The 144179-nt window shown below is 38.3% G+C and overlaps 6 protein-coding genes across 8 annotated transcripts; 5 read left to right on the top strand and 1 right to left on the bottom strand.

The window, feature by feature from the left end:
- Window positions 1-2889: 2889 nt before the first annotated feature.
- LOC125235544 (probable aldehyde oxidase 4) lies at window positions 2890-23598 on the top strand. Its single transcript, XM_048142141.1, has 16 exons — window positions 2890-2932; window positions 4049-4203; window positions 4836-4996; window positions 7375-7572; window positions 8439-8623; window positions 9179-9402; window positions 10832-10934; window positions 13511-13638; window positions 14194-14339; window positions 16580-16724; window positions 17273-17434; window positions 17523-17651; window positions 17868-18352; window positions 18633-18816; window positions 22716-22911; window positions 23368-23598. Exons 1-16 carry the CDS (start codon window positions 2890-2892, stop codon window positions 23457-23459), a joined length of 2736 nt encoding a protein of 911 aa, XP_047998098.1. The 3' UTR covers window positions 23460-23598.
- A 4699-nt stretch (window positions 23599-28297) lies between these two features.
- On the top strand, window positions 28298-34142 carry LOC125235083. 2 transcript variants are annotated; one of them, XM_048141510.1, is made up of 7 exons: window positions 28298-28340; window positions 29139-29198; window positions 29691-29704; window positions 30468-30587; window positions 31360-31437; window positions 32631-32701; window positions 34049-34142. In XM_048141510.1, exons 2-6 carry the CDS (start codon window positions 29145-29147, stop codon window positions 32692-32694), a joined length of 330 nt encoding a protein of 109 aa, XP_047997467.1. In that variant the 5' UTR covers window positions 28298-28340; window positions 29139-29144; the 3' UTR covers window positions 32695-32701; window positions 34049-34142. The 2 variants fall into 2 exon arrangements, with proteins under 2 accessions (XP_047997467.1, XP_047997466.1); XM_048141509.1 differs by having other exon boundaries at window positions 32622-32701.
- A 10824-nt stretch (window positions 34143-44966) lies between these two features.
- LOC125235205 lies at window positions 44967-72513 on the top strand. Of its 2 annotated transcripts, none has more exons than XM_048141681.1 (2): window positions 44967-45044; window positions 71605-72513. In XM_048141681.1, the coding sequence occupies exon 2, from the start codon at window positions 71605-71607 to the stop codon at window positions 72169-72171; it is 567 nt and encodes a 188-aa protein (XP_047997638.1). In that variant the 5' UTR covers window positions 44967-45044; the 3' UTR covers window positions 72172-72513. The 2 variants fall into 2 exon arrangements, with proteins under 2 accessions (XP_047997638.1, XP_047997639.1); XM_048141682.1 differs by lacking the exon at window positions 44967-45044 and adding an exon at window positions 66298-66400.
- Window positions 72514-87533: 15020 nt separating this feature from the next.
- LOC125235206 (40S ribosomal protein S12, mitochondrial) lies at window positions 87534-105512 on the top strand. Its single transcript, XM_048141683.1, has 5 exons — window positions 87534-87622; window positions 87706-87775; window positions 103181-103350; window positions 103603-103766; window positions 105380-105512. Exons 2-5 carry the CDS (start codon window positions 87706-87708, stop codon window positions 105459-105461), a joined length of 486 nt encoding a protein of 161 aa, XP_047997640.1. The 5' UTR covers window positions 87534-87622; the 3' UTR covers window positions 105462-105512.
- A 4338-nt stretch (window positions 105513-109850) lies between these two features.
- Window positions 109851-110423, bottom strand: LOC125235145 (D site-binding protein-like). The gene has a single exon (XM_048141594.1). It carries the CDS (start codon window positions 110421-110423, stop codon window positions 109851-109853), a length of 573 nt encoding a protein of 190 aa, XP_047997551.1.
- A 21632-nt stretch (window positions 110424-132055) lies between these two features.
- On the top strand, window positions 132056-132721 carry LOC125235144 (D site-binding protein-like). Its single transcript, XM_048141593.1, has one exon. The coding sequence runs from the start codon at window positions 132056-132058 to the stop codon at window positions 132719-132721; it is 666 nt and encodes a 221-aa protein (XP_047997550.1).
- Window positions 132722-144179: the final 11458 nt, after the last annotated feature.

The raw sequence follows: 144179 nt of genomic DNA, 5'->3' as shown, positions 1-144179 counted from the left end.
GTTTCAACGCATTGACGAAGCAAGCTCTAAAAAATATTTGTAAAATCATTATTCAATCTGGGCGACCGAGCTTCGCTCGGTTCTATTTTAATATATCACGTCTTTAGATAAAAAAAAACTCTTATAAATACAAAAACAAAAAAAAAGACAAAAAACAAAAACTTAATTTCTGGCCGGGATTCGAAACCCTGACACCTACGATCTATCTGCGTACATTAGACCGACCTCGTGCGACTGAGCTACGCGGAATCGATGCGCGCGCGGCGAAATTAAGGACCATATTTTACGTTTACAAATGCGAAAGAAAAACTCAAGAAAACTCGAAAATTCGCGTTTTCCGGGATCTAAGGCTACGCTAGATCGATTTTTCACCCCCGAAAACCCCCACAAAACAAATTTCAGCGAAATCGTTAGAGCGGTTTCCGAGATCGTCGGTATATATAAATAAATAAATAAATAAATAAATAAATAAATAAATAAATATACAAGAATTGCTCGTTTAATAGTATAAGATTATACGCGATGTAATCCATTTCCATTGTTTTATTTCATGAGTAACTATCGCGGTAACCGAAGACATTATAAGTTCAACGACTTTAAAAAACCGGCCAAGAGCGTGTCGGGCCACGCTTAGTGTAGGGTTCCGTAGTTTTCCGTATTTTTCTCAAAAACTACTGAACCTATCAAGTCTAAAACAATTTTCCTAGAAAGTCTTTATAAAGTTCTACTTTTGTGATTTTTTCATATTTCTAATAACGGTTTCTGAGACTATCCGCGGATGGACGGACGGACGGACGGACAGACAGACATGGCGAAACTATAAGGGTTCCTAGTTGACTACGGAACCCTAAAAACCATTGAAAAGATTAGTTTAGCCGGACAATTTTAAAGCACTGGCCAAGTTGAGTTCAGTAGTTCGAAGCAAATAGCGGGGGACAAGTGCGACAATAGTCTGAAGCCTGTGGGAAATCAGAACAGGCTGGATGCCACTACTACGAGACTTTTTAATGTAATTTATCTTGAGTTAAAATGACCTAAAACAGCTAAAACCAAAGGACTTCTTTGAATTGAGTCAAGTTTATAAATTCTCATCTCAAATCATATAGCTATTTGATGAAAAAAAGCTTTGGAAATTTAAACAAAGTTAAGGTTGACCTCTCGTTAATATATCGCGATTGGTAACATTTTTCGAGCCCCGCTGTGGCCGCCGCGAGCACTCAGGCTTGATGAGGAGTCCCCATATGATTCAGTTTACCAATACAATAACCCTTAAGGCGTCATCCATATATTACGTCACAGTGTAAGGGGGGGGGGTCATACTAAATGTGACAATCCCTGTTAAAGGGATACAAAAAAGCGTGACATAGGGGAGGGGGAGGGGTCCAAAAACCTGAAATTTGGTGTGACGTAATATGTGGATGATCCCTAATCTATAACATATTTATTTGTAACATTAGTTTGTGAAAGAGGTTTATCTCGACTATTTTAATTGGTGCCATGACCAGGATTTTGCGACCTACTAAAGCCATTAGTAGTGGTTTCTGAAATACACCCAGTTCACTTTGTACCCCGAATGGTGGTCTTTAGAGCGCACACCACATTATGGCCGTCGATATTTACTTTCCACCGCCTTTTATATCTTGACCTCCGTCTAATACTACACTTAGTTTTCTTTCGGTTCAATAGCATTGGTCAGCTAAATAGAAAGCGTTATTGTAAATGCATGTTTATTTTAAATTCAAAAGTTAATGGGTTTTACCTAAAATAATAGGTGCATGAGCGTGCAGTGTCGATGAGATGAAGCTGTTTTAGTTTTTAACGCCGACGCAAAAGCGATGGGACGCAAACACCATTAACACCCGTTAAAATTTTGAAAAATCTCCGATTTAGTGGACCGATTTTCATGAAACATGGCTAAGAACACTCCACTGAGAGAAAATACAACCAGTTTTCATGTTCGTTCAACAAGTTTTTTGGTTAAAATGGCGCCTACGTGCTCTTTGGTTCAAACAACAAGCTACTTGTCATTTGAATCGGCAATATATTTGAATCAACAAGTCGATTTTATAAAAACAACCTGACACATATTGTTTTAAACATACGTTTCGCTGATTCAAACGGATAAACCGCAACAAGTCGAACTTGTTAAATTCACAATGCAAATTTCTCTCAGTGTTAGCTTTCAAACAAAAAAACTAAATCTAAATTGGTTCATCAGGTCGTTTACGCATAGCGTCGGAGGTTAAAAATGAGCTGTTTGAAATGTGATTACTGGATGTGCATAATCCTAGATATAATATATGCTACCGTTTAATGAATATCCATATGCAATTAAAGTTTGAAATGCCTATTAAGTAAATTACCAATTATTAAGTCATAACACGATATTTATAATTGAAATTTATTGATGAAATCTGTTTACATGAAATAAAATAATAAATAAACATTATACTTATGATATTCTTATACCGATTGACTGAGCCCCACGGTGAGCTCAAGATGGCTTGTATTCAGGTACCTAAGTACGGTCAGCCAAGAAAGTGGTTTACCACTTTTCAACTCTATTTTAGACACATAAACTTGGAAAAACCCCAACATAATGAACCGATTATGCAACATGGCTAAAAACACTCCCGACTAATTCAGCTTTGAAACAAAAAAAAACGAAATCTAAATCGGTTCATCCGTTCGGGAGCTACCTACTATGCCACAGACAGACTCACACGCAGACAAACAGACATGTCGTTTTTGCTTCGGGAGTAAAAACAAGAGGTATTGTTACACCAGCGGGTCCGTTAGTAATAGTCATCCGTGTGTGCTCCCGTTCGCAATCATGAATTAAAAACGGCGACTGAGATACCGCGAGTCGAGCAGTCAGTGCGCAGCGCGATGGATCGCGTCAGTTTCCTCCTTAACGGGGTACCTTGCTCTGGTCGGTGTTAACTTGAGTTTTAAAATGATTGATTTTAAGACGCTACAGGTCAAAAATGCTAAAATGGAAAGGAATTTGAGAATTCTAGTTTAATATACTGGTGTTATTAACTAGATTTATCGAAAAAAAATTGTCCATTAAGAACAACTCAGTTAAAAGATATTGCGAAAAAAATTTCCTCCTTCAAAACTTAATCAATCGGAACGTAATTTTAGAATCTAAATAACAATGAAATAATATATGTCGGACGTCGGACCGTTTAGTTTTTTTGCTAATTGTTACCAATCTTGAGTAGGTATCACTCCTTTTTTTGCGCCATAAAGAAAAAGGCCGTTTTTTGGAAATTTTTGATTGGCTCTAGAGTCTTTAAAAATAAAAATATCAAAAAAATCAAAACGGTCCGACACATATAAAAATAATAATAATCTGTGTTGAAAAAATCATTGCTCTACCTTCAAAAACCAGGGAGTAAATAGTCGAGAGCGTTTGTATGGGGAATTGACCCCTCCTGTATCGTCTTAAAATGACTACTTCATATTGTTTATTCCTTTAAACGTGTTGGTGTGACAATATTCTCAGGAGAGGGAGATCTCTCCCTACGAGATTATATTAACACAAATGTATCCCAAGTCCCATGAATGACCGGCCCATGGCTTACAAAAATAGTACTAAATTCGTTAATTTTAAATAAATAAATTATATAAATTACAGAACATTCTTACACGGATTGACTGAGTCCCAACGTACGCTCAAGAACGCTTGTGCTGTGGGTACTCAGACAACGATATACATAATATACAGACTCTTATATACATAGAAAACATCCATGACTCAGGAATAAACATCATCACACAAATAAATACCCTTACCGGGATTCGAACCCGCAACCGCGGCTTGGCAGGCAGGGTCACTCCCTGCCTAGGCCAGACCGGTCACGCGGTCGTCAGATGTCATTTTAAATCAATTACGACTGTTAGGGACAGAAACATACATTTATTTGCAGGCTTTGATGGGCTATACTGCTTATTATCAGGAGATTTCTACGCTTCCTTACTTTATTCAGTGTACTTCGAAAAAAAATATTATTTTTGTAAAACAAACATTTTGACACCACAGTGGGCCACGAAGTCAGCTCAAACCTGTCTCTCCTGGAGTACATTCGCGTGCACAAGGAGCTGCGAAGCACCAAGTACATGTGCCGTGAGGGTGGCTGCGGCTCATGCATGGTCGCTGTGGCGAGACCTGGCGAGCGAACACACGCTGTCAATTCTGTGAGTACCTTCTGTGACTACACGACTTTTGGTCATAGATCTGCTCAAATTTGACAATTCAATTCTGTGAGTACCTTCAACATTGGATCTACCTTGTCATTCGACCTACCAACTACTTCGTTAATTCAACATTCGTTAAATCATCAACCAGCACCAGCAACTCTCTAAGCAAAGTTACGCAATTATAAGTTCCTAGTGACTTTTCACTGACCTTTGAGTGCGAGTGCTATGTTGAATAAGGGTTGTAAAATACCCAGTTTACACATCCGTCAATTGAATAAGCTTGAAAAGTTGGTGTTCATTAAATAAGAAAACTTCTACTTGAAACAGGGTGAAACAAGATTTATATCTTTTAATATCGATGCAGGAGTTCTACAGGGCAGTCTTTTGGTGCACCCTCATTACATATTTATGATTTAAAAAAAAATATTTAGAGTTCACAGATACATGTTTAATTTGTTTGTTTTGAGGAAATCAAAATATTGAACGAACAATCGGCATTTCATTCCGTTTTTTTATTTTAATGAAAGCTGTTAATATTTTCTTGTAAGTAAATTAAAAAATGAACGAATACATTATAGACTACGGAAGGTCCTCCGTAAATTTCAGAACACATTAATATTATTTTACAGTGTCTTGTATCCGTGACATCATGTCAAGACTGGGAGATAACCACGATCGAGGACATCGGGAACCGCTTGAAGGGCTACCACCCGCTGCAGACGACCCTCGCCAAGCTCAACGGGACTCAGTGCGGGTACTGCTCACCGGGTTGGGTCATGGCCATGTATGGGTAAGGTTTTACTTCTATTTGCGTCACCCATTAGTGTCAGTGAGTGCACGTTCATATTGGGCGAGCGGCGAGCAGCGGGGCGGGGCGTGCGGCGTACATGTTAAAGGATTGAAGCTCATACAAGTGTTTTGAGTCGACGCTGCATAGAGTGGACGCACCTTGCCCTAAGAAGGAAACTCTGGTTGAGAAGAATCAGCTGAGTGTTCTGTGTTCAGCAATTATTGGAAGTGCACTGATTTAAAAATTGACAATTTTTTTTCAGATGTACTTATGTATTATACCTACATAATAAATCATAATAAATCATCAGATAATTTCGTAGTTAAACAACCGAACGGACCTTGTTGTTGAACGTGGTGGAAGAGAAACTGAGGTAGCGGATACTTACAATAATTACTTATTATCGTAAACAGGACTTTATCGCGTATAACTAAGTTGTAACAAACATTCGACGTCTCAAGGACGGCGTTGTACCCGTGGTATCGGAGCAGACAGGCTGAAGTTGACATCAATATCTTCTTTTCATCATATCAAAAAGTTTTAAAACGACCGAACATACACGATTAGGTCCCGTTTACAATATTAAGTAGTAAAAACTGTGGAAATTTTAAATCAGTGCACTTCCAATAATTGTTGAACACGGAAGTCACAGAACACTCAGTTGATTTTTCTCAACCAGAGTTGCCTGCTTAGGGCTAGCGTGCATCGGTACGGAATCGCAGTAACGCATCGTGTCCGTACTTAAAATACGCAGACGGTACGGCATCGCAGTAACGTGCTCTATACGAAAGATTTTTGACGTGTATCTGGAAGGGGAGCATGCGATTTAAACGTCCATCCGTACACGATGCGTTACCGAGATTTCGTACCGTCGCCGTTTTTGAAGCACCGGTGTGGTCGCACCTTTAATCAGCAGCGAGCAACTAATTGTCTAATTGATCAATTTTATTCATGCATTATGTATCAGTTCGGAAATTATTTCCTGTAATGTTAAAGTAGACAGCTAACGTTGCATGTAGTAGAAAGATGATTAAGGGAATATTTATTTTCGGTACGTGGAGGATAAGGAGGAATACCGAGATAGAGGAGTTGATGGGCGAAGCGAACATCATCGGCGTAACCAAATCCCACAGACTTCGCTGGTTCGGCCACCTACTCAGAATGGGAGAGGATCGGGCTGCCAAGAGGGCGTATCTGGGAAGACCAACTGGTGGCCGCCCGGCGGGTCGGCCCACATACCGCTGGGGAGACAGCGTGATGGCGGATCTGTGTCAGCTACAAGCCGATAATTGGCAGGAAGCTGCGCAGGATCGGGATAAGTGGCGTGCTCTCGTTTTGGAGGCCAAGATCCTCTTTGGATCACAGTGCCATACTAGTTAGTTAGTTATTTTCGGTACACATGCTATCTTATTTATCGCACTAATGCGGGAATTGTTTAATTATGTGCCTATGTTGAAATTTAAGACGATACGGTAGTAGTCAATTCCCCATACAAACGCTCTCGACTATTTCCTCCCTGGTTTTTGAAGATAGAGCAATGATTTTTTCAACACAGATTGATATTATTTTTTTCTGTGTCGGACCGTTTTGATTTTTTTGAGATTTTGCTTTTTAAAGACTCTAGAGCCAATCAAAAATTTCCAAAAACGGCCTTTTTCATTGTGGCGCAAAAAAAGGTGTGATACTCAAGATTGGTAACAATTAACCAAAAAAGCTAAACGGTCTGACATAGATTATTTCATTGTTATTCAGATTCTCAAATTTCGTTCCGATTGATTAAGTTTTGAAGGAGGAAAGAGTCGAGAGCGGAACCTCGATTTTAAAGATTTTTTTGAAATATCTTTTGACTGAGTTGTTCTTAATGGACAATTTTTTTTTCGATAAATCTAGTTAATAACACTTTTATATTTAACTAAAATTCTCTTAAACGTCATACAATAGGTACACGTGCGAAGAGGTAATTCGTAACGCCACCTGCGAGTCGTGTCATCGTGCACGCACACAACAACTGTATGCTCAATGAGCTAACAATTGCGACACTTCCGCCGGCGGCTTATAAGCTCTCTACGACACACACACACACACACACACACACACACACACACACACACACACACACACACACACACACACACACACACACACACACACACACACACACACACACATGCGCGCGCGCATGTTTTTAGGAAAATAATGTTGATTTAAAAAACTACATTTTTACTGTACTAGATAATTTTATTAACTATCACATTATAGATAGGAAGAGCGGTGCCTCCAAGCACAGGTTATTTCGCAAATAACTTACCAGGAGACACCATCAACTGTAAGATATTACGCTGATTCTGCTATTTCAAATTTATTTTAATATTTCCCAGCCTCCTACTGCAGAATAAAGAGAAACTAACAATGCTGGAGATAGAAAAGTCTTTGGGCAGCAACATCTGCCGATGTACCGGCTACCGACCTATCCTGGAGGCTTTCAAGAAATTCGCCAGCGACGCGCCGAGGGAGGACATACTTGATATAGAAGAACTTACTATTTGTAAGAAGAATGGTGAAGCTTGCCGTAAGAGGTAGGTTTTCCCGCGGCTTTGCTCGCGTTAGAAAAAGATAAAAAGTAGCCTATGTCACTCTCCATCCCTTCAACTATCTCCACTTAAAAAATCACGTCAATTCGTCGCTCCTTTTGCCGTGAAGGACGGACAATCAAACAGACACACACTTTCCTATTTATAATATTAGTATGGATGTATATTGCGATTGAAATCGTGACCTGAGTTTTCATATTGAATTTTTTAAGTCCTGCACCAAACCACATCTCGGACACTGGCGATCCACATAATTATGGAAGAGGCGCGTTCCTAGCACACAGTCTAAGCTCGTGTAGGTGAACGCGTACCCTACCGTGCTTGTATGAGTGAAATATGACAGGTGACAGGTCGACTGTTCGCGTTTTTGACATGCGGTGATTGTGAGGTAACCGAGAGGTGGTGGGTGGCGCTTTCAGCGGGGAGCGGGAGTGGCCATACTGTACGATAGTACTCTTTATTATACTGTGACCAAACTAACAGCATCTGTTTAGCCCAATGGTTGGTAGAGAATGTCTCAAGGAGTTAAGTCCGCCATTTGTCCTCTTTTTTCATAATTTGTGCAATAAAGTTGAAATAAATCCATAAGTACCAATATTATAAATAGGAAAGTGTGTGTGTCTGTTTGTTTATCCTTCTTTCACGGCAAAACGGAGCAACGAATTGACGTCATTCTTTTGGTGATGATAGTTGAAGGGACAGAGACTGACTCAAAAGTTGAAAAACTACCCTCAAATATGCAAATTGGTTATGCTTTTTTAAGCGGCTAAAAGTACAGAGTATAAATTATTTTAAAAAATCTGAAGACTTGGTCCGTGACTAGTGACTACACATTTTTTTTCCATTTCAAGCAAATGCAGCGAAAGCGACTGGTGCCTAGTCGTGGCAGAAGACCTCAAGCTACCCGAGAGGATAGAGTTTCAGCTGAGAGACGGCAAGTTCTGGTTCAGGGTGCAGTCCGTCGCTGATATCTTTGAAGTGCTGCGGAAGAAAGGAGAGGATAGCTACATGCTTGTTAATGGAAATACTGCTAAAGGTACCTAGAATTTATTTCCATACATCCGACGACCGGTCTGGTCTAGCGGGTAGTGACCTTGCCTGCTAAGCCGCGGTCCCGGGTTTGAATCCCGGTTCTTATGTATATATATATGTATTTATTTGTATATTATATATCGTTGTCTGAGTGCCCACAATACATACAAGCCTTCTTGAGCTTACCATGGGGCTCAGTTAATCTGTGTAAAAAATGTCCTGTAATTTTATTTATACATCATTCGCTTGTCCTTATCCCAATTACTTGTGGTCGGCGCAGCATGTCTTTTTCTTCCATACCTCTATCGGACGTCATCTCATCATTCACTTGCATTTGTTTCATACCTCTCACGCAGTCCATCCTTTTCTTCGGCTTTCCTCTTCCGCTTCCTCCTTCCATTATTGCCTCCTTCCAATTGTATTTTAAGCGTGCGATTTAATTTCACAGCTTAAATTCGTTAGAATCTGCAAGTTCCAATATGAAAGTCTCAATCTCAAGCCTAATCTATCCAAATTTTTCGCTGTAAAAAAAATATTAAATAAATCTTTATGTTTTTAGGAGCTTACCCCATAATCGAATATCCCCAACTTCTCATCGATATCAGCAACGTCCAGGAACTGAAAGGCTTCCAAATTGACCAGAACCTGGTGCTTGGAGCTGGCAATACTTTAACTGAGACTATGGATATATTCGAGCAAGTGACCAATTCATTGGGCTCCTTCTGGTATCTGGAGAAGTTGAGAGAGCATTTAATGCTGGTTGCGCATATTCCTGTGAGAAACGTGAGTGAATCCGTCCATCATCATCATTCTCTTGCCCTTAAGTCACTTGGGGTCGGCGCAGCATGTTTTCCTCTTCCATATATCTCTACTAGCTGTTTGCCGCGGCTTCACCTGCGTAATAATCTAATCTTGTTTTGCCATACAAACTTTGGACCCCCATTTCACCCCCTTAAGAGTTGATGAAGTTTGAAAAATCCTTTCTTAGTGCTCCTCTATACCTTATGAGGAACCTAATAAGTGCCTAATTTGAAATCTCTAGGCTCTGAGAATATCATGGACGGATAGAGTGACTAACGAACGAGTTTTGCAGTTAGTAAATAAAGAGGTCGAGATTTTAAAATCAGTTAAAAAACGCAAGCTACCTACAGTATTATGGTCATATCATGCGAAACGAGAAGTACGAACTCCTTCATCTCATAATCCAGGGAAAGATCCAAGGGAAACGATCATCCGAACGACGACGTAACTCCTGGCTCAAAAATCTACGAACATGGTTTAATCAAAGCACTCGCTCATTATTCCGCGCGGCTGTATTTAAAGTCCGCATAGCCTCATGATAGCCAAGCTCCGGTAGGAGATGGTACTGGAAGAAGAAGAGGACCAGTGATTACGACTGTGGGTTGATATGACAGTCAGTTTCTTCTTTTATATACCTAAGATAACCCTTTATCTTATCATTCAATGATTAGTGAATCCATCCATAATAAGTAATCACGCCTAGCTTCCAAAGACTACTGTTGGGATCAAATTCTATCTCAGGCTTAAGCTTTTGAACAAGTAATACGTAGGGACACTGGAGTCACTGGATACATTTCAAGATCGATCTACTTACTTTATAGGAATCAATTTGGCCTCTGAACAAATATTAAATACTCTTGTCATCTTTATAACGCCTGTCGGTCTGGCACAACTGGCGCTCTCGCATGCGTGTCCATACTTAAAGTTGCGTCCCAGGCTAACACCATGCTGAGTCGGGACCATTTCGTGGCAATTATTATGTATGTACCTATATTTTTGTGTTGTGTAAATAATTTCTGTTTTCACTTGTCACGAATAAATGATTTCTATTTCTATTTCTATGTATGGACTCGCGCGCGAGAACGCAAGTTGTACTAAGCCGCCTGGCCCCGTAGCCGAATGGCATTTCTACGACGCGAAACGAAACCGAAACGCCCCGAAAGGTAGTCTAGCTCTGTCACGTTAATACGCAAGAGCGATAGAGATAGATATCTACGAGCGTTTCGTAAGCGTTTGTGAACGAAACGAAACGCTCGTAGATATCTATCTCTATCGCTCTTGCGTATTGGCGCGACAAAGCCAGACTAGCTTTCGCGGCGTTTCGTTTTCGTTTCGCGTCGGAGAAATGCCATTCGGCTACGAGGCCAGTCTTTAAGTACCTGCGCAAGTAATATTTGCAACTGAATTTCAGTTAGGAACCATCGCCGGCAATTTGATGATCAAGCATCAACACAATGAGTTCCAATCGGATATATTCCTTCTGTTTGAAACTGTTGGAGCGTACCTTACTATTGGTAAGTTTTTTAGTTCAATAAAGATATAGGTCGATTTGTATGTCCGCATCAATTCACTGCACGAAGAACCAGGATATTATGCTGCTGCCTACCATTTTATGAAAAATACGAAAATTATAAGAAAATCCCACAACACCTTAACGGCTCAGCCACGACATTGGTCTAAGCGCGACAGCGGTGAGCGGCGGCCATACATTGGAGCGAGACACAGCGATGGGATTTTTCATTCGAACGTATGGCTGCCGCTCACCGCTGACGTGCTGAGCCATTTTTTTCAAAGTTGTCCACCCCACTTTTTTTTTTAATTTGGAAATTTTTATGTGTTTTCCACTCAGAATCGCGAGCTCTTTCAATCCTAATAGGGGAAAAAAGTGTCCCAAGGTTTTTTTCCCATTCCGTTACCATTTTTTCATACAATTTGTATGGCGGTAACGGAATGGAAGGTTCGAAAAAATGTACCTATGGAAATCTTGGGACATTTTTTTTCTCCTATTAGGATCGAAAGAGCTCTCGATTCTGAGTATGAATCGCGTAAAAAATACCCATGTTACAAAAAAAGTGGGGTGGACAACTTTGAAATAAAACCGGCCAAGAGCGTGTCGGGCCACGCTCAGTGTAGGATTCCGTAGTTTTTCGTAATTTACTCAAAAACTACTGAACCTATCAAGTTCAAAATAATTTTCCTAGAAAGTCTTTATAAAGTTCTACTTTTGCGATTTTTTTCATATTTTTTAAATATATGGTTCAAAAGTTAGAGGGGGGGACGCACTTTTTTTTCCTTTAGGAGCGATTATTTGCGAAAATATTAATATTATCAAAAAACGATCTTAGTAAACCCTTATTCATTTTTAAATACCTATCCAACAATATATCACACGTTGGGGTTGGAATGAAAAAAAAAATCAGCCCTCACTTTATATGTAGGGGGGGGTACCCTAATAAAACATTTTTTTATTTTTGCACTTTGTTGGCGTGATTGATATACATATTGGTACCAAATTTCAGCTTTCTAGTGCTTACGGTTACTGAGATTATCCGCGGACGGACGGACGGACGGACGGACGGACGGACGGACGGACGGACAGACAGACATGGCGAAACTATAAGGGTTCCTAGTTGACTACGGAACCCTAAAAAATGGCCTGGATGGGCCTAAGAGTGAGGCCTGAGTGCACGCTCATATATGACGACCGGTCTGGCCTAGTGTAACCTGCCTGCTAAACCGCGGTCTCGGGTTCGAATCCCGGTAAGGGCATTTATTTGTGTGATGAGCACAGATATTTGTTTCTGAGTTATATCATAAATTAAATATAACAAGATCATACCATCCCATACATTAAAATGCGACCGCCTACGAACGCGCTTATACTACTCCACCACACATAGATGGCGCCACAAAAAATGCCTTGTTGCCACCGATTATTTGTAGATTGGCATTAAGTGTCAATTCCGAGCCGTAAATCTATGTCAAAAGTGACACTTAACGCCATCTACAAGTATAATCTAAAGCTACAAGACATTTTTTGTGGCGCCATCTATGTGTGGTGGAGTATAAGCGCGGTCTTAGGCGGTCGCATTTTAATGTATGGGATGGTATGATCTTGTTATATTTAATCTATGGTTATATATATATCGTTGTCTGAGTACCCACAACACAAGCCTTCTTGAGCTTACCGTGGGACTCGGTCAATCTGTGTAAGAACGTCCTATAATATTTATTTATTTATATTGGGCGTGCAGCGCAGCGGGGCGGGGCGTGCGGCGTGCATAACAAACATTTGAAGCTCATACACGTGTCTTCAGTTGACGCTGCATAGGGTGGACGCCACAGACGCACGCTCGCCCGCCCCGCTGTACGCTCCCCTCCGAGGGGACTTGGAGTTGGAGCTTAAAAACCCTTTTTATCTAGCCTATAATGGTGTCCCACTGCTGGGCAAAGGCCTCTCCCCTTAACCTCCATGACTCCCGGTTTAGTGCCTCTTCCGGCCAGTTGGTGAGGAAGGTGTCTAGGTCGTCCCTCCATCTTCTTCTGGGCCTGCCGCGTCCGCGCTCTATTTGTGGCATCCACTTGGTGGCTATACTAGCCCATCTGTCAGGGTGCATGCGGCAGACGTGACCAGCCCAGTCCCATTTGAGCCTGGCAGTCCTCTCGCCGAAAAACCCTAGATAGGAAAAAGATTGATGCTTTTGAGATGTGGTGCTGGAGACGGATGCTCAGGATCCCATGGACTGCTTTTAGAACTAACGAGTCAATACTGCGAGAACTGAATATCACCAAGCGGCTCTCAACTATTTTTCAGGAGAGAATACTCAGGTTCTTCGGGCATATCATGCGTTCTAAACAGCACACTCTCCAAAGGAACATTATGCTCGGCAAAGTCGAAGGCCGACGCTCCAGGGGTGGAATACCGCTAAGGTGGGCTGAGACCGTGAAGAAAGCTTGTGGTTCCATGCAGATGGCAGTCCATATGGCCCTAGACCGCGTCAAGTGGAGAGAAATCACTGTTGGTCACGATCCTCAGCCATGAGGGAACGACTGAGAAGACACTAATAAAAATATAATGTTTTTATTTCAGTGGACCAAAACGGAATGCATATAGTGGTGACGCCTGAAGAGTTTCTCCAAGTGGACATGAAGGGGAAGGTCATTTTGAACATCCTACTTCCACCCCTAAGTCGATCTTACAAATTCGTCTCGTTTAAGGTAAAACACAGTCACTGGTGACAACGGGAGAAACTACTTTTAATAGTTACATAGAAGAAGAACAGACTACTGAACACATCTTCCAACGCTCATACCAGCATACACTCCACTCATACCCCGGGTCTGCTGAAGATCTGAACATCGTGACACCGGACCTGGTTGCCTGGCTGACAAAACTCTGATTGCTTTTAGATATAATTTGCCATACGATTAAATAAATAGTTACATATTATGAAATTCCAATATTGAATCGCGAACGTAGTGAGTGGTTAAAATAGTAGAATCTTGAACATTGCGAGGGTTTTAAGACACGTGTTTTTTATACTATGTCGGTGACATACAAGCATACGGTCCGCCTGATGGAAAGCGGTCACCGCAACCTATGGAACTGGACAACACGGAGAAAAGATTAACTGTAAAACATCGAACAAAATCAAAGCCAGTTTTGGGCATCAACTTTGTATAAAATAACTTTGCATGTGGATATAATGCAACTTTGTCATCCATTTTTGAAGTATCAAGAACACCTTTAACCTTTGATAAATAATTTTACAGATCATGCCTCGCTCTCTAAACGCTCACGCCATAGTCAACGCCGCGTTCCTGTACAAGATCTGTGATCCACAAGACCACGTGTGTCTAGCTCGCATGGTCTACGGTGGTCTCTCTCCACACTTCGTCCACGCCAACAATACTGAGAAGTGTGTTTCTTTTTAATTATACACGATGATTTAAAAAGGACCGCTTATTTCTATACTACTTACTTAGCTGGCGCGATAACCAAAAATGAGTTGTGGCCTCCTACACAAGCAGGCCACTTTGCCCGGTCTTGAGCGGTATCGCACCAGCTTTTGCTTTTCATTTCTATGGAACTGCCAATTTTTTCTTCGCGATTTTAGCATTGGTTCTAAAATAAAAGTTGTTCATTTTTACCTCAAAAGTCCCTGCAAAGTCGGCAATTGACCCTAGTCACACCTGATGGAAAGTGAAGGCAGTCTAAGATGAAGCTCACCGATTGAGTAGGTAATAGCCTGTTCACTCTTGCTTTAAAGAGACCGAGGTGGTATTTTTCAGGGAACACCGATAGTGGGAGTATATTCCATTCCTTTGCATCATTATCATCAGTCGTGTCTAATGCGCGCAGCGGTGCAGTCGCATTGATGATTTAATTCATATAATTACGAAATCGCGCGGCTCGTCCGCTGCCGGTATTTGACGCGATGGCAGACTCTAAACGGAGGCAACCTGTCGTGAACGAGTTCCTCGCCTTTCTTCAAGAAAGAGATAAGCTCATTCTGGAAGGGGCGATGGATGCGGAGAATGCTGTCCAGATGAATTCGCGTGCATCAAGGTTCACTGTCGAAGACATCTGCGAAGCGAAGAGAGTGTTGTGCGAGTCCCTAGGAATCGCCGGCACCTACGTTCCTCACCGGAGAGGAGATGAAACCGGGAAGAAGAGCCTTGAAGATATTATGAAGATCTTCAAGGAGTACAAGGACCGAATTCCGGAGTTTGTGGCGACAGATATCTCCATCATTCCGTCGTGCGATCCGGATGACGTCAACGTTCGCAGCTTGTTAAGGGAAATCGTGGCCCTAAAAACAAGTTTAGCTGTAGTTATTACAAGGTTTGAAACCAGCGTGCAAACAATCGCCGAGTTACGTGACGAAATTAGTTGTTTACGTAATGCTCCTGCTCGGTCAGCGGTTTCAGACCTGACGTCCGATCATCGACCTGACAACACTAGTGTCGAGTCAGGTAGTTTGCGCGTTGACACAATTAAAAATGTCGCACGCGCCGCTCCGCCGCCCGCGCGCCCCCCGCGCGTGCGGCCGCCTCCCCCCCTCACGTCGAGCTCACGTCAGCGGGTATATGCTGATGTAGCCGCCCTAGCCGGTCAACGCAACGCCGCAGCGAACCGGGTCAACGCACCTGCAAAGGTGTGTGAAGAACGGGCTCCAATCAAGGAGAAGTCCTCCCGCGCCGATGTGGATAAGGAGGGGTTCACACTGGTGCAAAGGAAGAGCAAGGCGCGTAGGGCGCCTCGTAAGACTCTGTGTGGTACCGCGGAGCCGATTACTTCTGGTCTGCGAGTTGCTACACCGAGTAAAGCGCTCTACGTGTCGCGCTTGCATTACTCCGCAGGGGCTGATGAGGTGGTGGAGTACGTTCGCCGGAAGACTGGCTATACGCTGAGGGTGCAACAGCTGCAGTCGCGCCACTACGTGCACTTCACTTCATTTGTTGTGCGCGTGCCGCGCACGCTGCAGGACACCATCGCGTGCGCAGACTTCTGGCCGAAGGGTGTGGTATTTCGGCGGTTCCGGGGCAACCTGCCGAATCCTACACCGAGTCAGACGACGCAACGGAGCCACGCTGTTACGTCGTCGCCCAAACCTAATGTTTAATTTGTATTCTTTTTTGTAATATTTATCGTTTATGTCTTGTTTTGTATTTTGTAGTTTCACAGTGCCTTAGTGTAAACTGTAATGCTGTGTTACTTTTTTGATTAAATAAATAAATAAATAAAAATAAATTATTCTCTTATCCCATTTATTTGGGGTCGGCACAGCATGTCTTTATCTTCCATATCTCTCAACTCATCATCGATATCATCATCGTCTCATCATCATTTGCCCTAGTTTCATATAATCTTTCACAATTTTTGGTTCTTTGGTTTTCCTCTCCCGTTTATTTCTTTCACATTCATTCGCTATTACCTTTTTTGTCACATGACTTTCATCCCTCCGCATCACATCATGATTTGCACTTACTGTTTCTACTATGGGTGCTAGTTTCAGGCTTCCATTCCTTTGCATGTACTTTTAAATTTCTGATCATGTTGTAAAAAAATAGCAAACTTAAACATAATTCTAAATGAATTTCATATGAGGTCCTCGGCTCGCTTGAAAGGGTTAGTCATGCTTCCAACATTCCTCAGGTTTCTTATCGGAAGGCAGCTGTTCTCCAACGACACCCTGCAGAGCGCCATCAAGGTCCTCCTGCAAGATCTGGTGGTGGAAGACTGCCCGCCGGAACCTTCCGCCAAGTATAGGAGGGACTTGGCTGTCAACTTGTTTTATAAGGTATGATGAGAAAATTAGATGTTGTATATAAGAGGAAGCCTGAAAATTGCACCAATAGTAAAAAAGGCCAAGTGCGAGTCGGACTCGCATTCCAAGGGCTCCATTGTACAGTCGACTAAAAAGAGATTTTTTTTTATGGTATAGGAGGCAAACAACCAGACAGGTCGCCTGATGGTAAGCGATCACCGCCGCCCATGGACACCCGAAACACCAGAGGTGTTGGAGGTGCGTTGCCGGCCTTCAAGATGGGTGTACACTCTTTTCTTGAAGATTTGAAGATCCACTTCATTTATTTTTTTTAATTATGAATGGGCTTACTCTTGACCACAGTCTAGCCAAAGGCAAAGACGTGACCTACAATGGAGTGAGCTCGCCCACTCACCTTATTTCATTGTAATAAGGTGAAAAAGTACTATTGTATTACTCAAGCTGTAATTTGACGGTGTGCCGATAGGTAATTTATTCTCTATCTTGGAAATCTCAGGATCGTTACTCGATGAAAGATTTTGATGAAGATGAAAAAATTAAAACCTGACCTTTCTGACCAGGGTCTCCTGTCACTGTGCCCCAGTAGCACCGTGTCTCCTAAATACGAGTCCGGTGGGATCGTGCTGAGCAAAACTCGCCCTGTCTCCAACGGACGGCAGTTTGTCGACACGAACCCTTTGCTGTGGCCGCTTACCCAGCCCATCCAGAAGGTTGAGGCCCTTGTAAGTAGAGAAAGCTTTAATTTTTTAAATATCAAACGGGCTTACTCTTGGCCACTAAATAAAAATTATATTAAAATATTTCACATAGATCCAGTGCGCCGGTGAAGCGCCGTATACGGAAGACCTACCGGAACTCCCACGTGAAGTATTTGGTGAATTCGTACTGGCCACAATACCAGTCGGTGAGATTAAACACATCGATGCCAGTGAAGCTCTGGTAAGTTGCTGTAACTTGTGTTGATGTGTTAAACATTTGTTCTAAGCTAATAACGTTACTACAATTTTTTTAAGCATTTGACTGTCAGTTCCATTCTGTGTAGATTTTAAACTATTTGTTCATAATTCTTGGTCTCTTTCGTACAAATTGATTAGCATTATATGCCTAGTAATAGGACCAATAGTGTTAGTTAATCAACTGCTTTTAATATTCCAGAAATATTCAGGCGTTGTAGCTTTCTACTCGGCAAAAGACATTCCAGGAGTCAACTCCTTCACTCCAGGAGACATGTCTTTCTTCTTCGCTCTAGAAGAGCTATTCTGTTCCGGCCCTGTCAAATACAATGGACAAGTTGTTGGAATCGTAGTTGCTGAGACCAGACCTATTGCAGAATATGCTGCAAAACTTGTTAAAATTACATATAAGAATGTGAAAAAGCCAGTAATTGATGTAAAAGTGGCGAAAACAGATCCTAACCGGATTATATTGGGACAAGCAATGCCTGCTACTAGTAGAGGAACGGATATTAATACAGTGATAAAGGGTGACGAAACGATATACCAACAGACGCACTTTTGTATGGAAGTGCTAGTGAGTGTGGCAAAGCCAACGGAGGAAGGTTTGGAACTTCATTGTACAACGCAGCATATGGACGGGATTCAGTTTATGGTATCGCGGGTTCTCAAGATGCAGGAAAATAAGTAAGTTTCCTGAGAAATACAACTTATAGTTAGGGCCGTGCCGCGCGGCTGCGACCGTGGTCTCGCAAATTTATTATATGTATGAAAATGTTGGTTGGGTTGAGACTCTTAATTTTTTCTACTTAATCTTAAACTTCTTTTAGACTGAAATAGATTTAATAAAGTATGAACTCGTAAAAACACCTGGCACAAAGAGTAAAAAGGTCAAATGTGAAGGCCAGAGGCCAGACACACTTCTCCTTATGACATACTTACCCGTATTGACCTTCCATCGTTCCAGAATAGACGTCCACGTGCGTCGCCTGGGTGGAGCGTACGGGATAAAGATCTCCCGAGGAAACCAGGTGGCGGTGGCGAGCGCTTTGGTCGCCTACAAGCTGAACCGTCCTTGCCGGATCATATTATCCCTTGAAACACAGAGCCATGCTATAGGGAAGCGGCTGCCATGTTCTACTGATTTTGAGGTTTGCCCACCTTTTATTTTAATAGCCCATTGGGCTAAGGCCTCTCCCCGTGATTTCGACAGCTCCCGTGTTGTAGTGCTATTTCTGGCCAATTAATGATAAAGGTGTCAAAGTCGTCCCGCCACCTCCGTCTGGGCCCTGCCACTCTAGCTAACTCGCGGCATCCATTTGTCTATCTAAGGATCCAGGGTGTCTATATAAGATATCTAAATGGCCTTGGTGCAAGTTATGTCGGATCCGAAGGATATTTTTTATAATTTAGAAAAGAAAGAAAGAAAAGGCATTTATTGCAACCAAAAAGAAAAAATAATAATAAATGACACTTACATACTAAACAGTACAGTTATATGGGGTTTGGTTTGTGGTTGCAAGAGGACACCACTCAGCATGTGCTCTGGCACCGATAGTGCCACAGCGCTGGTCTTCCGTGGAGCCCTGGGTCGGGCGATAGTGCAATAGATACAATAAGCTTGAAACAATGGTAGATAATAGATAATCTTAATCAGAAGAATCAGTGGCACACTATACAAGAACAAGAATAGAACACATAAAGGCATAGTTTTATTTCTATTTATACAATATTAAGTTTGATAGGTGGGGGCTCGTGATAGGAAATAGATAGGAAAATATAAATATACGGTATCAAGATAGAGATAGGAGGACGAGAAGGGGCGAGGAAGTGATAGATATATAGACACAAATAAGACAAAATAAACAAGACAAAACAAAACAAGACAAAACAAAAAGACAATGGCAATATGTATTCGGTAAGGGTCACGCGGCTCACACTAACTAAGATTACGACACGACAGCTGCAGAGTTAGGAGGTGTGTCTTTAATTTGGACTTGAATGAGCTAAGAGTATCAGAGTTACGGATAGGGGGTGGGATATTATTCCAGCATCTCGTGGCAGAGTATCGAAAACTGCCACGAAATGCTGCTGAGCCGCCGTGCCTCGGACAAACTAGCCGGATAGCTTCTCTCGTTGGCCGTGTAGAGAATGTTAGTCTGTTATAGAGGTACTGGGGTTGTTGATGGCGCACCACACCGAATAGCAAAGTGGCAAAATGCAAAAAGCGTCGCGCCTCCATCTTTAACATGTTACCGCTGTTAAGGTAGGGGGTGACGTGTGTACGTGGGGGGATAGGGAAACAAAAGCGCGCGCAGGCATTCTGGATACGTTGAAGTAGAGCCTTGGATCGAGCCAGCAGACACCCGTTCGTAACAGTATCTACGTAATTTAGCTTTGATAAGACTAAAGTGTCACATAATCTGATTCTAAGGTCTACGCTTAGGTAGTTGCGGACCTGATAGAGCACTTTAAGTCTATAGAAGCAGTTTTTTACAGCATCTACGACGTGTTGTTCAAAGCGGAGCTGCTCGTCGAATAGCAGGCCAAGGTTCCGTGCAGCGGCAACACGCTCGAGGCGCTCTGTTCCCAGCTGTATGTGGGGGTTGCAACTGACAACCTTCTCCACTTGCCCCCTGGTGCCTAACACTATAAATTTGGACTTATTGGGGTTCAGGACCAGTTCGTTCGGGCCAGACCAGTCATGTACACGGGCAAGGTCTTGGTTCAACTGCTCTACTGCGGATGGTGTTTCCTTAGGGTCAAAACTTATGTGGATTTGAAGGTCATCTGCATACATGTGGTAATGGCAGTTTTTAATGCCTTCCGTTATATCCGCCGCATACAAAATAAACAACACCGGACCCAGAATCGAACCTTGAGGGACTCCTTGTTTCACGGCAGTTTTTAAAGAGAAATCAGTTAATCCCTGTGAGTTATGCAGCCCCACTCGCTGAGACCGGCCCGAGAGGTAGCTGGCGAACCATTTTATAGTTTTATTGCTGAAACCATAGTAAGTCAGTTTGGATAGCAGGAGGGAGATGTTAATTGTGTCGAAGGCACGAGAGAAATCCAATAAAACCAAAAGAGAAGCTTCTCCCTTGTCTTGTGCTGACAGAACTTCGTCGATCACGTCAAGCAGAGCTGTGGCTGTACTGCGCATCCTACGGAAACCAGACTGTTTAGTTGGCAGGATATTATTTGTTTCCAGGTATTCGGTTAGTTGTAAGCAAACGACTTTCTCTAAGATTTTGGAAGCACAGCAAAGTATACTGATGGGTCTAAGATCTTTTAAATCAGTTGGTTCAGGAACTTTAGGTATAGGCTTAACAATTGTCGATTTCCAATCTTCAGTAAAAGTGCAAGTAGCGATAGATTGGTTGATTATAGAGGTGATAAGAGTTAGTGTTCTAGGTAGGGTCAATTTGACCATATCTAGTGAGATTCCATCAGTACCCATTGCATTACTTGTGAAGGACTTAATAGCGTTTAGGACAACAATTTCATCAACTGGCCTTAACTCGAATGAAGTCGGTCCATATCTGTGATGTTCAAAATAAGTCAGTCTAGATATAGTTACGCCTGTTCCGACAGGGTACGTTAAGAAAGTAATTGTTGATTGAGTCAGGGTTATTAAAATGGGCAGGCAGATCGTTACGTTTATTAAAATCGACGATGTCATGTTTAATATTGCGCCAAAGCGTGCGGGGGTTATTCTGGTTATTTATTATCCGAGAGCGAAAGTAAGCAGATTTTTCCGTGAAAAGGGCCCTATTTACAATGTTCTTTAGATCTTTGTAGTACTGTTTGTGCGACTCAAGACCGGTTTTGCGAGCTCTGACGTAGGCATCATCACGGAGTCTCATCATCTCTTTTACTGTGTGGGTGATCCACGGGTAAGACTGTTTTTTTATTAGTGTTTTTTTGAAGGGCGCGTGGATGTCAAACAGATGAAGCAGAGTTGTATTAAAATAATGAAGCGTGTCATTTACATTGTCACATATCAAACGTTCCCAGTTCACAGATTCAAGGTCTTCGCTAAACCTCTGTATGTCAATATCCTTAAGTGGCCGATATGATATCCACTTAGGGAGTGGTTTAGTTTTACGAATGTCGAGTTCACACGTTAAAAATGCATGGCCACCAAGGTCATGAATGTAGTTAACTGTTACGTGGCGTAGCTGAAAATTAGAACACATGAGGTCTATACGTGTTTCCGAGTGATCGGTGAAGTGTGTGGGTTGTTCAACAAATTGCTTTAACTGGAGAGTACTTAGAAAGTCGTTTAGCTTGATTGTGTTAGGATCAGATACGCGTAAAGAGTCAATGTTAAAGTCGCCCAGCAAAACGACGCGATCATATTGTGATAATGTACATATTGACTCGTTAAGCGCATCAAGAAAAAGGTCAACACTTTGCCACGGGGGCCTATAGGCAGTCCCTATGGCAATTTTAATAGCATTGAGTGTTAAACCGAGCCACATTTGCTCAATAGCGTTAGCAGAGGGCGTAACTAATTGTCGCGTGCGTAAGTCCTTGCTTATGTAAAATCCAACGCCGCCGCCGCGCGCGCGCACGCTTGCCACAGTTTTACTAGAGGGAAGTCGGAAATCAAATACTGTTTTAGTGGTTGAAGTTAGTTATAGTGTCTAAAAGATAGCATTAAGGATTCACGCAGTCTTGATTTCTTTTGAAGGATCTATTTACTTTTTAATACGCAGTAGGGAAGCGACTATTGTTCTGGGTATAATAATTCAAGTGGAGGAGTGCCTCCGCGCGGAAAACCGGAAACTTCGTAATGTGTTCTTATTTCGTATTTAAATTGGAACGTACGTAATATAATATACGTTCCAATATCATTCACCGATATGCCTTTACAAGTCTTTCTTCAAGCAAGTGACACTGTGTGAGTGGTGAGTGAAGTACTTACTGTGAGATTGCTTTAGCAGTTTCACTTCAAGAAACTTAAATTTGTCAACCAAGTTCCCCATTTGTTATCCTGTCTTTATAATACAAGAATGTCATTTTTGATGTTGGGTTTTCATTTCAGGTAGCAGTAGACGCTACGGGCAGAATCCAATACTGCAATGAGAACCTGTACACGGACAACGGCTACGTCCTCGATGAACCGTTGTTTATGGGCACCTTCGACGTCTACAACAACTGCTATGAGAAGGCGCGGTTCGACTATAAGGTGTTTAATGTGATTACGGACACTGCGAGTAATTCGTGGTGCCGGTCGCCAGGTAAAAATAGCGAAAGTATCAACTTACCATCGCACTCCATCCTTATTTAGTAGATATTCCGCGAATTCGCACGAAGCGCTTTGATTCTTCTTTTCTTATGCGCACTGCTAAGGAGTGGAATTCCTTGCCGGCAGCTATATTTCCGAGCTCATAATTATAGCCCGAATCTAGGGTGAACAGGTATCTTCTGGGCGAGCTCACTCCATCGTAGGCAAGACAGTGGCCAAGAGTAAGCCCATTTATTAAAAAAAACTTGCATTGTTTTATTCTTACCCCCCTTATTCATAATTATTACGAAAGTTAATAAGCCGATTATAATCGTTTGTTTGTGAGGATGCACTAAGATCTAGGTCATTTCGCCACGGTTAAAGTTCTTTGCTTGTTTACCCGTAGATAAAAAATGCTTTATATCATTAGGTGTGCTATTTTTATAATACGAGACTTTCAAATGTGCAGCATTTTTCAGGAACACTGGAAGCTATAGCGTCAGCAGAATTCATCTTGGAGCGCATTGCATACGAGTTATCACAAGACCCTATAGAAGTTAGATTGCGGAACTTAGACCCTGCTTATACAGAGCTGAGAGAACAAGTAAACAGAATTAAATTGCAAGGACAGTATGATGAAAGAAGAGCGTTCGTTGATAAGTTTAACAGTCAGAACAGGTGGAAGAAGAGGGGCTTGAGAGTTTCCTTTCTAAGATGGACACCTTTTGGTTCACAATATTTCGATTTAACACTCTCAGTTTACCAAGACGATGGCACTGTAACGATAACTCATGGAGGAATAGAAATGGGTCAAGGGCTGAATACGAAAGCTGTTCAAATCGCTGCGTATTTTCTAGGAATATCAATAGATAAAATCCAGATTAAGGCGAATAATACGATAATAAATCCAAATGGGTTTATATCTGGGGGGAGTCTGACGTCGATCAATATTGGGATAGGAGTTCAGAGGTGTTGCGAAGAGCTCTTGATCCGGTTAGCGCCTGTAAGGAAAGATAATCCAAATATAGTTTGGGAAGCGTTAGTGAAAGCAGCGTTTAACGCTGGCGTGGACTTGCAGACTCACGGGTTCGTGACGAATGTGGACATGCAGAAAGATGACGTGTTTGGGGTGACGCTGGCTGAGGTGGAGGTGGACGTGCTGACGGGAGAGTGGGAGGTGATACGCGTCGACGTGTTGGAAGACGCTGGACAGAGCGTCAGCCCTGAGATTGATGTCGGACAAGTAAGATTTATTATTATTTTTTCCCATTTGTTCAATGTTGAACATATAACCGGGCGAGATAAAGCTATGCAAAATGGCGAATCGCTAACGCTGCGTCGTGCCGAGCAGCAGCCATAGTGAATTAGACATCAGTGCTCTTGAGATGCAGGTGTGAGGTCATTTTCAATATCGTAACTTATATATATTCTTCTTTTTCCTTCCCTTAGTCCCAGATATATCATCTGGGGTCGGGACAAGTAAGATTTATTGTTAGTTTTTCCCATTTCTTCAATGTTGAACTTATAACCGGGCGAGATAAAGCTATGCAAAATGGCGAATCACCAACGCTGCGTCGTGTCGAGCAGCAGCCATAGTGAATTAGATATCAGAGCTCTTGAGATGCAGGTGTGAGGTCATTTTCAATATCGTAACTTATATATATTTTTCTTTTTCCTTCCCTTAGTCCCAGATCTATCATCTGGGGTCGGGCCTCCTTGTACGGCCGCGCCAGGATGCTCGATCCTGGTTTATCATAGGGGTTACGTTCACCATGTGTTGGAGGGAAGGGGTCTGTGACATCTTGATCTAAAAAATATGCATCTCCCAGGTGGAAGGTGCCTTCATCATGGGCCTGGGCTACTGGACAAGTGAGGAACTGGTCTTCGACCCTCCCACGGGCGAGCTGCTCACGGACCGCACCTGGAACTACTACGTGCCAATGTGCAGGGACATCCCGCAGGACTTCCGGGTATACTTCCGGACCAAGTCCTACTCTGAACCTAGACTCCTTGGTGCTAAATGTAAGTAACTAAAAACCAAGTTATTCGAATTCGCTAGAACCGGCCGCGTGAGATGTCCGGCATTTTCTATGCCTTTTTACAAACTCTTAAACAATAATAAAATTATGATCTCGAAACCGGAGGTCGGACTTCAGCAGCACACCTCTACTTCTCCGACGCGCTATATTGGTGTCTCTTTCAGTTCCGAGTTCTGGCAAACGATACCACTCGATGTATCCTCTTGTAACTTAATACTATACAATCGGAGCTTTCATTATCTTTGCGTAGAAGCTTGAGCTCATCCCCAAAAACAAACTGGAGTCTCAGGAAAATAATTTATCATTAAACTCTAAAGGGCCCAAAATGCTGCCCTGACTTACGCCAAACTTTGTGAAATATGGTTCTGACACGACAGGGAGATAGGGTTTTGAGAACCACACCATATTTTCTAGATCAATAATAATTGATTGTAAATAAACTGTTAATGCGTACTTACTCTCCAAGTAAAGTACTAGGATAACGCAAGAAAGAAGAAGAATAGAGAAATAAAATTTGAGAACCGAGAGCGATGGCATACGATACTAAACTGAGGGATTACCATAAAGTACTAAAGTCTTTCAGTTGAGGTTGAGAGAGAGGGACGGAGCTATATAACTGTTAGAGCTGTGTCCCTTCCTCTCGACCTCTGAACGGCTTTAGTGCTTCATGGTGACCCCCCCGCACTTGTTACAGCTATCGGTGAACCGCCAATCTGCATGTCAGTAGTGATTGCTTTCGCTCTGCGGGAAGCTATTGCTGCCGCCAGGAGCGACGTTGGGATACCGTTCAACCAATGGTTCCAGATAGGTGACTAACTAACTTACCTGCTTACTGTACACCAAAGAGAATCAAGTATTATAGAGAGTTACTGTCAAAGTAAAATGTGTAATCACAGTGCATAGACTGCCATCTCTCGACACAGGCTTCAAACTTTTGAACCCCAGTTTTGACAATTTGGCCTAGATTCTTAGCTTGAAATGTGTTAAAATGTCAAATATTAATTATAGCATCACCTAGCCGAGCGTCCCCCAAAAGTGAAACACCAAATAGGCCTCCGTACCTTTTCCTGTATGGTCCTGAGGTACTTACGTTTTTTTCTTAGACTGTGGCTGTCTATACGGAGTTACATATATCTTTGCTGTACATGCACGCCTGTATGCCATGAAGGGGTAGGCAGACCACATGAAACTTTTCAAGCCTCAGTGCCACTCTTGACTCTTGATAATTAAGGGGTTGAAACAAAACGAAATTGTGACTTTGCGGTGACAGGTTGCCAGCCTCTCGACGACGTTGGCACAATAATCTAATATACTTAAATTTTGGGCACTCACTGGTCCCTCCAAAAGCAAGTAAGAGATATGCTATCGGCGATGAGCGGGCGAGCAGGGGGGTTACCATGACGTGCTAAAGCCGTTCAGTTTAGGTTGAGAGAGAGGGACGGAGCTATGTAACTGCTATAGCTGTGTCCCTTTCTCTCAACTTAAACTGAACGGCTTTAGCACGTCATGATAACCCCCCTGGCCACCCTATGCGGCGTCGACTCAGGACACTTGTATGAGCTTCAATTGTTTGACATGCACGCCGCACGCCCCGCCCCGCTGCTCGCTCAATATGAGCGTCCACTCAGTACTATCAAAGACCTATATAACTCCATCTAGACGGATAAAGTCTAAGAAAAAAACGTACCTCAGTACCATATAGATAAAGCAGTGGTGACCTAGATGGCGTTACACCTTTGGGGTAGGCTCAGCTAGATGGCGCTAATATTAAAATTTGACATTTTAAAACATATCAAGCTCAGAATATGGGCACAGTATAATAAAGAGTACTATCGTACAGTATGGCCACTTCCGCTCCCCGCTGAAAGCGCCGCCCACCCCCTCTCGGTTACCTCACAGTTACCGCCTGTCAAAACCGCGAACAGTCTACCTGTCATATATCACTCATACAAGCATGGTACGCGTTCACCTACACGAGCTTAGACTGTGTGCTAGGAACGCGCCTCTTTCATATATTTGATCGCCAGTGTCCGAGATGTGATATGGGCCAAATTGTCAAAACTGAGGTTCAAAAGTTTTAAGCCTGTGTGGAGAGATGGCAGTCTATGCACTGTGATTACACATTTTGCTTTGACAGTAACGCTCTTTAATACTCGATCCTCTTTGGTACTATGCATCGGTTAGTGATTAATTTTTTTTTTTCAGATGGTCCATACACTCGGGAGAAAATACAACAGAACACGGCTACCAAGTTCAGTGACTTTAAATTGTATTGACACGATTAATTTTGTAATTAATTTTCTTAGACATGACATCGTTTCTCCAGTAGATCTTTTACTATTAGTTAAGTTTAGTTTATTATACTGTGGTTTAGTTTTACCAGGCGTTCTCGTATAGGGTTTTATTTATCTTACTTAAAACTGAACTAACTTTGATCTTTTAACTTTTAACTGGTGATCGAAGAGCTAGCGACCTCCTCGCACAACGTATCAATGAGCATTGCGAATATTGCGATACAGCAAGGAAATGGCGCCAGTAACCTTGGTACAATGCTTCAAGGGCCTATTTTAGATAATAGCTAGCTTTTAAGTTTAGTCTTAGTTTCTTATATAATTATGTAAATATGTTCATATAAATAAAGTATCTAAACAAAAACGTAAGGAGAATATTCATTAAGTCAATTAGGTACAATTAATTTCTTTAAGAAACTAGTATCTTAATTCTTACTATAACATTATCAAGCAGGCAATTATGGTCGCGCGATAAGTGATAAAATAGCAGGCCGTCCCTATCGCACTATTTTAAGTGCGATAGGGACGGCCTGATATTTTATCGTCTATCGCGCGACCATGCTTCCCGTGCAAGATATTACAAAAACAATCTCAGCGGGTATTAAATACGCGTATAAAATGTAATGAACGGTGGTGGTTAATATATTATAATATATTTAACATGTTTGTTACTTTATTTTGGAGTGAAAACCGAGATTGTGAAGTAGGTATCATAATTTCGTTCTTTTTTTATGAATATAGAACGTACTCCAAAATATCGTTTAGTTTATTTTCCATTGCTATTCAGTAAATTTATCGGCCTAAAGGCTAAATCACTTACGTACTAATGATTTGATTAATCATTTTACTCGTGCTAAAAGCAAGTTACGTTTATAATCTTATAATTACCTGTAAATATCAGGAACCGAGACGAATTCAAACACAACGGTTAATTAAAATGACTTGTTTGTATGTGATACAATTCGACACGTAGCTATCTAATTGTTGGTACCTATATAAGCCAATTTTCAAACCCATATTACATTGCAAAATCTACGAGTAGGTACAGGTCCGTGTATTTTTTTTAATTCAATTAGTTTGGGTCAAAGGGTGGAAGCGCTGGTAGCCTAGCGGTAAGTACGTGTGACTTTCGTTCCGGAGGTCGCGGGTTCGAACCCCGGCTCGCACCAATGAGTTTTTCGGAATTTATGTGCGAAATATCATTTGATATTTTCCTTTCGCTTTTCGCTTTTCGGTGAAGGAAAACATTGTGAGGAAACCGGACTAATTCCAATAAGGTCTAGTTTACCCTTAGGGTTAAATGGTCAGATGGCAGTCGCTTTCGTAAAAACTAGTGCCTACGCCAAAACTTGAGATTAGTTGTCAAAGTGGATCCCAGGCTCTCATGAGCCGTGACAAATGCCGGGATAACGCAAGGAGGATGAGTTTGGGTCAAAACGTAGAATCAAAATTTGACCTACTTCCCGGTTTCTGATAGAGCTGAAATTTTGCAAAAATATGTAAATCACGTGGCAATGCAATATGTATTATGACATCACGGAGCTGATCTGATGATGGAGCAGAAAAGTGGTCATATGAACTCTGTTATGAATCGTCGTATCCCTATCGAGTAAGGTTTTAGAAACGTCTAGGAGAGCAGTAGATGACTGTTGAATGAAAGGTACAGTCGGCGATAAAAGCTTGTGCCAAAATGAATTTCTTGCAAAAAAAACTCATTTTAAGCTTTTTGTTAGGAATTCCATGGTACTAATTATAATGAAATAAGGTTGGTATCATCATACAAATTAATGGAATTCAGAATTCCATGATAGAAAATAAATTAAATTGTGAATCCCATTAGGATTCTAAGTAAATCTTCTATACCATTATGATTCCTAAGATATAATTTGTAGTGTAATTATTTTTTCCAGATAACAATGACTCGAGTTGTAATCCTTGGGGTGCTGATGGCTGCTGTCACAATAGTTCAAGTACGTGACGTGAACCTCGGTATAGAATGGCCTATTTGCTAATGTTGACGTGTAGGTAAAAGTGCCCCTGTGGCTTATTTGCCTGAATAAATGATGGTCTATCATCAAATATTATAAATCGAAACAATATTGCTCCTCAGTCTAGAAAGGCCTTGCAATTGCTTTTTACTTAAAAAAAAAATAAAACTATTCTAAACTCTTCAAGATAAAATGCGGGTAGTTTGAAAAACTTGCGCGGCTAGAAGATGTTGATACGATTCCTCGCCAGTCGTCCCGTGACCATGAACGTAGTGAGATGTTGGAACGTCGGGCCAAATACACGGTGAAATAAAAAGAACCGTTCAAATTTTCCACAGTCAGTGATTTTTGAGATCATAACGAACAAGATTTATTCTAAACTCTGATCAACTTCAGAGTCAGCTAAGGCACTGCTGATTGTACTTATATGTAAAGTGTATATTACTTGATGCTATCTTTACATTTTCTTTACAGTGCGTTCTTGTCCCGTAAGTTATTTACATAACCTGTTACTGGAGGTCCTAGATTATCATCAGGAACTCGCGTTAGGGGATCAGTGCAAGTCTGTGCGAGCTTCTGATGAGCTTCCTAAGTATGGTGTGAAGCTTATTTCTCTGGCGCAACGTCTCACTGTCTTGGCTTCCAATCAGAGAGCTTCACTAAATCTGGTTATGAATAGTTTTCAAGTTGGAGCTCTAGCAGATCAGCGTACAGACTACTTTTTTTTGTCGCACGATTGCCTACTATTCGCATTAGGTACCAGAGCCACCGAAATAAATACTTATACTACGTGCGTAGCCGAATGGCATTTCTCCGACGCCAAACGAAAACGAAACGCTGCGCCAGTTTGTCCGGCTCTGTCACGCCAATACGCACGAGCGATAGAGATAGATATCTACTAGCGTTTCGTTTCGTGAGCATTTCGTGAGCGTTAGTGCCATTCGGCTACGCACCCTGATATAAACTAAATAACACGATTTGTCTAATACCATGAGTGCTTGTGTAGGCAAAGTGACAATGACAACCCTAGCGCAAAAGTGAATAATCAAGGTCAAGTGCGGGTAGTTCGTAAAACTTGCGCGGCTAGAAGATGTTGATACAATTCCTCGCCAGTCGTCCCGTGACCATGAATGTAGTGAGAGGTTGAAGCGTCGGGCCAAATATAAACGTAAGTGTTACGCGATTCAGTCCCGTTTAGTTTTTAAAAATACGTGCCACCGAATTTTTGTTACTAAACTGTTTTTTTATTAGTTCTGTTGACAGACCAGATGATCACCATCACCATGTGCTGCGCCTGCTCGATGATGATGATTACCCCCGTTCATACCGCTCTCGACTGAAACTACAAAATTCTCGGCCCTTTCTCGGAGGGTTAGTTATGTTATTTTTTATTGGAATAACCACGATACATTGAAATTTTTAAAAAGAACCCGACGTGGACCCACTTTTTTGTAACGGTATTTTTAAGCGATTCATACTCAGAATCACGAGGTCTTTCGATCCTGATAGGAGAAAAAAAATGTCCCAAGACTTCCATACATTTTTTCAAATATTCCATTCCGTTACTGCCCTACAAAATACATGTATGAAGAAGTGTGGTAACGGAATGGGAAAAAAACCTTGGGACTTTTTTTTTCTCCTATTAGGATTTAAATAGCTTGTGATTCTGAGTGAAAAGCACATAAAAATATCCAAATCCAAAAAATGGGGTGGACAATACAATTTTTTTTATTCAAAAAATGTATAAAAATATATATACTCGTACGATATTATAATACCGATTAGTCAGTGTAGCCAAAGTTTTTGTTTGAAAAATTGTCATTTTTGACACTGACATATCCAGTACATATCGTATCTAAATATAATATTTTACGTACCTATATTAAATGTTGAATCGGGCCCTGAAGCTCATGAGTAAGTTTCCGAAAAACCTTATCATATTCATTCATATTTAGTAATAACCTAACCAGAAAATTAAAATTTTGAGAAAAACCCAAATCGGTACATCCGTTCGGGAGCCACGATGCCGCAGACAGACACACACACAGACAGACAGACAAACAGACACGTCGAACTTATAACACCCCGTCGTTTTTGCGTCCGGGATTAAAAATGAATATCTGAAGAATCACTTTTTTCACAGGTTAGGCGGGGCTGGATTAAGAATCTTGTTCCGACGTGTTGACGACGAGTATTCAGCGGAACCTGATTCCATCTCTAGGTACAGTACCAGCCGATAATATATAACATACCATGACGCATATCACATCCATTGCGCGTTGAAAAGTGGCAGGGGCATTTTTTAAACCGAAAGACATGCGCAAGAATTCATAGTGCCCATATGGTGTGTTAAAATGAAAGCGGTTTTGGGTACCTTTTGGGTCCAGCCAGGCAAGTATGGTCGCACGATAAATGATAAAACATCTGGCCTTCTCCATCGCACTATTTGTAAGTGCGATAGGGATGGCCAGGTGTATTATCATTTATCGCGCGACCATACTTGCCTGCCAATTCTATTTGGTCAGCAAGCCACGTACAGTAAACCAATTAGAATCCTAGGCCATTCTAGAACCCTGTCGTATTGACACCGTGACTTTATTTCCTATAGAATTTAATTTGACTTTTACTGTTAAAGGGTTCTACAATGGCCTAGAATTCAGATTGGTTGACCGTACTATTAAGATAATTTGAGCACTAACCGTATTTTTTTACACAAGGCCTTCATAGTAACGCTACCGACGCCATTACGTGCGCAAGCGAACTCCCCTTTTTCCACGCTGTCAACCGCTAGGGCACACCTTGGACACTGGCGATCAAATATATGAAAGAGGCGCGTTCCTAGCACACAGTCTAAGCTCGTGTAGGTGAACGCGTACTATGCTTGTATGAGCTAAATTATGTAAGGTCGACTGTTCGCATTTTTGACAGGCGGTAACTGTGAGGTAACCGAGAGGGGATGAGCGGCACTTTCAGCGGGGAGCGGGAGTGGCCATACTGTACGATAGTACTCTTTATTATGGTGGCTAGGGCTGGGCACATGGGCTAGTGTTGTAGCAAGTCTTCATTTAATCGATTAACAGTAAGGTACAGCGGGGCAAATCTCGACTGGGGGGCAATTGTAACTAATCCATTTTTTCCATTATTACACTATGATGTTGAGTTCTACATATATCCACTGAACACGCCTACCATATATAACCGATGGACACTCTATTTAATAATGCAAACATTGTAAAACATGGAAAAAATGGACCAGTTACATTTGTCCCCCAGCCGAGATTTGCCCCGCTGTACCTTACCTATGTTCAATTGTAGGTTGCGTGTTTTACTATTACTTTTATTCCAAATCGATGATTAATTGAATACTGCGATAATTATCATAACATTCCGTTAATTGTTGCACAGTTTCTACAGGATTGGTCACAAAAGGTACAGCGTGGCAGATGCCCACATTAATCATCTTCCAGGAGATATTTAAATAAGTAGTAAGTTCGAATTTCAATCCTTACCAGTACTGTTTTTAACCCCCGACGCAAAAACGACGGGATTAAGACGATACGGTAGGGTTCAATTCTCCATACAAACGCTCTCGACTATTTCCTCCCTGGTTTTTGAAGATAGAGCAATGATTTTTCCAACACAGATTGTTATTATTTTTATCTGTGTCGGACCGTTTAGATTTTTTTGATATTCTGCTTTTTAAAGATTCTAGAGCCAATCAAAAATTTCCAAAAACGGCCTTTTTCATTGTGGCACAAAAAAAGGTGTGATACTCAAGATTGGTAACAATTACCCAAAAAAACTAAACGGTCCGACATAGATTATTTCATTTTTATTCAAATTCTCAAATTTCGTTCCGATTGATTAAGTTTCGAAGGAGGAAAGAGTCGAGAGCGGAACCTTGATTTTAAAGATTTTTTTGAAATATATTTTGACTGAGTTGTTCTTAATGGACAATTTTTTTTTCGATAAATCTAGTTAATAACACTTGCATATTTAACTAAAATTCCCAAGTTGAAAGGGGGGCTCCTTTCCATTTTAGCATTTTCGCTACCGTATCCTCTTAAGCTGGGTCGTATCAAACAAGCAGGCATTGTTCCTACTGAAAGCGAGTAAACGATGAGCTATCGACGATGTAAAGAAACAAAAGATAGTAGTTTTTAAATGGTTAAATAAATCTACAATAAAAAACAATTTAAAAGCTCAACAGCGGCTCTGGAGCAGCAACAGCTGGTGTCTCAACTCTATTGCTGTTTTGTCATTTTCCATTAAAGCTCGGCCACACATGCGCGTTTTGAGAGCGGAGCGCTAATGATGGCGGTGCGCCGGACAGAGCAGACCGCGCGCGGATTGTGCGGACGCGCATTCTGCACATGGCAACTTCTAAGCCCATATTTTGCAAATGTAAACTTGTAATTAAATATTGAATGACACATAAGAAATCAAAACAACAATTTGGATTAAAACAATTAGCTAAATGGTTAACATTTAATCCATATTCAGGCAAATCAGCTCTCAACGCGCGCTGTGTTGTGTGTTACCGCGCGTGCGTATCTAGAGCAGGGGGTTACCATGACGTGCTAAAGCCGTTCAGTTTAGGTTGAGAGAGAGGGACGGAGCTATGTAACTGCTATAGCTGTGTCCCTTTCTCTCAACCTAAACTGAACGTCTTTATAGTACCTACGTCATGGTAACCCCCCTGATCGGCGCAGCGCGAAATCCGCTCACCTAACGCTACGCTATCAAAACGCCCTATGTTTGGCGGAGGCTTTAGCGCATAAATTAAATATCTAGTATTTCTAATAAACAATACCTCTTTTGCTTTATTGCAGGGATGCCTGAACGTGATAAGACGGATTGAAGATCATTTCCTACCTATGCACATATGTTTAAAATTCTAAATATTTTAAATATAGTCACTACTTTTAAAAAAACATGTATCTTCGTCTGTCAATGAAAAGAAAATTGTAGTTTTAACTTTGAGGAACAACGTGAGATACGAGATTTTTTAAAAGTAGTGACGTTATACATAATTCTCAAAATTAAATAATGATGCCTGTCCACATAGTAATTTCTTCTTAGAACCGTGTAATTGTGAGATCTTGAGCTCTGAGTGACAATCGGCCAGCTATTCGATTCGGACTTCGATTAACTTAATCGATCAGTTAAGTTAACCAGATACTTCATGATGTCTGTGAAAACATGAGTTTTTAACCCCCGACGCAAAAACGACGGGGTGTTATAAGTTTGTCTGTCTGTCTGTCTATTTGTGTGTGTGTCTGTCTGTGGCATCGTAGCTCCCGAACGGATGAACCGATTTAGATAGTTTGTTTTTGTTTGAAATCTGAATTAGTCGGGAGTGTTCTTAGCCATGTTTCATGAAAATCGGTCCACTATGTCGCGGTCGGGTTTTTTTTTTTCAAAATTTTGATTTTGTGGTTTGGTTATATAGCCAAATGGTACTCTTTACTGAGGCTCTTGTATTTATTACCTACGCAATAGGCGTAAACATAGTTATTTTCTTGTTAAATCTGTATGTCAAACTAGTATTGGGCGTTGGGTTCCAATCGGCAGGAGTCCACGTTAAATGCAGACGCAAAAAGTCGACGATTCAGCTCGCATTAATCATTGATCCACCGCAGAAAAATAATAGCAGTAGTCAAACAGTCTTTTTTTAAATTAAAGGAAAAATGGAAAAATTCACACGTCCGGCAGGACTCGAACCTGCGACCTCTGGCCTTGCCGGGGCCATCGCGCTTCCAACTGCGCCACGAAGGCCTGCTGGATGTGTGCGAATTCAAAAAAAAAAATCGTCTGCCATTTATTAAAATCCTCAAATAGTACATTACAAGTGCGAAAAAGAGGAAATTCGAAACGAGGGGCGATAAATTAAGGAAAGACCCCATAAAAAACTGTACCTTTGAAATGTATGGGCCATTTATGGATAAAACTAGATGGCGCTGTTTCGCAGCCTGGATGCGGCATGAAACATATTTTCCCCCAAATTATTGCGTGGTTTTAATCTATTATACGAACAAATCACATATTTCTTTATTTTAATCTCATCTAAATATATAAAAGAAGAAGCTGACTGACTGACTGACTGACATATCAACGCACAGCCGAAACCGCTGGTCCTAGAGATTTCAAATTTGGCACGTAGGTTCCCTATATAGTGTAGAGGAGCACTAAGAAAGGATTTTCCAAAATTCACCTCCTAAGGGGGTTAAATGGGGGTTCAAAGTTTGTATGGGGAAACAAGATTAGTTTGACTAATTTATTCGAAACTTCACAGGAAGATTCCTTAAGACATATGACTGAATACGTGTTTCAGGTTTTTTGAAAATTTAACCCCTAAAAGGGTGAAAAGGGGGTGATAAAGTCAAAAAATCAATATGGGTATCGTTTTTATGGTTTATCGGGTCGCTGATCACGATAAATACAACGTTTTTAAAATCTAACGAGGCGGAAGTGAAATACCTTCTCCCCTGTTGTGGTGCAATAGGGTTTAAATATCAAAAAAATATATAAAAGAAGATATTGACTGACTGACTGACATATCAACGCACAGCCGAAACCGCTGGTCCTAGAGATGTCAAATTTGTCAAGTAGGTTCCTTATATAGTGTAGAGGAGCACTAAGAAAGAATTTTCCAAAATTCACTTCCTAAGGGGGTCAAATGGGGGTTCAAAGTTTGTATGGGGAAACAAGATTAGTTTGACTATTTTATTCGAAACTTCACAGGAAGATTCCTTAAGACATATGACTGACTACGTGTTTCAGGTTTTTTGAAAATTTAACCCCTAAAAGGGTGAAAAGGGGGTGATAAAGTCAAAAAATCAATATGGGTATCGTTTTCATGGTTTATCGGGTCGCTGATCACGATAAACACAACGTTTTTAAAATCTAACGAGGCGGAAGTGAAATACCTTCTCCCCTGTTGTGGTGCAATGGGGTTTAAATATATAAAAGAAGATATTGACTGACTGATTGACATATCAACACACAGCCGAAACTGTTGGTCCTAGAGATTTCAAATTTGGCACATAGGTTCCTTATATGGCGTAGAGGAGCACTAAGAAAGGATTTTTCAAAATTCTCCTCTTAAAAGGGTGAAATGGGGGTTCAAAGTTTGTATGGGGAAACAAGATTAGTTTGACTATTTTATTCGAAACTTCACAGGAGGATTCCTAAAGAAATTTGACCCCTAAAGGGGTGCAAAGGGGGTAAAGTCAAAAGCACAATATGGGTATCGTTTTTATGGTTTATCGGGTCGCTGATCACGATAAATACAACGATTTTAAAATTTAATGAGGTAGAAAAGAAATTTTCTCCCCTGTTGTTGTGCAATGAGGTTAAAATATCCAAAATAGCCATAAGTATAGCTTTAGTTTTTATCTTTACTTCTGGTTCAAGAGATTTATATAAATTAACACGGAAGTTCCTTAGAGGAGCACTAAGAAAGGATTTTTTAAAGTTCACCTCCTAGCATGATAATTTGACAGGGGCAAGGATAGGGACAGGGCCAGGGACAGGGACGGGGACGGGGACGGGGACGGGGACGGGGACGGGGACGGGGACGGGGACGGGGACGGGGACGGGACGGGGACGGGGACGGGGACGGGGACGGGGACGGGGACGGGGACGGGGACGGGGACGGGGACGGGGACGGGGACGGGGACGGGGACGGGGACGGGGACGGGGACGGGGACGGGGACGGGGACGGACGGGGACGGGGACGGGGACAAAGATAGAGATAAGAATAGGGATTGGGGTCGGAATAATCGGTCGGCAATCGATATCAAGGCAGTGTAAAATGCAGGTGGCTCAGTGGGAAGGTATTAGTAAGTAGGCATCGGCGAGTATAGTTTATTTTTTACATAATTGTAACAGTGTTTGACGGTGTATGATTAGTACCAGTAAATGTATCTATCTATCTATCTATCCTGCATCCGTAATAACTATTACATTCAATGTGCTGTAAGAAGATCGTTGCTTGCTTGCCTTTTATATGTTTACGTTTGCAATAAGTATAAGCAAAATGGAAAAAATTGTAAGCGATAATGCAAGGAAGTACTTTCTACCCTACCGACCATAGCGTCGAGATACTGGCTATGTGGGTTGTATGAAGTTTCCCCAGTATAAATATTTAAATAGGTAAAATACATACATATTCGTACCTACTACCTACGCTGTGGTCGCTTTGTAACAATTCTACAATCATTGCAAGAATTTATTTTAAAGCAATAGTAATATGTGTAAGGTACAGTCAGCCAAAACCGGACCGTACAGCAAATAGATCAGTTACAATGGCCCTCCAGTCGAGAATGGCCCCGCTTTACCTTAATCGAAATAATCGCGGACATCTGTACCTACAAAGAAACCTAAGGATCCAAATGAAAATCTTATTTTTTGTAAACGTTTCAATAAGAATACTTTTATTACGCGGGCGAAGCCGCGGGTAAAAGCTAGTGATAATATATCACGTTATATTTTTTTTAAGACACATTTTGAAAAAAAGAAAATTGTAGGCCAGGTCGGTGTAGTTGTGATAGTATTTAATAGATGGCGCTATCAAATACGATGCTTAGTATGAACATTGTCAATGGTAAAACACCGAGGGGAATGTCTTAAATCGCCAAGAGTTACGATTTCTGACCAGGATTAGCGTGCTGAGTATCTATGCTGCTGAGTTTTTAACGTTTCAGACTAAGCTTTTTGATAGCGTAAATATCACAGAAGAAGATTAAAGAAGGAGAAAAGAATTTTTCTCGCCATGAATGATTTATTTATAATAAATGACATGACTACGAAATAATTAATGAATCTACGGTTGTATTAGGTACTCACGTTATTATATCGCTATTTCTGTGACATGTTTCGGGGCAATTTTGGAGGCCCCTCTTCAGGTGCCGTAGCCGAATGGCATTTCTGCGACGCGAAACGAAAACGAAACGCCGCGAAAGGTAGTCTGGCTCTGTCGCGCCAATACGCAAGAGCGATAGAGATAGATATCTACGAGCGTTTGTGCCATTCGGCTAAGTACCTATGACTACGGAACCATACATCTCGGACACTGGCGATCAAATATATGAAAGAGGCGCGTTCTTAGCTCACAGTCTAAGCTCGTGTAGGTGAACGCGTACTATGCTTGTGTGAATGAAATTTGACAGGTCGACTGTTCGCGTTTTTGACAGGCGGTAACTGTGAGGTAACCGAGAGCGTGTGGGCGGCACTTTCAGCGGGGAGCGGGAGTGGCCATACTATACGGTAGTACTCTTTATTATATTGTGACGGAACTCTAAGCACCAAAAGCTATGTCCATAATGTAATCGAACATAAGTTTTGTTGTGGGTTTTCCGACGTTCTTTCCAGATGATTCGCCTAAACCTCCGTACTGGTATTACAGTGCTGTGCATCCGGTTCCCTGCATAGTAAATATCCGGACAGTCGGAATTCAATCGGCCCGGAACGTCCGGACAGAATATCGGCTCGGAAGTAGGGTTTATGAAGGATTTGAAGAAATATACGTAGGATTTTGGTTGTTAGTTGTTGAGAACTTACAGTTCGTGTGCTGAAATGTCACTATTATACTCCTAGTAGAATGCAGGAACAAGTCAATAGGGATGACGACTACATAAAAAAATTGCATTCTGTTTAGTCCGTCAGTTAGATCGTCCAAAAATACTGAACACAGTCATATTTTTCGCTTTTTCTAATTAATGAAAAAATACAAAGATATAATAGAGCATCAAAGTTTCGGAGTGGGGGCTTGTGACGTCACTTCTAAGAGTTATATGTAAAAATTGTACCTAGGCGTGACGTCACGCAAAACTTCAACGCACTGTACCGTCGTCATTTTTCGTTTACGAGAAAAAAGAAAAAATACGTGTCTAAAATTCTTTGATAATCTAACTGACGGACTAATTAGTTTTTTTTTAGTCGTCTCGTCTATTAAAGGTAGGTACACGATTAAAAGTATAGGAGTAATTAGAGTGACAGAGATTCGTTGTTCGACGTAAGCCTCTCTCTGTTCTTCTTAACTTCTACATATCTGCCTGTTTTTTAAAAAATCATTTACTGGGTTTTTTTAGAACCCGGCGACCTTCAAATCTAGGGTGAACAGGCATCTTCTGGACGAGCTCACTCCATCTTATGCCACGTCTTTGCCTTAGGCTAGTCTGTGGTCAAGAGTAAGCCCATTCATAATAATAATAAAAATCCGGAAAACTATTCTGAATTCATACTTACACATACTTAAGCCAAATTGTCAAAACAGATGTTCAAAAGTTTTAAGCCTGTGTCTACAGAGGGCAATCCATGGTCTATAAGCTGTGATTACATATTTTACTTTGACAGATAGTAAATAGTAAATACTCTTTGCTACAACTTAAGTTGAATACTTGTCCTAAATCCAGAAGTCCCCTAATAACTTTACCGACACAATCGACCTTGCGACTCCAGATGATTATCGAGCTGGATGACTGGACCTCTGGCCGGCATGGGTCGCTAAGACGTTAAGGACCGGCAATAGGAATGACCTTAATCCCTTCAGGGTACTTACCCAAATACACAAACGCTTACGATATTGGAGCTAGCTATCTCTATCGCTCTTCTAGAGAGTCAGACTGCGTTGCGATCGGCGTCTAGAGTCAACGGTTGTCATTTTGGCTACGCCGGCTGACCTTGGGAAGTCAAATAGTAATCTGACGTTCTAAAAGTTCCAAACATGTGTCAAACGATGGCAGTGTGCAGTAAAAGACAAAACGCCTCGAAAAATGTATGTACTTTTTGGTTCTAGAAAGCAAGAATTATTTATATAAGGACTAGCTTTTGCCCGCTTCGCTCGCGTTAGAAAGAGACAAAAAGTAGCCTATGTCACTCTCCGTCCCTTCAAGTATCTCCACAAAATCACGACATTTCGTCGCTCCGTTTTGCCACAGTATAATAAAGAGTACTATCGTACAGTATGGCCACTCCCGCTCCCCGCTGAAAGCGCCGCCCACCCCCTCTCGGTTACCTCACAGTTACCGCCTGTCAAGAACGCGAACAGTCAACCTGTCATATTTCACTCATACAAGCATAGTACGCGTTCACCTACACGAGCTTTGAATGTTTGCTAGGAACGCGCCTCTTTCATATATTTGATCGCCAGTGTCCGAGATGTGGTTTTGCCGTGAAAGACGGACAAACAAACAGACACACTCACTTTCCCATTTATAATATTAGTATGGATTTACAATTCATACTAAGAACCTTATTAAATAATATCATAACTACACTGATGATGCCTACAATTTTTTTTTTTTTCAAAATGCGTATTGACGTGATATCATGATTTTAAAATAAAGAAATATGTTATCTAATACAATACAATACTCTTTATTACACACCTCACATAGTATGTTATTGGTTTTTATAAAAAATAAAAACACAAAAATATTTGGGGAAAATATGATTTTGGCCACTTCCAAGCTGCGAACAGCGCCATCTAGTTTTAAGCTTAAAAGACCCATACATTTCAGGGGAACTTTTTTGTATGGGCTTTGTCAGTCCAGTATTAAATCGTTCTTGTAGAAAGTAACCGTTGACGCTGTTCAAATTCTCCGTATATTTTTTTCATCGTTCTCTGGGGGGTTACCATGACGTACTAAAGACGTTCAGTTTAGGTTGAGAGAAAGGGACACAGCTATAGCAGTTACATAGCTCCGTCCCTCTCTCTCAACCTAAACTGAACGGCTTTAGCACGTCATGGTAACCCCCCAGGTCCATACATATCATGTCTAATAGAGGAAAACTAAAAATGACCTTAAGCCGTCGCATCCGCCTTCCTCCTTCCGAGATGACACAAGTTGAATTGTACATATTGAATATAAACTGATTAGAACGTCTTAGTGGGTTTTCACACTATCCGATCCGATATCGGATGTACGACTGATGTAGGCGCCGTCATTTGACACCGACATCCTGTCAATGTGAATGTGTGTCCCAGAAAATCTTAACATTGGTCAAACATCAGACAGTGCGACAAACGTATTACTAATATTATTATATGTATGTCTTACCATATCTCGGGACCATGGGGAGGCATGTGTGGGGCCGAAGCCAACAGCACAGAGGCCCTTTTAGACACTTTAATCTAAAGGCAAGGGACATACGTGGCGAATACCATCCCCGAACGCAGAATACGATACATCCGGAGATGGTCCCCGCCAGATGTAAAGACTATTTCAGTGCAGCACTTTTGTGTTGCGATGGGAACTAAGGTCATAGGCTATTGTTGTGCAAGTTGGATGGACTGGAAAATGGTCTATGGGAGGAGACTATCGGACACCTGCCATGACAACTAGTCGGATTGTAAAAGACAGGCGGTGACTCGCCAACTCATTGAGTGGGCCCTGCAAAACGGCCGCACGCACGGTGCGACAACAGAGCAACACTTGAAGAGAGGCTGCAAGGTTGTCGAGAGGTGAGACTGCGGTAGCCAGATCCCGGTGATCCGTTCAGCAGGCCGCCGGCGTTATGACATTTTACACTTCCAACCTGGAGCATAGGTCCCGCTCTTGCGAATCCACTCTGGCCGGCCGGTTAAGGCAAGAGCAGAGGCGAGGGCCATAAAAAAGGGCCCTCTGGAATAGAGGTCTGCCGTGTCGCCAGTCACCGTCAGCTCGCCACAAGCTGCATTATATTATTTTATATTTTATATTAGATTTGCAGTTTTTCACGGACCCTCAAAACTGTTCGAATTTCTTTCTGATCGAGTTATTTCTATATCAAAGATTAAAAAAGTCATCTCATTAGTACCTCTAGGTACCTACAAATATAATAATATGTAGGTAGTAGGTAAACATATCTAACTGGACTCATCGACTTCCTACAACTTCAAGGATTCTTAAAATGTATAGCTAAAATAACTCTCAAATATAAATTATCAATCTATCACATAATAGAAAGTAGGTATCCAATCAATAAAACGTAAAAACGTGAATAATCGCGTAAAGTAGGCGAATCGAGGCGAACAGGCCTAGCCAACATCACAATATCACTTACGCTTCGTAAGCGTACCGTATTATACAGTGTACATTTTTTGACGTTATTGCAATGAGTTAAGGTGAAGAAAACTTCTTACTCTCTTATTCATACTGTCTAAAGCATGTGTGGTGACGGGTTAAGAATTTCACCACCCCCTTTCTTCCCGTGGGTGTCGTAGAAGGCGACTATGGGATATGGGTTAAATTGTGGCGTAGGGGAGAGGCTGGCAACCTGTCACTGCAATGTCACAGTTTCGTTTTCTTTCAACCCCTTATTTGCCAAGAGTGGCACTGAAGCTTTAGTAGTTTCATGTGTTCTGCCTACCCCTTTATGGGATACAGGCGTGATTGTATGTATGTATGTATGTATGTACTCTAAAGTTATCAAGCCGATAAAGTTAGTTTGTCCTTTTCTATCACACCAATACGTCGGAAAGGGACAAAGGAACTTTATCAGCTTGATAACTTTAGAGAACGTTTATGAATAAGGGGGTTAATCTTTCTATTTACTTGAAGAAAATTTCTTAACTCATATGAACTCAACTGTAAGTAGCCAAATGCTCAAACGCTTACGATAATGTCGTTATCATAGCCAGCATTTTCTATCGCTCTTCAGTGTTGGCGTGATAGAGCCAGACTGCGTTTCGATCGGCGTCTGGCGTCAACGATTGCCACTTTGGCTAGGCGAACAGGTGTTTCGAATGAATAACAAGATAGCTAATAAAAGAGGCATTTGAGCTTCGGAAGTCTGAACTTGATTTGATATTCACTTGACAATATTAATAAATGTGGTTCCCATTTACCTCTTTGAATGTTAAACATTTCTGAGATTATTTGACACGATTTGCCTACAGTTATCCATTTGAGTTTAGTTTTTTTTAGATTTTATACTACTATTAATACACTGAATGTCGAATTCGACTCGCAGTTAGGTTAAGCAGTAACCACCCGGTACAAAGAATACAAAAAATCATGTAAAATATTTTTCATAAATTATTTCAATGCTCAAAAAGGAAAATGAGGTTAGTGTATAATATGTAGATTAATATTTTAAAGCAGTGGTCTACTGCCATCTTAACCAAATTAAATTAATTTTAAGTATTATCTGCCTCGTTCTGAAGTAGGAACCTATCCGTTGAAATGTACTTCGAACAATCTAGATTCGCTCAATTCGCTGCCACTAATGTTAAACCAATATCAAATCAACATCTAACTTTTATAACTGTAACGCGTCTAGTATATGTGGTAGACAATAAATCGCAGATTAGCTGCAATTTGTTGGCAGGAGTGGAGGCCGCGGTCCTTTCCCCGTGAGGCCACGAAAACAGCGTTTGCTTGCTATGAGCGGAGTGCATGAGCGTTGCACTGTGTACAGCCCAGAGATGGCGTTTTGATAGCAACAAAAATCGCCCTTGGCACTATGGGCAGGGCAAATAGGGAAACGATCAGTAGTGCAGTAAATACCTACTAACCACAGTAATTCAAAGTTCAGAAGTACAACATTAGCGTGAATAACCTAACCACAAAATTAAAATTTTGAAAAACCCCCGACTGCGACATAGTGGACCGATTTTCATGAAACATGGCTAAGAACACTCCAGACTAACTCAGCTTTCAAACAAAAAAAACTCAATCTAAATCGGTTCATCCGTCCGGGAACTATGATACCACAGACAGATAAACAGACAGATAGACAGACACGTCAAACTTATAACACCCCGTCGTTTTTGCGTCGGGGGTTAAATATACCATAATAAATTATAATCACATAGAAGGGTCTGGGAAAACGCTAGGTTGAATAGATAAATAGAGTAGGACAAAATACGATGTTTAAGTAACACTTACACTGTATTAATTTAAACATGAGTTATGGCATACATACATAGGTATATAAAATTACTTCGGCACTAGTTTGACATTTACCCGTTTGCAAATACAGTGCAGTGTTAGCTTGTATCATAATACTATTTAGAAGATTTCAGTAATATAGCTTTATTCGCTCAAAGCGATTTAACTTTGACCTCAAAAACCGCTTACTTAGTGGCCCCGGGTCGGTTCCCACGTACGATCAAACGTAGCGATAGATTGTCATTCCAAGTGCAGACATGCGAGTCTAACTTAAGCGATATCCAAATTAGGTATGTAAAATAAAAACAATATTTTTCAGTTCCTAAAAAAATTTGAGCCACTCGCGAGTCGATTGCGATAAAATATCATTATTTAACCTTTTTTTTGCGATGCGTCAACCAGGTTGCACAGGCTGTGGTCACAGAAAACCACCAGTATAAGCTGGTGGTTTTCTGTGACCATGCTCCTTCCACTTTCCATCACCGGACAACCAGGCGCGGAGAGCGGTTTCACCCTTACGTTGTCGACCTATCTTTCATTCGCACGAAGAGGTTTGCCTCTTTTTTCCTAACGCGAACTGCTAAGGAATGGAACAAGAGACACGGCGATGTTTATAGTTACTCGCCCAGCTATTAAAATCGCCGAGTCTCGTTTATTTGCACGGGGGTGCTTATCTTTTGTTCGTTTTATAGCCGATAGCTCATAGCTTACTAGCTCGCGGTGGGACCAGTGCCTTAGTGCGACAGTGGTCGTTCCATTTCGCAATCTGCCTCTAGTTTAAGTACTCTGGTTCGCTTGAAGCGTTCGCCTCTGGACAAGAAGTCGGGAACGCTGCGTGACCGGCGCCCGCGCAGGCAGTCGGTGTCATGACAGTCGGTGACAGTGGCTTGTGCGGTGTACTGTGAGCAGGGAACGAAACTTAAAGTTCCTACCATCTCAAAAATTGGAGGTAAGCAAGATTGTTTGCAGTTCAGATGGTGTTTTTTTTACGCACTAGTGCGAGAAGTGGTTCATTATATGCCAGGTCAAAACTTCGGAGGCTCATCTGTACTGAAAAACGTTGTACGATACACGTGCAAAAAGGAAATTCCTTCCTTTTTTACGCACTTGTATCGTAATGTACTATTGCAGTTCATTAGTTCATTACAATATTTACAATCATTACATGAATAATAGTTATTTGTTGGCAAATTGACAAAGTTGGTTTTTAACCGCATGTGGATTTGGATTTATTTCAACCCCTTGTTGCCAAGAGTGGCACTTAACCTAGTAGTTCATGTGCTCTGCCTACCCCTTTATAGGACACAGGAGTGATTATACGTATAATATGTGCCAATATTGAGACCCGAGCTAGCGAATTCCGATATTTAATCGCGAGCGTAGCGAGAGGTTCAGAATTTGCAATTTTGAGCGTTGCGAGGGTTTCAAGGCACGAAGGTTAAACAAACTTTGCCACCAAGTAAAGTCTCTTCTGTGGACAGTTGTATTCCATGTGCACCCTTTGCTGCTAAAATCCTGTGCAGAGTTAATTTTAACAGAGGTTAGCAAAATTTTAATTTTCTATCAACTTTGTTGGTCGCGGGCACTTGACACTAGCGTGATGTAGCTTATCGCGTTGTAGCGTCCTTTTCGCACTGACGTGATATGCCATATCACGCGATCGTGCTTGCCCGCCTGCACTCTGCAGTCAAAAATCTGATTAAGTTCCAAATATATTGCATAATGCACAATCCACATTCCAATAAGACATTACAATATGAACTAGACGCAATACTGTTCGGTAGCAAAGACTCTTAAATAATAATGACTATCAATCCCCATAATATCAAAATATTAAAGCAATGTTACAGTCTAAGGGGCGATTGCATCAAACCCTCTGTCACCGTTAAAGCGTTCGTTAAATTTTATTGTATGGGAAGTTCCATAGACGCCTGCTGCTTGATGATGATGTGTCTGTCAAATGTGGTTTGATGCAACTGGCCCTAAGTGTAACGCCGTGTCTTGCGTGGGCGACGGTCGCGCGACCGTCGCCGTCGCGTCTCATCGCATCGTCTACATATCGATAAGGTTTGATTTCGTATGCGTCGCATCGCCGTCGCGCGACCATCGCGCGACCGTCGCCCACGCAAGCCACGGCGGAAGGGCTGAGTGAGCGCTCATATTGGGTGTGCAGCGGGGTGGGGCGTGCGGCGTGCATATCAAACAGTTGAAGCTCATACAAGTGTCCTGAGTCGACGCTGCGTAGGGTTGACGCACGCTCGCTGAACGCTTCGCTTCCAACGTGACTCAGGCCTTACACATTAAAAGAGTAAAAATTAAAAATCAAAATGTCGCCCTGATTTCTCACACAAATTGATTTGACAAAAAGAGCTTTCAAACAAGATATATTATGTCTCAACCAACCACGAAACAACAACAACGAAATTTCAACCAAAATGAGGGACAGGGAATTTCTTCTTCGTGGAATCCAGTGATTAGCAAAATGTAAGCGTGAAAAAACACCGAGGGACACACCGGCTGATGTCGTGAGTGTTGTGTGTAGGCAAAGTGACAACCCTAGCGCAAAAGTGAATAATCAAGAACAAGTGCGGGTAGTTCGAGAAACTCGCGCGGCTAGAAGATGTTGATGCAATTCCTCGCCAGTCTACCCGTGACCACGAAGATAGATACAACGAAACAAATATAAGTGAGCACGTGTGCATTCGACTACGCACACTGATGAGCGGACCCAGCGCGTACGTACATTGCGCACCACCTGCACGCACACATACAAACCGCGCGGCATACAATCCACTGGTAGGCTATGTCTACAACGCCATCTAGTAATGTCTGACTTTAAACGTGCACATGACGTTGTATGTTTAGTGCGTGAAAGCTAAAACAGATGTCGCAAGATGTTGCAGTTTAATGACTATTTCGACGTAGGATACTGATAAGAGTTTTGTTGGCCACGCGTGGCTACTGGCGCCATCTAGCTCTTTGAGTGTGGATTAAATTTAGTACACAGGTCTAGAATACTTAGGACGGCGCCCATTTTTAGTATGGGGTTAGGTATCTGTACTAGTATTATTTGATCTGTGCTTAAAATTAAGTCGCTTAAAATTAAGTTAAAATTTAGTTACTTACTTGACAACTTAATACGTGTGAACCGGCCTTTACGGAGTTAGACGATGTGAATTCGCATTTTACGTTTGAAAAAATGATAAAACTCTTGAATTAGTAAGGGTAATTTGAAATACGTAAGTTCTGAATATTGTGTTTTTTTTTTAATAAGTAGCATTAATACCAAAATACATTTAAAAATTAAAATTGACCAACTTACAATAAAATTCCACTGCTTAATCAAATCGTGTTCAAATCCGCTTGTTTAGCATTCCGCTACTAATTGCCGCCAGATATTTCTCACCTCTAATTAATGGCTTAAATCTCGCAACTCGGAGAAACCTCATAACTTAGGTTAAGTTAATTCTGATTTCACGATTTGAGTATTGATCAAAGACATACATAACTCCGAATTGACAGATAAAGTTTGAGAAATAAAAAATTTAAAAAAACCCCCAACCGCGACATAGTGGACCGATTTTCATGAAACATGGCCAAGAACACTCCCGACTAACTCAGCTTTCACACAAAACAATAAATCTAAATCGGTTCATCCGTTCGGGAGCTACGATGCCACAGACAGACACACACACACACACACACAGACAGACAGACAAACAGACAGACAGACAGACACGTCAAACTTATAACACTCCGTCGTTTTTGCGTCGGGGGCTAAAAAGGACCTCGGAATCATCAAGAGAAATCTACGGTCACCTAGAAGGTTGATTCTCGGGTAGATGGCGCTAATATATTTGACAATTTTAAAATATCAAGTTAAGAAATTGTCAAAACTGAGGTTTAATATCTTCAATCCCTATAAGCTTTGACGACCGGTCTGGCCTAGCGCGTAGTGACCCTGCCTGCTTAGCCGCGGTCCTGGGTTCGAATCCCGGTAAGGGCATTTATTTGTGTGATGAGCACAGATATTTTCTATGTGTATAAGTAGTAGTATTTGTATATTTCGTTGTCTGAGTACCCACAACACAAGCCTTATTGAGCTTATCGTGGGCCTCAGTCAATCTGTGGACGAATGTCCTATAATATTTATTTGTATATAATTATAAAAAAATTATCCATAAATTAATCCATGCTAAAAGCACAGATCAAATAATACTAGTACAGATACCTAACCCCATACTAAAAATGGGCGCCGTCCTAAGTATTCTAGACCTGTGTACTAAATTTAATCCACACTCAAAGAGCTAGATGGCGCCAGTAGCCACGCGTGGCCAACAAAACTCTTATCAGTATCCTACGTCGAAATAGTCATTAAACTGCAACATCTTGCGACATCTGTTTTAGCTTTCACGCACTAAACATACAACGTCATGTGCACGTTTAAAGTCAGACATTACTAGATGGCGTTGTAGACATAGCCTACCAGTGGATTGTATGCCGCGCGGTTTGTATGTGTGCGTGCAGGTGGTGCGCAATGTACGTACGCGCTGGGTCCGCTCATCAGTGTGCGTAGTCGAATGCACACGTGCTCACTTATATTTGTTTCGTTGTATCTATCTACCTCTAATTATAGCTGTTGCTTACTTGCGCGACAAAGCTAGACTACATTTCTGTCGGCATATGGTGTCGACAATTGCCATTCGGCTACGCCGGCTGCTGAGTAAAATATAGCACGCACCTATTATTATTGGTATTATTTTTAACCGTCGCCTCATCTCTCAAGAAGGACGGTTATCAAGTCGTCTGTATGTTTTTTTTTTATGTTTGTTCCTCGATATCTCCGTCGCTTCTGGACCGATTTTGAAAAATTTTTTTTTGATTGAATGTATATGCATACAGATTGGTCCCATTTTTCTCAGATCCCAGTTCTGAAGATGGGATCCTGGAGAAATCGAGGGAACTCCTCGAATCTGAAAGGCATACATATGCTGATTTTTGTGTTTTTAAAGGAACAGCATGCATTTGGGTACGGAAAAGTGACATTTGGTGCAGTGGAACGGCTGATGATGGCTAGAACGGAACTCTTCAAATCTGAACGGCACGGTTATAGTGACTTTGGTATTTTTATAAGAACAGCATGCACTTTCGTCCAGAACAGTGACATTTGGTGCAGTGGAACTGCTGATGATGGCCAGAACCTAAACTCCTCAAATCTGAACGGCACGCTTATAGTGACTTTGCCATTTTTAGGGTTCCGTAGTCAACTAGGAACCCTTATAGTTTCGCCATGTCTGTCTGTCTGTCCGTCCGTCCGTCCGTCCGCGGATAATCTCAGTAACCGTTAGCACTAGAAAGCTGAAATTTGGTACCAATATGTATATCAATCACGCCAACAAAGTGCAAAAATGAAAAATGGAAAAAAAATGTTTTATTATGGTACCCCCCCCCCCTACATGTAAAGTGGGGGCTGATATTTTTTTTATTCCAACCCCAACGTGTGATATATTGTTGGATAGGTATTTAAAAATGAATAAGGGTACACTGAGATCGTTTTTTGATAATATTAATATTTTCGGAAATAATCGCTCCTAAAGGAAAAAAAAAGTGCGCCCCCCCTCTAACTTTTGAACCATATGTTTAAAAAATATGAAAAAATCACAAAACTAGAACTTTATAAAGACTTTCTAGGAAAATTATTCTGATTTTGATAGGTTCAGTAGTTTTTGAGAAAAATACGGAAAACTACGGAACCCTACACTGAGCGTGGCCCGACACGCTCTTGGCCGATTTTTTATAAGAACAGCATGCGCTTAGACTTATATTGACCGGGATATAGACCGTGATTACCTTTTTGATTTTTGTCGAGCTCCCGATATTTTCCGTGATCATGATGCATGCAACTGCGTCGAAATATCGGGAGCTCGACAAAAATCAAAAAGGTAATCACGGTCTATATCCCGGTCAATATAAGTCTAATGAAAATAACCGTGAATCATTCAAAACTCTTAGCATGCGCTTACGTCTAGAACAGTGACATTTGGTACATTGGAACTGCTGATGATGGTCAGAACCGAACTCCTCAAATCTGAACGGCACGCTTATAGTGACTTTGGTATTTTTATAAGAACAGCATGCACTTACGTCCAGAGCAGTAACATTTGGTGCAGTGGAACTGCTGATGATAGTCAGAACCGAACTCCTCAAATTTGGACGGCACACTCATAGTGACTTTGGTATTTTTGGAAGAAAAGCTTGCATTTAAGTCCAAAACAGTGACATTTATTTAGTTATGTTTGTTAAGCATATTGAGTTTTCAAGTCAAAGTTTGTCAAGCTTCGATTTCTTATAATGTAATCGGATTCATGAGGAATTGAGGAAACTCCTCAAACCTTAACGTTATACGTATATTCATTTGTGTTGCCATCTAATAATTAAAGCATTAAAAGCCGTTTTAAAAATACTTACACATTTCTACATAATCCAACATTCGCAAGTAGCTTTCACCAGAACCCGAAAGGCGACGGTTTTTTTTTTCTTAAAAATTATGTTGAGCCGTTTTATTATGAGTCCTGTGGCACATTGTTGTTTATATAAGGTCCTAATTTATTAGATGCAGATATTTTTACAGCTATAGTACTCGGTCTCTGGAGTATATTAAACCGTGAAACATTATAGCTTTTACGATGTTTTTTTGGAGAAAACGGAAAAACAAATTTTCTACGTAAAAACATCCTGTTTATGTGATTATTAAATGAAAACTCATTGAACAGATTCTAGTACCTCTTTTACGTACCACTTAACTGTAACCGGCCACTTCAATGACATGTGCAGTTTTCCCGCCGAACCTTTACGACATTTACAACAAACAATTGTTGACATGACAGACAGTGTTATTGTGACATGTGATAATGCACATGATGATTTTTTTTAGACGAAATTATAATTAATTTTTTTGTTAGGAAAATGAAATCAAAAAAGTTACATGAAAAGATTTCTTAATTTATATTTAAAGTTAATTATTTTAATGAAAAGTATCATGTGTTAAAATATCTGCAACTAATAAATTAGGACCTTATATAACCTCGTAAGGACGTCTTGTTAAACCAAATGTTAAAACTCCAGTTTTAAGTAGGTAACATGAATAACAAATTATTTAGTTTCACTAATCAAATTGATTGCTCTATAAATTGATATAATCTGTCAAACAAGTCTGTCAGTAAATAAGAACATAGAAAACTGTAGGTATCCTTTTCTATAGCACCCTAAAGAAAAGGACGCGTGGTGACCTGGTGACGTCTTAGAAAAGTTACTTCGTTGGGTTAGTATCGACACAGATTCGAGAACAGCATATTAATGAAAGTTAAAATAAATCATGTAAATAAAATTGTTATTTGTTATACACACTGTTTTTATTGAATTCCGTTAACTTTAAGGGAAGATCAAATGAATTTAATGTCTCTAAGAAACTTAACTCTTACGGTTATCGAGTTATTAAAAAAATAAAGATAATTACTGAACATGTGTGTGACCAATTCCTAATGTTTTTTGTTTTGACATGTGCAGTCAATCACTTGACACTAACTTGAATGTTATTCGTAAGGGTCTCTCACACTAATAAATTCATTTAGGTACATAGAGGTATACATTACATCAGGGTGGCAAACGGCCTCCGCGCGGTTAGTATGACTGTGTGCTCGCCGCTTACGTACTCGCTCTATCCGCGACACATGCAAGCGGATGTGAATGAACAAGATTTAGTCGCGGCCCTGCGCCCCGCGCCCCTACCTACCTATACTAGTACCTATTCTACGCATCACATTTGCACTGACCTTGAGAGGCCCGTACCCCCAATCAAAGAATGCGTTGGTTTATTAAAATTTAAAGCACTCGAAAGCAGGCGCGTAGTTAATTAGAAATGTGGGAAAAAAACCGTCGTCGGTGTCGTTTTTCATTTCGTGTGATATCTATTTCAATGTATAAATATGGAAATGTATATTATTAAGTAAACAAATACATGTACTTAATATAAAAAATAAAAGGTAATGTAACGGTTACCGCGATAGTTACTCATGAAATAAAATTATGGAAACGGATTAATTAACGTTTCCATAGTTTTATTTCATTGTCTAGAGTAATTTTTACTCATGAAATTGAGAAAAACACCGAAATTAGTTATTTACTGAAACTTGACGTTCACATGTTCATTGTAATATGCCTACTTGAAAAATAAATATTTCATTTTCATTTCATTTCAACACATAATTACTATTATCTGTTATGGCCTTATGGCTGCCGGCCAGATGAGCCATTTTTTTAAAAAGTTGTTCACCCCTGTTTTTTTGTAACATGGGTGTTTTTTACGCGATTCATACTCAGAATCTCAAGGTCTTTCGATCCTGCCTGATAGGAAGTAAAAAAATGTCTTAACCCATTCATGGCCAAGGACTGTCGAGCGTACACATCACGCCGGGCCACCATACAAACCGTTTTTAGCTAAAACGCGTGACTCAGCTCATGGGTCTCTGGCCTGGCGCGAACGCAAAATAAATTGCCGCTTATGAATCCGGCCAGTTGAACAAATCTTATGCAACATTTTTACTGACCAACTGTTTTCTGTTCATATTAAAAATAAATGTATTTACTAATTTGTTGCTATTTGTAAGAATGAACATTTTATAGTCAGACCAGAAATATATGATTGTCAAGAGGATGCTGGTATTCTCATATAATTAATTAATTATACGGTTCAGAAAAGTATTTATAATGAAATTCCGCAACTTAGCGCGTGATTATGTATATTTCTAGTCATCCATAGCCAAGGTCACAAAAATCACAAAATACGAAATCACTGGAAGAGCACTGCGAGGGGTATAAAGTTGCCAACGAATAAATGGTGACTAAATAGAATTTCCCATATTACTCTAAAATACATCCTAATAGAGGGGATGGGAAAAATAATTTCTTGAGTTTTTGTCAAAAATACCACGTGAAAGATGAGACGATCGCTTAATCCGCCGCCGCTCAGGTGCATTCATTGTTTATTGGCCAAGTGTCACCGATAATCTTACATGTGGCCTGTCATGATCTTTGTTTTGGTAAACGTCATTATAATAGAAACAATAGAGCGCTTAAAAACTGTTATAAACACCACGCAAATGTTTAGAAAAAAACTTGTCTTGTAAATATTTGTCACACACTTTTATGATAATACAATATAATTACTATTTAGTTTGTGACTGTTTAAGCCGCTCCGGTTTTGTAATGAAACAAAAAAATATAGCATGGTAATAAGTTTGGTTCTTAGAAATGTTGCTTGCTGCCATCCAAACAGTAATCCGTTGTAAAATGGTACAATTTGCAACGAATTTCGTCATGAAATAAGCTTTAAAACAATGCAATAAAGTTTATTTTTGCGTGCTATGAAAATATGTGTAGTTTTTACAAGTAGCGCCAGGCCACGGTGACCCATACCTTGAGTCGTGTCTATAACTTCAGGCATGTATATATTATTTATATTTTTGAAATGTGGATTCATCCATTTGCTTGGAACACGTATGGATCTCGAATTTCAGAATATTTACTGTATTACACTTGTAAACCAAACTTTAATATTCTCGACCCCATTTCACTAAAAAAAAATCATGTTTAAATTTTTTTTTCATTATACCTTATGAAAATGGTTGTTAGCTCAAATTATACTTACATTATTACGTTATATTACGTTTTGTTTATGTTTAAATCAGAATTTATTCAGGACTCACATGCGAGTCATCGGCCCTGCGGAACTGTTTCACCATGACTCATAAGCTGAGTTGCTGGCCCTGAATGGGTTAAGATATCCATACATTTTTCAAAACTTCCATTCCGTTACTGCCATACAAAATGTATGAAAAAAAAACCGGCCAAGAGCGTGTCGGGCCACGCTCAGTGTAGGGTTCCGTAGTTTTCCGTATTTTTCTCAAAAACTACTGAACCTATCAAGTTCAAAACGATTTCCCTAGAAAGTCTTTATAAAGTTCTACTTTTGTAATTTTTTTCATAATTTTTAAACATATGGTTCAAAAGTTAGAGGGGGGGGGCCTTTTTTTTTCCTTTAGGAGCGATTATTTCCGAAAATATTAACATTATCAGAAAACGATCTTAGTAAACCCTTATTCATTTTTAAATATCTATCCAACAATATATCACACGTTGAGGTTGGAATGAAAAAAAATATCAGCCCATACTTTACATGTAGGGGGGTACCCTAATAAAACATTTTTTTCCATTTTTTATTTTTGCACTTTGTTGGCGTGATTGATATACATATTAGTACCAAATTTCAGTTTTCTAGTGTTTACGGTTACTGAGATTATCCGCGGACGGACGGACGGACGGACGGACGGACGTACGGACGGGCAGACAGACATGGCGAAACTATAAGGGTTCCTAGTCGACTACGGAACCCTAAAAATGGTAACGGAATGGGAAAAAACTAGGGAGACTTTTTTTCCTATTAGGTTAGGAGTGAAAGAGCTCACGATTCTGAGTGGAAACAACATAAAAATTTCCAAATTCAAAAAAAGTCGGGTGGACGTACAACTTTGACAAAAATAAAAATGTCCCAGATAACAGTTCTAATCAACATTCTACAATTAAAATGATTTATTAATAATGAAGAACTAACACGATAAGGTAGGCAAGCACGAATTCAAATTTGTGATTTTTGTGTTTATTGCCATCGCGCAGTCGGGGGCGGTGCCGCTCGGTCGCATCAGAAGTCCGAAGTTAGAGAAAATATAGAGAGCGCTCGATCGCGAGTAGCTACTTGCGCCGGCGGCGGCGGACGCGGTTGTGTGCGTGCGCCACGCGGGCCTCTCTGTGGGTTCCACCCCCGTCAGCGCGACGGCGATAAAGACCTAAAAATCTCAAATTTGAATTCGTGCTTCGGTATCGTATCCTCTTAAGGGTTAATTCGCCTTCTGAATTTGTTATGAAAGTGCGTGCATTAGTGACGAATCGCTTAGTGGACGCCAGGCTTCACATATTGCTTTTCGTTTTACCAACAACGCCATTCATTCATAAGTTTCATTAACGATACCATGTGGTTACGGAGTGCACACGAGTTGAATACGGCTACGTAACCAGTCTAAAATGTGCCGTCCAGACGCGTAAGAAGATCATGGTTCCGGAGAGCGCCCTTACACTGGTTTTTTGAGCGTATGACTAGCCCGCACTCAAGTGGCTATTCTAATTATATCACGTACGTTATGCACAGTCACTCCATCTAGTGACGAGAGGTAATAATACTTAGACGACTCAATAACGTTCAATGCGAGTTTGCTGATGTTGTATTCAGTCGTGTAATAAATTTTAGATTCGAATTTTGAAAAATATTGCATTGAATTCGTGTTTTTGTGGATTTGTGTATTAAATTAATGATATTCTTAATGCATGAGACTAAAATAATACCTTTGAGACCTTTAAATTTATTGAATAAATAGGTCATAATGGCTAATCGTGGCACGTAGCGCCATCTATGATTTTGGTTTGACATTAATTATACGATGTTCCGGATGAGACCCCATGTTTTAAGTAAGCGTTTACACGTCGTAAACAGCTAAGCTCTTTAGTCATCCCGAAATTCAGTAATTAAATTCGTATTCAGCGAGGATTTAGACGAACTGAAGGATCAAGGATGAAATAGACAGGGAAACGAGAGCACCCACGAGACTGTGGGTGAGAAACTGGATAAGCAGAAGGAAGGAATATGGCGCTAGTGCAATTTTGTTTAATATATTCTTCAATAATTAAATTTCACTCTCTAGTGTCTTCCGACCACAACATTTTTCAAAAAATATAGTTAACTCACGAACATACGATCGCAACCGCTCCGCCAAACTTATACAATTAACTAATATTTAACTAAATCTTGCCCGTCCAAACGTGTCAAGTGGTAGTTCACGCCCACCGAAAAATAGACAAAATTCTAATCTACTTACTTGCTTAAGTGCACGCTAAATATTAACTTGTAACTTATTACTAAATTGATTGTTTACACGCGTTAAGTCGCTTAAAATTAAGTTAATATTTAGTTAATTACTTGACAACTTAATACGTGTGAACCAGCCTTAAGAGGGGGTCGTACGAAATCCTCGAAAAGTGCATTCGGCGTTTAACAAATGCTGCTCACATTTCTCAATAAAATGAAGTAAAATAAATGTAGTTATTATCTTAAAGAGTGTGTCTACAACTTTTGACTATTCAGAATCTCTAATTATTAAAGGTATAATAAATAAACACACGCAAAGTTGACCTAAAATGAGAAAAACGTATGTCGCCGTTTAGTAAACTTTGTTAAAAAAATTCAATACTTTAGTTATAACATTAAGTGATTCTAAAAGCCAGATAAATGGACTAGAAGTTTTGAGGTTTTTTATATTTTTCCTCTCAAAGGCAACAAAGAAATTTTACCTTAAATTTAAACTATCGTAAAATTTCCATACATTCGCCATTGCTGTCAGAATTCTCCTTTCGATTAGATGCCGTGAGCGGCTCATCGGAGGCAGACGTGTCGCCGGTCGCTCCGCGTTGACAATTAAATTTGACAAATATTTTGACAGAAAATGGTGTACGTACACGAAAAACCATACCAGTGTAAAACTGTGCTCAAAATAAATAGGGTAAATCAAATATGTCAGGTGGAGATCCAATCTCATTTAAAATTTAAAGGTGCATGGCTTGTGCATAAAAAATAAATAAAAATATATCACATTATTAAAGAAAATAACGAACACAACCGAATGAGTATAAATGATTTCATTCTAGTTCGGTTAAATTGAAAAAAGTTTCATGTTTTGTTTTACTCATTGGAATACATTTTCATTACGCTGGTATTAACAGTACGTCATTTTAAAAATATATATGACAGTACCTACGTCAAATTTTGTCAACCAAACTTCACAGGTTGTATGTAAACAATTACAATTTATTCATACATATTCAGATACGTAATTAATCGATTCTTATTTAGAATAGAAAAAAGGGGAATGCGAGCGGGTATAGGTATAGTGCTTCTGGTTCAAATTTAATTGTGTATATAAAAAAATGACTCAATTTCATTAAAGATTTACTTTGTGCATACCGCGAACACGTAACCGTAAGTTGAAAACAATAATAATTATAAATCACCTAAATACATCGTTGTTTACAAAGCGCTTGTTTTGAATGGCACTTCTCCACTCAACTACTTAGACCAAATGTTCATGGAACACCAGCTGGTGACCAGCATAAATGACTATGAACAGCCGTGCAAAAATATCTGATTTTCTATAGGGGGCCATAAGTATATGACGACATGTTCCCGGCAAAAATTTGTGATGCTCCGTGACCGGCAAAAACATCGTCTCTCTTTCTAGCGTCTCGCGAGCGTATATCGTCGGGCCAACTGTATGGAAAAAGACGCCGCGTCAGCGCGGCCATACAGTTGGCCCGACGCTACGATCGCAAGACGGTAGATGTGGGAGGGTCCTTATCCGCATACATATCTGATCGGGTCGCTTAAAAATATTTGATTCTTTATAAAAACCTAAATGTGAGAGTGTATCTCACCCGCATAAATATCTATCCATTGTTAAAGCAAATATATATCTTACGGGCTAGAAATCATTAATATGTAATTAAAGTGCAATAATAAACCCTACCTGGTTGCCTTACAGCCGTAAATTGTATGAGGTGATTTGACAGTTCACAAAAACGGTATAGACTTGTGTCATTGGATATGTCTGTCTCATCTGTTCTTAAATTATGACAAGTAAACTTATTGCAAATCTAGTATCATAAGCCTTTATAGGTACAAGCTCTTATTCAACTTGCCTTGTTAGTTATGTTAGTTTGAGTCAAAACGTAGAAGCTAAATTTGACCCACTTTCCGGTTTCCAATTGAGCTGAAATTTTGCACACATATGTAAATCAAGTGACAATGCAATATTATGGTATCATGGAGCTAATCTGATGATGGAGCAGAAAGGTGATCATAGGAACTCTGTTATGAAACGTCGTATCCCCATTGAGTCAGGGGTTTTTAGAAATGTCTCGGAGAGCAATAAATATTTTTTTTGCAAAAAAAATACATTATAAATTGGGAGGTGTAATTTTTTATTATCTCTTACATAGCATTTAGAAGAAAAACCGACCAAGAGCGCGTCAGTGTAGGGTTCCGTAGTTTCCGACATTTTACATAATGACAATTTAATAAATACCGTAATTTGGGGTGAAAAGGGTTCCGGGGGTATATAATGTTATTATATTTCTTGACATATTCCTTCTATTTTCCGCAATCAAAGTAGGAAAATAATATATTATGTTTTTTTATTATTATTATTATTTGTATTTAGGACAACAGCCGTAAATATTCAACTTACATAGGTATTTTTACATAGTCTTAGGCCAATAAGGGATCATCCACATATTACGTCACACCAAATTTCAGGTTTTTGGACCCCTCCCCCCCCCCTATGTCACGCTTTTTTGTATCCCTTTAACAGGGATTGTCACATTTAGTATGACCCCCACCCCCCCCTTACACTGTGACGTAATATGTGGATGATCCCTAACAGTTATCTGTTGAGTGAAAAGTATTATACACAATATGTTACTAAAAAAAAATGTGTGAATATTTAAAATTACAGTGAAAAATAAATGTGCAAGCCACACATTTTTATTTACAGTTTCATGTCTGTCAAAGTTGACGTTCAAATTTATTGGATTTTTACTCATTTTAATCGTTCATTATCCTTTTGAATGTGTATACACTTCTAAAGTTTATGTATAAGTAACAGAAAATCATAAGACATATTTTCATTTTTATAATGGTTTTCATGAAGAAAGCGATGCAACTGTGTTGGGGAATTTTTACGGGATGAATAAATATCTGCGGCCTGAGGGGTGAATGGGATCAGGAATGGGGGGAATCGGGTCGCAAAGGGGGTGAATAGGTTTACGAAGGGGCTGATTAGGGTCGGAAGAGGGGTGAATTGGGATGTGTGGTCAATGCTTGTCACATTGTATAAAATATATATAACTTACTTAAAGTGGTATTTTTATGAATGACCTCTCTGTATATGGACGCAATTTATACGTCAATGTATTGCTTCGTAGTTAGACTAGATACAAGAAATTAACACTTAGAAATGTTAATCACACTTCTGTCTACCTCCACGTTTCTACTTAAGTCCGCAAAAATCACCCATGGTTGCTATAATATAGACGGATTACTTTAAAATAAAAATCATAACTATGAAACTATACAACTAGGGAAGAAATAAAATTATTTTATTGAATCATTTTTGATTTGTTCTTTTTCAAGTTTATATAAATAATAAATTTTCAATTCGCTCAAAGGTTGGAAGAGATCCCTTATAGGGATAAGTTCGCCTTTGTACATCATAACTTTACTGTATTTTTATGTCCTAACTTGTCTTATGTACAATAAAGTGTTCACATACATACATACATATATTGAAATAGATATCATACACGAAAGAAAAAACGACAAGGCCCACGGTGGCTGAGCCGGGAATCGAACCCGGGTCTTCAGCTTACGCAGCTAACGTTATTACCACTAGGCCACCAGGCCAGGTTAAAAAAACCGGCCAAATGAGAATCTATTTTCGCACAATTGTTAAACTAAATTATTTTTACTAGCTACCTCCAAAATACCAAATAAAATTGGGCTACATAGTACATCGTTTTCTGAAGATTTTGGGTTCATGGGGTCGGAACGGGTATACCTAACGTAATTTATGGTGAATAGGGCCAAAACCGACTTTTGAACGTCGATAGCAATTTTTTTATATGTGCCATGCTAATTTTTTACACAAAAAATCTTCCGGCAGTGTGAACTTCGGTTTGTCTTTGAAAATATGTCGTTTTATTTAGTAATTTTCGCTCACCCTAACGTTGGAGTGAATAGGGTCGGGAAGGGGGTGAATAGGGAAAAGGGTTGACTCTTTCGGATTGCGAACAAAATATGACCTACAACTAGCAAATTATATTTATTTTAACAAAAAATAAGGATTTAATATGTTATGAGTGGTCGGTAATGAAATCTACATATATTATGATAACCCTTAACCAACCTTTATAGTTAGATGGTGCTCTGACGCGGTGAATAAGTAAGTATGGTCGTGGGCAGTGCGGATGTCAAAATATAAGCATAGTTTGTTGCTATTTTTCATGTTTAAATAAACTTCTAAACTAACGTAGTGGGTATTAAAGTAAAAGGTTCACAGTGAATATTAGGTTGCCAGAAATGTGTTCAGCTATACCATTGTATTGAATTTTGTATCATAAAGTCAAACTAGGTATTTACTACTAATGATTTACTCTGTGGGGTGTCTTTGATCACTTGCATGGGGTAACATTGACCATAATGACACATAGTTAATTATTGTCTGATTTTGTCACGGTACTTGTTGAGGCTGATAATTTGATCGCTTCTTGTGATAAATATTGAAATAATTGCAAATAAAGTTGGATGTCAGTTTATGTTTGATCACATCGTTTTTTTTCTGCGTACATTATTTTATTTATTTATTCCTTATTGCACATAAAAAAATAAGTACAAATGGTGGACATAATACCTTAAGGCATTCTCTACCAGTCAACCACTGGGTTAAAAGAAACATTTCATACGTGCAGGCATCGTGACAAAACAATAATCCTGATATCACTTATTTTGTTACCTTTTTAGATTTTTAGCAGGAAAAGACTAAAAAAGTTGATGGTCCCATTTTTTTCTTCCTTAGTTACGTTACGTTGACCAATTTTGGAATTTATACTTCTCTAACTCCTACATTTAATGGGTAAAAAGACCCATTAAATGTAGAAGCTAGAGAAGTTTAAATTCCCAAATTGGTCAATGTAACCCTAGTTTACGGTAGACACCGTCAACCTATTCTAATAATTCTCTTTTTATTTGAAAGAAAATTCGTTACGATAATATGCATATAAAATATGCAATCTAAGATAAAAAAATACTTTTCATATAGTTACAAACTTAGTTCAGATTTTTTTTGTACAACTTTTAAAAATTGTTCTACCTATCAAGTTCAAAATAATTTTCCTAGAAAGTCTTTTTTCTACTCCCGAACTACATATTATTCGTCATTTACAGGGTCGTGCATAGATCTTTAAAACCCTACATAAAAGTCTATTCCCCAAAGCCAGTGTCCGCCGGCTTTCCGCGCATGCGCGCAGTATCGAAAAAATTGAAAACGCATTGTTTGGCTCTGTAACCATGGCAACGCCTTATAACGATACGGCGCGCGTGCGCGGAAGGCTTTGGGCAGCTGAGCTGACAGTGCAAACCTTTGCGTCAAAATACAGGAAACAGTGTGAATTTCACGAAAGTTATTCAAGAAACCTATTAAAAACTAAGTGCATGGTCGTAAAAAAAGTATTGTATGCAACGGTGTTTAACTGAGTCAAAAAATACTCGTGGCGTCTTAATAACAATTTTCGGCTTCGCCTCAAATTGTTACCCACGCCACTCGTCTTTTTTGATCTCCTTTAAACGCCTGTTGCATAAAATACTATTTAAAGTTCTACTTTTGAGATTTTTTCATAATTTGAGAAAACAGCCCTTATGGCCTGAAATACGGCATACGGCAGTGATATTGACATTGACATATGCTTTTTCGTATTTTGATGGTATTTTGACTGCACTGTATTTTTTGCCATGCTAATTTGAACCTTATCTCTGAGCGATGTTTTTTAATTTTCAGTTACATCACAGATGTTTATGACATGACATCTAGGTATTTAGCCATTTAAAAGAAACTACAAGGGGCTTTACAGACGTAGCGACTGCAACTGGTACAGGGCCCAAGCCATAATTTAAAATTATATTGTGATTTTTATATGTATTTGTGGTTTATTTAATACTAAGTATGAGTTTCAACATTTTCAACTCAAGGAACTGAAATTAAGAGAAGGGACTCGGAAATTGGGTAAGATCAAGAGTCTGATGCAGATGGCGATGGCAGTATTGGATAAGATAAGATATGCGTCGATATTCCCTGTCTTTCTTTGTGTCTCTGACATGACTGCTGCTAGCTGTACTCTATTCATTAGGTTTTTATTTTATACACATACTTTATTTTTGTATCAAAATAAATGATAAATTGATAAAAAACCTAACGACCAAAAAGAATAAAGTACCTATCTGTTAGTCTTTAATACACCCCGCATATACGTAATGCACAGCACAGGCCTCCGAAGACCGGCAGGGCAATCATGGTCGCGCGATAAATGGTATAACATAGGGCCGTCCCTATCGCACTTACAAATAGTGTGATAGGGCTGATGTTTTATCATTTATCACGCGACCATAATAATTGTCTGCCTGGAGGTATCGGCCTTTAGCCCTTCACACACGTCTTTGAATAATGTTTGCGGGGATAGGCAGGCTGACGATTTTTAATCTAAGTATAGAAAAGTAACGCAAAATGTAGTGCAAAGTAATTTGAAATACACCTAGATAAACAATCAATTGAATAAGGAACGTTATCTACATATTTAGGTAAATTAAATTCACATGAGACATGAACAGAGAAGGAAAGCTAGATGATGCGTATTTTTTCTCTGTCTTCTTGTATGCTACCTTTTTTACAGTTTTAATTTCTCAAAGGAGGTCAGTAGTTGACTACAAACTCAAAATAACACTCTTGAAAAAAATTAAGGGTCACTGACCTTTCACAGTAAATTGAGGTAGTGTGAGTGAAGGGTGTTTGTGTGTGTAATGGGGTAATTTGACAGATTCTGAAAATTCTCCCTGCTCTACCCCCTCTTAAAGGAACGGGAACATTCGCTAAAGGGGGAAAGGGGGCGGGGGTGCATCCACGAATAATGAATAGGATTAGTCTTTTGTGCAGACGCCTGATTACGGCCTTACTGGACGATGAATCGTCGCATTTGCAGCTCAGGGAAGAAAATAGTTCTACCTTTATGCTAGCAGTACATAGTACATACTTATACAGGATCAAAAAACCGGCCAAGAGCGTGTCGGGCCACGCTCAGTGTAGGGTTCCGTAGTTTTTCTCAAAAACTACTGAACCTATCAAGTTCAAAATCATTTTCCTAGAAAGTATTTATAAAGTATTTATTTACTTTTGTGATTTTTTTTCATATTTTTTACAAATGTGGTTCAAAAGTTAGAAGGAAAAAGAAAGTGTTTCCCCCCACTTTTTTTTCCTTTAGGAGCGATTATTTCCGAAAATATGAATATTATCAAAAAACGATTTTAGTAAACCATCATTCATTTTTAAATACCCATCCAACAATATAATCACACGTTGGGGTTGGAATGAAAAAAAAATCAGTCCCCACTTTACATGTGGGGGGGGGGTACCCTAAAAAATCTTTTTTTCCACTTTTTATTTTACCACTTTGTCGGCGTGATTGATATACATATTGGTACCAAATTTCAGCTTTCTAGTGCTTACGGTCACTGAGATTATCCGCGGACGGACGAACGGACGGACGGACGGACAGGCAGACAGACAGACGGACAGACAGACATGGCGAAACTATAAGGGTTCCTAGTTGACTACGGAACCCTAAAAAGGACCGTTCAAACTTTGCATAGTAACTTTTGAGATCATGTTCAATTTTATTTTGGGACCAATGCTGGAATCGCGAAAAAAAATTGGCTGTTCCATAGAAATAAGCGGCATCATGATTATGACAGTCGGAATGTATAAAACATGCAATTTTTTTGTTGCGATTTCAACATTGCATGGTCCCATAGTAAATCTTGTTCTTTATGACCTCAAACGAGACTATGCAAAGATTTAAGAGTCCTTTTTATTTTACCGTATCTTAATTTTATTGTTAATTATTTATTTCTTTAACCTCTATTATAAGTGGGTCCATATTGTCTCATATAAAATTATTTGTTATAAAATTATTGTTTATACCGATTTGTGTTCCGAATGATCATTTCTCATAATTTTACTTATCATAATTTTGTTTCATTATTATCAATAGTACTACTATCACTGTTCATAATAATCATTTAGTCGAAAATTTTTAATCATAAATTCTATACAAATATATAATAACATTCATAATTTTGTGTTTAAGAAAATCATTCATCATAAAATTATTTAAAAAGTTTTGGGGAAGTTCTATGAAAAACTTGTGCCATTTATAGAAGCGCGCTTGAAGCTTTTACAGTGACATATACAATTTATATTAAAAATTCGTTTCTGGTTCGCTCACGGTCAACCTAACACGCTCCTCCTCGCTACGCTCGTCGTCGCACCTAACTGGACTGTCATGTGATGTCTGTTCTGTTAACAATAATATAACGATAAATTATATTACTCGCAATCGTTATGATCAATAAGTATATAAACATAAACATTAGTATAAAACGTATTTATGATGAATGACATTATGAACATAAGTCATTCGAAGTTACGATAATTATTAACATAAATTTGTTATAAATAATTATCGTTATAATGTAAAATTGTATGAGAAACATTTTCGGACTACCAATAATCTATATAACAATTTTATATGAACTTTGGCGCACCCATTATAAGTGCATAAAATTTATGTTTTCGTATACCGAAAATGTTTGTTATCCCATAAAAAACAACGTGTATTTCCTTTCTCAATTTACTTAATACTCGTAGGTAGTTAGTAACAAAAAAGAAAGTGTCAGACTATTGCACTAATTTTTAATTGCCTTTACCTGGACTTATTAAGTTTACAAATGTAAATTAATCAATCAATCAATTAATCATAGTATAATATTATTGTAAACTGAAATAGACTTATCATAGTATAGTATTATTAAAGACTGAATAGAGGCGGTTGGGGTGGTGTAGGGGTTTAGCACGTCAGCCACGATATCTGGAGACCAGAGTTCGATTCCCGGCTTCGCCTCCAGTGGGCTTGATCGCTTTTTCTTTAGTGCATGGTATCTATTTCAGTTTATAATTTATATTAACAAAAAAAAACAAAAAATATTTAATAAAAAATTATTTGATTTGTTCCCATCCATAATATTATCTTTACTAAAGTTTAAGATTATTTTAATTGTAACTTGTTTGAAATGTCAAATATAATGTACCTACCTAGTTCGTGTATTGCACGTGAATTAAGGCAATAAATGATTTTTAATTTTTAATTTTTTTCTTTTATTTTTAAATTGTCATCACTGCAAATACTAAGGGCGTCCAAAAAACTAATCACCCATCGGCCTTTACTATAATTTATACTAATCGTGTTTACTATTCGCATACTTAATCAAGGGCAATCACTATGCGATCTACGATCGAGATTTATTGGATTGCGAAATGATCTATCATTTTCGCGGTCAATGTGAAGATCATCTGTAGTAAACAAGGCTTACCACAGATGGGCCATTTTTTTTCTAAGTTGTCCACCTACTTTTTTTGGAACATGGGTTCGTGATTCACACTCACACTGAGAGAAATTTGCATTGTGAATTTAACAAGTTCGACTTGTTGCGGTTTATCCGTTTGAATCAGCCAAACGTATGTTTAAACAATATGTGTCAGGTTGTTTTTATAAAATCGACTTGTTGATTCAAATATATTGCCGATTCGAATGACAAGTAGCTTGTTGTTTGAACCAAAGAGCACGTAGGCGCTTTTTTAACCAAAAAACTTGTTGAACGAACATGAAAACTGGTTGTATTTTCTCTCAGTGCAGAATCGCGAGGTCTTTCGATCCTAAAAGTCCCGAGATTTCCATACATTGTTCAAACCTTCCATTCCGTTACGGAATGGAAAAAACCTTGGGACACTTTTTTTCTCCTATTAGGATTGAAAGAGCTCGAGAGTGGAAACCATATAAAAAAATCAAATCCTAAAAAGAGAGGGGTGGACAACTTTGAAAAATTTTATGAAATCCCAGATATAGATATATTTGTTTTGTTTCTTATGTATTACTTGTAAACTATGTGAGGTGTGCAATAAAGAGTATTGTATTGTATTGTATTGTATTGTATATAGGAAGGAATCGGACTTGCCGGGTGATTTGTATTGACGCCTGTCGCAAGTTCTTGAATTCACACACTTGCAGATAGACGATCCTGTTGTGCTATTACGCAACACACACATCATCATGAGTCATGGATCCATGCCTGCGTACATGCGCACAATCAGCGAGTCGTGTCTTCACGCACGCACACAACAACAACTGTGCTCAATGAGCTAACTGCGACCCGCGACACATCCGCCGACGGCGTGTCGCTGTCTACTATTACATAATCTATGCTCTGAGGTATACCGTCTTGTGTATTTTAGACTAAATAAATAAATATTAAAGGACATTCTTACACGAATATGTATATGAAACTCGCAAGCGAAATCTCGCACCAAATCAGCACTTATGTAAATCATCCGTGTACGTGTAAACTAATCATCGAGTGATGTCACTAAGCAACGTTAATTATAATCACATCGTGCCAATTATAATCACACAGGTGACAGCGGTAATGTGATCGGCAAATCCTTGGAAACCATTACTATCGTTTTGAACCACTACTATGTGTTTTTGATGTTTTAATATTACATTTTACAGAGAAAGTGATCTACGCCCTCGAACGGTTAATTGCTGAGACCAAAAATCACATAGTTACATGTTTGTTCCGAGACGTTTCCGCTAGCGATCGAAACGTATTCTAAAACAAATTACAAAAGTGATAAATTACTGCCTTGGGTGATGCTTGAACTCATGACATCTGGATCGATAATCCAGCGCTCTGTCAACTGAGCTACTATATGACAATTCAATGAAGCCAGCGAAATGTTCTACTAAATACGTCAAATGGAGCAAAATATTTCATGTTTTGGACTAATAATTGTTCCTACCTCTCAGAGGATCCAGAAAAATGGTCACTTGACGACCGATCTGGCTCAGTCGGTAGTGACCCTGCCTGCTAAGCCACGGTCCTGGGTTCGAATCCCGGTAAGGGCATTTATTTGTGTGATGAGCACTGATATTTGTTCCTGAGTCATGGATGTTTTCTATGTATAGAAGTATGTATTTATCTATTTAAGTATGTATATCGGCGCTTAGCACACATAGTACAAGCTTTGCTTAGTTTGGGGCTAAGTTGATCTGTGTAAGGTGTCCCCAATATTTATTTATTTGTATTTATTTAAGTTTAAACAATACTGGCAATTATAATCACACAGATGACAGCGTTAATTTGATCAGGCAAATCCATGAAAACCATTACTCTACGCCCTGATCCGGCCCTTCGGACCAGCTGTCACTATCACTTGCAGAGTTGAGGGTTGTCGCATCGAATACCATTCTAAGTTTGGTCGTTGGTTTCCTCGCAAAATGATAACGTGATGTGGTAACCGCAGTATCACAGTTTAGTTTCTTTTCACCACTTAATTTTTTTTTAATACTACGTCGGTGCGAGCATACGGCCCGCCTGATGTAAAGCGGTCACCGTAACCTATGGACGCCTGCAACTCAAACAGTGTCTCATGCGCGTTGCCACCCTATTAGAAAATTGTACATTCCCTTTTGGACAATAGACGGAACAAGTTAGTTCCGTAAGTCCTCCCGTCATCAGCACACCGCACCCTCGTTGAGCTCTGGCAGCCTTACTCACCGGCAGGAACACAACACTATGAGTAGGGTCTAGTGCTATTTGGCTGCGGTCTTCTGTAAGGCGGAGGTACTACGAGCGAAACGATATCCGCTGAGCTGTGCCCTACCACACAAAGCGGAATATCATTCGCTATGCCCTACCTCCTACAGTATAGTTGGCAAGGGTGGCGCTGAAACTCGTGCAGTTTCATGTGTTCTTCCTACTATCTGTTTTGGGAACACAGGCGTGAGTTTATGTATAATTTAAATACCAAAAACTTATTGGTACGAAATTACATTTTAACCCGCACATGAAAAGTTGTACATTCTTGCGAGGTCACATGCGGTTCCTAACAATTTGCCCATCTTACGTATAAAAAAACCGGCCAAGAGCGTGTCGGGCCACGCTCAGTGTAGGGTTCCGTAGTTTTCCGTATTTTTCTCAAAAACTACTGAACCTATCAAGTTCAAAACAATTTTCCTAGAAAGTGTTTATAAAGTTCTACTTTTGTGATTTTTTTCATATTTTTTAAACTTATGTTTCAAAAGTTAGAGGGGGGGGGCGCACTTTTTTTTCCTTTAGGAGCGATTATTTCCGAAAATATTAACATTATCAAAAAACGATCTTAGTAAACCCTTATTCATTTTTAAATACCTATCCAACAATATATCACACCCTGGGGTTGGAATGAAAAAAAATATCAGCCCCCACTTTACATGTAAGGGGGGTACCCTAATAAAACATTTTATTCCATTTTTTATTTTTGCACTTTGTTGGCGTGATTGATATACATATTGGTACCAAATTTCAGCTTTCTAGTGCTAACGGTTACTGAGATTATCCGCGGACGGACGGACGGACGGACAGACGGACGGACGGACGGACGGACGGACAGACAGACATGGCGAAACTATAAGGGTTCCTAGTTGACTACGGAACCCTAAAAAGACATAAAAGCTTAAAAAAATGGATTGCTAGAAACAATAGTCCACCAAGCTACCGGAACACGGCCCGCGCTGACATGTCATTACGTCCGTCCGCTGACAGACGGGAGCCTGAAATATGACGCAGGTATGTCGTGCCCCTTATTTGGGGGATAATAGTCAGTTTGATTTCTTGGAGCCGTTTGTTTTGACAGTTCACTCGTTTTTCTTCAGTTTTGGAACTTATTTTGGCTTTTTTGAAGAAACCACGCGGCTTTTAGGCTAAGAAAACGAATTTGGTATAATGATGTACTTCTTTGCCTTTTTAATGCTGACTCGTGTGGCGATGAGTTTATTTCACGACCCTTTCCTCCAGTGATTGTCGTAGAAATAGACTGTGGGATATGGATTCAATTGTGGTGTGGGTGATGGAACATGTCACTGCAATATTATTTTTCCTTTCAACCCCTTGATTGCTAAGATTGGCACTAATACTTGTGTAGTTTTATATGCCTACCCTTTTGAAAATACGGGCGTCAATTTATAAAGTACTACACTGCTATATTATACTGCTGTATATTGCTAGGAGAAATTATTTCCCCAAAACTAAATAGGCTTTTTGCATAATTTTAGGCATTTATGTAAAACATATAACATAAATTGATCCTAAATCTCTGAAACTTTAATCTAATCACCTAATTAATCTAAAAAGGAGGCTAATAGGTCCCGACTCATCTCGCGGATAATCAAAGCACTTCGACCATAAGTTTATTAAGATTGATGACACGTAACGTGATTAGCGACGCGGAGCGGCTTTCGAAACTTAAAATTTTATATCAATTTGCTGTTAACGCATCTCATTTATACTTTGTCAAACAAGTCTGTCAGTAAATAAGAACAAAAAAACTATATGCATCCTTTTCTTTAGGGTGCTATAGAAAAGGATACCTATAGTTTTCTTTGTTCTTATCTACTGACAGACTTGTTTGACAGAGTATATATTAATGCAAATGAGTCATCATCCTCCTTGCGTTATCCCGGCATTTGCCGCGGCTCATGGGAGCCTTGGGTCCGCTGTGTAAACTAATCCCAAGGTTTGGCGTAGGAACTAGTTTTAAGAAAGCGACTGCCATCTGACTTTCTAACCCAAAGGGTAACTAAGCCTTATTGGAATTACGAGTAATCCGGTTTCCTCACGATATTTTCCTTCAAAGAAAAGCGACTGGCAAATATCAAATGACATTTCGCACATAAGTTCCGAAAAACTCATAGGTACAGCCGGGGTTCGAACCCGTGACCTCCGGATTGAAAGTCGCACGCTTTTACCGCTAGGTCACTTTATTAATGCAAATGAGTATTGACAAAATACAAGTTTGCCGGAAAAACTTCAACTGCTTAAAATATCACTAATTTACTTTTTTTCTAATATCACATTGTAGCCTGCAATTTGCACAGTCAAAAAATATTTTTTTAATGGCCGTAGGTAACATTAAGTAGGGTTGCAAAAAAACGGTTTTTTTTCTGGCTTGAAAAAAAACATGAAAAAAAACCGTGAAAAAAACAGTTTTTTTTCTGGAGTATGTTTTTTTTCTAAAGTACGAAATCTCAATATTTGCAAAGTAGTTAATACTTTTATACGGTTTTTTAGACTTAATGTTAACTATGAAACGAATTTAATCAAATAACTTTAATTTCTGGTCTTATAAAAGTAACATTTACGTAATCTGTAGTTGGTAGTTATCACTATTTACTGTTGGCAACACCACCGCCTCTCCACGCTACACGCAGCATCGGGGATTCCCCAATAAACGTTTGTATACTGAATGTTAATTGAATTAAAATGTACGTTATTGTTATTGAAACACGTTACAACTCACGAAAAACCGTTATTGTCGTGTTATTTGTTCATCTGAAAAAAAACCATATTTAGAAAAAAAACCAGGGTGCTCGGTTTTTTTTCATGTTTTTTTTCATAATTCTGAAAAAAAACATTTGGTTTTTTTTCTATTTACAACCCTAACATTAAGACAAGGAAAGTCTTAGAAAAGATTTCCCCAAAACTTTTAGACCCTTGTGTAATCAACAGTGATTGTGCAACGTGGGGCGGAAGTTGAATATTGTTAACGAGAGTATTTAAAGACAAGTTTTCAATATTCTTACGCCTCGACAATGCTTTTCATCACACTCACACTCCCTAGGGGGAACGATTTTTTAATTATTACTTCCACGTTGCGATACGAGCGAGATGCACACTAGATCAAAATTTTAACAATATTCAGTTCGAATCGGGTTCTCGTTTGGTCCCGTTAATTAGTGGGGTCTCGGAGACTCATTATTTACGTCGTGTGCTTTTATATGGAAAGAGGTAATTGTTGCTCGGCTTTGAGACTTCATTAATATAGATGGCTTGGAAATTAAAGCAAATAATTAAAGCACATGCACATAATCTCTTTGCTTAAGCCTTGAGGTTGATCGGTAGAGAATGGCTTATATCATTAATGCCGTATCTTCAAGGGTTTAACAGTTTTTATTATTTATTTAAGGGATAACAAGTTAATAGAATAATAGACAAAATTTGCGCAAACAACTGACAATTTTGTCTTGTCAACTGGAAGGCGTGTTTTACTTTGAATTTTTTGACTTGATTTCAAGTCAATGGCGGCAAAAAGTTTACATTAGTTTCTTATATGGTGTCGGTGTCAAAAAAGCATACTACCCGCGTGATGTCAACTTCCAGTAGCCTGATGCCTGAGATCTTACATGCGCGTTGCCGACCCTCGAACGTCCCCAAATTATGTTATTCATATGGAAAAAATTTGCGGTCGATACGATCGCGTTTGCATTTTTATTCTGTATGGCTCATTTGACTTCAATTTCCCCCCTCTACATTTGCCATATCTATGTCATCGACTTTATATCCTGGATTTTTAAAATGATGTCTATTTTTGTTGCAGATGTTGCCATATCTCATCCTAGTCTTCGCGCTCCAGCCCGCCCTGAACCTACCTCAGAAAGACTTCGACATAAAAAGAGACCTCCGAAAGAAGAAAGGGATAAACATAGCGTACCCTCTCCCTCTCACTCATCACCTCCTCCTGCCATCGCAGTTACACGTCTTGCCAGCCACTTCTAATGTTCACCACAGCTCTGTACACACAGGAGTTCAACATATAGTCACTAGTGGTGGGAACATTCCGGTATACTCCCAAACAGTCTCACATTCATCGACTAACATCACTCATCCAACGCAACTAGTTCCAATTCTGGTACCAATCCAACATAACTTTGTAACACCACAACATACTGTACAACAACAACATAATTTAATACAACAGCAACTATTACACGATCTGTCTGTTATACCTTTAAGAGCGCAGAAGTTCGGGCATCTAAGAGTGGAGAACAAGGCAGAAGACAGAGAAGATATGAACCGTTTCAGGACTTTCTATGGGGGGTTTGGGAATGGGCTGTACTTTGGGGGACATGGTACGGGGCATGGGTTCTATGCTTATGGAAAATGAAGTTTTATCAAACATACATAAGGTTATCATTGTCTTTGGTAAGAGCGATAGTTACTCATGAAATATTTAAACTATGGGAACGGACTATTTCGCTACCGGCTTGGTATCCAGTAGTACATCCTGACCCCTTAGCACAACTTGCCTTGTCGCGCGCGAGTCCATACATCAAGCGCGACTTCAAGTATCGACTCGCACGCGACAAGGCAAGTTGTGCTAGAGGGTCTGTACAGCGGATAAAGGAATTAAGCACGAAATTAAATTTGACATACGCAGTTATCAATAAATTATACGAGTATTTACATACATACATATACATATTGGGGGACACCTTACACAGATCAACTTAGCCCCAAACTAAGCAAAGCTTGTACTATGGGTGCTAAGCGACGATATACATACTTAAATAGATAAATACATACTTATATACATAGAAAACATCCATAACTCAAGAACAAATATCTGTGCTCATCACACAAATAAATGCCCTTACCGGGATTCGAACCTGGGACCGCGGCTCAGCAGGCAGGGTCACTACCGACTGAGCCAGACCGGTCGTCAATTATGAATTAATTATTTTTTTAAACATAGGTAGTAAATATATTTTTTGAATACAGTATAACTAGCTTATTAACTCATTGTGTGAACTAGCCTTAATAATCTATATTATTTATGGTTCATTAATATTTCTTGTATGTGGGTAGTTTTTTGCACATTGTAATTTATCCTCAATTAAGCTAGGAACATACTACGCGGACGTCCGCCGTCGCGCGACCGCGGACGCGGATCTAGACAATGAATATACACTTTACCGTGCAAACTATCGGTCGTCGGTCGTGGACGTGGCCTTGAGCGCACGGGCGTCCGATCGAAATCTGGCTCGCTAGATGTTTTGGTCAGCCGAAGCCACGTCCCGAAGACCGTGCACACTGATCGGTCGCGGTCGCGGTCGCGCGACCGCGGACGTCCGCGTAGTATGTTCCTAGCTTTACCCTGTTGATCACGAACGCTGTAAAGAATTCGAAACGTCTGGATCAAGTGTAAATTATTAAACGCGATATAAATCGTTTCCATAGTTTTATTTCGATATAAGGTTGTTAAATGGGTTTTGTTAGAAGTCAGTTTTAATTCGATTTTAGGCACAAGCCATGGGTTTGCGATCTCTTTGTGCTTTCTAGTGGTTTAGGTTGCGAGCGCACTGGACGCGTGGCGACTTAATAAGTCTATTGTTTAAGGATTAAATTACTAGGTTAGGTATGTAAATGCCGGTTCTAAGTTCGGAGGTTTAAATGGTTCTTTTTGTGGAAATAGTTTCTGAGGTAACATCTGAAATAAATTAAGTACCTATGTGACAAAATAATTTTCCAATGCAAGTTGATTTTTTTACCACCCACCAACACTGATAAATTGTCAAGATAAGTATTTAACTTTTGAGTCACTTTTATTATTAAATTATTTTAATGATAGTGAGATGGTTTTGTTTTACTTTATCTATAAACATTTACCTATGTATCGCGTGATTGGAATTTTAATATAATTAACAAGCATAACATATTTTTCCCCTCACTTGCTCGGAAACACGTGTCCTTGTCCTTTAATACCAGCGGGTAAAAACGCATTTTATCCACTAGTGGGTAAAGTAATTTGACCTTGAATAAAGTCAAATTAACTGCTTTAAAATTGATAAAAGTAGGTCATCTAGTAATAAAGATGATTTACCACATGTGGAACTACTGGAAGCAGTGATAAACGAATTTTATGCGTTGTAGTTTCCTCGCTATAGTGAGGGGAAAAGTTTTGTGTTACACTCGGGTGCAATAGTACATTACATCAGAGGCCGGGAAAATGAGGATTTCCGGCCAAGTGGGTATATACGGCCGAGCGAGCGTGCGTGCGAACGTAAAGACAATATTTCATTGCATGTTTGAGAAAATGTATTTTACTTCTCGTGTATTAAAAAACTCGCAAGTTCAGGATTCTATTCTCGAACCACTCGCTTTGCTCGTGGTTCAACTATAGAATCCTTTCACTTGCTTGTTTTTCAATTCCACACTCGGCGTTAAAATACAACTTTGCCCCCTTGTATAACAAATAACTATTGTTTCGTTGATATGTATCGGATGTAGCAAATAGCAACGTCCAAAGGATGTTTTTGTTTGAAAAAACATCACTTTTCATATCATTAATCCATTATGTATCGATTTTTATTGTAGGTTGATATAATATGCAGATAACATATTAAAATTAGCATCCGACCATTTGCATTAGTCATAAGACTCATAAGTCAAGCAAAAGACAAGTAAGCCCTTTTCTATGGGCTAAGGTAAAATTTTGATATGTAAGTTCAATAAGTAATTAAATAAAGAAAATACTCTATAAGGTAAAGATAGATAAAATATTAACATTATATTTTATCAATCATTTCTTATTCCCATTATATGAACAAATGTAATATTGTGTTAGAATATTTTCAAATAGGTAAATATAAGAGACCTGTGATTTAGAATCCAATAATAAAACATTTGATATAACGAATATTTCAATAATATCAATATAATTTTCGATTTCATTTATATTTCAAATATTTGGAATTGTTAGTGATCATTTAGAATAAGAATAATTTATCAATAATATTTCGTAAAATATTTTTTCTTATAATTAATTGAAATACGGTTGTACTCACGTTATTATATCGCTATTGCTGCGACATGAGTACAACCGTATTTCAATTAATTATTTGAATATGTCTCACGGAAGTTTAACGTGTATATTTTTTCTTATTACATTTATAAGATATTACATGCGAGTTTTATTTTTGTCCAAATTTAACCATTTAAAATTCGTCCGAATTTCATGAAACGTGGCTAAGAACACTCCCGACTAACTCAGCTTTCAAACAAAAACAAACTAAATCTAAATCGGTTCACCCGTTCGGGAGCTACGATGCCACAGACAGACACACGCACAGACAGACAGACACACACACACACACACACACACACAGACACACCGTCAAACTTATAACACCCCGTCGTTTTTGCGTCGGGGGATAAAAAGATGTCAACAAAATGCGACCGCCTCGAATCCACTCTTTACCGAAAGTTGACAAATCGTTCCCCTCCATTACACAGATTTTATCAGAGACTAATAGCGGCCCGTTACGATGATGAAGTGTTACTATAAATATAACAAATATGGTGCTAATTCTTGAACATTTTAAGAAGATTTTTGTTTAGAAATGTCTATTTTGATATTTGAAGCTTCTTTCGCTCATAGCATAGATTAATAGTTATTTGTTATACAAGGGGGCAAAGTTGTATTTTAACGCCGAGTGTGGAATTGAAAAACGAGCAAGTGAAAGGATTCTATAGTTGAACCACGAGCGAAGCGAGTGGTTCGAGAATAGAATCCTGAACTTGCGAGTTTTTTAACACACGAGAAGTAAAATACATTTGCACCCGAGTGTAACACAAAACTTTTCCCCTCACTGTGGCGAGGAAACTACAACGCAAAAAATGCGTTTATCACTGCTCCCAGTAGTTCCACAGGTGGTAAATCATCTTTATTACTAGATTCACCTACTTTTATAAAGTTCAGGATTCTATTCTCGAACCACTCGCTTCGCTCGTGGTTCAACTATAGAATCCTTTCACATGCTCGTTTTTCAATTCCACACTCGGCGTTAAAATACAACTTTGCCCCCTTGTATAACAAATAACTATTAAAGCAGTTAATTTGATTTTATTCAAGGTCAAATTACTTTACCCACTAGTGGATAAAATGCGTTTTTACCCGCTTGTATTAAAGGACAAAACACGTGTTTCCGAGCTAGTGAGGGGAAAATATAAGAAAATCATACCATTCTAAACATTAAAATGCGACCGCCTAAGAACGCGCATACACTACTACACCACACACAGATATGGCGCCACAAAAAAAATGTCTTTCGATGATACTTGTAGATGGCGTTAAGTATCACTTTTTACATAGATTTATGGCTCGAATCGAAAGTGACACTTAACGCCAATCTACTAATAATCGATGGCAGCAAGGCATTTTTTGTGGCGCCATCTATGTGTGGTGTAGTGTATGCGCGTTCTTAGGCGGTCGCATTTTAATGTATGGGATGGTATGATCTTCTTATATTTAATCTATGCTTATAGTTAATTAAAATTATGTGATGTAATCTTGTTAATATTGGTGAACAATAAAGAATATTTGTATTGTATTGTATTGTAGTGTATAGTTTTGTGGCGATGATTAAGACGCAACACATGATGTATAAAAATTTAACCGCTCTTTTTAGGGTTCCGTACCAAAAAGGTACAACAGGAACCCTTATGGTGCGACTCTGTCCGTCTGTCTGTCCGTCTGTCACATTCCTAAATATCTCAAGGACTACTAATGCTATCAACTTGAAATTTGGAATAGTTGTGAACATTGTAAACCTCTACAAATAGAAAGTATAATTTTTTTAAATATATTAATTTTAATTGTAGAAAATGGCCAAAATGAAAGGGGGGCAAACTGTAAATTTCAAGTTGCTAGGTCAAGTGGGGTATCGTTGGAAAGAGCTCAAATTGAACGTAAATAAGCTATTTTTTATAATTTTTTTGTTGTGAAAAAAAAAAGAATTTTGAAGGAAAATGTAAAAAAAAAATACCGTCCCCCCCCCCCTTATCTCCGAAGTTTACGAACGAAAACTTATGAAAATTTTAGTAAACATTGGTTTTATATATATTACAGGAAAAATATAATCGTGTTTGTATTTTGAATACTTTTTTTTTAATTCACAAAAAACTTTTCAGATTTTTACTTTCAATTTACCCACCCTTGCGGATGTATATCGTACTTCAAATTGATACGAGGTGTTACGTAAACCATCTTCTGTCCAATAAAGTAAAAACTGTTTAAATCGGTTAACATTATAAAGAATTATCCCTGAAAAACCAGGTCGCGCAAATTAGTTAGCAAATTGACCGGGAGATGGCGCTATACACAATAATACTCATTAAATTAGTGCCTATACTTTTGTCTTCTAGTCAAGTCATTAGAGTTATATGAAAATATGAGATTATTTTTACTAGGTAGTTTGAAAGAAAGTTTGTACGGAACCCTCGGTGAGCGAGTCCGACTCGCACTTATCCGGTTTTTTTAATTTTGGAATTAAATTATGCAAGGTCGGGTAGGTTACCTATCTTTTTACTGAATGCCGATGCCCATACCAACAATAATAGTTTATTTTCTCAAACATGGTATGAAATATTGATGTTATGTGCCTTATAATTGGCAGCGAAGTATGACGTTGCAGGTGCGGCTAGGACGATTGATAGATAATGGAATTTCATACAAACCTTGCAGGCCAAGGCCGGCAAAGTCCTCTTTTTAACCCCCGACGCAAAAACGACGGGGTGTTATAAGTTTGACGTGTCTGTCTGTCTGTCTGTCTGTCTGTCTGTCTGTCTGTCTGTCTGTCTGTCTGTTTGTCTGTGTGTGTGTCTGTCTGTGGCATCGTAGCTCTCGAACGGATGAACCGATTTTGATTTAGTTTTTTTTGTTTGAAAGCTGAATTAGTCGGGAGTGTTCTTAGCCATGTTTGATGGTAATCGGTCCACTATGTCGGAGGTTATTCAAAATTTTAATTAGTTTTTTTTTAATAAAAAAAAATTACAATGGTATGTGGCTGATTCTTAGCGGCCCGAAATGTATTACAAAAACACCTAAATACTATTTTTTTCAGCCTTCTAGCTCAAAAAATAAAGATTTTACACCCGGGTTAGATTTTTTTGAAAAAAAAATTATCCAAATCGGTCCAAAAAATGTCTATATATACGAAAATATAAAATTCGTGTGGCACTATTGTGCCACCGAAAGCCCAAATCTGAAGTCCATTTTGGTCTATCTCTTATCGTTTCCGAGATATAACGTCTTGAAAGTACGAAATGTACTAAACTTCTACTATTTGTTTGTGAAATCGTTGCTATCACATTCCATCAGGCGCTCATGACTAAATTGTATGGAAGTGTCGAAATCCGACTCGCACTTGACCAATTATCGTAGAAAGTTGTGTTTCGACGTAAAACGATGAGGTGTTATAAGTTTGACGTGTCTATCTGTCTCTGTGTGTGTGTGTGTGTGTGTGTGTATGTGTGTGTCTGTCTGTGGCATCGCATCGTGTCGTAGCTCCTGAACGGATCTACCGATTTTGATTTATTTTTTGTTTATAAAAGGTGAATTAGTCGAGTGTTTTTTATTTATATTAGCTGTAGGTGAGGGCCTTTCTTCCCGTGGGAGAAGGCGACTGTGGGATGTGGGTTAAATTGTGGCGTAGGCGAGAGGCTGGCAACCTGTCACTGCAATGTCACAGTTTCGTTTTCTTTCAACCCCTTATTTGCCAACAGTGGCACTGAAACCTGAGTAGTTTCATGTGCTCTGCCTACCCCTTCATGGGACACAGGCGTGATTGTATGTATATGTAGCTGTAGGTGATGGCCGCTGGTCCAAGATGGTCGCCGCCACAAAAAAAATTATTTATTTATTATGGATTACAGAGGCAAGCCTGATCGCGCGATAAATGATAAAACCAGCAGGGTTAGCACATGATTGCCGCGAGAGTATGTCACCGCGAGATAGACTACCGGTTCCTATGTCATTAATACAATTACGACAAAGACGTGTCATCTCATCTATCTCGCGGCGACATACTCTCGCGGCAATCATGTGCTAGGCCTAAAGGGGCGGCTCATTCTGCGATTCTATCGCCGCGCTACATGTATATGGCGGCGGCCGCGAGTTTCGCGGCCCGTTCACTGGTGACGACCTTCACGCGGCGCAATAGAATTCTATGTCGGCTGCTCGCGTGCGGTCTGTTTGTTAATGTAGGTAAGAATTTAGAATGGCGGCATTTTATGAACATCAAAGGAGTGAGCCTTCAGTATTTGTACTATTATATTCTGTGATATTCGTACTATTAGTAAGTGCGAAAAGGATGGCCTGGCGCGACCATGCTATCGGTGCTGATTTTTAACCGCCGCCTCAAATCTCAAAGGAAGGGGTTCTCAATTCGTCTGTATTTTATTTTTTATGTTTGTTCCTCGATATCTCCGTCGCTACTGGACCGATTTTGAATTTTTTTTTTGATAGTATATGAATACAGATTGGTCCCATTTTTCTCAGAACCCAGTTCTGATGATGGGATCCTGGAGAAATCGAGAGAACTCCTCAAATCTGAAAGGCATACATATGGTGATTTTTGTGTTTTTAAAGGAATGGCATGCATTTACTTACGGAACAGTGACATTTGGTGCAGTGGAACTGCTGATGATGGTCAGAACGGAACTCCTCAAATCTGAACGGCACGCTTATAGTGACTTTGGTATTTTTATAAGATCAGCATGCCCTTACGTCCAGAACAGTGACATTTGGTGCACTGGAACTTCTGATGATGGTCAGAACGGAACTCCTCAAATTTGAACGGCACGCTTATAGTGACTTTGGTATTTTTATAAGAACAGCATGCACTTACGTCCAGAACAGTGACATTTGGTGCAGTGGAACTCCTGATGTTGGTCAGAACGGAACTCCTCAGATCTGAACGGCACGCTTATAATGACTTTAGTATTTTTATAAAAACAGCATGCACTTACCTCTAGAACATCTTGAACGTAAAAAATGTAGGTAAGTAGGTACTTAACATACAATTCGGTACTTGAATTCCAAAACACAAGAAATATGACAAAAGAAAGAGCCCCCTACAAAAAGAAAGAAATAAAAACCTTAAATTATAAATTTAAAAAACCCCCGACACAAAAGAAAGGTGAATTAAATTAAAAATTAAATAAAAAAAGGGTGAAAAAAACTAAAAGTGCGAGCTTTCAAAAAGTAATAAAATAACTAAATAAGTAGCTCTAGGAATACCTACCTTCCTTCTTACGAAATACCTACCTTCTTCTTCTTAGGAATATCTACCTACCTTCTACCTTCTTACGAAATACGTAAGATGAAAACCTAACTACGAAATTCTTGAACGTAAAAATTTTGGTACTTAAACATAAAATTACTTGAATTCTTAAACACAAGAAATATGACAAAATAAATTATTAATTATTATTCTCTTTATTGATTTCCATTATTAATTAATGGTAAAGTGTTGTCGCGTCGGGGGACCGCTCTTTGCCTGTCTAACTTGAAACTTAAAAACTAAATATTTACACAGCTAAACTAACTTAATAAATGTTTAACAAAAAATTCACTAGGTACATACATTAAACTAACTACCTGAACATGAACAATGTAACTATACAACCAAAATGTCAAAGGAAGTATTAGAATTACAAGTAAAGTATATGTTTACAACCAAACAAACTAGATAAGTGCTGAGCAAAAATTTCAACACCCAATCTTAAAATAAGACTCTAAAGACTGCATCGGAAACACAACCGTCAACGACGTCTGCCCTTACGCTAATATTGAGAGCGGTCCCCCGACGCGACAACACTTTACCATTAATTAATAATGGAAATCAATAAAGAGAATAATAATTAATAATTTATTTTGTCATATTTCTTGTGTTTAAGAATTCAAGTAATTTTATGTTTAAGTACCAAAATTTTTACGTTCAAGAATTTCGTAGTTAGGTTTTCATCTTACGTATTTCGTAAGAAGGTAGAAGGTAGGTAGATATTCCTAAGAAGAAGAAGGTAGGTATTTCGTAAGAAGGAAGGTAGGTATTCCTAGAGCTACTTATTTAGTTATTTTATTACTTTTTGAAAGCTCGCACTTTTAGTTTTTTTTAATTTCCAAACACAGATAATTGTGACATAACATCCAGGTATTTAGCCAATTAAAAAAAACTATAAGGGGCTTTATAGACGTGCCGACTGCAACTGGTACGGGCCCTAGACAATATTTGATTTTGGGTGCGTTTTCATGCAAAAAAAATTTTTTTCGTTTTTTTTTGAATTATTTTTAACTTTTTGTTTTTTTATAAGCGTATACGGGGTAACAAAGGGGAACGAAAATTCGATTATTTTTGCGCTACGACGCACCGTTTAGGAGATACAGCCATCCAAAGTTACTATTTTCAGTAGACTTTATTTATTTCATACCATGTTTGAGAAAAGCTAGCACTATACATACCTCGGCGGGAAATGGGGTTGCCCGCCTCAGACCTATCCGGCCTCGCTTCGCTTGGCCGTCTATATGTCTTCGGCCGGCAACCCCCTTTGTCCCGGCCTCTGTAGTAATGTACTATTAATAATTTAGAGCTACCTAGTTCGTTTTTACATTATCCGTTCCGATATCCGTTGTACGACATTAAAGTTGCCTACTTTGACATTCTTCCTTCATTCGATATCGGATCTGATAATGCGAAAACGTTCTTATTGTAATTTATAATCAAAAATCCATACTAATATTATAAAAGGGAAAGGGTTTGTCCGTGTTTCACGGCAAAACGGAGCGACGAATTAACGTGATCTTTTAAGTGGATAATAAATAGTTGAAGGGATGGAAAGTGACTTAGGCTACTTTTTGTCTCTTTCTAACGCGAGCGAAGCCGCGGGCAAAAGCTAGTTAACATATACAGGGTTGGGCAGGTTAACTGTCCTAGTTTAAAAGTGGTATAAAAATGTAAACACACGATAATATGACAAGTAGTGCTACGATTTATATTTATAATATTCTATATTTTAATTTCTCATGTGATATATTATATTTGCTTTTCTTTAACTTGAATAATTTTAGGCATTTTGTTGGAGAAAGAATTTGACCCGGCACGCTCGACCTGATCTGCTATGTCATGACATTAACGAATACCCGACCCCAGAATATACCACATTTTTAGCCTTTAGCCATCTCAATAAAACCATGCATTTATTTGTATATGAATATATTAATAGTTATCGGTTGCGTGAAGATGCGTAGCCTACTTTACAAGATAAAATATCAGCCTAAAAATTTCGACGAAAATGCACTTTACTGACACGAACCATCCAATTCCTATAAAATGGTTACTTTATTTCAGAAGTGAAAGACTCCTATAAACGATTTTTTGATGTAGTATCAAAGCAGTACTGGATATTTACTTTTTTCAGTTAGTTGAATATCTCGCCCAATCCGCAATGTTCGCTGTTAAATTTTCCAACTGCAATACTTTTTAAAAATGTTATAAAAAAATAATAAAACAAACTGTAACAGAAATGTCTTTTAGAATCCGTGAAGGGGATTAAATTGACGATTTAAAATGATAGACATGGAATAAAAATCAGTTATATTTAAATAGATATCGACATGTATTACAATAGGACACTTATTGTGCCCAACCCTGTATATATGGACTTAAGTGGGGTTTTGATAAATATATTTTTATTATATTCTTTCGATTTGAATTAGTTCACGAAGAAATAAAGTCGTAAAATAGTAAATTCCATTTAATTCTATCACCTTATTTGTTCACAAAAACTAAAACAGTCAATTTGTGTATGTTTCACGTATTTGCGGCACCAGCTCGGCCTAATCGCCATCATTTAAACCTCGGAGCACGTAAACTACCCGGATAAATCTCTATCTATGGGAACACTTCCTAAACAAACCATAGACTGCTTACGTTCTAGACGAATGAGGAGGTACACTCAAAGATTACGACAGATGGCGCCATCCTATTAGTGCATTGCACTTGCATTGCACAGATAATGATATATTTTTTCTCTCTCACACATATGAATTGCACAGGCGCCGCCTGGCGGGATAAAATGTCAGTGTGCCTCCTCATTGTAAGAGATTTGTAAGTGCGTTTTCACATTATCTGATCTGATATCAGATATCGGAAGGATTTCAATGGAAAAAATCCAAGATGGCGCCTGTAATGTATGGGATATCGGTACTACATCTGATATCGGATCGAATAATGTGAAAACGCACTAACGGTGTGTAGGAAATGCGTGAAAATGCGAATTGTTCAGTTTGAAAATGTTCGAAAATATTATTCTTTGGTTATAGATCCGTTAGTATAGTTAGGTGGGTCGGTAGGGCCGTTATCAAACTGAAATAACCTAACCACAAAATTAAAATTTTGATAAAACCCCCGACCGCGACATAGTAGACCAATTTTCATAAAATATGGCTAAGAACACTCCCGACTAACTCAGCTTTCAGACAAAAACTAAATCTAAATCGGTTCATCCATTCGGGAGCCACGATGCCACAGACAGACACACACACAGACAGACAGACAAACAGACAGACAAACAGACAGACAGACACGTCAAACTTATAACACCCCGTCGTTTTTGCGTCGGGGGTTAAAAATCATAAAAAGCATTCATATGTATATCATACAGTGTACTATTAGTACTCTTTTCCTAGGTAAAATATAACTATGTTTAGTCTTACATAACCTCACATAACCTTAATTCAAAATGATATTCAAATAGCTAATAAATACGAGTAAACGAACAAAGTAAATTAATACATTTAAGTCTGCAACACCCGTCAACTTAAATATGTAAATACTCTAATATACTTAATAATCAATAACAAAATAAGACACCCCAATGTCTGAGCTCCGAACACCCACGTCAATTCTGCTTTGAGATCGTCTTCCACGAGTTTTTGAGGTTATAAGTACAATACCTATATTAATATTACTCGATAACGTTATGGAAAATGTAAGTACCTATTTTTGGTTTTAGCAAAAACAAATATAACTCCGTATAAACAGAAAAAGTGTAAGAAAAACGTTCCTCGGAACTATTATGAAAAATGTATGGTCGTGTAGATGGCGCTACACATTTGTTTGATTCTCGGCTAGATGGCGCTAATATCAATGCGTTAGCAACAGAAATGTTTGAAGTCGTTGCCAAACCGAATAAGTAATATATCATCATCCTCCTTGCGTTATCCCAGCATTTACCTCGGCTCATGGGAGCCTGGGGTCCGCTTTGACAACTTAGTCTATAAACTTTGTAAATCATATAGGTAGTATGTATTTTGAAAATCTATTAACACGTTCACTGCGGAGCCGGATTTTGTGAACTCGCTCTCAGTGCGTTACAACCCATGAGAGTCCTGTATTGAGCTTTCTCTCTGTGCGGTACAAGTCAATTACAGCTTGTAAGGAGGGTTTCATATTTTACCTAAAATACCTTTACCTACCAGATACACATTTATTAAATTTTATTGAAACAATGTTTAGTCTAATAACTAATCTACACAATACTGTCTTCGCCGAAGTTGATGACTGTTCGTTTAGATTTTTATAGACGAATTAATTAACAGGTCAAAATTGACTTGTACCGCACAGCCAGAACGGGCACAGGTAAAAATGTCGATGATTAAGTAGTGATGAGGAAAATACCCGAACTAATATAAGACGTGGTCTCAGCACAAAATGTGAATCAGTTTAAAAATAGACTAGACAAGCACATCACATCTACAACTCGGCTATGATTACTGTCACAATGATCACTGGATACAGGCTATATCAGTTCTTTAACTGCCTGCCTGCTTATTAAATAATAATAATAATAAGCGAGCGGCCGTTTTCGGGGACCCATATAGTGAGTTGGCGAGTCACCGCCTGCCTATTTTTTCGTGTTTTTAAAACATATGAACAAGGCAGGTGCTATAGACCTTTCCATAGACCGGTCACTAGCACACAAACATTTCAACCCAATAGCCCAGTATAATTTGTTTCTTTTCATTGCAATAGTTTTACACTAACCGGGGCTTGTCCTTGGGTGCATTCTATAGTGCGGACAGGGACAATCGCCGGCTAGTGTCACATTACTTTAAATTAAACTGTCTTAAAGGGCCTCTGCGCTGTTGGCTTCGGCCCCACGCACGCCTCCCAAAAGTCCGGGACCCCATGGTCCCGAGAACTGGAAAAGACAAACAAATAATAATAATAATAATCTAAGAAAAGAGATAAATAAAGATAATAATAATAATATATCGATCCAATTCTTACTTTCTTTACCTTTAATGTAACCAGATTTTTGTATACTACCAAAACTTTTAACTTTGCTCTTAACATTATTTAAAAAAACGATTTTTAGAAATTTTATTAAATATTTTGCAAAATTGTAAGCATTTTGCGTATAAAAGCGTTATATTGTATTTAACGAATTTCATTTAAAACAATCGAAATACATTTTTTCACCACAAAATAACGTGTGGATTGATAATATGGTAACAACACTAATGCATTTTGCACTTTGCTCCAGTGCTATACAAGGTCGTGCGTAACAGGTCATTAAAGGCCCTGTTCCGCACTGAATAACAAAAGTTTAAGACTGGTGCGAACAGGACATATGTGACCTGTTTATTAATTTATATGCTGTCAAGTAGAGTGTAAAATGACAAATATAAACGTACACTTGACTATATAAAAATAATAAAATATCACAATGATATGGGCTTCGCACTAGGGTAAAGTCACGCATTTCTGTCGCCGCACCAGGGGGAAGTCCAGAACAGGGCCAGAATGACCTGTTTCGCAGTGAACGTGTTAAAGTAACAAGGAAGTCGGTTAAAAGCTCATAGTACAGGCAAGGATGATTTATATAGGATTGACAATCTTTATACTAAGAATCTTACCTCGATTTTTTAGCGCTACATCCATTAAATTCTATCATAACTAACTAGACTGCTGATGCCTACTTTCTTTTCAAAATTAAAATAAAGAAATATGTCATTAATTATGTTCTTATAAAAAACAAAAACACGCAAAAATATTTCAGGAAAATATGATTTTGGCCACTTCTGGGCTACGAAACAGCGCTTTCTTGTTTTACCCCTAATAGACCAATACATTTTAGGGGTAGGTACACTTTTTGTATGGGCTTTGTCAGTCCCAGTATACATTGTCCTTGGTACAGGCTAAAGTTTCATAATTTACAAAACGGCAGAAATTATTAAGACAGTAAGATTGTAAATTACGTTCCCGCTCAAATTAACCGGTAAATCTTCGGCGAGTTGCTTTTTACTTGTTATATTAATTTCTTGGAACAGAAATTAATTAAAAGTACCTAATTCTGACTTTATGACTGATAAGTCTTGTAATATAATAAATTATTTATTTACTAAATAAACTAAGTTAAAAATTAAAATAAACCCTTTTTTATACATACTTACATTTTTATACCTACAGGAGGCAAATGAGTAGGTACCGAGATGGACCGACTGATGGTAAGCGATTAGCTAGCCATATACGTACGGATCTGCCCAGCAGATGTGCCCCGCGGGCACATCCGTCCGTGTGTGGCGAGAAATAGACACGGATTTGCCCGCCGGGTACCCGTCCGCTGCCCGTGCTCAAAACCAACGGACGGGCACGGGCCGGGCAGATCCGTCGTCGGCTGCCCGCGCGTGTGTGTGTAGCACGGGTGTGCCCGCCGGATCGCACCTTAGTTAATAGCAAGGGTATGTCCACCTCGGATTTGTCCGCTGGGCTATCCGCGGATCAGATCCGAGCCTTGCCCGGCGGACCAATCCGTACGTGTATGGCTAATCGCGGATCAGATCCGAAGCTTGCCCTGCGGACTGATCCGTACCTGTATAGCTATCACCGCCATCCATGACCACACCACACCACAGGAACTGTAAGTGCCTTGCCGGCCTATAAAATAGGAGTAGGGTCCTCTCTTCGTTTGTCATCTACCTTTGGGCTTTGACCCACTTCTTACTTTATTTATTTAGGTACCTACTCACTTTGATCCTTATCAAACACAACAAAATTACAGCCATCTAAAAGAAATAATTAAAATTTTATCTCTAATTACACAAAAAATATACGGAATTTAAGTAAGTTCCTGTCACTACAAATGCCTACAGAGGCAGAATGTAGGCTATTAGATTAGTTTCCTACTTTCAATAATCTTAACAAAATTTTATTTGAACATAAAAAATACACTGTTAAGAAAAATTCAACTGTAGAACGCTTTTCGCGATTATGTAAATATTTCAATATAAATGTTAAATTGTAGTACTCAAACAGCGTTCTAATAAAACTTGAGAAAGATTCCGACGGAAGTTTTATTTAATCCAACTGTAGGTAGGTATGGTAAGCGAAATCTTAAATGTAAGCAACAAGTATAACATACAATGTTTTATTTTAACGCGAATCTGTACACACATTATTAAAAGAACAATAAGCGAAGTTATACTAAGCTAAGCAGTATAATACTTAAATTAAATTATAAATCACAAAGGATATTTTACAATATTACGCCATCTAGCGGGAGGTGGATGAACAGAATTACAATTTGATTATAGCGCCATCTACCATCGAATAGCAGTACGTTGAAAAAAATGTGGAGATTATTTTTATTGTGCTGGCAAATCCACAATCAGCTGTCATTGATTGTCAAATGTCAGATTTCGTTGAGGTTATAATTTCAATAATAACATTATTTTGTACAAATTACATTTTTAGGAATATTTTCTGTATTACAAAGTGAGTATAAATATTCGTTCAGGCTAAAGTTAGTTACGAAGTGCCTGTACCAGAAATCTCAATGTGAATATTGCTTGTTTTAGATGAATCTTATTCGAAGAGGGTTATCCCTAGTCTCCGCTGGAATTAGGACTCAGTATGCAGCAATTACAGGTATTTATCAATAACAGATCTAAAATTTATCAAACCGGAATAGAATACTACATTTTAATAGAAAATTTTATTCAGAAATGATTAAATCATACTAGATATTATAACCTACTTGAACTTGGTAATATGGCACTTACTGTAGCACAACATAATACTGTGTTCTATGGTTATATTGAACGGAATAAGTAGTTAATAAAAGACTACTGTTTCAAGGAATCAAAAGGAAATCAACTACATAAAAGCGGACAATTCTAAAGAGGGACATACTTGATTTAGAGTTTACACAACTGACTTAGTTTCTATTTGTATAATCAAAGTACAAGGAGACAGGTTGTTTAAGGGCTGACAATAAATTATAAATTTAAAAAACCCCCGACACAAAAGAAAGGTGAATTAAATTAAAAATTAAATAAAAAAAGGGTGAAAAAAACTAAAAGTGCGAGCTTTCAAAAAGTAATAAAATAACTAAATAAGTAGCTCTAGGAATACCTACCTTCCTTCTTACGAAATACCTACCTTCTTCTTCTTAGGAATATCTACCTACCTTCTACCTTCTTACGAAATACGTAAGATGAAAACCTAACTACGAAATTCTTGAACGTAAAAATTTTGGTACTTAAACATAAAATTACTTGAATTCTTAAACACAAGAAATATGACAAAATAAATTATTAATTATTATTCTCTTTATTGATTTCCATTATTAATTAATGGTAAAGTGTTGTCGCGTCGGGGGACCGCTCTCAATATTAGCGTAAGGGCAGACGTCGTTGACGGTTGTGTTTCCGATGCAGTCTTTAGAGTCTTATTTTAAGATTGGGTGTTGAAATTTTTGCTCAGCACTTATCTAGTTTGTTTGGTTGTAAACATATACTTTACTTGTAATTCTAATACTTCCTTTGACATTTTGGTTGTATAGTTACATTGTTCATGTTCAGGTAGTTAGTTTAATGTATGTACCTAGTGAATTTTTTGTTAAACATTTATTAAGTTAGTTTAGCTGTGTAAATATTTAGTTTTTAAGTTTCAAGTTAGACAGGCAAAGAGCGGTCCCCCGACGCGACAACACTTTACCATTAATTAATAATGGAAATCAATAAAGAGAATAATAATTAATAATTTATTTTGTCATATTTCTTGTGTTTAAGAATTCAAGTAATTTTATGTTTAAGTACCAAAATTTTTACGTTCAAGAATTTCGTAGTTAGGTTTTCATCTTACGTATTTCGTAAGAAGGTAGAAGGTAGGTAGATATTCCTAAGAAGAAGAAGGTAGGTATTTCGTAAGAAGGAAGGTAGGTATTCCTAGAGCTACTTATTTAGTTATTTTATTACTTTTTGAAAGCTCGCACTTTTAGTTTTTTTCACCCTTTTTTTATTTAATTTTTAATTTAATTCACCTTTCTTTTGTGTCGGGGGTTTTTTAAATTTATAATTTAAGGTTTTTATTTCTTTCTTTTTGTAGGGGGCTCTTTCTTTTGTCATATTTCTTGTGTTTTGGAATTCAAGTACCGAATTGTATGTTAAGTACCTACTTACCTACATTTTTTACGTTCAAGATGTTCTAGAGGTAAGTGCATGCTGTTTTTATAAAAATACTAAAGTCATTATAAGCGTGCCGTTCAGATCTGAGGAGTTCCGTTCTGACCAACATCAGGAGTTCCACTGCACCAAATGTCACTGTTCTGGACGTAAGTGCATGCTGTTCTTATAAAAATACCAAAGTCACTATAAGCGTGCCGTTCAAATTTGAGGAGTTCCGTTCTGACCATCATCAGAAGTTCCAGTGCACCAAATGTCACTGTTCTGGACGTAAGGGCATGCTGATCTTATAAAAATACCAAAGTCACTATAAGCGTGCCGTTCAGATTTGAGGAGTTCCGTTCTGACCATCATCAGCAGTTCCACTGCACCAAATGTCACTGTTCCGTAAGTAAATGCATGCCATTCCTTTAAAAACACAAAAATCACCATATGTATGCCTTTCAGATTTGAGGAGTTCTCTCGATTTCTCCAGGATCCCATCATCAGAACTGGGTTCTGAGAAAAATGGGACCAATCTGTATTCATATACTATCAAAAAAAAAATTCAAAATCGGTCCAGTAGCGACGGAGATATCGAGGAACAAACATAAAAAATAAAATACAGACGAATTGAGAACCCCTTCCTTTGAGATTTGAGGCGGCGGTTAAAAATCAGCACCGATAGCATGGTCGCGCCAGGCCATCCTTTTCGCACTTACTAATAGTACGAATATCACAGAATATAATAGTACAAATACTGAAGGCTCACTCCTTTGATGTTCATAAAATGCCGCCATTCTAAATTCTTACCTACATTAACAAACAGACCGCACGCGAGCAGCCGACATAGAATTCTATTGCGCCGCGTGAAGGTCGTCACCAGTGAACGGGCCGCGAAACTCGCGGCCGCCGCCATATACATGTAGCGCGGCGATAGAATCGCAGAATGAGCCGCCCCTTTAGGCCTAGCACATGATTGCCGCGAGAGTATGTCGCCGCGAGATAGATGAGATGACACGTCTTTGTCGTAATTGTATTAATGACATAGGAACCGGTAGTCTATCTCGCGGTGACATACTCTCGCGGCAATCATGTGCTAACCCTGCTGGTTTTATCATTTATCGCGCGATCAGGCTTGCCTCTGTAATCCATAATAAATAAATAATTTTTTTTGTGGCGGCGACCATCTTGGACCAGCGGCCATCACCTACAGCTACATATACATACAATCACGCCTGTGTCCCATGAAGGGGTAGGCAGAGCACATGAAACTACTCAGGTTTCAGTGCCACTGTTGGCAAATAAGGGGTTGAAAGAAAACGAAACTGTGACATTGCAGTGACAGGTTGCCAGCCTCTCGCCTACGCCACAATTTAACCCACATCCCACAGTCGCCTTCTCCCACGGGAAGAAAGGCCCTCACCTACAGCTAATATAAATAAAAAACACTCGACTAATTCACCTTTTATAAACAAAAAATAAATCAAAATCGGTAGATCCGTTCAGGAGCTACGACACGATGCGATGCCACAGACAGACACACACACACACACACACACACACACACACACACAGAGACAGATAGACACGTCAAACTTATAACACCTCATCGTTTTACGTCGAAACACAACTTTCTACGATAATTGGTCAAGTGCGAGTCGGATTTCGACACTTCCATACAATTTAGTCATGAGCGCCTGATGGAATGTGATAGCAACGATTTCACAAACAAATAGTAGAAGTTTAGTACATTTCGTACTTTCAAGACGTTATATCTCGGAAACGATAAGAGATAGACCAAAATGGACTTCAGATTTGGGCTTTCGGTGGCACAATAGTGCCACACGAATTTTATATTTTCGTATATATAGACATTTTTTTGGACCGATTTGGATAATTTTTTTTTTCAAAAAAATCTAACCCGGGTGTAAAATCTTTATTTTTTGAGCTAGAAGGCTGAAAAAAATAGTATTTAGGTGTTTTTGTAATACATTTCGGGCCGCTAAGAATCAGCCACATACCATTGTAATTTTTTTTTATAAAAAAAAACTAATTAAAATTTTGAATAACCTCCGACATAGTGGACCGATTACCATCAAACATGGCTAAGAACACTCCCGACTAATTCAGCTTTCAAACAAAAAAAACTAAATCAAAATCGGTTCATCCGTTCGAGAGCTACGATGCCACAGACAGACACACACACAGACAAACAGACAGACAGACAGACAGACAGACAGACAGACAGACAGACAGACAGACAGACACGTCAAACTTATAACACCCCGTCGTTTTTGCGTCGGGGGTTAAAAATGGTGTGCAGCCCTACTGTGGCTTGTAGCAGAATTGTATGCTGATTTTGCAGCTGGCACGTAATTCCGATACTAGTTGCTGTTGATCAATCACCAATCCGCATGGGGCTAGCGTGGATACTGTATCCTAGCCCTCTCACGCTGAGAGGGCGTGTAAAAGATATTTTTTATAGTTATTATTTTATTTTTATTTTATTTACATGTAGGTATAATCACCTGTAATTTATTTACATGCTTGTCAAAAAAATTCACTTGTAATCTAATTATGCGTTGATCAATACTGGTTCTAAGAGGGGTAATGCAAATTTTTAGATTATATATTGGTTATTAAAAGATGATAAAGATAAAAAAAAGATAAAAGACATTTATTCATGACAATCACATAACATGTACGGACATGTACAGACATCAAACATAAAATGGCAAAGAACAAAATGACATAAAAATGTTCATCACGAAATGGACCCAACTCAGCATGATGCTAGCCATGTAGCCAGCGCTGATCTTCCGTTGGGCCCATTTGGTGATGCCACGACAGATAACACATTAATTTAAAAACAAAAACAAACACAAAAGTACAATTATTTCAACCCTACAGCCACAGAAATTAATAATAACAATAATTAACAATACAAACTCAATGATTACAATTACAATAATATTAATATTAAAAACAAACAGATAAACAATTATTTTTCTGAACGCAGCAGTAAAAGAATATTAAGCATGGAAAGTTGATCATAATATTTGTAAGTGCAGAAAAAAAAATGACTGTTTTTATTTAAAAAAAACCTGGTGTTGGTTGTTACCCTGCACCTGAACATAATGGCTTTGATATAAATTAAGTAGCTTTATTAGCTCTATTAAACATAGATACGGACAGTGCCAGAAATATGTATCCACAACCTTACCATGTAAGCAATAATGTCGTGTATACATATTTCTGGCACTTTGTCCGCCTTACCACATCTCGGACACTGGCGATCAAATATATGAAAGAGGCGCGTTCCTAGCACACAGTCTAAGCTCGTGTAGGTGAACGCGAACTATGCTTGTATGAGTGAAATATGACAGGTCGACTGTTCGCGGTTTTGACAGGCGGTAACTGTGAGGTAACCGAGAGGGGGTGGGCGGCACTTTCAGCGGGGATCGGGAGTGGCCATACTGCACAATAGTACTCTTTATTATACTGTGGCCTTACTGTACCTTGACTGTTTATGGGTAAATTATCTGTTCTGTTAAAAGAAAGTGTTTAGATCCTGATCTACAGACTCTAGACTCTTATTTGGCACAAGAAATTATTGTTTCCTGTAGTGTTTGACATAAGAAACCAATGTTTATAGATTTTGGGTATTAAAAGTGTATGGTAGCTACGTATTTTCGATTAAAAATGTGTGTAATATTTTTTTCCCCTCACTAGCTCGGAAACACGTGTTTTGTCCTTTAATACCAGCGGGTAAAAACGCATTTTATCCACTAGTGGGTAAAGTAATTTGACCTTGAATAAAGTCAAATTAACTGCTTTAAAATTGATAAAAGTAGGTGAATCTAGTAATAAAGATGATTTACCACCTGTGGAACTACTGGAAGCAGTGATAAACGCATTTTTTGCGTTGTAGTTTCCTCGCTATAGTGAGGGGAAAAGTTTTATGTTACACTCGGGTGCAAATGTATTTTACTTCTCGTGTGTTAAAAAACTCGCAAGTTCAGGATTCTATTCTCGAACCACTCGCTTCGCTCGTGGTTCAACTATAGAATCCTTTCACTTGCTCGTTTTTCAATTCCACACTCGACATTAAAATACAACTTTGCCCCCTTGTATAACAAATAACTATTTTAACTTTGGCCACCGAAAACGCTGTCTGACATGTAGTGACGTCATAGAACCTAACTTAACTTCATATCGAGTCAATCACTGACATAAGTATGAAGCATAAAGTTCATCATAAGTAGGTATGAAGCATAAAATGTCAGAAAAATTTATGTTCAATTCGATTTACGTCATGCACATCACAGACAATTAATTTATAGATTAACATGGCTAATGTTGAAAATTAAGTGAAAGTATACTTTATAAATGATTTTTTGCGGTTTTTAAGTCGTAATAAAATATGGCACTATTTTTTTCAGTTAATTGGACAGTAATAAATAATATAAGAAACTTTAAAAAAGGGTCAAGTAGCCTATTTCAATTATAGGATAAATGTGTCTACTCTACATAAATATAACAAATAAAACATAGGTCGCCAAATAACGGTCCTATCCAATGTGGACCACATTTAAATGTACTGTAATAGTCTGCTAATCATTACATTACGGGAATGTTAATAATCCATATGTTTTTTTTTTGTGGTAACGCATTGGACCGGCAATCCAAGGATGTGGGTTCGAGTCCCACGTTGGCCAGAGTCGATCACTGTTGATTTTTTCATTGCGATTGATGTCTGCATTTATAATTTGCGATTACATTACGGGGTCCTGAAGAAATTAATTGATGAACCCTGGGGCCCATTTCTCAAAACTGGAAGTTACAAGTTACAAGCGGAAGTCTCTTTCCAACTTGTCATATTAGACACTGACAACCAGTTGAAAATTGTAACTTGTAGCTTCGAGAAATGGGCCCCATGTGATTTTGGAATACGAAATAACGAAAAACGACTGAGTCGGAATAAGAAAAAGGCCAACAACTCATATGGTCAAAGACGATAATGACTGCAGAATGAAGAATGGCTGACGAAAGCAGAATCAGAAAAATTTAGGAACATGATGAAAAAGGTACGAGTAGACCCAAGAGTTGTCTCTATAAATGGTAGTTTTCTGCGTTGAGAAAAGTACATACAGTCAGTAATGCTTGTAAAAAAAATATGTTTTTTTTTTAGCAAAGTTGTAAAATGAAAGCAGCTTATAAAGTAACTTGTAAGCCTTTCATTATCTAACCAAATAGTCATATTGCATAGCTGGCATATGGTCAGCACAATGCACAAATAGCCAGAAATATGGTCAACCAAATTTATAATGAAAATCTCAAGTCATGCCGCACAAAGCTTAGGTGTGAATGGGCTTGGACAATGTGGTCACCTCATTGTATCGATAGTGCTGGCATCTACATGAGCGATGTAGCCCTTAAGAGTAAGTTTGAAGGTTCAAATAAGGTGCTAACTGACAATTGTAGTATTTGTACCTACTGCAATCCTTTTCTCATGTTCGGATACAAAGATCTTAGATAACATAACTATGAGATGTCAAATTGATTGCTTCTAAATATGTTTTTTTTTAGAATGAATAGGTAGACGTTTGACCACGATCACACCTGATGGCAAGTAATGATGCGGTCTACGGTGGAGCACGCTTACCTATGAGATACTCATTTACTCAAGTCTTGCTTTAAAGAGACCTGCATGGATTGTACTCATGTGGAAACACAGACTCATGTTTGTATTCGGATTTGATGCACCACATGATGACCACGCCCACGCTAGCCCGAGCTGCCGGTCGCCTTCACTGCGGCCCCGAACCTGGCCCCGCTCAAACGGTATCACCAGGCTAGGGGTCGCGGGGTTGGATAACGGCCGGTAGCGGTAGGGCTAGCAAACACCGGATCACCGAGCCGTCCACAAAAAGACGGCGTCAGACCGCCCCACAAGGATGGGGCGCGCCCCGACACAGCCCCCACAGCGCCCAGCGCGGAAGGGGCCACTCACACCCCAGCAGGGGTGTCGAACGACAACTCACCACCACCTATTTCGTATTTGGTCATATTCTGTTGGTACCGACCTGAAACTGTGAAAAAACACGAAACACATAGATGTAACAGCAAACTTGCGGAAAGCAGATTATGACGAGTGAAGAACGAGACGGATTAAGATAAAGTTGAACAACGAATTTGACTGTAGTTGAGAAGGACCAATACTAAAACTTTATTAATATATCTCACATAAACACAATCAAATCAGCTAAACATCTAAAGATAGAAATACATAGACGGACAAACAAACAGACACACACACTTTGCCATTTATAATATTAGTATCCAGCCGGCGTATTATGCTTCCAATTTTATCACTTATCTACGTGGATAAAGCATCCGTCACGCTTTGGCAAGTATGTTAGTGCGAGAGTGACAGATGTCTTATCCACTTGGATAAGTGATAAAATTTGAAGCATGATACGCCGGCAGGATCAGTAATAGTGTAAACTAAACAATTTATTTCACGTATTAAGTGTTTAGACCGTTCTAACATCAACTCTTTCACCTTTTCTCGATTCTTCATTTAATTTTACAATAACATCCACCTGAGCGACACAAACAACACACCACATAGGGCATACACCCATCACAATGCCCAATCGCCCATACATCGACATTAAACACATCTCATTGTTGCGTGGGACCTCCCCGGGCTACTTTCTTCCCACGGGAAGAAAGCTCTGGCTTCCGGACGCCTGACCGCTTCACTGCGCTAAGTTTACTGTTAAAGGATGCTAATGTGCTGTAAAGATTTTTTATGGATATGCTATGCTTCTTTAGGTAGTCGACTGTGGAATATGGATTAAATTGTGACGTAGGCTGGAAGCGCTGGTGGCTTAGCGGAAAGTGCGTGCGACTTTCGACCCGGAGATCGCGGGTTCGAACCCCGGCTCGTACCAATGAGTTTTTCGGAGCTTATGTGCGATAGATCAATTGATATATACCAGTTACTTTTCGGTGAAGGAAAACATCGTGAGGAAACCGGACTAATTCCAATAAGGTCTTACCCTTCGGGTTGAAAGGTCAGATGGCAGTCGCTTTCGTAAAACTAGTGCGTACACCAAATCTTGGGATTAGTTGTCAAAGCGGACCCCAGGTTCACATGAGCCGTGGCAAATGCCGGGATAACGCAAGGATCGAGGATGGGGTAGGTGAGAGGCTGGCAACCTATCACTGCAATGTCACATCGTGTCTTTCAACCCCTTACGAGTATTGGCCAAGAGTGGCGCAAAACAAAACCTTGAGTATAGTTTCATGTGCACTGCCTACCCCTTTATGGGATGCAGGCGTGATTGTATATATGCTAGGTTCTCGCGTAGGTAGTAGGAAGAGGAATCTTACCGATTACTTTCAGTAAGGATTGATTGGTTACAAAAATGTATATCGCCAAGAAGTGCCTGGCATCCGTTGGCTTCATCGTTGGGTCGACGACAACCGAAAAACTGCGGGTCCCAACTGGATGAGACTAGCCCAGGACCGGGAGAAGTGGCGTACTAGAAGAGAGGCCTATGCTCAGCAGTGGGCGATAAGGGCTGATATGATGATGATGATGATGATATCGACATTTCACCAATAAAAGGTTTAGCTAAACTTAATTAACGGGAAAATTGGGAACATTCATAGTTCACCATATTTAAAAGTTTTGGCTCGTATAGTTCATAACAGTTCCGAGTTAGACCATACAAATAATAACATATCATACGAGTAATACCGTAGCGATAAAACTATTTATAATATATGAGCAACAAAACCTCTCTGTCCAGTTCCTTTTAACATTTTAATCTAATGTCCACGCGTCTGAAGCATTATATTTACCTTCTGAAAAGATGGATTAAAATTTTCCATTTAACATTCTTTTGGTCAATTCATACACTTCACGCCTTCGCGCGAGCCAATTAAAAAACCTGTAAATATAATCCTCGCTTCCTAGAAAACAAATTTTGAATGAATAGCAAACACTACTACGTAATATAGGCTAAGATTTGGACATTCTTGTCCATTGTGGACTACAATTGCGATCGTTACAATCAGCAAATCAGTTTACTGATAAAGTTACACAATCAAGATGAAAACCGCTTTAAAGTTAAGGCAAAATCGTCTTTATGCGTTTGAGATATGATTTAAATCACAAGCGCTAGCGGGTGGCGACTTAACTGTCACAAGCGCATGTCATAATTTAATCCTTCACTTGTAAAATTAATTTTAAAGCGTTTCATTTAAAGTAGAAATTCGAAGTGGACTTTATAAAATATGATGGAAGGTTCTTGGAAGCGTGGCTCAACTCTTGCCCATTGTAATGACGGAGTCACGCTGGCAGGCGGCGGACAATGCCCACTATTAGCGGATTATAATCCGCAAAAAGAGCAGGTACTTTCTGGACGGATGGACAGGTGCAGTTTGTGAGCGGTAGCGAGTTTTCGACTACGTATTAACTTGATATCTTGGGGACACATGGTATTAAAATATGTTGATGGAATGAGAAAAATGATACCTATTAAGATATAAAAAAATAAAAACTATACGAAACATCGACGTGTTAGTAAAATAGTTTAGGATTGTGATACATACTTAGTACTGATAGTTTACACTGTTTACAGTCTAATGACACACACACACAATATCCGTGCAAAATGATACAAGTACCTACCTCCGACTTTTGACAACTTTCAGACTAATTTAGAAGATCGTAGAAGAATGTTCTTGTTCTTACGTGTTACTTGACTATCACCCATTTATAACATTTTTATTTATTTAAAAATAAAGTTGTCCTATTTTTTCAATTCCAATTCTTCAATCATCTGTGCAATTTCTATGACCGCTTAGGCTTATCACTCGCACCACAAAATATTGTTAATATTTGCTTGCGTGAGCAGATGCAAGTGTCCTGCCGATTATCCCACAACAAAACAAGAAACAGAAACTTCCCAACAATACTACAAAATGCAACATTTCTAGACGACATTCCAAACGTTGACCAAACCTCACCATTATTACAATGTAGTATAAAGTCTAACAAATATCAGTGAAATATTTGCTCATAGTACGTGACTTGAAGTCCCCAAGGAGTCTGTTTTGTTGTCCCAGCGCTGGACAAACACAACTTCTGTACCTTCTGGGATCTGGTGACATGTGCTTCGGATTTCGGGGAACATATTTGCCTATTTATTTTTCATTTAGGGACGGTTCCTTGTTAATTTAAAATTGTAAAGTTTTGAATGTTAGCGCGAGTTAAATATACAAGTGATATTAACTAGATTTATCGAAAAAAAATTGTCCATTAAAAACAACTCAGTCAAAAGATATTTCAAAAAAATCTTTAAAATCGAGGTTCCGCTCTCGACTCTTTCCTCCTTCAAAACTTAATCAATCGGAACGAAATTTGAGAATCTGAATAACAATGAAATAATCTATGTCGGATCGTTTAGCTTTTTTGGTTAATTGTTACCAATCTTGAGTATCACACCTTTTTTTACGCCACAATGAAAAAGGCCGTTTTTGGAATTTTAGGATTGGCTCTAGAATCTTTAAAAGTAGAATATCAAAAAAATCAAAATGGTCCGACACAGATAAAAATAATAACAATCTGTATTGAAAAAATCATTGCTCTATCTTCAAAAACCAGGGAGGAAATAGTCGAGAGCGTTTGTATGGAGAATTGACCCCTACCGTATCGTCTTAAAGAAAAAATGACGGACTCCACCAGTGGCACCAAGTGGCAGTGCAAGCACCCACTGCTTGCCCTTAGAGTTGGTGAAAGACCCTAGTCTTACAAAGATGGCATATAGAAGAGAAATTTCGACGGCTTCCGCTGTGACGGTGTGGCCTAGGGGTTCAAGGTTCATGCCGTTCATGGCGTTAACCCGGATTGCTAAAGACGCCGGTTCGAATCTAGTGGTGTCCGTCATTTTTTCTTTAATATATGACATATTATTTCGATTTTTAATTTATATATAGTAGTGTGACTACTTAAAAATCCAAATCCAAATATTTGGTAAAAAAATTTGATTTGTTCCCATTGTTGTGTACCTATATAAATCTTAAGATAACATAACCTAATCTTGTCTTTGGTTACCGCGATAGTTACTCATGAAATAAAACTATGGAAACGGATTCGCACTTAGGTCTCCAGCTATCGCGGCTGACGTGCTAAACCGCTACACCACCTCGACCGCCGAGGTACCCGTCGAAATTTCTCTAGTATATGTTATTTCTGAAGGCTAGGCAGGCGCTTTTGATCAACTCTAAGGGCAAGCAATTTGTGCTTGCACCTCTTATATGAATCCTTTGCAGGATTACGAATATTACGATTAAAAAAAAAACATATTTTTTAGGTACCTACATACTACGATACCTACATCTTGTTAAGATAATCTGTGCGTGAATAAATGTAATTATTACGTGTATATAAACCAGTCATTATACCTACCTAACACCCGCTACATTCACATCAAAAAGCTATAACGGTAACATCTGCCAACATCCCTTCCCCAATAACATTGCGGACCACACATCGCAACGTCAATCACCCCAATGCTCTTGCGCATCGAATCGTCACAATTGACACAATCAGAGGGCGCTGCCGGTACCGCCTTCTATAACTGTATTCATTTAGTTTACTGTGAAACTGAAATATGTATTTCTATAGTTATAATATATACAGGGTGTCCCACGGATATGCCATATGGAGGGAAAGTATACCTTAAATAGATAGAATATCATAGGTAGGATATTTTGCTGAAAGAAAACATTACGTAATAAGTCTATTCCTGGACAATATGAAAGAATCGAAAGAGGTATAGTATGAATTTTCTGAGAACCTTATTGCTATCATGATAGTTGCTTTTTAACTACACTGAGACTTTAGCGCGTGCCGAGAAGACGGGAGCTAGCCGCTGTGAATAATAGAAACAAAGGTTTTTGTTTAACAGATTACGGCAAAAGCCAATTCATACTATACGTAATTACGTATGTCTGGATCCTAGCAAGTGAAAATCTGTGGTCTCTATCTCTGCTTACCCCTCCGAGAAGTGACTATATGTATGTACTAGCTTTTACCCGCAGCTTCGCCCGCGTACTAATCTAATTTTGTTTTGCCTTACAAACTTTGGACCCTTAGGATATTTTGCTGAAAAAAGACATTATTTTACTTTTAAAACTTAGTAAAACTTCATCCAACAATTATTTTTTAATTGTATAAAAAAAATGTAGTTTACAAGAACCAGTATGAGAGTCTATTAAAAATGTTAACATTTATGGTCTTCCTTTTATTCCCGAGTGGCCGACGGTATGTTATTTAGTAAAACCACGTAAAACTATAATCCTTATGATTCTCGGTTTAATTATTTAAAAATCTATGAATGCAGTTGAAATAGTTTTTTTTTAATCAAAATGATATCTTCCTTTAGCAAAATATGCTATCTACGATATTTAAGGTACAGATGTAGCGCGGAAAGCTTTTTCTTCGTATTTTTCCGGAAACCTTCGTATTTGTCATGATAGTTCTGACATTATCAGTACGTCTTGTTCTGAGAGTGACTGAAATAGCATGATACGTTCGTACGTTTCCGGAAAAATACGAAGGAAATTCTTTTCGCACTACATCTGTAAGTACTTTCCCTGCATGTGGCATTGTCGTGGGACACCCTGTATTTTGGTATAGAAATGGGTATGGGTTAAGAAGCGTCATACTGTGTCTTTATTTGCGGATTATCAACAAATGTGGCGATGGCACCTGCGGGGCTTATCTGTGGATAACGGTAGAAATTTGGCTTTTATTGCTTTCGAGAGATCTTTGCGTTTTGTATTTACAATGGTACTCCATTATTAAATGTTATAAAACACCATGATTTTCTGTTTAGTGCTAATTTATATAATACTAGTTTTTGCCCGCTGCTTCGCTCGCGTTAATTTCGAAAATTGTGGAATGCTTCATACAAACTTCCATCACTCATTTTAGGGAAGTGGGGGGTTAGAAAGAAACAAAAAGTAGTCTATGTCACTCTCCATCCCTTCAACTATCTCCACTTAAAAAATCACGACAATTCGTCGCTCGGTTTTGCCGTGAAAGACGGACAAGCAAACAGACACACACTTTCCCATTTATAATATTAGTATGGATTGTATACAGTCTGTACAACGGGGAATGTTCTGAAGATTTTTTTTACTTCGTGTCACTACTACACTGTGTAGTGCACTTTTTAGGGTTCCGTATTTTAAATCTGATAATAATAAACAAACATCTGGCGATCATAATTGAGTATGGAAAGGTAGTATCATAAAAATATTAGTATAAAATTTTTTGTTTATAGTTTTATAAACATAATTTTGTAAGAAACAGACACGTCTGAATGAATGCCATAGATATTAGGATTAGGTAGGTACTCTAGGTATATTATTAAAATAAATTTTACCGCTTTAAGCGAAAATTATGACTTAAAATCTCCAAAACTGAGTGATTAGAAATGCAGATCATTTTATTGTACTTATTACATTCAAGTATTAAATTGAAAGATCTTCAGCAATTTGAAACTGAGTGATTAGAAATGCAGACCATATTATTGTACCTACTTATCACATTCAAGTATTACATCATCTTAATCTTGCTTTGTTATCTTTAAAATAGGAATGTAAATCACCATAGATCAAACTCCTAAAACCCTAACAAACCTAATCTGTTCGCCGGCAAAATTGCAAAACTTAACTCAATCTCTGAAGTTTGAAGCCATTTGCACAATTTATCACGATCGAGCGCAACTCGAAGCCGCGATGACAGCGCATGATGAAAACGATAGCACAACTACACTCGAACGCTGTGAAAACGGGACACTCTGTACGGGAATATATTTGAAAGTGACCGTTTTTTATTGCTTGTGTATGTGTTACGTGTCTTGATGCTTAGCTCTAGTTTTGAGTCTAGATTTAGGTATTGGTACTTAAATGGATAATGTAGATAGTCTTCACCCGTTAAATAGATTTTCATTATCCTTCTTTTAATTATAAGGAAATATAAAAATACACTGGTAGAAGTACGTGATCAGAATTAGTCGCCAGCTCTGTGGTCATAATCTTAAAATTCTTAAAAAAGATTTGTATGCAATCTGTCAGTTCCATCTGAAAATTCTGTCATTAGAACTATTTATACGTGAACTAAAATAGATATCATACACTAAAGAATGACCGATCAAGCCCACTGAAAAAAACCCGGACCCGATCGAACCCGGGTCTCCAGCTAAAGCGGCTGACGTAATAAACCGCTACACCACCTCGACCGCCGAGGTACCCTTCAAAATTTCTCTAGTGTAATGGTATCTCTGAAAGCCAGGCTAGGGGCATTTATACGTGATTTATACCTACGGTACTTTATCCGATCTTCGTCATCCGATTTCTTTCCGTCATTCTTCAACTGTAGTGCGTAATAAACCATACCTACTTATAAATAGATCTAAGGCTATGACGGATCTTATTTTTACGGATTCGGATAGGACGTAGTACCTAATGCGAAATTTAGTGCTTCGTTTAGAGACAAAATTGTCACCAAATGATACATAACCTAACCACAAAATTAATATTTTGAAAAACCCCCGACCGCGACATAGTGGACTGATTTTCATGAAACATGGCTAATAAGAACACTCCCGACTAACTCAGCTTTCAAACAAAAAAACTCAATCTAAATCGGTACATCTTTCGGGAGCTACGATGCCACAGACAGACAGACAGACACGTCAAACTTATCCCACAAACACCCCGTCGTTTTTGCCTCGGGGGTTAAAAATGAGTTTCTCCGAGACATGTACTTATTGTTTAAACTCCTTTTCTGTTCCAGCACCCATCTCACCAGTTCTCAAGCCACTGGCAGTACCATCTTTACTCCCACCATCAGGACAGTCGCTCCTAGCAAAGACCATGGCGTCGCTAGCACAGATGCACCGCACGGGTCCACATATCAAGCACAGAAAGTCGAGGAACCCACTCAATGGGAACCCTTTCGCTAAGGTATTTGGAAGTTTTCCAAAATAAAGGTCGAAGATGATTTCCATATTTCCTAATTTTAACGACCGGTCTGGCTCAGTCTAGTGAGGTAGTGACCATATTATATGTTAGCCATATTGACCGCGCGTTACTAACTTTTTAATTAAGACAGACTTTGTAAGGCAACTAGTAATTTGGCCATGCACGGCATACCAGTATAGCTTAATTGTATGTTATAACAAGCTGTATGATTAATCGCCAATAATCTTATTTCAGGGTGTCGTCCTAAAGACCCTCATCAAAAAGCCTAAGAAGCCAAACTCTGCCAACCGCAAGTGCGTGCTAGTCCGTCTGTCTAACGGCAAGGAAATGGTGGCCTACGTGCCGGGCATCGGCCATAACCTGCAGGAACACAACATTGTACTGGTTAGAGTGGGGAGGTAAGACCGTTTATTCCTTTAAAGGAAGAAATAATGCAACTTATTCCGTCCGTCTGTCGAACGACAATGAAATGGTGGCCTAGGTATGTCGCGGGCATCGGACATAATCTGCAGGAACACAACATCGTACTGGTTAGAGTGGGGAGGTAAGCACCGGAGGAATTAATTATACTTATTCGGTTCGTCTGTCGAACGGCAAGGAAATGGTGGCCTACGTGCCGGGCATTGGACATAACCTGCAGGAACACAACATTGTACTGGTTAGAGTGGGGAGCACCGTTTATTCCTCTAAAGGAAGAAATAATGCAACTTATTCGGTCCGTCTGTCGAACGGCAAAGAAATGGTGCCTATGTGCCGGGAATCGGACATAAGGGACATAACACGGTCTTGAGCAATCTCCGGCCAGTCGCTAAGATATGCGTCTAGTTGCCGCCTGGGTCTGCCAGATCCTCGCCCGTCTTGCGGCACCCAAACTGACAATTTTTGTCCACTTCTGTGGGTGCATGCGACAGACAGCCGGCCCAGTCCCATTTCAGCTACCTACTTATTCATTTAAAGTAAGAATGATTCTCCTTATTCGCTCGTCTGTCGAACGGCAAAGAAATGGTGGCCTATGTGCCGGGCATAGGACATAACCAATAGGAACATCGTACTGCTTAGGGTTGGAAGGTAACCCTAATTAATTTAACACTTTCAGTGCCAAGCGCCCCACAAAACCTAGAGGGTCTACGCCAAATCCTGAGATAAGTTGCTAAGTGACTGAGATGAGTGTACCTCAAGCTCTTATTAGCTATGACGAAGTGCCGGGGGATAACGCTAAAAATAAGAAATGCTAAGCACCTCATTTCGAGGTCAAGGTCGTTTAGGTACCGGACTAATGCCTAAACCGCTCGGCCACCTGGTCAGTGACATGGGACCAAAATTCAAAGTACATGACAACTTCCGAAGGCTTATGACGCCCCCTGATTTCAATAAATGCAATTTTAATAATATAAACCTAACCACAACATTTTAATTTTGAAAAAACCCCCGACCGCGACATGGTAGACCGATTTTCATGAAACATGGCTAAGAACACTCCCGACTAACTCAGCTTTCGGACAAAAAAAAAATCTAAATCGGTTCATCCGTTCGGGAGCTACGATGCCACAGACAGACACACACACACAGACAGCCAGACAAACAGACAGACAGACACACAGACAGACACGTCAAACTTACGAGTTTAACACCCCGTCGTTTTTGCGTCGGGGGTTAAAAACTATACCGTGAGAAACTGACATATTAAACATGTAAGGGTCCCCCCACATCTAGCGTCTCGCGAGCGTCGCGTTGGTCCAACTGTATGGGCAAAGCCCGACGTCGCGTCGACGTCGCGTCGACGCGGCGTCTTTTTCCATACAGTTGGCCCGACGCGACGCTCGCGAGACGCTAGATGTGGGGGGACCCTAAAATCGAGTAACTCACATAAAATTATCGAAGGTCGCTGGACACGTTTCATTGAGCACGCGCGATGCCGATGTCGTGCGACCTTCGACAATTTTACGTGAGTTACCCAATTCTACATGTTAATGAATTAATATTTTTTGAAAGTTAATGCTTTTGTCTCCAGATTAAAGGACTGTCCCGGCGTGAAGCTGAAGTGCGTGCGCGGCGTGCACGATCTGCCCCACGTCGTCAAACCGAAGCCTTAACTCAACCACCCTGTATAGTTAGATCGTAGCCCAATAAATATGTTATAAGGAGACTTTGTTTCATTTAAATGGTAGGTAATCCTAACACTATATTCTCATTACGAATTGAACGGAATAAACGTAAACAAACTGCTGTCACTGTCAAAGTAACACGTTCAGCTGAAGTCGGGGGTTTTCAAAGTGAGGGCACGACTGCAAAACAAATAACTTTAAACAGTTATTAACGATCACTTTATTACACACTTAAAATCCCCGCTGTGCAAGGGTTGAACGTCATATCATAAATTCATAGAAGTTTGACGTTTAAAAATAGGTATTATTACCTACCACTTGCACCGGCATAACACTGCCAATTTAGCTTGGTATTACTCTAACCCTTTTGTTCATAAACCCACTCTAAAGTTATCAAGCCGATAAAGTTCGTTTGTCCTTTTCTATCACACCAATACGTCGGAAAGGGACAGACGAACTTTATCGGCTTGATAATTTTAGAGCACGTTTATGAATATGGTAATACTAGCTTTTACCCGCGGCTTCGCCCGCGTAATAAAAGTATTCATTAAGATTTTCATTTGGATCCGTAGGGACCGTAGGTTTCTCTGTAGGTATGTTTATCTGCGATTATTTCGATTGCACATAATACGTATCCGTATCCGTATCGCTATCGCTATCGCTAGCCCTATCGCTATCGCTATCCCTATCGCTATCGCTATCCCTATTGCTATCCCTATCGCTATCCCTATCGCTATCCCTATCCCTATCCCTTATCAAGATGTTTAATGATATAACACTTTAAGTTCTCGCGCTTTGTACACATATTTAAAGTCACATACAGGTCGAACGCGATTAATTAACATTATTTTTACCTTTTTTCCCAACGTTTCGGCCAGGTTGCTCTGGCCGTGGTCGCGGAAGACTGACGTCCCAGCAAAATGTCACAGGAGATGTAAACAACACAAAACTACCCGATATTAATTTATATAAATGTTCGGGGTAGACAAATAAATATAATCTACCCGCTTTTAGTTAATGTTTATTTCTCACCATGTTTATTTAAAGGTAAAAATAATGTTAATTAATCGCGTTCGACCTGTATGTGACTTTAAATATATGTTTAATGATTTCTTATCAAGTGCTAAAATATAAAGTTTCATGGTTTTATCTTTTAAAATTAAGAAATCCCATACAAACTTTCAACCTCTTTTTCAACCCCTTCATCCCTTTTTTTCGAAATAAAAAGTAGCCTATGTTCTGTCTCAGGGTCTAAAGATTGTCTGTTCCAAATTTCATCAAAATCGGTTGCGTGGTTTAAGCGGGAAAGCGTAACAGACAGACAGACAGACAGACAGACAGACAGACAGACAGACAGACAGAGTTACTTTCGCATTTATAATATTAGTATGGATGGATTATAAATACTTACCATTTATGTTTGGTTTCAAAGTAATAATTCAAACATTGTATAACCACAAACTTAAAATTTTGCAAAAACCCCCGACCGCGACATAGTAGACTGATTTTCATGAAACATGGCTAAGAACACTCCCGACTAACTCAGCTTTCCGACAAAAAAAAACTAAATCTAAATCGGTTCATCCGTTCGGGAGCTACGATGCCACAGACAGACAGACACGTCAAACTTATAACACCCCGTCGTTTTTGCGTCGGGGGTTAAAAATACGGCAATAGGTATGTCAGTGTGAGAGTGACAGATGTCTTATCCTCGTTGATTATAGTGATCAAATTGCAATGATAAATCCATCTTAAAGGCTGGCAACGCACCTCCAGCACTTCTGGTCTTTCGGGTGTCATGACATGTTTCGGGTACCATCAGGCGACCTGTCTGCTAGTTTACCTCCTATCCCATAAAAAATGATAGGCCCACTGGCTGTGGAATGAGCTCCCTGTCGAGGTATTCCCGATGAACTACAGTATGACGTTCTTCAAAAAAGGAGTGTACAAGTTTCTAATGGGTCGGCAAAGCGCATGTGACACCCCTTGAGTTGCAGGCGCCCATAGGTTACGGTGACCGCTTTCCATCAGGCGGGCCGTATGCCTGTTTGCCACCGACGTGGTATAAAAAAACACACACACACCTAACATACATACAGGTGTCACTCATACAATCAATGTTTCGTTCGTGCCAGGTTTCGTCAAATACGCTTATTTACTAACCAGTCTCACTAACCTTTTTTCCGAAAAGTTAGGAGGCTCGCCTCTGATTGGTCGATCGCGACCGACGTCTGCGCAACGCCCGCCCCTTGCGCAAGGGAGCACACAAAACCTTTACTTCCTACCTGACCTCTGATTTTTATATACAAACCTTTATAGTGAAAGGTCACAAGAGCTTGGTCGCGTGCGATTGGTCGAATGACTGTCGCTTGCGCAAACAAATCCCTTTGCGAAACAACGAGGGTCGATTTTAATATTATTTTTAAAAGATAACAAGACTAACACAATCATATACTGTACTTTATTTGATACTAGCGACCCGCCCCGGCTTCGCACGGGTACTATACCTACATTTAAACCTTCCTCTACAATCACTCTGTCTATTAAAAAAACCGCATCAAAATCCGTTGCGTAGTTTTAAAGATTTAAGCATACATAGGGACATAGGGACAAAGAAAGCGACTTTGTTTTATACTATGTAGTGATACAAACTGTTTTCGTGAAAGGTCACAAAACAGGTCGCGCGCTGTACCTAATTGGTCGAATAACCACAAAATAAAAATTTTGAAAAACCCCCCACCGCGACATAGTACTTAGACCGATTTTCATGAAACATGGCTAAGAACTCCCGACTAACTCAGCTTTCAGAAAAAAAAATACATCTAAATCGGTTCATACGTTCGGGAGCTACGATGCCACAGAAAGACACACACAGAGACAGACAGACACGTCAAACTTATAACAAGTCGTGGCGTGTCGTTTTTGCGTCGGGGGTTAAAAACTGCCGCTTGCGCATGCGCAACTCCCTTTAGGTATGCTGCATACCTGCATATAGTATGCCGTAGCATTTCTTTTTTTTTTGCCAATATTTTTTTATTGTTTTAGGGAATTTTAGGTCAATTGTACTCAGAATCACGAGTACTTTCAATCTCACTGGGAGACAAAAAGTGTCCCAGAATTTCCATACATTTTTGTTAGGTACTTTCCTCTTTTTTTACCCCATACAACATAGTACGGAAAATGGTAACAAAATAAGAAAAAATCGTATGGGACAATTTTTTTGACTACTAGGATTGAAAAAGCTAGTAATTCTGAGTAGAAATAGCATTTTTTTTTTTCAAAAATATCACACTTCATAAAAGTGGCAAAAAAAAATGCTCTGCAACGAGGGTCAATTATTTACCTCTAAGTATATATTATATTTTAGGTACGACCGTTATTGTAAATATGTAGTAGGAAGTGTCAAATTAAGACTTACAAAGTAGGTAAATAAACATGTTGCTGTGGTAGGTATGCATATCCCCCTGCGAATTAGGTATTTTTTTGTGTACCTAATAGCTATTTAATTATTTAGGTACCTAATACACGAGTCTGTAACTTCACTATTAGTTCTGACATTACACTAGACATCATTTTTTGTGCGATTCTTATAAATAATAAATAAATAAATATTGTAGGACATTTTTACACAGATTGACTGAGGCCCACAGTAAGCTCAAGAAGGCTTGTGTTGTGGGTACACAGTAGACAACGATATATATAATATATAAATACTTATATACATAGAAAACATCCATGACTCAGGAACAAATATCTGTGGTCATAACACAAATAAATACCCTTACCGGGATTCGTACCCGGGACCGCGGCGCAGCAGGCAGGGTCACTACACTCACTACCGACTGCGTCAGACCGGTCGTCGAAATATTCTTCGTATTTTTTTTTAATTCGCAAGACTTGGGTATTCTCGTGAGTCGTGACTTATTTTATAAACTGGAGGCTAAACGAAGGCGAGGGTTAACCCCCGCATGCAGGTTGAAATGCCCCGACTGCGTTATATATATATTATTATTTTCTTTATATTGTCATTTTCTTCGAAATTTTAAAGAAAAAAATGAAAAAACTTCTTGTGGCATTAAGTTTAATAACTAAATCTTTTACAGCTTTAATATTAATAGGTATATTACATTTACAATCTTAAAAACTAAAAATTAATTCGAGTACCTAATAGATAGGTGCATGTCGCATTTTTATCATTCATACAAAATCAGCATATTTTATTTACAAACATAAAATGTATTTAATCACAATGACACTTTCTTATCTAATATTTTAACCCTTTCACAGCCGCTATACAAAGGGATATACATTCTATTAGTTTTGTCTACAAAATTACTTTTTATTATCCAAAACTCCACTAAAACTTCAGTCCGTCCATTAGCATTCGCAAGGATGCTGGCACCTTCCACAACACCGACTAGCCAGCTGAGCCCTCAGTCTCGCCACTTCGTTGCCCAAATAAGTAGCCTTCAGCGCCAAATGGATCTCCCTCAACTTCCTCCGGTCTCTACTCTGCTTCGCTGCGAAGTTGTTCCTCTGCCGCTGCGACCGGTACGAGTCATCAGCAGGATTCTCATTGGTCGAACGCACGGCGCGACGCATTCTAGGATTATTGCCCAATAGGGAGCCTCCGTTCTTCTCCGCCATCGCTCGCAGCGCGTTACGCTCGAACGCTTGAAACTCCGGGTCGTCTGACAGCGAATCTTTTAATCTCTCTGACGATGGTGAATCCGGCGGTGATAAAGTTCCCCTGTTGTACGCTTCTTCATATGAACAGGTGCTTCCAGATGTAGGTGACAGTTGAGGCGCAGCGTAGTAAGGGTACTGGGGTACCGGGCTCGGGTAACGGTACTCGGGTACCGGCGAGGCGCGCTCCGCCTTTATCGGTACCGCTTTTGTCAGGTCCAGGGCCGCTTCGTCCGCGTATGGTGTCCATAAAGACATCGACATGGTCACTGATGTAATAAACGACAATCGGGAACGAATTCGAAACAAATGCAGATCGAATCGATGGAATGAAGAGTGACAAGTTTGATGTGGCTATCGCGAAGTGACAGCTACGAATGAAGGGTTGCTTCGCGTCTGTCGCGAAGAGGGCGTGGTCTGGCAGGGAAGGGTTGACTACCTGGCTAACGGGACGTGTTGATGCAAACCGAAAACATTGCCCGTCGTAATGACCACGCAGGCGCCATAAATTTTGCGAGGATTAATTTTTAGCATTGTTATTGGACTTGGGTTTTTAGAGCGGATTACAATTTATGCGGGCAACGGATTTGTAAATATTGCCGTAGATGGACCTATGATTAGAAATGAAAATACCAGACAGAAGCTTAAAGCACTAAATTTGAAATACACCTATTGTTGACTTAGACTTCTAATGGTCTGACGCTGCTGATGATCTTCTAATGGTGATGGACTAAATTCTTAATTGTAGGTACCTAATTTAATTTTTAAAAATAATGTAGGTATTTGCCCTACGTAGATATTTTTGCAGGAAGTCAGACACTGTATAATAACTAATATCAGCTTACGTCTGCTAATAATAATAAACGCTCTTCATACATTAGTCAAACACAGTTTTACAATATTTTATAAGTATCAATCATGTATGTTTATATTTCAGAGATTCGATCCGTTATACGACTCTAATTTGCAAATGACAGGAGTCACGTATTTACTTGTAAAGACTTGTTATTGTGCTATTTACGGGATTAAGAATTACCGTTGTCAACATCTTAATTAATATGTTTACGTATTAGATCTATTATTTCCCTTCTCATTATGTTATTACAAAAATAACTTTCAACTTGAGTAACTTGCAATTTCGAGTTCAAAGTCCTTCTTAATAAATTATAGGTAAGTAGTTATTAATTTGACTACAACTTTCCTTGTAAAAAGGGTAAGTTTAGGTAGGTTGGTAGTAGGTAGGTAAGTCAACGATACGCACAGCAGTAAGTAGGTACCTGCATGTACAAATAAATTACCTTTATTTTGTTCAAATTAATTGACTGGCAGTAATGTGTAAAATATTATGTTACCTACCTAGGTAACTACTAACAATATATTTCTGATCACTTGACGAGCTCCAATTTTTAAGTAGGTAAGGAATAATATTAGTTATAATATGAGTATTTTCTACACATTAGCTACAAAATTGTATAGGGTGTGTAATGATTAGTATAACTTTTTTTGGTATAATAACGTTTGATATAACAACATTTCGTATATATTTAAAGGATATAATCAGTAATCACTCATTTGACATAATTAACATTTGGTATAACCACAAAATATCTACTTTAATTTTGTATAATCATTATTTCGTATTACACTTATTTATAATAACCGTTATATGGTATAACTATCTATTGATATACGATTAGTATAATATAACTAGCAAACAGTATAAAACATTTCATGAATTAATTTTATTCTTTTTTGAAGGGATCACAGTTCTAACCTAACCTAACCTACTTTTCTGATAGCAGTACATATGTTTAAGGGTCACAGTTCTAACCTAACCTAACCTATTTTTCTGGTAGCAGCGCGTTGTGTGTAGGGGTCACAGTTCTAACCTAATCTACTTTTCTAGTAAATGATGGATCTAATTTATTGTACAATTGTTTTTTATTCTAACTGTGCTTTAGAAAGAATATGTGTTATACAATTTATTTATTATCGGAAATAAGCATTATACTCAAAGTATGTTATAATAAATGTTATTCGAAAAAATTATCACTATACAGGGTGTAACATTAATGCTAGTGATCCATTTAAGAGCATAACCGGTATCGAATAGCGGTTACGAATACCACTTCCTTTTTTTAAAATAAACACCATGAAAATTAAAGGTACTATAGAAGGTAATGTATAAGCCGTAGGATTTATCTTCGGCAATTATGTTACATAGTGTATTAAATAAAAATTATACAACACTTTAAGTTCTCGCGCTTTGTACACATATTTAAAGTCACACACAGGTCGAACGCGATTAATTAACATTATTTTTACCTTATTTCCCAACGTTTCGGCCAGGTTGCACTGTTCAAACCAAAAGATCTATCTTCGGACCAGTGCGCGGATGTTGTGAGTGCTGTGTGTCGTGCGGTGGGAAATAAACAATAACTAAAAGCGGGTAGATTATATTTATTTGTCTACCCCGAACATTTATATAAATTAATATCGGGTAGTCTTGTGTTGTTTACATCTCCGGTGACACTTTGCTGGGACGTCAGTCTTCCGCGACCACGGCCAGTGCAACCTGGCCGAAACGTTGGGAAATAAGGTAAAAATAATGTTAATTAATCGCGTTCGACCTGTGTGTGACTTTAAAAATTATACAATTTGTTAGTATATTATTTGTTGTTATATGATTCAATAATTATATCAAATGATCGTTATAACGACTAAAAATATATCAAAAAAAGTTATATTGATCGATACGCACCCAATTGTATACCGTCCGTACATTTGAAGTAGCCGATATCAATAATTCAAGACTAGTGTCATAAAAGACTTCAATTAAACATTGTTGTCATCGCAGATGGACTCAAAATGATACAAATTATGCCATCATATCCAATGTCCACTCACGAAAGTCATCCAAGCGTTCATAAGCGACTGTCACAGATGACAGTTCAATTGCGCTTCCGGCCGCCATTTTGTTATCTGTTGTCAATGACGTCACGGTGGTCTCAACCCTTTGTTGCGCGGGTACTTTATAAAGGATATTACGGTAAGTTCAAGTTCAAGACATCAAAGTAAATGTATGGAGTAAGATGCGTTGAAAATGCGATTCTGGTCAAGTGCGGAAAATCGTTCCGGCCGCAAAAAGCGGTAACGCGGTGATTAGGCAAAATTAAAGATTGTCGTCTTTAGGGTTCCTTCCGAGTTAAAGAAAACGGGACTTTGAGACCTTTGTCGGTTTCGTATGGATGCCACAGACCTGAAACTGTAAAAACCGGGCTTATCGAAATAGTAAAATTGTTGTCTGAGAACCTATAAATAGCAAAATGTTTTGATATTTTAAAATATTGTGTAACTAAGCATTTAAAAAAATAGTTATTTATTTATAAACAACATACTTATAAAATAATACAATTAACACTTACATTAAAACTTATAAATAGAAAATTTGGCCCAGGTCTTGCTCGTTAGGTAAGGTGCCCAGAAGGCTAAACTAAAATAAATTAATTTAAGTTATTTATCCGTATTAATTTATATTTTATACAAAGATGAATTTTGAATTGTCATTTTTAAAAATAATTAATTATACTTCGGTCGGCAATTGCGCAATCCATGAAAATGCAACGAACTAAATGCTTTTTTATTCCAATTTAGGAAAAAAAAAATTATTTTATTAAATGGTTTAGTAAAATAATTACTACATAGTTAGATAAAATGGGCACGTATTTAACCGGGCGACTAAATAACCATAGAAATGGGTATCAAAAATAATAGTTTGGCGACTAAAATGGGGCCTCATAATATTTCAATATGAGGCAGCATTTTAATGTCATTATGGCTACGGTTTATTCAGACGCGAGTACCAACTATTTATTTGGCAACTGAATTATTATATTGGAAACAATTTAAGAGATACAGTTTAATAGGAAAACGGCTGTCTATTAATATAAAATATACAGTTCTTTTAAAATATTTATATAGCAAATTAACATAAAAAGTACATTTAAAATTTATGGGTGCCCTCTATTTCGCCTATCATTAATTCGCATAATATGAATTCGCATAACAGATTTGGCATAACATTATTGTTCATAACATTGAATACGCATAATATTAAAAATGCATAATTCTTATTTCGCATAACAATGAATCTGCATAATTGAAATTTGCATACTATTATTACCTATAACCTTAATTATCCTAAAAATGAATTACCATACTTACTAACTGTATTAACGATTTTGAGTGTTTAATTTTATACTGTCTCACTTATTAGGCATTTAAAAAAATAGGGGTACTAAAGAAATTGAAAATGGATAGTATTTAAATAATATTATTTCATCGTTCAGATTTTCGAGCGACGAAATCGAGGACTAGAAATTTTAATATTTGGTAAGGTTGGTTAGGGGTAAATCTAAGTGCGTTTTCACATTATCCGATACGATATCGGATGTAGGACCGAATCCCATATATTTAAGCCACCATCTTTGATTTTTACTAATAATATTGAAATCCGTCCGACATCCGATGTCGGATTGGATAATGTGAAAACGCACTAACACCCATAGTATAAGCTTTGCTTAGTTTGGGGCTCGGTTGATCTGTGTAAGGTGTCTCCAATACTTATTTATTTTATTTATTTAACTTCTTGGGGCCGGTTGCATCAAACTATCTGTCACCGTTAAAGCATTCGTTAATTTTTATTGTATGGGAAGTTCCATAGACGTCTGCTGCATGATGATGATGTGTCTGTCAAATGTGGTTGATGCAACTGGCCCTTAGTACTTATTATTTATTACTAGCTTTTGACCGCGGCTTCGCACGCGCAGAAAAGTACCCAACTTGTTATTTTTGTTTAATACCCCTGTATATAGATGACATTAAACGTCATTTACTTGACACTAACTTAAACATTTTTTTTTCGAATTTAACAAAACGTGATATACCGGGTGGTTCTTGATAATGAACCTAACGACGTTTCGAATTTAACGAAAAATAAAAATGAACAAGGTGTTTCACATCACACAATCAGTTTAAGTAGATTTTACTGAGATTTTATTCCGTATTACCTACATTACAAATGCAAGGTATTTTTCATTCAAAATGATTGAAGTAGGTATACTTATTTCATAGTTTTTTTACAACTTAACTAGCCAGTCAATAGTTATTTGTTTTACAAGGAGACAAAGTTGTTGTTCAACCGCACGTGCTAATACTGATACCCGAGCAAGCGAAAGATTCCAATATTGAAGCGAATGAAATTACTTTGCACTCTTGTGGATAAAACGCAATTTTGCTATCTGTTTTCGAAAAACAAAGTAAGCCTTTACCCGTTAGTGTGGTGAAAATATAGTTTTCTTGTATACCATTTCATAATTCTACGAAACAAAGTTATGCTTATTATACTTATACCAATTCATCGTTATAACAATTAATATTATGCGCATTAGCATTATACGTAATCTGTTATGCGAAATAATGATATGCGTATTAAACGGTATGCGTAATAAACGGTATGCCAATTCATATTAGGAGTATTCAGTTATGCGAATTAATATAGACCCAAAATTTATACATCGGCACTCATCACCTGAGCTGTCATTTTAATAAAAAAAAGGATTAGACTTATATTGACCGGGATATAGACCGTGATTACCTTTTTAATTTTTGTCGAGCTCCCGATATTTCGACGCAGTTGCATGCATCATGATCACGGAAAAACTGACGAAGGCGGGTGGATGTTAAAGTTGTATAGACAGCGCGCGATCTACCCTCCTTCGCGCGTGATCATGATGCATGCAACTGCGTCGAAATATTGGGAGCTCGACAAAAATCAAAAAGGTAATCACGGTCTATATCCCGGTCAATATAAGTCTAATGAAAATAACCGTGAATCATTCAAAACTCTTAAAAAAAAGGATTCTTATAAAATATAACGGTCGACAAAATATTATACTTATGGGTAAGAAATTAGGTGTTTGGGGGTGCTGGCAACTTCGAATACAATTAATTTAAATTTTCGTGACGTTTACTCTATCGAATCTAAGGCTGACCTTACGCAGTCAACATCACTCTGAAAGATTATTTTTTGGCAGGAAAACCTTACTTAGAATATGCTTTGGCATAAATCGTTCCGCAGATTTTATAATATCGAATCTTATGCTGGCATAATAGCAGCGTTTTACCTTACAATAAAACGCATATTAAGCGAAATACCTTATTTGAAGCCTATTTAATATATTGAGAGACAGCGATACTGCTTGTAGATGCGTAGCGGTTCACAGCAGGTACCTACAGCTGAACACCTGTAAACAACTTGCAACTCCAGTTTTACGATTCAGGTTTCCCCTTCCACCAGGCGACCCATGCCGTAGGGACGGCAACGATGTTTCATCATTGGTTCTCAAAATATTAATTTAACCGAAGTTGCAATATACCACTTACCAAACGGTTGCATCATTTATGAATTCAAATGTGAAATGAAATAAAGACGTATCTTCGAAACTGAATAGTCTAAAAATGTTGTTTACTAGCAGCGAACAACAAATACCCTCAAATGGAAAAATAAATGTGCTTTGGTTTATTGCAACTGAGTATTGTAGCCACAGGCGTAGTTAAAAATATAGGCTTCAAATAAGGTATTTCGCTTAATATGCGTTTTATTGTAAGGTAAAACGCTGCTATTAAGCTTCTGTACCGTTATTTGAAGCCTATTTAATATATTGAGACGTGTCTGTATTCGCCTGGTGGTCAAGAAACGCCAATGTGATTAATTGAATCGCCAATGGAAATAACAACTTCAAGTGCACTTCACACATCAGATACCTTATGTACCTATATGGAGGAATGTGAATTGCAGCTGACAGCAGCTGTAGTGACTGAATTGATAAGTGCACAGTGACCTATTTTTCTATTGTAACTTATTATTCGTCGGTAAGGAAAGTTTGAAACATTTTTAAATTTTATGTATATACCTATTATGTATATACCCATAATGATATTAAAATAAATTATGAAAAACCTGTTACTTTTTTATTTCATCCCCCTAACAAGGTCAGGTCATGACTTATGTTTACGTTTATTTCATTATAATATTCAATTTAATACACTTAGTATGTTTTTAATGTTTTGACCCCGACTCTGCAATTGCCCGTAAGTAGGGTTATTGCAGTATCATTACTTTTAGGGTATAAGCGAAAAACTTAAGTTTTGGATTGTGTGTCAAATTCCTCGCAACTCGTTTATCTCTTTTCAGTGTCATAGAATAATCGACATGACATAAGTACATTATATTGATATATTGATTTGCATGACATGATATTATTACATATGATATTATAGAAAACAGTTAAGGAACTGATCCATTCATTAATGCCTTATCCAAATAGTCACTATATATTTCCGGCAATTACAGCATTACATAATAGACAGTGAATATTATAATTACTGCCTTATGGCTATGACATGGCAAAATTTGGTAGCGAAGAAAAATTTCGCTCAATCGGCTACAACTTTAAAAGTGTATAACACTAATGTGCGCAGCTATTGAAAACCTTAATACCCATGGTATGACTAATGTTCCGACAATCATGGTTCTTTCGTGATGTACTTAATTCGTTTTATGAAATCTAATTTTAGTAATTTTCCCGAGCATTCTAGTATGCCGGAAATATTCTTGGCCTCTTGGGTATAACCCATACTGAACCCATGCGTAACGTGGTTCCAATTTTATTAACGGAAATAATAATCTGGGCACGTTTGGTAAGTGCTAAAAAAAATAATGTAATCATTCTAAAAAGTCTTATTATCATATATTGAGGATAAGCACACTTGTGAATTTTTCATCATTGAAAACTCCTAAGCATAAGATACTCTTTTGGTAAACGAATCTATCATCCAGGAAGGAAGTGTAAGTATATCAAGTAACAAGACTATTGAGGCTTTGTATAAGTATAACTTAGTCATTCGTTATACATTATGAGTATACGTATTAAGGTCATTGAATCCATGTATGAATACAGTCCTAAACAAAGTACCTCCTGTGCAATTGGTAGTAGTGGTACTACAACAGTTCAACTTTTAATTGCCTTGGTTAACAGGCTACAACTTAACCTTAAACTTTTTGTCTGGAGAGTTCTCTCCCAGTTCCCTAATATTTTTTGTTAGTTATTTACCCAATATGTATGTACTTTCTGTTAAGCCAAGGATTGGCATAGGCTAACAACGCCTAGGCGGCTAGACGCACATGTGCGAAGCGTTTTATTTGTAATTTGTACACATGTTAAGGCAATGCTGATGATAGAATTTTCTTCGTATATAAATGCCTTTTTGTTTTGGGTAACCAGCTTATGAAAGCGCAAGATGTTACAATCAATTATTTTTCTCCTTAAGGATACGTATGTATGCGGGTAAGACCCGTGATTTTCGTTGGAAGCATAAAGATATATAATCATTCCACTATATGGCATGACGTAGCCTTCTGGTTTTGTAATGAAGAATATGATATTGAGGTTAAGGTACGAGATCTGATTGTAGTTCCGAGATCTGAGGTCCAAACAAAATTTTGAGACACTCATCAAACCCCATGGGTCATGGGCTTATTCGGCATAGCTTTAAAATTGTTTTGACGGTCCATCTTTATATGAGTATTAAAATCATCTTGAAACCACATCAAGTACTTATCTTGCAAAATATTGTTACCAAAAACAATGATTAGGTATGAGAAATAGTTTTCCGAATACCCCATGAATGTGATATATTTATTAACCATAGAGGTTACTTTATTTAAAAAACAGATTAAAAGCTGTAATATGACAGCGTTTTAAGTTTGTAGTTGGGTTTATTAACCCGTACATTTCATCACTTCTTACGTAGGTGTCCTTTTCCCCTCTTTTATTTTTAAAAACGTGTTATGGCGGTAATCTTAACCTAAAACTCATAATTTAAATACGTATTGTTTCATTCGGACTAAATAATGAGTAGACGAGTCACCCCGTGCTACTTTATGAGGATGTGAACACATTTTAATGTAATGGTTCTTTGTAACATTGGTTCAGGTCGTTCCTGGAGCCTCAAAATATGTAATAACATATCACAACTGCATTCTTACATAGCGAAAAACTATGCAAAAATGTTTGCTATTTCATCCACATAGCCAATTCCTTAAAATGTGTTCAGCCCACGTGGGCTTAACTGAACAAATTAATGACCTAAAACAGTCCAAAGCAATCTGATCTTTAGATTATTGGCCTCATGTGGCGCCGGAGCGGCCAGCGGGCTAGATAACTATTTGATTAAAATAATAGAATAAATAACCCATTTAAGATGTTTGGGAAACGGTTAATATCCTGAACCAAAGAATACTGCGGCCTTGATATGCATCAACACTATCAACAGGTTTACTTAAATGATTAAATGACCTCAAATCCCACTTTAAAACCTAAATCAGTAGGCTGATAAAACCGTGGTTAATTTTGAATATTATCGTGTCAACTCACTCCGCGTCAGCGTGAGCTAGGTGTTTCAAACGTCGTTAACGACAAAGATGAAATATGTAGTAGATAACTATATAGTGGAAAAAGTTTCCACAAAAAAAGAAACCACGTTTATCAAGTCGCCAGCAATAACTGTGATAATCTTTTTAGTCTTCACCAGACTCATCATCATCCTCCTTGCGTTATCCCGGCATTGGCCCCGGCCTGTGAAGGCCTGGGGTCCGCTTTGACAAGTCTTCTCGAGACTATTTAATGATTACTGGGAAGTGATTCCGCAGTAGAAATATATAACCCCTGTCAAAATGACTTTGTAATTTACAAAGTAAGCACTTGGTACTAAGCTTAGGAGGCGTTATCATATTGTGTTGTTTCCTCCATCACACGTAAGTTTCAAAACGCCTTGCGTAGGCCGACAAAAATCGCTTTAGAACCATGCTAATTGTATTATACCTATTATACCACATCTGCTTGATCTGCTTGTGACGCAGGATATGTAAACACGCGCCTTGCGAAGGCGGCAGGTTTTCAGCAGGCTAAATAAAATATTTAATCGCCTTGCGCAGGCAGAAAATTGAGTCACGAAAATTGCAAGATTTGCAAGCCTTGCGCAGACTGCAAAATTTTCAGCTGTCTTAACAATCATATTATTCACACACCTTGCGCAGGCGGGAAATATGAAAATGGGAAGATGCACGTCTTGCGCAGACGGCTGGTTTTTATCTAGATAAATAGTAATACTCATAAGCCTTAATAAGCGGGAAATTTACTATCGGTACCAAAATAAATAGACATTGGGGAATCTATTTTGCCAAAAACTGAGGAAGGCTTGTACTATGGTAGCAAGGCGACATATTACTCTTATTATAGACATATGTATACTTAAATACATAATAACACAACCGTAACTCGGGAAAAAATGGACGTAGTAAAAGGAAAAAGATCCAATTCATATAAACATAATTATTTGAATATAATCTCAACGTAAAAAGGGAAAAGCCATTCAAATAAAAGGCTATTTTCAGAGGATGGCTCTCTTTCGTTCAACTACGTCCCGCTATTTGTGTGCATCACACAAACATATTCCCATACTGGGATTCGAACCCAGAACCATAGGCTCTGCAGACAGGGTCACTGCCTACTGTGTTAGACTAGTGCTTTTACACCGTCTTAACACTTGATATTTTTTCCACTAATGCCTGCTTCCACAGAATAATAATTATTATACTAGCCTTTAATATCCTTAAGCGGACTATACACAAAATAAAAACATACTGGTTGTAAATTTCTTCACACCTTGCGCAGGTAATAAGTTTTTAGTAAGCTAGTGCAATGATGCACCCTTTTACTCTGCTTACGCAGCAGCCAAGTAATCAAATTAATCAAATACGCTCGCCTTGCGTTATTAAACGCTATTATTATAGTTAAGGATTAAAGAGTGACTCTCTCGTATGCGGATTTTCTCAATTATCTTTAACCGGAACTTATATTTGGTAATTAATACAACTCTCCACATACCTGAGTTTCACTTTGTAATCCTTTACTTCCACTGGCAAGCGGCTTAGATTTGATTAAGGCATAAGAACATTACCAAACTACATTTTTCAGAGGTATCCCTGACGATACCGTACTGTGCATTTAAAATTGCCCATATTTATTTACGGAACATTTTTCGGATTACACAAACATGTTCCCCAAAGACGCTAATGATATAGGTTTGTTAGTTACCTTTCTTTAGAGCGGAATCGATTTTAAGGCACACAGGGATCGGATATAAAAGCCAACATGATACTTAGAATCAATAAATATTTATTGACGCCCTTGCCAAGTCCGGCAGCTATAGGCTTTAACTTTCGACTTTTGATCTATTTCTGAATTCCGTTACAGGATATCGTTCTATTTAAAGAGATTGTAAAGGAATTTTATCCCGCAGCACAGTACCTACCACAATGGGCACGCACGGAAATTATCAGGTCACAGCACAGGCTCATCTTCGGCCGCAAGGCAAAACAAACACTAATCGCGTCAATTACGACTTTAATTAGGACTGTTTTAGTCTCAAAGAGGACAAGGAGATCATTTTTCAATTTTTACTTTCTTGACCTGTTCCGTGCTTAAGACGAATCGATTCACTGAAAAAAATAACTGAAAAAGAAATAAAAAATCGCTTACTTACGCGACACGCTGCGCTCAAAGTGAATCGATCAGGTGCTCAGCTTCTAAAACATTTAATTTATAATAGTAAACGAACGGTAAAACCGTTTTCTAAAACAATATTTTTGATTAAACTTACAAAAAATTCCAAGAATTAAAGAATTCTAAGAATTTTTTGTAGTGAACCGAACGTTCCGACAAACAGAACGCCAATGATGAAACATCGTTGCCGTCCCTACGGCATGGGTCGCCTGGTGGAAGGGGAAACCTGAATCGTAAAACTGGAGTTGCAAGTTGTTTACAGGTGTTCAGCTGTAGGTACCTGCTGTGAACCGCTACGCATCTACAAGCAGTATCGCTGTCTCTCAATATATTAAATAGGCTTCAAATAACGGTACAGAAGCTTAATGTTCATGAGCAAAATAATCTTCTAAATTAAGATTACTTCCGTAATTTTAGGCGGTAAAAAGTTGTCCATCTTCTTCCTATTTCTGTTTTGATTGTGTTGCGAGTCATGTGTGTTGGGGGTGCATGCCTCTGGGACTGTATTTCATTTCCTTTGTGCTATCGTTGTTTTGTTCATACAAAGTACCTAAGAATTATGCCATATTTAGAAAATTTGGTAGAACTTATATTCTACCTCTACTAAAAATAATTCTGGTCTTGTAATATTATACTATACGATTATCATGGCATTTTTTTGAATACCACATCAGTGGCAAACGAGCATACGATCGGCCTGATGGAAAGCGGTCACCGTAACCTATGGACGCTTGCAACTTAAAGGGTTTCACATGCACGTTACCAACCCATTAGAAGCTTATACACTCCTTTTTGCTGTGTACTTATTATAAAATGATTTGATACGCCTTCCCTCGCTTGCAACTCGAAAATAGATGTGAGATATTTAAATACTACCCGTGGTTTACGGGTCGCAAATACGATGTTTGAATAGAATAAACATTTATTCGTGAACATAGGCAAGACAAAATACACATAATAACCACAAGACAGAAAGGAATGAAGTGCCACGAAATGGCCTCACCTCAGCGTGTTGCTGGTGACTTCCAGCGCTGATCTTCCGATGAGACCATCGCTTCCATAAAGAAACGATTTTATATGTGTTTTAAAAAAAAACTACTTCCCAATATTTTTTTTCGTTGCCTCCGCAATTTAAATACTACTTTAAACGGTGAGCTAAGTATAATTATTTAGGTGCTAACATCTATATGACTACAAATATTAAAAATCTTACGCTTTACAATACTAGGTGCCAATTATTATTTTAGTCGCCAAAGTATTGTCTAATGTTCCTCGGCAATATTTTTGTCGCTTGAAATTTGCTGCCGTTTTTTCAATAATAATGATGCTTAATATTTGAGGCTCATATATTTTTTTTGTCGCCACAATATTAAAACACAGCCAAATTATATTATTGTATGCCCGACATAACTTCCCGTTTAATATTTTAGTTGCCCGGTTAATTATATGCCGATAAAATGTACCTACATCGTCATAAATACGAACTTGGGCCCACGAACAGCGAACTGTAGGTATACTATACCTAATATTTACGTAAGTATAGTTATCTGATAATATGCAGAATTGCAGAACTGAATTAGATTTCTAGTAGGTAATTAAACCTGCTTAAACGCGAATATAACTATTAACTACTTTACAAAAATAGAAAGTATGATTTGTTAGTTTTAAAAATACCCCACCTAACCCGTTTTATAATTTTATTGCGTTGGATTTAAATCCAGGATTTACACAAACTTTCGCCGACGCCATAAAGATCCGGCAGGTACGGATTGTAAATTAAAAAAAAAATAGATAAAGTAGCCACTAGGCAGATTGTACGGGTAGCAGATAAGGTGTTTTATGGCGCAATAAACACTTGGTAGCGGTTGTTAATCTTTTTAGGTGTCGGGGGACTCGGGAGCTTTAGGTTGCAACTCAGGCGCAGGTAAAATCGCGCGTGCCGTGCATTTTTTTTTGCGTGTGTATGTTGTGATGGTATAAAACGTTTTAAAAACTATTTCATCATAAGCGTACATTCGAAACCTCGTGCGTTCTTGAACACTCTCGAATACCTATAGAGAACGGTTTATTTCAGATTTATTGTACATGTTTATGTGTAATAAAAGGCAATAATGAGTAATTTAGCTTTAGAAGGTGTCATTATACACTACCTATACAGAAAAAAAACATAAATGCAGAGAATCTTGCTTGTAGGTACTAGACATAAGTATATATGTAATTAGATGGGTTTTTTTATGATTATTATTTCAGAATAGAATTTGTTCGGAAAGAGAAGAGTCGTGAAATGTATGGGATCCAATACATTCCACAACCTTCTCTTACCGAACAGACTCTCTGTTTAAAAATAGAGTTTATGTGACGTTTAGGCTAAGGAGTCGCTATCCGTCGGAGTAATATATTTCAATTTATTTAACGATTTCGCCTCGAAAGTCTGTGGAAAACGATGAAATCTAAAAAAATTAAAGGTGGGGCTAGTCAGTAGAATTTAAATCGCTAGTGAAGATATTATTCAACGAAATTCACAGAATCGAATGGTCGACTACTTATTATTCAAAGTGGTCGAACGCGATTAATTACATTATTTTTCCCCTCACTAACTCGGAAACACGTGTTTTTTCCTGTAATACCAGCGGGTAAAACTGCATTTTATCCACTAGTGGGTAAAGTAATTTGACCTTGAATAAAGTCAAATTAACTGCTTTAAAATTGATAAAAGTAGGTGAATCTAGTAATAAAGATGATTTACCACCTGTGGAACTACTGGAAGCAGTGATAAACGCATTTTTTGCGTTGTACCTAGTTTCCTCGCTATAGTGAGGAGAAAAGTTTTGTGTTACACTCGGGTGCAAATGTATTTTACTTCTCGTGTGTTAAAAAACTCGCAAGTTCAGGATTCTATTCTCGAACCACTCGCTTCACTCGTGGTTCAACTATAGAATCCTTTCACTTGCTCGTCTTTCAATTCCACACTCGGCGTTAAAATACAACTTTGCCCCCTTGTATAACAAATAACTATTACCACACTCACATTTTATAACATTTTTATAAAGTGTTATATTGGTCGACTATTGTCGGTATATTGAGTATATTTCGAGCTCCCTATTTCGAAATGTCCCCCTAGATAACAAGGGGCATTTGCTCCCCGCATATTTGCTCGTCCGAAGCTAGGGGTAAATTACATAAAGGCAACTCAATTATTTCGCGCAACGTGGGGATGCTATCCTGAAAAGAGAGGACTGCAATTCGATCGCTTAAAGTATATTTTACAAATATAAAGCTACTAGCTTTTTCAATACAATACAATACAATACAATACTTTATTTATAACATCGAGTTACAGGTCAAAATACATTCAAGTACATGTTCTAATAAAAATACAATACATTAAGTACGTACTTAAATTAAATGTAAGTAAGTAACTCATTGGATAGGAAGCTCGTAAAATTCGTCCAATGAGTAAAACGTTTGGTCAAGGAGCCATCTACGTAGTTTTCTCTTAAAAGCCACAATGGAAACTGCATCCTGTTTTACTGTGTCCCGCGGCTTCGCTCGCGTTAGAAAGAGACGAAAAGTAGCCTATGTCACTCTCCATCCCTCCAACTAACTCCACTTAAAAAATCACGTTAATTCGTCGCTCCGTTTTGCCGTGAAAGGTTGACAAATTTTTCATACATTTTTGTATGGCGGTAACGAAATGGAAGGTTCGAAAAAGTGTATGGAAATCTTAGGACATCTTTTTTCTCCTATCAGGATCGAAAGACCTCGCGATTCTGAGTATTAATCGCGTAAAAAATACCCATGTTACAAAAAAAGTGGGGTGGACAACATTGAAAAAAAATGGCCCAGTTGAATGTTCTTTTTCCCAGTGGTAGAGGTATTTTGTCGTAAAATTTTAATCTTATTAATGATTAGCTAATCTGCCTCAGCTGCTGGCGATGCTTTGTTTAAAACTTCGGTCGTAAATGTAAAAACTAATCCGGCAGTTGAAATACCGCCTATGTAGGTACCTAAGTGTTAAAAATAAGTTGCCACTTTAATTATAATCTTGAAAAATACCATTTTAATAATACAGCTAGAGTAATTTACTTCTATATGTATATTTACATAAAGAAACTGTTGCCGATGCAGTTGAATCGTTTATTTATTATATTTTTTATTTATTTAAGTAATGTAGGTAGGTATTTTTCTCTAAAAAGAAAATTTCTAGTACAATGACATTCTTTTGCGTTTGATAATTCTATAGAAATGCGTTCTTATTACAGATGAAGCAAAAAAATATAAACAATTTTTAGCCAAGCAAAAAAAAAAAGAAATATAGTGCACGTAAAGAATTACATAAGTTAGAGCAATAAAATGAGACTGAGACCGCTGATTTTTGAACCTTTAGGCTTGGACAGTTGTTGGCCTAAGTGCGTTTTCACATTATCCGATCCGATATCGGATGTCGGACCGATATCCCATACATTAGAGGCGCCATCTTGGATTTTTTCTATTGAAATCCTTCCGACATCCGATATCGGATCGGATAATGTGAAAACGCACTAAGACTATTTAGCAATACTTATGTAATCTGCATATTTACGGCTGTTGTTGTCCTAAATACCAATAAAATAAAAAATAAAAATGGAATATCACGTATGTTCAGCTACGTGCTATAACATATAAATAAATAAATATCGGGGACACCGTACACAGATCAACTTAGCCCCAAAATAAGCAAAGCTTGTACTATGGGTGCTAAGCGACGATATACATACTTATATACATAGGAAACATCCTTGACTCAGGAACATATATCTGTGCTCATCACACAAATAAATGCCCTCATGCAGCAAATACCTAAATACACATACAAATACCTAAATACATATACGACATATACGTACCTAAATAAAATAAGAAAATGCAGTCAAAGCGCTGGCTTTTAGTAAGTCGTCCTACACAAACAACTAACAAAGCGACGCAAAGGGACGCAACCAATTGGGGTTGCATCCCTCCATATATATAAACGCCTATGTGCGTGGCTTGTGCACATGGTGCAAGGGACGCCATTTTACGACAATCCGATCAATATTGGTGGAATAAGGGGCCTTTCGTATAATTCAACTTATTTTTTTTTATACCACGTCGGTGGCAAACAGGTATACGGCCCGCCTGGTGGAAAGCGGTTACTGTAGCCGATGGATGCCTGCAACTCAAGGGGTGTCACATGCGCGTTGCCGACCCATTAGAAACCTGCACACTCCTTTTTTTGAAGAACCCACAGACCAACCCCTATAGACATCTATTACAAGACGACTCGCGGTGGCCAGCCTTCCTAGTATTTGCACTGATATAAGCGCGGGCGCTCGCCGTGCCCGATCAGTATCGACCAAGTAACAGACCCGAAAGCAGCGCGTGTTTTTCGCACAAAAAAATTGGAAAAGGGTATTTTGATGCCTTAAAGATGTCCACCTGTAGTGTGAAATGGTGTGGAAAGGTAACAAGAAGCTCAAATTTAAAAACAGACGGCATTACATTCCACAAATAAGTCATATTTATAATTTATTCAGAGCCGGCATAGGTCAACTTACATTGGCCACTTACGCGTCAGTAGAGGGACAGTCATACTTCTGTCCCTTTTCATCTGGCGCGACTGCCCGCCGTCCTTGAAACGGCCAATCACAGCGCGCTTAACACATTCCCCGCCCGCTCCTCGCACCCCAAACACTGGTGACTCGTATCGCGAACCAAATATACAAGACTGCCACTCTATAGGAGGTTCTCTGTGGAAGAACCCCATACTGTAGTTCACCGGGAATACCTTTTTCCCCTCACTAGCTCGGAAACACGTGTTTTGTCCTTTAATACCAGCGGGTAAAAACGCATTTTATCCACTAGTGGGTAAAGTAATTTGACCTTGAATAAAGTCAAAATAACTGCTTTAAAATTGATAAAAGTAGGTGAATCTAGTATTAAAGATGATTTACCACCTGTGGAACTACTGGAAGCAGTGATAAACGCATTTTTTGAGTTGTAGTTTCCTCGCTATAGTGAGGGGAAAAGTTTTGTGTTACACACGGGTGCAAATGTATTTTACTTCTCGTGTGTTAAAAAACTCGCAAGTTCAGGATTCTATTCAACTATAGAATCCTTTCACTTGCTCGTTTTTCACTTCCACACTCGGCGTTAAAATACAACTTTGCCCCCTTGTATAACAAATAACTATTCTCTTCTGCGTTGTTTTTACACAAATGTGTAGGAAAATAAGTTCGATCATGATTCATATATGATATTGAGACTCAATTAATAACAAAACTAAACTACACTAAACAAATAACATAACATACAGTACAGTGAACAACACAGCTGTGAATACAATGTGTCAAAAATATGTATATAGCAATTTATTGCCTGTACATGGTGGTGTGTATACATACTTTTAGCACTTTGTCAGTATTCACCACTGTGTGGTTGGATGTGCCTACTTATCTGTTATGTAATTATATTCATTGTGACATTAACATTGTTAACATCTTTATTTCGCATATATACTTGATTATACGTAATATTTTGCAGACGTTTTGAATCTACTTTTCCGCGAGGACGCGTGCCTTTTTTGAATGGCCGTGCCAAAAAGTTTGATGAATTGAATCATCTAAAATCAAAATCAAAAAAAAAATCAAAATAATTTATTCAGCAAATAGGCCACAGGGGCACTTTTACACGTCACATGTACATAGGTATTTAAAAAAATATTTAAAATTGAGTTGAAATTACAATTGATACTATTATATACTAATTCTAAGTTCTAACTAAAGTTAACTCTATACAATTAATTAGAGATGTAGAAGGTCTCTAAATGTCGAATTACAACCAAGAACTACACTAAATTTTAATATAAAAGTACAAATACAAAAAAAAAAGTCTAAAATTACTTTAGAGGTGCAAATGACTCTAAATGTCACAACTAAAAATAAAATGTATATCTACTTAATCTAATTCTCCTTAGAGATGTATATGGTCTCCATGATCTTGAATGACACGTGCTTTTCCAACTACAAATATGTATTCTATACTATCAGGACCGATTCTAATCTAAAAATATTATCTTAAGCCTTATTCTCCAACATTGTAGAACCCGTTTCATGTTAACCCGGCAGCTGCAGCTGAATCCCATATGGCCACGCGCCTAAAGATAACAATCCTTTTCTAAATGATGTCCCTATAGCCGAAGTGACAATCGTGGACGCTAGACGCCGATCTAAACGCAGTCTGGCTTTATCGCAATATGGAAGATCGATAGAGATAGCTAGCTACGATGACGATATAATCGTGTTTGGCCATTTGGCTTTTGAGACTTTTGAATGACATTTAGATGTTTACATTACATGCATTCGCGTGCCGAGGTTTTTGCGAGATGAGGAGATATGGGTTTCGTATGAATCAAAATATTTTGGAATCAGATTGGTAACACCTGTGCTCTAAGGTTTTGGTGGTATATTGTCGTTTGCGAATACATTCTTCTAAAATACCATAAGTATTAAGTAGTAGGTAATAAAATATTATATCTGGTTCATGGGAAAAAAAACTAGCAATACGTATAATTTATTTATAACCCATAATATAATACATATTTGATTAAGATAGGTATATAATACAATTTTGATATCCAGATATTTGTCATTTCCAAGTTTTCTTACATGTACCTATTTATACATTGCGTAATCAAGGGTTAAGTTCAATATTTTTATACTTATAAACGCCGATTGTAAAAGTACAAATTGTGTAAACTACAACAATAAGAACACCCAGACAACCCTTTATTTAAGTGATGAATTGATGATGCTGTCAGTGGATTTAAGTTTTAAGTAGGTAATAAATAAAAACTATTTTAGGTAGTAGGTATAGGTACCTATTTTATTTAGATTTTTGAAACTTTAAAAACATGAAAAAATCTTTAATAATAACAAAATATACTGGATACCGTTTTATTAGGCAGGCGTCCGGTTTTTTATCCTATAGCCCAGTAGGTATTTAGTCCATCACTTTCATCCAATAGCCCAGTTCATTTTAAATTCCATTAACTCTCAAATAGTCCTTACACCCTGGCGGGTGTGCCTTTGCGTGTGTCCCATGATACGGGCAAGGGCAACATCCGCTCGGTGTACCCCTTACATTTCATTAAAGTGTCAAAAGGGCCTCTACGCGTTGGCTTCGGCCCCACGCACGCCTCCCAAAGGTCCGGAACACCATTGTTCCGTGATGGGAAAGACATACAAAGTATAGCTAAATGCCATATTTAATTGTGCCTTTTTTTTGATACCTATATAATAATAATAGGATACTATCTATTAGGTAGATATCCTTGAATAATCAGTTGAAACTACATTTTCAAAGCCATAAACAAACAAATTGATTAACTAATGAGATTGAGCAAAACACATTTGCAATAGACAATTATTGTCAATTTTGCAAAATATGTCTTATTATCTTATCGCTGTTTTTGTCCTGTTGATATAATATCAGAGTACCTACCTATCTAATGTGTTTTTATCATTAAAGAAAGTACTGAATGCCAAAAATATGTACTTTTGTACCTACTACGTACCTAAATAATTTTGTGACTACAATAGGTAGGTACTTTTCACGAGAAACTGCTAAGGTATAGTTTCCATTTATCTTAAGTAGGTATATATATTATATTATCTAAATCCTATTTAATTTTCCGGTTAATAATGTTGTATTTGATCAATTCATGAAAATGAATATAGAATTACCTATGATGATCTACCTAAACAATATTTACACTTATTTATAATTAACCCTTTAACAACTCTATTCTGTCTACTATCTCTGGCTACTTTCCATCTGAGTCAAATCACCTTCTTTTTAAGAACTGTCAAAACGAATTTGAACGATTTGCTAATATGGAATTATATAAAATCGAGTTGAGTGACGCCACTGTCAACAGTCAACACATTTTTTTTAATTAGCCTCTTTTGTGTCCCACTGCTGGGCAAAGGCCTCCCCTCGCTTTCTCCACTCAACCCTGTTGTCAGCATTTTCCCACCATTTTGGGTAGAGTTCTACCGTCATTAGATTAGATTTAATTACATTTAATTTATATATTTCTATCCGTCATATTAAATAGACATTGAGTTTAAAAATAACAACTGACAGTTTTTTCTTAGGTATCTGATACTTTATTTGGTGCGATAAAGTATCAGATACTACTAATAAATACGAAATATTTTATTTTAAATGCAAGCAAGTTATTTTACATACAGGGTATATTTATGAACAAATGAAAAAGCGACTTGAAAACTCAAAAGCGTTGCTATTGCACAATCATGCGCATGGGATGGGCGGTGTCTGACGCAACGCGTCCACCAATCACGGCGCGCCGCCTTTTTACCTACCGGCCTGAAGAAAATGTGGGTGTCTTGTGTGTACAATCTGTGACATACTCGTAATATATTATGTAGAAATAATTTACCTAATACCGGGTGTGATCTGTAAATCCTGTAATATATGAGGAAAGAATTGAACTGTAGCTTGTAAGTACTTATCAAACATTTTTATTATCACATTGGTACATAATATTTTTGTTTAGTTCTGAATTAATTGCCTGGAAATTATATTACTTCCACAGGTAAACAAATCTAAGAGCAAGAAAATAATAAGAAACAAAGATATTAAAAACGATTTATCTAATTGAGAATACCGGTCTACCAATCTCCAACCAACGCAAAATCAAATTTACAATAAAAATACTTCATAAATATTCAAAATAATTAAATGTTTATAATAAATGAACTAAATAAAATACCTACATATTACTTCAACTAGGTACGTATGTACCTATTAACTAAGTAATTTTATTTTAATAACAAACTTAAGTAAACATTAATATCGTTATCATTACCACATAAAATTAAACGTGGCATTTAAAAATATCGGCAAAATGTTATCAATCCTAATCAACTATTTTACGACCCCGTTAATCCCCAGAATCCTCCATTGTTTACCCCTTGCGCTAATCCCCCTGTTTACCGTGGCCAGCGGGACCACCCCTCCCTCCCCCGCCTTGCACCCTTCCTCTTAAGGGACGCCTGGGCATTGCAATCTTCACTTGTGCTCCGACTTCCAATCGAGACACACGTGCTCTAACGCTCAACTGTTCCTTCACGATCTTCAACTGTTTTTAATATTTCTTTTGTTTGCGCAATGGCGTTACTGTGGACCCCGTACGCTGACGAAGCTCTGGACTTGAGTAAAGCCGCCGTGAAGACGGAGCCGGTGGCACCGAGCCCGCCCTTGCTCCCTTACATGCCCACCACGACCAGCCCGGTGCCGTTCTACCCTGCCATGTACCATGGTTACCCGCAAGTGCCTCCTGTCAGCCCAATGTACCATGGATACCCAGTTCCTGAGATGTCTCCGAGCAGCAGCTCAGGACACGACGAAGCTATGCTATCAGGCAATCGGATGGCAACATTATCACCACCAGACTCACCTGAAGCTAACCACGATCATCAAAGCCTCGCCAGGCTGTCAAACCACGTCGATATGGAGTTCCTGACTGATGACCCCAACTATCAAGCTTTTGAGCGTGACGCTTTAAGAGCCATGGCTGAGAAGAACGGAGGAACTTTATTAGGAAACAATCCTCGTATGCGCCGCTCCGTCCGCTCCACAAAGGAAACTGTGGATGACTCTTACAGACAGCAGAGGGAGAGGAACAACTTCGCTGCGAAGCAGAGCAGAGACCGCAGGAAGCTGAGAGAAGTGAGGCTCGCCCTTAAAGTGACTTACCTTGAAAAGGAAGCAGCAAAGCTTAAGGCAATGCTTGCTTCGGGACTTTGTGTTAGATGTAATTCTTTCCGCGAATAAAATGAAAAGCCTAGATTTTGGAGTGTCGTGCAATTTTTGTATATATCTGTAGATATAGTTAGTTTAATTTACATTGTGCAATTTATTGTAATAGCTAACTTATGTTCCTATGTTGTGATAAGCAAGGACTGATATTTGTCTAAGATTGTAGAAGAAAAGATTTAGTTTTAAGATTTGAGATGTTTATCTAGTCTGCAGATAATAAAACAGATTGACTGAATTACTTTATTTTTATTGCCTATTCTGTTTAATTACCCATTGATATTTATGATTAATTTCATCCATCAGCATCACATAAATTACCATAACATACATACAATACATATAATACTCCTGTCACAAGGGTAACCGATCTTGATTTTTAGGCGGATATTTTTGTTCAGTAACGGCTTCATAATATAAAATTTATTCATATACTTTAGAAAGCTAAATAATCAATGTACTTATTACATAGGTAAAATTGATTTCTGCATTTGTGTTACTTCTAACTTATTATCAAATAAAAAGAGACGTCAAGATACTTATCAAATAATTGGTGGTTCAGTTTAACATACATTGTTGAAGTTCAATTTATATAAGTAGATAAAACATAATATAAAAAATACCAAATGCAATAACGGATAGTCGGTTCCATTCCGTTTAAGTTAGGTAGTAGACCTAATATTTCATGTGTCTATGGATGTTTAGTTTTAAACTTGTATCTACTTCATGATATTTGGAACTGCATAATCGGAAACGGAATTTCTTATGGCAGTGTAGTATTTTTCCCAAATAAAGTTTTACAGCTGCAACTTTAATCCTTCCCGATCTAAATTGCTGTACTAAAACAGCACTTTCATTTTTAGGCCTAATAAATCATAACTTAATCCGTTTTTAGAATATCGACTACCTTTTGGGATCTATTGGGAGCATTGCGAACCATTGTCGCAGTCGACAGTCTTTTGCGAGACCCGTTATGTACGCCATTGTCATTTATGGCAGACAATGACGGTTGCGAATTTTAATCCTTTTCGAAGAACTTTCTTCAAGGTGGAGCGTTGCAAATCTGTTGCAAATTGCATGGTTTTACCGATATGTAATAGTTTTTAATATTTGAGAAAATATTGTTTTTCATTTATTAAGTTACCTATCTAAATGTATTTGAGACTTAGATACACAATTTGAAATAAATGTAAAAAGTAGATATAAATAACAACCGGAGTGGATTTAGTTAGTAAGTAGGTTAGGTTATTCCTAGTATTATTTGTAATTTTTAATTTATTTAGTTGGTGAAATTATGTGTAATTGTTAGTAATTAAGGATTTATTGTATTAACTTTTAATTAATTGAATAATTTTTTGTTTTATTATATTGATGATGCATATAGTATTTAGATAGTGACTAGTGACTTATATCTATTTAAATTTCTGTTTTATTTTCTGCACCAATTATAAGTTTCTGTTTGGTCCAACAGATTGACTGGTAGAGAATGCCTTAAGTTCGCGATTTGTACTTTATGTTGTGCAATAAAGGTTAAATAAATAATAAATAAAATGTAAAAAAAAAATAACAACCGATGATTTACTGAGAGAGTCAATCTTTTTATATGAAACGGTGTGATTACTATATACTCGTAGGTATAAATAAATATAACCTTAACAATAAGCAAGTTTAACAATTACTTCTATACCTACCTAATTAAGTACACGTATTGTAAATAATGTAATCTGAAAAGCAATTGATTTAACACAAGCATCTAAAGATATAACTGATAACCTAATTTTTGTTCCGTATAATTTTTTTAACAAATGTTATATTTTAGTCTACTACAACGATTGTTACCACTACTAAGTACGCAAGTGAGAACCTCATACCTAACTGTCAAACCTAACCCTTCAGCCGCAAGCTGAAACCCGTCATTTCAAACAGAATCCCACATAATAACGGGCACATCGGTTAGGATCGAATTACGGAACAGTTTTGCAGCTGCATAATACTTCACAGCATAACAGTCACTATGCTACATGTGACAAATGTCATTTATGAACGTACAAGAACGCGGAAAGATAGCAAATCCCCTGTGTGTCACGCGCCTGTCATTTGGGAACCCGTGCAGCACTTGCCCAAGCGGCAAAAAATGCATTCATGATATTTGTGCCATATTTTGCCGCATTATGTGGGAATGATTTTCAAATTTCTTTTGAAGTTCTCATGGTCCTGTTTGAGTTAGGAACTCTTTCGGGGAAGTTTTTTTGCACTTTATAAGGATGAACTTGAGACCGTTACTTTTCTTTTGCAATTCTATCTGTGTATTTATAATGTTTTAAGATACCATTTTTAGGGTTCCGTAGTCAACTAGGAACCCTTATAGTTTCGCCATGGCTGTCTGTCCGTCCGTCCGTCCGTCCGTCCGCGGATAATCTCAGTAACCGTTAGCACTAGAAAGCTGAAATTTGGTACCAATATGTATATCAATCACGCCAACAAAGTGCAAAAATAAAAAATGGAAAAAAATGTTTTATTAGGGTACCCCCCCTACATGTAAAGTGGGGACTGATATTTTTTTTCATTCCAACCCCAACGTGTGATATATTGTTGGATAGGTATTAAAAAATGAATAAGGGTTTACTAAGATCGTTTTTTGATAATACTAATATTTTCGGAAATAATCGCTCCTAAAGGAAAAAAAAGTGCGTCCCCCCCCCTCTAACTTTTGAACCATAAGTTTAAAAAATATGAAAAAAATCACAAATGTAGAACTTTATAAATACTTTCTAGGAAAATTGTTTTGAACTTGATAGGTTCAATAGTTTTTGAGAAAAATACGGAAAACTACGGAACCCTACATTGAGCGTGGCCCGACACGCTCTTGGCCGGTTTTTGGTATTTATTTTGACATGGCATTAGGATTTAGGGTTTAAAATTTGACAATCATACTAATATTATAAATGGGAAAGTGTGTTTGTTTGTCCGTCTTTCACGGCAAAACGAAGCGACGAATTGATGTGATTTTTTAAGTGATTTTGGCTGCCACGTGACAGACTTAGCCTAGTGTGGGGCCACAGGACAAACGTAGGTACCTATTTTAATAATATCTTATTAATAATAAACTATTCCTATTCTTCTTCTGATTCTTCTAAGTGGAAATAGTTGAAGGGATGGAGAGTGACATAGGCTACTTTTTGTCTCTTTCAAACGCAAGCGAAGCAAGATTTAGTATCAAATATACATTAACTTCGGTTAGGACAATAGTCACTGAAATATATAAGTATGAAAACGGATCATATCGCGTATAACAGATAACCCGCTGACCACAAACGCTGTGAAGAGTTTAAAACGTCGGGATGTACATTTTTTATACACGATATAATTTGTTTCTATATTCATATTAAAAATGTTTAAAAAATGTTTACGTTCGATGTGTAATTTACAAATAGATGATACATGCAAACCACATTTCATTAAATATAATATTCTAACATTGCCTTGTCTGTATATCTTTGAATCAGCCGTCTATGTCAAAAATAATATTAGTCAATTCTCTGTTTCCAATAGCGCTCGGCGATGTAATCAAGTTTACACACGTTCAATAAAAACGGCTCTTCTTGCGAAAAGTATTTTCGGTATGGCACCTAAGATTTACAATAAATTACCAAACAACATACTAGAATTAGGTGACATGGTAGATTTTAAAAAAAGTCTATTTAAATTTTTGGCAAGGAAAGCCTACTATTCTATTAAAGGATTAAAGTGTATAAACAAACATGATGTAAAAATTGTTCTTGAATAAATAAACTGAAACTGAAACTATATAAAATTTAACGAAATATAATATTACATTTTCAGGTTCCATTATTTTTTAACATATTACTTGTTATAAAAATTACAGCCTGTACAATTTGGCACAATATTTTTAACTAAAAATGAATAATATTTGTGATAAAATTCTATGCTAGGTACCGTATCTTTGATCGTAATAATTATATAATTTTAAAATATTTCGTTATTCTAACGGAAACTACGAACACCTATCTACAAATTTAGATTTTTGTTAGTTGCGGCATACGGTACGTATTATGGTCACGTTATAATATAAAGAATAGTTCAAATTTATTTATATATCACCTTTCCTTGTTACCTATATCATTTCGTGCTATGTGCGCGAAGCCGCGAACTAAAACCTACCTGCAGGGGTTGCAAGGTCAACGACCCCACCCGAGCGCGCGCGCCGGCTCGCAGTAGGTACTGTGGGTACCTAACCAAATTTAACCATGCCTGCGCGCTCGTTTACAAGGCACATGCATTTTAGCTTGTGTGTATTTTATGTATATAAAATAATTATGTATTCATTTTCATATTTATTTATTGCTTTTTTTTTACACAGCCAGCACATGTAAACTATACAGGCTTCCTGTATAATATTTGTGATAAAATTTAACGTTTGTATAAACTTTTACATATATATGAAGCTTCAAATAATTTTCATCAGCGAGAAAATACGAAACAATGAATTTTGCCATAAATATTGTAACCGAGAGATATTAAAACCTTTATAATGTAGAAACTAATCGTTTTTGAAAAAAAAAAACACAAAAAGATATCCCACTGCCCGGGCTCGAAACCAGGACCGCATTGATCAGTGAGAGCCGTAAGCGGTGATGAAACCCACACGGCCAAATTCTACTTGCGACTGACGGGCAAAATTCGCCAATACATGTCACATAGTACATTGTGAAATAATTTGTTTTTGTCCTAAAACAGGAATTATGTAATGTACACTCGTAATAATGAAATGATAATTTAATTTCATTTTGTTTCGCTTCTCTATTCTAAGAAAAAAAATGGCTCGGCGCAGCGAGCGGCACAGCCCCTCCGTCCGAGAGCCGTCAGGCAACTGGCGCACGGTGCGTGGCGCGTTCAAAGGTAGCCCCTTAAGATTAGGTTTAGTCTCAGGTCTTATTTGTTTAATATTTGCTGCATGCTCAATCGCCACAAAAAATATTTGTATGCCTACAGGCAAAGCATAGCGACACTGACACAACTCCATGTAAGATCTATATGTACCTATGTTTACAAATAAAATATGATTTATGATTTATAATCAGTTTTAACTTTGAATTATTTTTTACTAACCCCCGACGCAAAAACGACGGGGTGTTATAAGTTTGACGTGTCTGTCTGTCTGTGTGTGTGTTTATCTGTGGCACCGTAGCTCCCGAACGGATGAACCGATTTCGATTTCGTTTTTATTTTGTTTGAAAGCTGAGTTAGTCGGGAGTGTTCTTAGCCATGTTTTATGAAAATCGGTCCACTATGTCGCGGTAGGGGATTTTTCAAAATTTTAATTTTGTGGTTAGGTCATTAAGAATATAATTATAATGTACCTATTTGAATCATTACAATATGCTTGAAAACATCTTTACGACGCTACAAGTTATTCGTAATAATGTATAAGCAGCCAAGAGAAAATTGAATGCTTTAAAACGATCTGAAAAAGTTGTTTGTGTAACATCATCATTAGTGACCTCATGATCATTTCCGGTCAGTGTGTGGCATTCTATCATTTTGTCAGTACCTTTGTTGGCCTTATAAATGATCAGCCCACTGCATCGTGGGTTCGAATCCCGAGTAAGACGTATTGCGCGTATTGTGCGACAATTATACGAATCATCATCCATCATGATGTCAATATGTGTCTCGTATAAATAAAAGGTTGACAGAACTGTTTGAGATAACGGTAAACATTTATATTCGCGTAAGACTATTCAAAACTTATTCCTTACCAGTTTTTCTAGCTGTGGTCATAGAGAGACAGATAATTATATTGATTTTCAGTACATATATTTTTCCTACACGAGTTTGCAAAATAGGTACCTAGTACATGTCTTGTCAGGAAACTTCAAAGAGCCATATGCACAGAAAATCGTCGTACGATACACATGCGAAAAGGAAATTCCTAACTGCCTTCGGTCGTGTTTTAATTTGTGACCACTTCTTTCCAATTTGGTCTTTTCCGGACTTGTATCTAAATACCGGACTTGTATTTGAATAATAAATAAATAAATAAATCTTAATGTACTATTTAGCGGTATATTTTCTAAAATGGAACTTAACAGTTTATTTTTCCCTAAAAAGCTCTACGTACAAACTCAATAAAAATGGGTGCGTATCGATCGATATAACTACTTGATATAATTTTAGTGGTAATAACGATCATTTGATATAATTATTGAATGATATAACAACTAATAATATACTAACAATTTGTATAATTCTTATTTAATATAATGCTCATTTTTTCGAATAACATTTATTATAACATACTTTGAGTATAATACTTAACTCCGATAATAAATTAATTGTATAACACAAATTCTGTCTAAAGCACAGTAGAATATTTTTTTTTACAATAAATTATTTGCCGGGAAAGTAGATTAGGTTAGAACTGTGACCCCTACACACAACGCGCTGCTACCAGAAAAATAGGTTAGGTTAGGTTAGAACTGTGACCCTTAAACATATGTACTGCTATCAGAAAAGTAGGTTAGGTTAGGTTAGAACTGTGATCCCTTCAAATATAATAAAATTAATTCATGAAATGATTTATACTGTTTGTTATTTATATTATACTAGTCATATACCAATAGATAGTTATACCATAAAACGGTTATTATAAATAAGTGTTATACGAAATAATTATTATACAAAATAAAAGTAGATATTTTGTGGTTATATCAAACAATGGTTATGTCAAATGAGTGATTATATCCATTAAATATATACCAAATGTTGTTATATCAAATGTTACTATATCAAAAAAAGTTATACCAATCATTACACACCCAATAAAAATACATTTTGCACATCAATGTGATGTTTTTAAATTATATTCAAATCCTAATCCTCGATACTTAACTAACCGCCTAAAATCTACCGCTACGCGATAACAAATTAAACCACGCAAAAGTCGGCATCGTCAACAAGCTCATTATTCATTATTTAACGTAATCCTTTGCCTTATCACTTCTAGAAACTCACCACTGCATTGTTCTTCAAAAGCTCAATATTACACAAAACAAAACAGTTATCATTAATATCAAGACGCCCGCATCGTCAGTTTTCGTTTTTGAAAGACTTGCTTAATCCGCTTTAATGAATCTTGTCCTTACTATTTTCTATTCGATCGCAAATCCTTAAAGAAAAACTAAAGGATTTAAAGCGATCCGTCTCACTTCAAACGCCATTTAACATTATGTCCTCTATAAAGGACTTTGAGACCACCGTGACGTCATTATTCAAAATGGCGGACGGAAGTCGCGAATTTTATTGAACCATCAGTGACAGTTGCGGCTTAGCGTGCTCGGATGACTTTGGTGAATGGTATGGTCAGTACGAGTTATTGTAAGATTTGTAAGTGATATTCGGAAATAGAACAGATGTCATATCCTGGACGTAATAGTTATGTTCCGCCGGAGGGTCTTACTTAAGCTCGGTTGAATCTGTCGTTTTACATTTGTTGTAAGTATAAAAAGCCTATTTCAGTCACTTTAAAAAATTCAACAAAGATCTGACATGTGCTTCCCATTGCGGAACGACTGTAAGTAGGTACCTAAACTCCGCAGAAATTACTTTTTACTAAAACCCGTAGACCCGACTAGTAAGTTAAAACTGTAAAAAAGTATTTTTTGGCTCTAAAATTTTCTTTAATTAAGGTTATAAAAAGTAGGGACAAAATCAAATTATTTTATTGAATACTTTTTTTATTTGTTCTTTTTTCTAGTAGTCACACCACTATATATAAATTATAAATTGAAATAGATAAAATAATTTGCTAGTTGTAAACTTTGTAACTTTCGTCGACTTTTGTCTTTTATTAGATCAATCAAGAAACATATATTTATTTGGTAATTTCAAATTTTTAATTAAAATCATAATTAAAAGGTCGTTTAAAATTAAAACTGAACCCAAAACCCATCAAATAAAAACAAAATAGATCAATTGTTTAATCAAATGTAGCGTGAAATATATTGTCTTGCAAAATGCATTCCAATAAGGCCTAGTTACCCTTCTAGTGCCTGCGCCAAATCTTGGGATTAGTTGTCAAAGCGGATCCCAGGCTCCCATGAGCCGTGGTAATAATGCAAGGAGGATGATGATGATGATATTTTCCGAAACTTGCCATGTAGGAAATAAAACCCCGTTATATTTGGTTATCTAAAGCCAGTTTCGTTTTCTTTCAATCCCTTATTTGCCAAGAGTGGCAAAGAAGCTTTAGTTTCATGTGTTCTGCCTACCCCTGTATGGGATACAGGCGTGATTGTATGTATGTATGTATAAAGCCAAGCCACGTTTGTACCGCAACGATCGACGAATTGTGATCAAATAGCCCTCCTGATCGATCACCCATAACCGGCACAAAGGACATCGCCATTCAACGGGTTAGCAAATAGGCGCGTGACCCGTTTCACAAATAACAAGGGATTTTAACCGTTTTCTCTTTAAAGTTAAAAGTGATCTTTGTGTGAGTATAATATTGTAATAATGGCAGATGAATTTGATTTCCGCAAAATGGACAATGCAACCGTTAATCGGGTGCAAGTTGCATTTATTTCTATTATTGTGGGTTTGTACCGTTTGAATACATACTGCAGATAATAGTTTCTAATAAATAAACGTGTGATATAATTTGTAAAAACGTATATCAATGATACAATGATAATATGACATGTGGTCAATTACCTATTTCGTCACTACTACTTTGAAAAAACCTCGTATCTCACGCTGCTCCTTAAAGTTAAAACGCAGTAAGTCTATATGCATTCCATACATACTTACTACAATTTTCTTTTCATTGACAGACGAAGACACAAGTTTTTTTAAAAGTAGTGACGATTTATAATTTTATTGAAACATTACAAAATGTTTGCCTTGGAAAAAGTTAGGTATCTACATACTACCTATGTTATGTAGGACGTAGGGCCCTTGATCTGTCGGTTTAGCCCGTGGTTGACTGTAGGAGATAGCCTTCTGGTATTAAGCCCACCATTTAAACTTTTTTATGACAATACAAAAACAAATCATTTATTCACAGGGATACTTTTAAACGTCATATAAAAAGATTTAAAATTGAATTGAAATTATAATTGATGATACTATTTGTAACTAAAGTACATAATAACGCTACGGCTATTAATTAGAAAAGTATCTTCTTCAACCTAGCGTTTTCCCGGCCTAGCGCCAGGGTCCGCTTTCCTGCTCAGCCTTCTCCACTTTGCCCGGTCTTCGGCATCCTGAGGTGAAAGATTGTTCTCTTCCATGTCCGCTGTCACGACGTCCAGCCAGCGCTTCTTAGGCCTACCGCGGCCGCGTGACCTAGGGCCTTGGACGATGAGGTTGAGGCATCTGTTTCCGACGTAGTCTACCGGTCTGCGGCGTATGTGGCCATACCATCGGAGGCGACTTTCCTGCAGCTTATCCGCCACGTCACGGATTCCGAGGCTGCCACGGATGTGTTCGTTACGTATGCGATCTAGTCGCGTAACGCCACACATCCACCGCAACATCTTCATCTCTGTGACGTGAAGCTGCTGGACATGCCTTCCGAGAGCAGGCCAGGTCTCGCTACCATACAGTAAGAAATTAATTAGAAAAGTATAAGATCTCTAAATGTATTTTGTGATAAAGTTTAAATAAATGAGGTGCAAAGTAGGTAGAGCCATGTTTGATATTTTAACATTTATAATATCATCCCAGACGTGCAGACGAGACAAACGCCGCGCTCTATAATCTATTGTCTATTTATTTGCGAAACTCTATCATGTTTACCCGTTACTTTCCGAAAATAAAACACTTATTGTGTGAAGACACCCCTTTGTGAGACGCGCAAAAAATACGCACAAAATATTTGCATACTCCAACGTTACCTTAGTACCTTTAGGAAAAAGGTGCTCCAAATAATTTATAGAACCGTGTATTTCATAACGACAAACAGATTGTTCAAATTTAACCTTTAAAAGTATGTAAATACGAGTTAAAGGACTCGTCTTCGTGACTGAAATGCTAAAGATATACATACGTCGTTTTGAATGTAAATTAGAGTCATTTGCTAGTTGTAAACTTTCTAACTTTCGTCGACTTTTGTCTTTTATTAGATCAATTGTTTAATCAAATGTAGCGTGAAATATATTGTCTTGCAAATTGCATAAAATTGTGGAAGTTTGCACACAGATGTCGTTGGAAGAACAAAGAGGTTAGGAAGAAATGGTGCATAAAAGGGCGAAAGGAGGCTATTATTATGTAGGTAAATTTTTGGTTGAATAAGTTAGTACCAGATGGTCTAAGTTGGACGCAGTGCAAAATGCATCAGTCACTTTCGCTATGAGATGAAAAGGAAATAAACTAGGCTACTTTTATGGTTTATTTTTAACTCGCTTAAGTTTAAGAATGATCAAGGACTGTCGAAGCTTGACAGGTATTTGCGGGTATTAAGTTACCCACGCCACGGGACCTAAGTTGCAAAAATTTTCACATTATCCGATCTAATAATCGGATGTCGGAAGGATTTCTGACGACCGGTCTGGCGTAAGTAGTTGGTAGTGACCCAGCCTGCTGAGCCGCGGTCCCGGGTTCAAATCCCGGTAAGGGCATTTATTTATGTGAAGAGCACAGATATTTTTTCCTGAGTCATGGATGTTTTCTATGTATATAATTATGTATTTATCCATATAAGTATGTATATCGTCGCCTAGCACCCATAGTACAAGCTTTGCCCAATATTTATTTTTTATTTATTTATTTTATTTATTTATTTCAAAGGCAAAAATCCAAGATGGCCGCTTAGGTGTAGGTATATCAATCCTACATCCGATATCGAATCGGATAATGTGAAAACGCACTTACTCTAGTCCAAAAATGTATCACTTTCTGTACACTTTCTGAGATCTGGTATCGAATACCTACTATTTTCACTTTTGTAATTTTTGAAATAAAAAATTTCGAATATGTATCTCGGACCATGAGAAATGAAAAATAGGTACTCTATACTATAAAAATCCTTGTCACACAACACCCTTGGTGCCAATGCTTTTCCTAACGTTTCCCCCGAGCCGTGAAACACGTAGCGGCGAAACGTGCCGTGGAAATGCAACCTGCCACTGCACCGGATATTACTTTTGAGAACGAAGCCAGATATTCCCTTAAGATTTCTCTATGTGACCTACGAAGAGGTAGTGTATTAACTTTCTCATATATAGACTTAAGTAGTCCAGGATAAGTTTTGGATTTATTTTGGATAGCCTCGCCGTTACAAATGTAATTTTAAAAATCTACAATGGAGTCCTCATATAAGGAAACTAGCAAGCAAATTAAGTTCAGCCGCATACGCCGTTAGGAGAATCAGGCAACTGACTAATGTTGATACAGCTCGCCTAGTGTATCATAGTTATTTTCACAGTGTAATGTCATACGGTATTCTGGTTTG

The sequence above is a fragment of the Leguminivora glycinivorella genome, chromosome 17 (genome assembly GCF_023078275.1).
Source record: "Leguminivora glycinivorella isolate SPB_JAAS2020 chromosome 17, LegGlyc_1.1, whole genome shotgun sequence".
In the NCBI taxonomy this organism is placed as follows: domain Eukaryota; kingdom Metazoa; phylum Arthropoda; class Insecta; order Lepidoptera; family Tortricidae; genus Leguminivora; species Leguminivora glycinivorella.
The sequence above is the reverse complement of the archived record's forward strand: the minus strand, read 5'-3'. Positions and strand labels throughout refer to the sequence as shown.

Excerpts from the sequence above, each read along its gene's own strand:
- LOC125235544 (XM_048142141.1), top strand. The coding sequence starts at position 2,890 with ATGGATCGCGTCAGTTTCCTCCTTAACGGGGTACCTTGCTCTG. Across the intron at positions 2,933-4,048 it reads TAACGGGGTACCTTGCTCTG|TGGGCCACGAAGTCAGCTCA; the intron begins GTCGGTGTTAAC and ends TTGACACCACAG. Across the intron at positions 18,353-18,632 it reads CTCAAGATGCAGGAAAATAA|AATAGACGTCCACGTGCGTC; the intron begins GTAAGTTTCCTG and ends CCATCGTTCCAG.
- LOC125235083 (XM_048141509.1), top strand. The coding sequence starts at position 29,145 with ATGACTCGAGTTGTAATCCTTGGGGTGCTGATGGCTGCTGTCACAATA. Across the intron at positions 30,588-31,359 it reads TCTCGGCCCTTTCTCGGAGG|GTTAGGCGGGGCTGGATTAA; the intron begins GTTAGTTATGTT and ends CTTTTTTCACAG. Across the intron at positions 31,438-32,621 it reads GAACCTGATTCCATCTCTAG|TTTCTACAGGATTGGTCACA; the intron begins GTACAGTACCAG and ends ATTGTTGCACAG.
- LOC125235205 (XM_048141681.1), top strand. The coding sequence starts at position 71,605 with ATGTTGCCATATCTCATCCTAGTCTTCGCGCTCCAGCCCGCCCTGAAC.
- LOC125235206 (XM_048141683.1), top strand. The coding sequence starts at position 87,706 with ATGAATCTTATTCGAAGAGGGTTATCCCTAGTCTCCGCTGGAATTAGG. Across the intron at positions 87,776-103,180 it reads TCAGTATGCAGCAATTACAG|CACCCATCTCACCAGTTCTC; the intron begins GTATTTATCAAT and ends TTTCTGTTCCAG. Across the intron at positions 103,767-105,379 it reads GTACTGGTTAGAGTGGGGAG|ATTAAAGGACTGTCCCGGCG; the intron begins GTAAGACCGTTT and ends TTTTGTCTCCAG.
- LOC125235145 (XM_048141594.1), bottom strand. The coding sequence starts at position 110,423 with ATGTCGATGTCTTTATGGACACCATACGCGGACGAAGCGGCCCTGGAC.
- LOC125235144 (XM_048141593.1), top strand. The coding sequence starts at position 132,056 with ATGGCGTTACTGTGGACCCCGTACGCTGACGAAGCTCTGGACTTGAGT.